Genomic DNA, 124,418 nt, shown 5'->3' with positions numbered 1-124,418 from the left:
CAGTTCCTTTGAGGATAAACTACAAACCCTTGGCACTCTTATAATCCTCATCTTGTGTGAAAATAAATTAGACACATTTAGACTGGATATCTTCTACCAAAAAAAAAAAAGATATGGAGGCTTGAGAGCAAGCTGCCACAAATATTAAACGAAGGCTTACCACAGGAGACAGTGACAAGGGTGAGGTGTCCCTTGGCACTTAAGAGGTTAGGACCAGTAAAATGAGTGTCTTGGTTAAGAACGCATACTAAAGCGCCAAGCAGCAGTTTAGTTTCTTGATTGCACCACATGTATTGTCTAGAGTTGGGCGAGCCCTTGAAGCCCTGAGCTTAGCTCATTTGCCTGTTTGCCTGGCTCTGGGTCAGCTTGGGGTCCTCTTCGGCCCTCAAGCACAAAACAAGCTGAAGTTAACGATCCTAGTAGTGGTAATGGAAGTCACACCCAGGTGATCGCAGGAAGGGAGAGATGTGGCCTTGCAGCTAGAGATGCCGACTATGGAACTGGTTTCAAATCATGATTTTGCTTAACTTCCTGGGATTACCCAACTATAATTCTATATATTTTTGCTAACTAGGACACAGTGTGTGGTCGCAGGCAGAGCAGACACCACTGGTGTAACGAAACTTGAGGGGGCCTCCCTGCAAGGCATGTGGAGGGGCCCCTCCCGGCTCAATCTGGAGCTCTGCAGCCACAGTGCTGCGCTGAGGGGGCCCCTTGGAACTTGTGGGCACCCCCGTACCACGGGGCTGTGGAGGCCTGCAGGCCCGGACTGGCCGTAGCTGGCACCGGGCAATCCCCCGGTGCTCCGGACGGGTGGGGGCTGGTTTTGGGCCCCTTCAAAATCAGCCATGTAACAGACAGGTGTTCAGAGGCCACGCCACTTTTTACACCTCTCTTCAACACAGCTCTGTGGCGCTTATTGGAGGTACCTAGTGGGCTAGTTTGACCCTAGGGACCCTCAGGATTCAAGAGGACTTAACCTCCCAACTTAGAACGGCCACAGGGCGCGTTTACACAGTGGTGAAGGGAGGGGACCGGGCCTGACTTGACACGTGCAAACAAGCCCTGTGGCGCGTTTTAAGTTGGGAAAATAATTCCCCTTCAATCCTGAGGGACCCTGGGGGCCAACTAGCCCACCAGGTACTTCCAGTAAGCGCCACTGTGCTGCGTTGCAGAGAGGTGGTCCAGGCCGTGCCACTTTTTACACCTTTCTGCAACGCAGCTTTGTGGCGCTTACTGGAGGTACCTAGTGGGCTAGTTGGACCCTAGGGACCCTCAGGATTCAAATGAACTTAATCTCCCAAATTAAAAACAGCCACACGGCGTGTTTATACAGTGGAGAAGGGAGGGGATGGGGCTGAGGTGACGCGTGCAAACACGCCTTGTTACGCATTTTAAGTTGGGGGGGGAAATTCCCCTTCATTCAGGAGGGCTCCGGTGGGCCAACTAGCCCACCAGGTTCTTCCAGTAAGCACCACTGCACTGCGTTGCAGAGAGGTGGTCTAGGCCATGCCCCTTTTTACATCTCTCTGCTACCCAGCTCTGTGGCGTTTACTGGATGTACCTAGTGGACTAGTTAGACCCTAGGGACCCTCAGGATTGAAGGGGATTATTTCCATACTTAAAATGCGACACAGGGCGTGTTTGCACAGTGGTGAAGGGAGGGGATGGTGTAGGAAAGTGGCTCTATATATACTGGACCGAAGTAAAATCAGCCGAACTACAAATTCCGATTTACTCAGACCTCAGTGCTGCATCTTTGAGCCCAGTACTGATATTGAAAAGTAATTCTAACCGTACTTACCAGTAACTTAAATTTCCTTCCATAGGATAACATTGCCTTCTTTTTGCTGAAAAAGTTTTTGTCGATTTATGAAACTTACAAATAGTCCTCTAAAATCAGGCATACTACGAATTCCGATTTACTTACCTGTTATCAGGAGAGATCTCAGTGCTGCATTTTTGAGCCCAGTACTGATCCTGAAAAGTAATTCTAACTGTACTTACCAGTAATTTGAATTTCCTTCCATAGGATATAATTGCCTGCTATATATAATATATATATAAATATATTTAAAAACATATAAAATAAAGAATATTAGAATTTCAATATTTTTAAAAACATTTTTCTTCAATTTATATTAAAAATATGTAATGATATTTAAAAATAAAATATATAAATAAAGTTTTAAAAAAATGTAATAAATCAGTATCAAAAAAATAAATATAACAATTAATACATTTAAAACTTGTCATTTACAAAACCTTTAAAATTCACTGAAAAAAACATAGGTTTCAGACATGTTATAGTTGGGAAATAGCATTTTAAAAAATCTTAGAAATTCACTGAAAAAAATATAGGCTTTAGGGACGTTCTAGTTAGCTGGACATTTCACTCATACAAAACCATTGAAATTCCTCTGTTATAGTTAGTTGTACTAACTATAACTCGCGTGCCCGCAATCCACTGCTGATGATGTCACATTACATCATTCATGACATGATTAGTGACATCACTGATGACCTCATCTAGTGAATGGTTTGGTTCGATATTTAAATAAGTATTATATATATATATATATATATATATATAGAAATCTGCATTGAAGACTGAGTGGATGTATAAGTGTCATTCACTGCAACTCATGGCCAAAAAAGGAGGCAGCACAAGAATCTAGCCTTCATCCACTGTGTGCCAAGAAGGAAGGCCACACCGCTCCCACATCTGCACTGCATGGATGAAGGTGAAGGCTGCCAGGTTTCTTCAGGTCTTTAAAAAGAAGCGTTTTTATTCAAACTCTTCAGCCAAAATCTTTGTTCAACTCATGCATGCAATATTGTGTAACAAGAACTATAGTTAGGAATTTTATCTCAGACAATCCTCATTGTTCATGGTCCTCATTCAAGACCTTTGTGGCAAGTCTTCTTCCAATAACTCTGTTAAAGGCCTTTTATTCCTGATACTTATTCAAGACCTTTCCCCGCGATCTCCATGCAAGACCAGTGTTGAATAACTTAGCTCAATGCCTCCATTTAAGACCTTAGTGAACATATTTGTCCAGGTTTGTTGTTTAAAATTCACAAACCGTATTCAATACCTTTGTTTAACCCCTCTATCCCAGACCTTTGTTCAATACTTTGTTTAACTCCTCTATACAAGACCTATGTTCCATACCTTTGTTTAACCCCTTTATCCCAGAACTTTGTTCAATACTTTGTTTAACTCCTCTATCCAAGGCCTTTGCTCAATACCTTTGTTGAACCCCTCCATCCAAGATCTTTGTCCAATACCTTTGTTCCACCCATCCATACAAGACCTTTGTACATAGCTTTGTTGATTCCCTCCATCCATGACCTTTGTTCAGTACCTTTGTTCAACTCATCCATCCAAGACCTTTGTTCAAAACCTTTGTTTAATCTCTCTGTCCAAGATCTTTGTTAAACCTCTCAATCCAAGACCTTTTTCAAATAACTTTGTTGAACATCCTCCAAGAACTTTGCCTAAGTTGTGCATTCAAGAGCTCTCCCAAGACCTCCATCTAAAACCTCTGTGAGAAGTTTTCTCCATGACCTTCTGTTATGATCTTCACAGTCCTGGTCACTCTTTCAATGAATCCTTTGGACTTCAGGACTTCGTCATTTCCTGGGTATCTGGTACGGTCACAGTTTAGGCCATGTGCTCCGAAACATCACCTAAATGAATGTCATGACATGGATAATATACAAAGATACCTACATTCATGATTAACTACTTTTTGTTTCCTGAAATATTCACTGACTTGCTTTTTAAGGGAGGTGAGCTCAAGTCAGACTTCTGGACTTCTTGGAAATCAGAGCTTCCTCTCTGTCCCCATTCCCTAACAGGCAAGAGCACATCACTCGGCACCAATAGAGGTTGTGCAAAGCTAAAAGAAAGGGTTTGTGCCCCATGTGTGGTATGGAGCAGCAATGAATTTGCAAATCACAAACACCCTATCTCTCCCCATCCGGTATGACCTAGGAACATAACACTGAAGTCAGATAGTGCACCAGTAATGCGAATAGCAATGAATAACCAGAGACACAAGTTCTTCTTAAAGAGTGCTTTATTCACTAGTGCAAAACATGATCGCGTATAAAATATTCACACTCTGTGGAAAGCAAGGACAAACAACACATATCGAAAGAGTACCCAGTGCGGAATCACTTTTTTGTGACTGGACGCAAGAGAGATTTCAAGGCAGACCTTGCACAAAGCTCACCCATGAATGGAAGTGTTTCGTGCAAACACCAGTGCACTACATTCTCCAAAGGACTTTGACACACACCCTGTAGTGCGCAGCTCCAACCAGGAGGACTTTATCTATACGGGGATATCAAGGGGTCTGCATGAAGGCTGGTGCTTCTAGAAGGAGAATAGGGGAGAAATAGGGTAAGTCGCACATGACAAACTGCCCCAGTCCGACGACCTACCGGGATGCCTCTTTACTTTCTCTTAAAAGCCTATTCACTTCTATGTGAATGCAAATGGCCATATAAGAGCATGCACTGGTTTATTAAAGCACACAGAAGGAATAGTGCAATAGCTGTGTTACATCACTCTCCTGACAAATGTGTTTCTTGAACTGAGCCTGTGTGCACGTGGACTGTGTAAAACTCTACCCATCCAAGAATACACTGTTCTGCTTTTGGAAGGTTCACAATTGTTGCTGACCTTTTTTTTTGCACTACCGCTCAGTTCACATGGGAGCACCACAGACACTGGCTACCTAAGAGGAAGTAAGGAAGTTAGAGCATGGGACAGCCCATGTTTAATATTGATTATTTGAATCAAGCGACAGATCTTATTATTACCAGAATTAGTTAACACTTGGCAGGTGGCACTGCGGGGGCATTTCCAGAGACCTTACTCACTGAACCGTGTGTGCCATTGTAGGATTCAAGTACAGGTCTCACAGCAGTGCTGGCTAAGACTTAGTTGCTTACCTGCAACATTGTTTTGCAGTTTGTAAGTGGTTGCAGATTCACATGTTGTACATGCTACTGCCACCTAGTGGTTGGATAAGGCATTGTCATCAATGTTTTCCAAGATAACAGATGGAATGTCTTTGCAGATCAATACACCAGTAAATGTCGACCCAGAATTGAACCCAATCCCACCCCTTAAAATTGCTTAACCAGTTCATTGCATCCTAATCAGCTAATTTCATAATATGCACCTGTGCTGACATGGAGGCTGTGAACCTATAGCCAATAAGTGTCAATCTAGTGTTGCAAGTAAATAACTGTATTGCAGCTTAGAGATTCGATTGGCTCACATGCGTTGCCCTGTGTAGTAACCAGTTGCAAAGGACAGGAAAACACCAGACACAGACCATTTATGAGAAAAGATTGCTTAATGCTGCCCTAGCCTACATTGGCAGCCAACGAGCAATGGAGCTGAAACAAGATTACTTGTAAATGGTTTAAGTGCAGTTTATCACGTCACGGCCCTGGATAATTCAGTAAATTTTTACTGCCCCATAGTGTAGCAATGGCTACCTTCCCTGTTGTGGAATGTGCTGTGCTTTCAGTTAGTATACAACTGCACAGCACACATCACCTTGACAGACTGGATTCTGACATGCTGCGAGGCGAACACGCTGTTTAATAATGCATCTAGGGCCTTTATTTGGTACCGAGCTGTTCTAGCATCCAGGGAGTGCTGAATTTGTTTAATTGCCAGAAGTGGCCACAAAAAGTTAAGAAGTTGAACAAATGGCGCATTGGTTAAAAGCTAAATACCTATTTGACAAGATAAAAGCATTGGCTTGGGAACGATCTTATTTCTGTGCAGTAGTTTAGAAAGTTCCCACACACCTGGTACCTGCGAGTCATTGACTTTTCTAGAGGGTGTGATGGCTACCAAGAATCTGAACCTCTAAATCCGTAGGAAACACTGCGGCTGCGCACAGTTGAAAAGACGGGCCCAGGAGTGCCTACTTCTGCGGATTGCTTGTGCTGGAGTAGTAAAACCCCTGCCTTCAGAATTCTAGCATGTCTCGCAATTGTTATGTTTTGGGCACAAGCCCCCTCCTGGGTGTCACGGTGGCGTGGAGGTGACCCCTCTGGGTGGTGTTACTCCGATCTCTGAGGTAAGTTGACAGGGGTTTGGTCTAGTAGCCTGGTTTGACTCCTATCAAGGTCACTGCAGTGATTCTGTGTAGGAAGAGCAGCGGTTGCGAGAGGTTGCCTGCACTCGGTAATGTGATGGCCTTCAAACGTGCGCGGCGTCATTTCAACGCATTGCCTGGTTATAGTCGCTCAGTGCCCGTCATTTGTTATTTACCCTCTGCCCGGTATCCTCGGGGAGGCATTCTGTAATCTGGGACAGCACGACCCCTGAGGGCAGTTCCACTGGCCGTGCAGGTGCCAGAGATGTGAAGGGGCTCACCTTGGTTCCCTCTGCATCCGCCCTCTCTCTGGAGAGCCTGTGGTCATACGAGTGTTACTGCCCACAGCAACGATGATGTAGGTGACCACACCCCCGGTCAGCACTCATGGGGAGCGAAAAGCAGAACAGTAGGTGGGACGTTTGGGTGGGTCCTTTATCATTTGTTCCCCTGGGAGAGCCTGGTCCTATGGCAGCTGAACTTTGCTGCCTGTGGTCAGATAGACCAGGTGGAACCAGAAGGGCTTCAATGGAGAAACACTTGCACAAGGTCCTCTACTCTGGATGACGTCACTTTCAGTTCTAGCCCTGTAAGGCCGGGCGTCATCTTGTGGCGGTGAGATGCTGTCACTAACCACCCACGCTGTAGCCCTCGAAGTACCACGCATGGGGTCAGCATCTTCGAAACAGTCTATAAGGAGCAGGCTTGCAGCCTCTTTTGTCGCCCCTCTCACCAGATTCCTCCCGTGAATAGATCCCCGAACATCCAAGGGCGCAGAAGGTTGTACTAACACTAAAGCCAAAGTACTCAGCCCCAACACCAGAGACATCAACGATGGGAACGCCCAGCACTCTCCACGTGCTTCCCAGGCCACAACCGCAATATGCGCGTGGCAGGTCCAGGAAGCAGGAGCACAGATCATACGTGGAATATTGGTGAATGAAAATTGCTTGACCGCACTTTCGACTGAGTGGGCGAAGCTGTCACGATTCAAGTTTGCTTAATAATGTAGTGAGGTGAAGGCATCCAGTCGAGGCACCAGCCACCGGTCAACGATGGAGATCGTATATGCAGACTTCATTAGCATATACTAAGGAAGCCACGCCCCCAGTGCTCGTGACATAGATTTGAGATACAGAAGGGAACAACGCAGGGATAGGCGAGAACTGACGCAAAAATTATCAAATCAGCACCCCCACGCGGGAAGTTCAAGTTACTAGGTAGGAGTAGGAGTAGGAGTACGAGGAGTAGTAGTAGGAGGAGTACGAGTAGGAGTACAAGGAGTATGAGTAGTACGAGTACGAGTACGAGTACGAGGAGGAGGAGGAGAACGAGTAGTATGAGTAGTACAAGTAGGAGTACGAGGAGGAAGAGTACGAGGAGGAAGAGTACGAGGAGGAAGAGTACGAGGAGGAAGAGTACGAGGAGGAAGAGTACGAGGAGGAAGAGTACGAGGAGGAAGAGTACGAGTAGGAAGAGTACGAGGAGGAAGAGTAGGAAGAGTACGAGGAGGAAGAGTATGAGGAGGAGTACGAGGAGGAGGAGCAGTACGACGAGGAGGAGTAGTACGAGTACGAGGAGGAGGAGGTTGAGGAGGAGGAGGAGGAGTACGAGGAGGAGGAGTTCGAGGAGGAGGAGTTCGAGGAGGAGGAGGAGTACGAGGAGGAGGAGGAGGAGGAGGTTGAGGAGGAGGAAGAGTACGAGTAGGAGGAGTATGAGAAGGAGGGGTACGAGGAGGAGGAGGAATACAAGGAGGAGGAGTACGAGGAGGAGGAGTATGAGTAGTACGAGTAGGAGTACGAGGAGGAGGAGGAGTACGAGTAGGAGTACGAGGAGGAGGAGGAGTATGAGGAGGAGAACGAGGAGTAGTACGAGTAGGAGTACGAGGAGGAGGAGTACGAGTAAGAGTACAAGGAGGAGGAGTACGAGAAGGAGTACGAGGAGGAGGAGGAGTATGAGGAGGAGGAGGAGTATGAGGAGGAGGAGTACGAGGAGGAGGAGTACGAGGAGGAGGAGTACGAGGAGGAAGAGTACAAGGAGGAGGAGGAGCAGTACGAGGAGGAGGAGTAGTACGAGTACGAGGAGGAGGAGTACGAGGAGGAGGAGTACGAGGAGGGGGAGTACGAGGAGGAGGAGGAGGAGCAGTATGAGTAGGAGGAGTACGAGGAGGAGGAGTACGAGGAGGAGGAGTACGAGGAGGAGGAGTACGAGGAGGAGGAGTACGAGGAGGAGGAGTACGAGGAGGAGGAGTACGAGGAGGAGGAGTACGAGGAGGAGGAGTACGAGGAGGAGGAGTACGAGGTGGAGGAGTGCGAGGAGGAGGAGTATGAGGAGGAGGAGTACGAGGAGGAGGAGTACGAGGAGGAGGAGGAGTACGAGGAGGAGGAGTAGTACGAGTAGGAGGAGTACGAGGAGGAGGAGTACAAGGAGGAGGAGTACGAGGAGGAGGAGGAGGAATACAAGGAGGAGGAGTACGAGGAGGAGGAGGAGGAGTACGAGGAGGAGGAGGAGGAGTACGAGGAGGAGGAGGAGGAGGAGGTGGAGGTGGAGGTGGAGGTGGTGGTGGAGGTGGTGGTGGAGGTGGTGGTGGTGTGTGTGACACATGAATGAAAACATGCCATGCATGCTGATGACTGCAGGAAAGTCTCCCGAATTTCTGTTCATGTTCTGATAAAGGCAAAAAAATTGTGTGCGGCTGATTCCCATAACCAATCACGATGATGACAAGAGAAATCTAAAAAAGGCTGGCTATCTGACAATAATCCTGGGTCCATATCGAGAGGTTTACTACAATCATGAGCCTTGTTCACAGGTTGGGTTTCTAAACATTTAAGATTCCACATAAAACCACTAGATGGCAGGAGAATGCAAGGATTATTAAAGACATTGGATGCCAATTAAGACTAAGGCTAGTGTAAAGCAAGTGATGGAGTTCAGCCCTGAGATTTAATTAACAGAGATACAAAATAATGAAACGGAGAAAGAACGCCACACCTTCTACAACCAATGTAAAGAAGAAAACTTTTGATGGAGTGTAAAATGCACATTACTTGAAAAGCTCGTGACAGGGCTCAACTGACCTAGTCTAGTAAGGGTGAATAAATTAAAAACAAAAAGATCCATTTTGTGCTGAATCTTATTTTGTCAATCTGTAGTTAAACAAAATGCATTGTACCAGAAGCAGACCAAGAATAGTATTAATCTAAAAAACATGATTCTATATCCTATATTTAAAAATATTTTTATTATAAAAATTGATGTCAATACATTCATAAAATGCTCATCTCTAATGTAGTACTTAATAGAAAAAGAAGTAGTATGTATCAGCATGAATTAAAAAATATATATTTTTTATCATATGTACATAATCCTACTCTGACAAACCATACACATACGCAAGTACAAATACAATGTAAATGCTAATTCATGTAAATAATTTTTATTTTTGCATAAGGATCTCTATCACATAAAAAAATCTAAAACCTTTATTTAAATTGAAATAAAAACAAGTGTCGATGCTGCGTTTCGGCAGCTTATCAAATCGGTCTCCGGAGACGAAACGCCATCGCCGAAACGCCGCGTCAACACTTGTTTTTTGATTAGTACATTAAATATTTGAATAAAGGTTGTAGATTGTATTTGTACTTGTGTATGCATATGGTTTATCAGAGTACAATTATGTACGTATGATACAAAAATAGAATTATGCCGATACATACTATTACTGTTTCTATTAAGTACTAAATTAGAGATGAGCATTTTATGGATGTATTGACAATTTTTTATTATACAAATATTGTTAAATATAGGATATAGAATCATGTTTGTTTTTTAGATTAATACTATTCTTGGTCTGCTTCTGGTACAGTGCACTTTGTTTGACTACAAGTTGATAAAATAAGATTCAGCACAAAAGGGATTTTTTTGCCTTTCATTTGTTCACCTACCCAGTCCCTTTTGGCTCAATTTGGGGGATTCTGTTTTTGGACTAGTAAGGGTGAAAGCAGCTGGTGAAAGAGAGCCTAAACATGGGAACTAAGGCAGCTGTGACCCATGACACAGGACACGCGGAGGGGGTCGGCCACAAGTGGGTAACGAGACCAGCAGGCAGACAGGGATAGGACAAGAGATGCCCGAGGGAGTATGAGTGGTCAACGCGTGGGCTCGGGGTGCCTGAGCAGCAAGTCAACGGGTGGGCCCATATCACGAGTAACCAGTAAACACTGGGTGCAGGTAGAACCAGGGAAAACCAGCAGCAGATAAACCAATTGGTTCAGGAAATCGAACAGCAAGTAAATCAGGGGTTCAAGACATAGTGGGTCAAGAACAGGTGAATGGGAAGTCCACGTGGAGCACATGCAGCGGGTTAAATTAGTCATTTTGACAACACCATCCACAGGTGAAACAAGGGGGCCTGAAACACCATGGAGCAGGTGCACGGACATGGAAACGTAGTGATGAAATGATGTATTATGGGGACGACCATAGATCTAGTAAACGAGGCCCATCCCCCTACCCACCAGGAAAATGACATGGCCAGTATGGAGCCGGGCTTATGCATATATGTGTAAAAGTGCACACTGCAGGTATGAGGAAGGCGACGAGTCAGGTGAGGTGCAGGGGTACAGGGTCGATAACATGCTTCTGTCAGGAGCACCATGTGACGTCATTATGTGGAGCTTCAAGTGAGGCACTTCTGTGAAGAACTCACAGTGAGGCTCTTATGGTCGGAGCTCAATAGGAGGCACTTGTGTGAGGAGCACAACTTGAGTCCATGGTGTGCAAAGCTCTAAATGAGGCACTTTTGTAAAGAACTCAAGATGAGGCTTTTCCATGAGGGGCTAAAGGTGAGGCACGTCTGAGGTGCATGTTAGCCCATTGTGGGCGCATCTCTAACGGAGTGAAGAACTCATGTTGAGTCGTGTTCTGTGAGGAGCTCAAAGTGGGGCACTTCAAGAGGCGTGTGAGGTGAGGCATGTTGGCGAGGCCCATCGGCGACGAGCTGTGGCGCCGCTCATCGATGAGGTATATCAGTGACGAGTGTAGGGTGAGACACATCAGGGAACGGAGAGAAGCATCCAGGGCGGTTCTCTGTGGCCAAAGAGTCCATCCAGCATGTTTCGTCTCATCTGTGGACACGCCCCTTTGGAGAAGAGGTCCGGCAAAGGCACGTAATCGCTGGCAAAAGAGTCCAGGGAGACACCAGTGGTTGCTGGTCAGTCAGGTACAAGCTGAAAATAGTCACTCAGTCAATTTCTTTCAAGAGATACAGAGGGCAGCTCGTTGTTGGAGTCTGGGCAGAGACAGGCAGCGGACCGTCACAACCTCCGAAGAAAGACCTGTCAAACAACAGAGAAGAGAGATTACTGCAGTGCCTGTGAGCATTTAGTCTCCTGCCTGCAACATGTTTATGTACCTGCAACCAACCTTGCTATGCATTCAACAAACCTGAGGCTACCTCCTGCAAGTCTGACCAGTGTACTAACTCAGTGTACTAATAACCAATAGCTAAGTCACCCTCAACCACATCTGCCCTATTGCAGAGACACACCCCGATGTACCTCATACCAGGTTTGGGAGCACATGAAACAGGTTTCCACAGAGACGGAGAAGTACGAGTGAAAATCGCTTCGACTCATCAAAAGCTTAAAACAATCGACAGTCTTTCTGGCAAACTGAAGCAAAACTCTGCAGTAATTGTATATATTGTCCTGTGCATTTTGGTTTCTTCACTGGGGGTGGTGGGGGTGCATGGGGACAGATCACTCAAGTATAAACTATAAATGGCGCGGAGATGTCTGCTTGGGGTGTGGCTCAAGAGTCCCCCGACAAAGGGAGGAAAAGTGCCCAGGTTACATGAGTCTGTGGCCACTCCCCAGAGTTAGAAGCTACCTCCATGCAGAGAAGTCTCCCTCCCGCCCTCTCTAGCCTTCACACATCACAAGTGAACAGTCAAGAACAAACAGGGCTTTGTGCTCAGAGTACAAAATAAGTTGAAGAAATGCTGTTGCAGCTTCGGCCCCATTTATCACAGTGGGTCTCCAGAGCCAGCTAACTAAAGGAACTCACCCAAGTATCCTCAAGGAATCCTCTGCTCCCTGAAAAAAATGGGGCTATCCGTACTTCCAAGAATACACCAATAATTTGAATGCCAGCTATAATTTTAACCAAGACACCATGAAGTTGACACCACATTTTTGCACCCTGGATAACTCTACTCTGGAACCCTTTGACTAACTTGAACTTCACTTGGGGAAAATTAGAATCACAATTCAACCTATCATTTTGTCAGATTTGGTGTGGATTGGTCAAAGGAGTCAAAAGTTATAACAGAAGTCCTAGATCTTGTTACTTTTTTCCAAATAAAATAGAGTCTCCATCGGCGAGTTTCTGAATGAGGAACACAAAAACCACTGAATGAAAGTCACCACATTTTGCAGGCTCGTATTGCTTGCTTCATTTGGGGCCTTTCTTTAGTTTGGTGAATTTTCATACAGCAGTATTTTTTCATTTAAGCACAAACCAAAAGTCCAGTACACAAGCACCAACGATGCACTAATATAATGTTTGTGATCACGGTGCATTAGTTCACAAATAATGGAAGCAAAGGCCACTGTGCCTGCACTGAGTAGGCAAATGAGCAGAGTTAGCATACACGTTTTCACAAGTATTCCAGATGTTTGCAAATGCAAATAAAAAAGAAAACAGTTCCCCTTGCCCAGTCTTATATCTAAAAAAAATGCAAGAATAGACATTCTAGAATGCTCTTTTGTTCGATGACTGCAAACACAACAATGATGGACAGAATGTGGATCAATGTCACACATTCACCCCAGTCCAAAGATCTGGGCCCAAATCCATCGTTTTTCCACTCCACACCACCCTGGGTTAGACAATGGCGATATGCAAATCAGCGCTGACCCTGTGCCCCCTGGGAACAGTCCAGTCCGAACTACAAAAGCCATGTCCTTCCCAGAACGGAAACAAGCATCCGAGGACCGGACCGGTTTCGAGGTAACACCTCTCATCAGCCCGGCTAGCTTGATTCCAGTGGTGTGGAGTGCCTGGGACTCACGTCTGAGCATCCCCAGTACACTTAGAGCGGTACCTGCAAACACAACAATGATGGACAGAATGTGGATCAATGTCACACATTCACCCCAGTCCAAAGATCTGGGCCCAAATCCATCGTTTTTCCACTCCACACCACCCTGGGTTAGACAATGGCGATATGCAAATCAGCGCTGACCCTGTGCCCCATGGGAACAGTCCAGTCCGAACTACAAAAGCCATGTCCTTCCCAGAACGGAAACAAGCATCCGAGGACCGGACCGGTTTCGAGGTAACACCTCTCATCAGCCCGGCTAGCTTGATTCCAGTGGTGTGGAGTGCCTGGGACTCACGTCTGAGCATCCCCAGTACACTTAGAGCGGTACCTGCAAACACAACAATGATGGACAGAATGTGGATCAATGTCACACATTCACCCCAGTCCAAAGATCTGGGCCCAAATCCATCGTTTTTCCACTCCACACCACCCTGGGTTAGACAATGGCGATATGCAAATCAGCGCTGACCCTGTGCCCCATGGGAACAGTCCAGTCCGAACTACAAAATCCATGTCCTTCCCAGAACGGAAACAAGCATCCGAGGACCGGACCGGTTTCGAGGTAACACCTCTCATCAGCCCGGCTAGCTTGATTCCAGTGGTGTGGAGTGCCTGGGACTCACGTCTGAGCATCCCCAGTACACTTAGAGCGGTACCTGCAAACACAACAATGATGGACAGAATGTGGATCAATGTCACACATTCACCCCAGTCCAAAGATCTGGGCCCAAATCCATCGTTTTTCCACTCCACACCACCCTGGGTTAGACAATGGCGATATGCAAATCAGCGCTGACCCTGTGCCCCATGGGAACAGTCCAGTCCGAACTACAAAAGCCATGTCCTTCCCAGAACGGAAACAAGCATCCGAGGACCGGACCGGTTTCGAGGTAACACCTCTCATCAGCCCGGCTAGCTTGATTCCAGTGGTGTGGAGTGCCTGGGACTCACGTCTGAGCATCCCCAGTACACTTAGAGCGGTACCTGCAAACACAACAATGATGGACAGAATGTGGATCAATGTCACACATTCACCCCAGTCCAAAGATCTGGGCCCAAATCCATCGTTTTTCCACTCCACACCACCCTGGGTTAGACAATGGCGATATGCAAATCAGCGCTGACCCTGTGCCCCATGGGAACAGTCCAGTCCGAACTACAAAAGCCATGTCCTTCCCAGAACGGAAACAAGCATCCGAGGACCGGACCGGTTTCGAGGTAACACCTCTCATCAGCCCGGCTAGCTTGATTCCAGTGGTGTGGAGTGCCTGGGACTCACGTCTGAGCATCCCCAGTACACTTAGAGCGGTACCTGCAAACACAACAATGATGGACAGAATGTGGATCAATGTCACACATTCACCCCAGTCCAAAGATCTGGGCCCAAATCCATCGTTTTTCCACTCCACACCACCCTGGGTTAGACAATGGCGATATGCAAATCAGCGCTGACCCTGTGCCCCATGGGAACAGTCCAGTCCGAACTACAAAAGCCATGTCCTTCCCAGAACGGAAACAAGCATCCGAGGACCGGACCGGTTTCGAGGTAACACCTCTCATCAGCCCGGCTAGCTTGATTCCAGTGGTGTGGAGTGCCTGGGACTCACGTCTGAGCATCCCCAGTACACTTAGAGCGGTACCTGCAAACACAACAATGATGGACAGAATGTGGATCAATGTCACACATTCACCCCAGTCCAAAGATCTGGGCCCAAATCCATCGTTTTTCCACTCCACACCACCCTGGGTTAGACAATGGCGATATGCAAATCAGCGCTGACCCTGTGCCCCATGGGAACAGTCCAGTCCGAACTACAAAAGCCATGTCCTTCCCAGAACGGAAACAAGCATCCGAGGACCGGACCGGTTTCGAGGTAACACCTCTCATCAGCCCGGCTAGCTTGATTCCAGTGGTGTGGAGTGCCTGGGACTCACGTCTGAGCATCCCCAGTACACTTAGAGCGGTACCTGCAAACACAACAATGATGGACAAAATGTGGATCAATGTCACACATTCACCCCAGTCCAAAGATCTGGGCCCAAATCCATCGTTTTTCCACTCCACACCACCCTGGGTTAGACAATGGCGATATGCAAATCAGCGCTGACCCTGTGCCCCATGGGAACAGTCCAGTCCGAACTACAAAAGCCATGTCCTTCCTAGAACGGAAACAAGCATCCGAGGACCGGACCGGTTTCGAGGTAACACCTCTCATCAGCCCGGCTAGCTTGATTCCAGTGGTGTGGAGTGCCTGGGACTCACGTCTGAGCATCCCCAGTACACTTAGAGCGGTACCTGCAAACACAACAATGATGGACAGAATGTGGATCAATGTCACACATTCACCCCAGTCCAAAGATCTGGGCCCAAATCCATCGTTTTTCCACTCCACACCACCCTGGGTTAGACAATGGCGATATGCAAATCAGCGCTGACCCTGTGCCCCATGGGAACAGTCCAGTCCGAACATCAGCAAGGTTTTGAGATCCACTGCGATACCATTCATCAATAGCCCCTCTAACATCAAATGATGCCCTGCGGAGCAGTTCAGGAGACAGATGGCCACAAATATGAGCCAAGGTTTGAAACCTATTTGGATGAGATTGAGCCGCCATTCACCGGATCTTTATACATACAATTCAGACTGCGTACTCTGCCACTCGCATCTTTCACCTGTAAATAGAGATCTCTCCCAGAGAGTAGTGCAGCTTGTCTGGCCTGCGGAGCAGTTCAGGAGACAGATGCACACCTGCTTTTCTGCTGTGTAGTCCAGACAACGGAGATGCTGGATAGTACCCCTGTGTAGACTTCTTGGAATACGGCTCCATAGACAAGCCCTGCACATCTGGAGGTCGGACACTGTCTTGTGTGCTCTTTTCTACAGCCACATTTTTAGAAGGAATCAGGCCTATTCGTGCCAGAATACTTATGCAGATGTCAGAAGCTAAAAACTGAGTACGGAATTGACTATAATTATAATAGCTGCTATTGTACATTTTGATCTAGCTGACTGACTCACAAACACTTTGTCAATAAATCTTGAATCTTATAACAAACCAATGTTTTTAGATAGCTTTGTTTTTAAATTGTTGACCTCGATCACAGCTTTTATCCAACCTACACAACATTGTGGCTCTTTTATCTGAAAATCTTAGTATGCATTTATTTGATTAATATCACAATCGGTTTTCTATTCTGGGTTGTTTTTATGGTTCTTGACCGAAATAAAGTATTTAAACCGAAACCGAATTAGGCAATAGATGGAGCACCCTTTAGACTTAAAGTTGACTTCTAGCTCTCAGGTCTATTATTTAGCTCAAAACCACTACCAGTCCAAAGATGTAAAGTTTATTAAATAAATGGCTATGGCTGAAGTTCACAAGGTAACCAGAGACGAGGCTCTGGCAAGAACAGCATAAACCTGAATTCCTTTTTACAGTCTTGCTGCAGGCAGCTCCAACTGATACAATACTCAGTTGTCTTGCTGGTAGTTGTGGCTTTCCTCACTTATGACCCAGCCACAGGAGCTTTTTGGTTTCACTGTCAGTAGATTTGTCATTTTGTCCTGCTACAAACGCAGCACTGTACCTAGGAGGATAAACTCATGTTGAAGCAACAGTTTGTTGCATTTCAGTGCTTCCTAGTGGCCATTAGAAAAACTGCAGTAGAAATGTGGAAGCTTCAACATCAACCTTGACAGACAATGAAGACTACTATAAACAAGTTCTGGCAAATCCAATCCGTGTCACTGGTATGTAAACGTGAATGAGACTGATTGGCATTGTCAATACTTGTTTTTATTTAGTATTCTATATCACCAACATGCCATCGCCTGTTAGGGAAAACGGTATTCAGTTCAAAAGAAAAGGCGCCCAAAGGCTCAAAGTAAATCAAACTGAATGAGTGATGTGGTGCCCAACACAGTATTCTTCTACTGCTGCCCATGCCAACTTAAGTGTTCAGTAGAAACCTGCCTAAAGAGTCCGGAGGCCGGGGTTCGAGGCAAGTCCTGGGGCCTGGATGCCCGACACGCTACCAGTTCTATAAGCAGAAGAAACCTACCATCGTCCAGTACCAACAGTTGAATTTTGCCAACAATTAAACCTGAAGCAAATTTCACTACTTTTCTGTACCTGCCGGATGACTATCACCAAACACTTCCACTTACAACATAGACATGCCAACTACCTCGGAAAGAGGGCAATTTAGACAGAACCAACACTAATATTCTCAAAATAGATTTTTTATTTCCATCTGGTGAAACTAAAGTATAGTTTGTGTCTACCTATCAATAAGCATACAATAGTTTGACCATACCCTGGCTGGTCAGGTGTCCACATGAATTTCATAATAAATTAAATGAAATACTAGCATTTGTTAAGCGCACAGCTACCTCCAGAGAGGTGTCCCGGGGCTGGGGGCCGTCGGGAAGATTAAGAGAGCTATTGCCCAGAGTCACATGGTGCTGGGCTAACCTGCCAGATGATCGAACCGTGAACCCCGTGGTCCAGAGTCAGGCACCCTGGCTGCTGCGCCACACCTCTTCCACACCATAGCACCTTGGCATGTCTAAAGGTTGGTAGAGTTGTCTTGCTTTGTTTTCAGCTAAGCATAAAGAAGCTAACCCTGCGATGTTGCCAATATAAGAGCAATTTCCTATTGGACGGTCAATGTTAGTTGTGCAGTGTTGTACATTTTGTAAAAAAGAGATCAATAAGAGTTCTTTCATGGTGCACACAAAGGTTTTATGGAGAGGAGCAAAACTAGATTTGGCGACCGCAAGCCAGGAGAGGAGGTGGCATCCAGGGCCGAAACCTGTAGCCAAGATGGAGCCAAGATGGAAAGCTGCAACTAAGATATTTGCAGGCTCCCGGCTGCCTGAGCTGAACTTTGCCGGGATGAGATTTTCACAGCCCTGTAGGTGTGACGTCCTCGCCTGGCAAAAGTGCCTCGAGGCCTCCCCCTCCCCCATGACAAGGGGGAGGGCAACCGATTGCCTCGGGCCTGGGCGCTTTAGTTCTAAGCTCTGAAGTGCCCAGGGTTGAGTGTCAATCAGTGACACCTCGTCACAGAGTGGAGTGGGTTCAGCAGTCTCACTGACCCCATTCCACTCGGTGATGAGTGGAGGCTGCTGCCTTCCCTCATTGGCTGACCTTAGGTGTGAGTGAGGTGTACGTCTACATGTGTACCCCCCACCCCATTCCCTGTAAAAACTTACCGACAGCCACTAGCACAGGGCATCCAATAGTGATTTGCTCAGCCTCATGCTCGCCACACACTATTAGCTTGAAATCACAAAAGTTGAGAAGGTGACAGGGTTAGTTCACCCCATATCTCTTTATAAGCTCTAATAACTCACATTTTAACAGGTACAGTCTTGCCTGGGCCAATACTAACCCTCCAGTGGCTGCACGCTCAAGCTCTGCCAGGCTGCTGGCCTTGCAACAAGTCCTCTGGTTCTGCGATGCATGCGGGCGCTGGGTCCGGCGTGGAAGGTGCAAACCACCGTTTGCAGGGGAGAAGGCGACAGCAGGCGCAGGAGAACAGCCGCCGGCGCACCACTGCCGTGCACAGCACGAACATGATGCAGTTAGCACCACCTTGGAAGGTGTTCCCAATGCCCTGCAAAAATAATGGATATGACATTTATTGACATAAAGCCATTATTATTGACTCATTTGATTGGAAAAGTAACTGCTACACATATTATGTTCCTCGGAGTAGATGAACAGATGCTGCAGAAGCTACAAAATACTTTTATTTTTAAATAAAAGTGCTAATACAGGGCATACATGCCTTCAAGCATTCCAAGGAATAAACCCAGAATCAGCCTTTCAACATGCAGTACATAAAGAAATGAATGAATTAATACATAGTTCATAAGGTCCTGCAAAATACATAAATCTGTAAGCAAGACTCCTGCAGGCCACAGACCCTCAGATCAAGTGACACTAAGGGTTCATATAAGCCCCTGAGCCTTTTAGTCTGCTTCCACCCCAAGACACACAATGCCACACTTTCCAAAAAGCCCTAGAGCACCATTGCATCTTTAGGCACTGGCAGGTATCACACATCTGCATGCCAGTGAGCCCTGTAGCTCCTGCTGCCAACATCAAGTGCAGCATGGCACACACACGGAGGCTCCAGAGCTTTACTTCAAGTGATACTGGCAGGCATTGCTGGCCTGACACTCCTGTGAGGCCTAGAACCATGGCTGCTGGTGTGCTCTCCTTTGGCCACTTCAACTCCAACCTGCTGGTATACACACGTGCGGTCCCTTGAGCCCTGGTCGCTGCTGAGGTCTGTAGACACTGCTTAGCCATGAACTCCTGCAAGCTCTAGAACTATATGCACCCGCGTCCTGCTCATCGGGCTCTTCACTGCACGCAGACCTGGCACCGTCACCTGAATAGGCACTTGCAGTAGCTGCACAACAGGATCTGCTTGTAGAGTCAGTGTTCTGTGAACAATGGGGCCTCCCATAATTTGCCACTTCAAGTGACTGAGACAGTACAGGGTCAAGGAGTATGGATGAGGGGGCTGCCTCTTTAGGAACTGTCTAGAGGCAACAGTGACTGGGCAACAGTGAGTCAAATCCTCAGTGCAGGAACTAAACCAAGGTAGCAACCCGTGTTAAGTGTTAGTGCGTACTGCCCTACACAGAGACCACACCGAAAGCAGGGTAGGGCATTGTGTGCAACTGTCCGTGATGGATGGGTCTGGTCCTTCCATATCCCTGTTCAATCTACAACATATTCTCTTTTCTTCTACTAAGGCACTGACTGGACAGCCTCACCATGAAATGTGCAAGATTGACAGCCCCAAAAGCTGCAAGAAGTTTTATGATGGCATGTCTTTCCGCAGACGGATAATATGAAACAGTTTTTTGTGGTACAAAGACAGCCCCCTATCACTGCTCCAAGTGAAGGAACAGCTGATCATCAGAAGCTGTATTACTAAAATGTCGTGAGGCACAATGGGTGTATGCATCGCTTTTTTTTGTGCTCCAGGGCAACGCGTTATATAACACTTATTGAACAGGTGCATATTTTGCACCCGTCTGATCTCAGTAACAAACGGCCCCATGAAAATGAGGGACCACCTGCCTCTGCTTCTGTGTTGTATCCCAAAAGTCAGTGCAGTGGCAAACAGTCTACGGGTAGCTGCACTGACTGCACACTACTTGCAATGCAAGACAATAGCTCTGCTTTGAGGTTATTTGTGGGTGAGCAGGTAATACCTTGTGGTCAGCTACAGAGCTCTTCATAACTGGGCGATTGGCTGAGGATCTCAGAGGGCCAGCCGAGGATCTACAGCGGCCAGCCGAGGATCTACAGCGGCCAGCCGAGGATCTACAGCGGCCAGCCGAGGATCTACAGCGGCCAGCCGAGGATCTACAGCGGCCAGCCGAGGATCTACAGCGGCCAGCCGAGGATCTACAGCGGCCAGCCGAGGATCTACGAGGGCCAGCAGAGGATCTACGAGGGCCAGGCGAGGATCTACAAGGGCCAGCCAAGGATCTACGAGGGCCAGCCAAGGATTTACAGCGGCCAGCCGAGGATCTACGAGGGCCAGCCGAGGATCTATGAGGGCCAGATGAGGATCTACGAGGGCCAGATGAGGATCTACGAGGGCCAGATGAGGATCTACGAGGGCCAGCCGAGGATCTAAGAGGGCCAGCCGAGGATCTAAGAGGGCCAGCCCAGGATCTAAGAGGGCCAGCCGAGGATCTAAGAGGGCCAGCCGAGGATCTAAGAGGGCCAGCCGAGGATCTAAGAGGGCCAAATTAGGATCTAAGAAGGCCAGATGAGGATCTAAGAGGGCCAGATGAGGATCTAAGAGGGCCAGATGAGGATCTAAGTAGGCCAGATGAGGATCTAAGAGGGCCAGATGAGGATCTAAGAGGGCCAGATGAGGATCTAAGAGGGCCAGATGAGGATCTAAGAGGGCCAGTGGTCTACCTTGGGTTTGCCTATAGTTGTCTGAGGGACTTTATGGATTGAATGGGGATTTAATAGGACCACATGGGCATCTGGGGGAGCTGAGACTTCCTGGTCCAGCAAAGTGCCCCAGAGAGTGAGCATATGATATCTGCAGGCAAGAAAAGGGAACTCTTAACTGGTGGTTGATGGTAAATCAGTTGAGGCTGAGAGACTCCCAGCAGCCAGCAGAAATAAACCTAATGGGACAGGTGACCTACAGAGTGGCTTTCGGGGATGGCAGAAGTCCCAGCAACCAACCGCTGCCCCACCATAGGAGTAGATTTGTGCCTCCACTCTCCCCCAGCATACAATGTTGGAGAACGAGGAACTGAAAGTAGACCCCTACCTCTACCTCATCTCCAACACAGACTGCAAGAGAGAGGAGAGATCGGCTCAGAGCAGAACCCAATCTACCTGCACCAGTCGCCATTTGGGCCAGATGGCCACATAAAGTATGCCATCCCTCCAGGGCCACATTTCTACTGTCCCTGCTAAACCTATTCTATCCCTCTACTTATTGCTGTCCAGGCAGTAGCTTTTTCTGTATAAAAGTATACACTCATGTGCCTGTTCTGCGTTAGAAAGTATGCACACCCATGCCTGTTCTGGGTTAGAGGGAAAGCAGGCACTTCTGTGCCTGTTCTGCATTAGAAGGAAAGCATGCAATCCTGTGTCTGTTCTGGGTTAGAGGGAAAGCCTGCACTACTGGGCCTGTTCTCTGTTGTTACATGGCTGGTTTAAGTCCGGGGGAGAAACACTGCCATTTTACATGCACATGTTTCTTAAGTTTCCTTCTTTTCTACACGTTGACTTTTGACACATATTTGCTTGCATGACTGTGCAGGATATGGGGCTCAGAAACCACTTTTGCTTACATTTTAACTTCATCAGCACATTATTACGACACCTTGAACATCTAGTACAAGGGATAAAGTTCACTGTGCCAATGTTGTTTGTTGAGCATCTGGTAGGCAACATAGCTATCATAAGAGGATACACAACACTAGGATTGGCATCACTAGGATTGGCATGGTAGCATGGATCTGTTTATTATTTATACATGAGTACATCCATATTCAGATCAGAGGAGCACTCTGCTGTCACTGCAAGGTCGCTGCTTGTCAGAATTCCAGCCCAGCTGTTCCTGTTTCCATCTTCGAGGAGGGATGTTCAACTTGTGACCAAGACGGGCCTCTGAAGACACTTACCCTCAAGTAATGGGAAGTCAGGTCATCCAGTAGGGGATTTTGGCAGATCACCCGCCCTAGCCAACTAAGTTAAGGAGCACATAGTAGGGGTACACTGTATACAGTACTTGTATGCCAGCATATGTACACACTGGTTTAGCACAATGGTGGAATTGTTAATCCTTTTCACTAAGGTCATGATGCCAATTACTCATTTGCTTCCGTCTATTAATCACTGCAGCGCATATATTTTATACAAAAACTGCAATAATCAATAAATATTGACACACCTTATATTGTACATCTTGTATATTTCTTTGGGTATGCATGAGTGACTGAGTGAAAGTGTTCTAGATCTGTTACCACGATTCCTTTGGGAGTCAGGATTGGCATGTTCTGAAGTTGCACAATCCATTGTTTCCTTCCTAGGTTCAGGTATACTTATGGTTGCATTGTGAGCTAGCAGGATAATAGGCCAACACTTTCTGAAGGGATGCATAGAATCAGTCTTGCACCTTCCCAACGTGTATGCCGTCCAACAAATGCACAACTCCTACTGAGAAAGTAGAAGCTATACAACGCTATTGAAGAGAAAGCATGCACTCCTGTACCTGTTCTGTGTTAGAGGGAAAGCATGCACTAGTGTGCCTGTTTTCTATTAGAGGGAAAGCACGCACACCTGTGCCTGTTCTGCATTAGAGGGAAAGCATGCACGCCTGTGCCTGTTCTCTATTGGAGGGAAAGCATGCCTTCCTGCACCTGTTCTCGATTGGAGGGAAAGCATGCACTGCCTCTACTAGACCTCTACCTCAGTGGCATAGCTAGCGGGGCAGTGCGCTCAGGGTGGCCCTGTTTTTGGGGACGGCGGAGGTGAGCAATTGGGGTCTGCCTACCACTATCCCTCTGCAAACAAGTCATCCGTCGGCTGCCAGCCACCATCCACCTCCCACCCCCCAACCGTGGAACAAGTCATCTATTGGCCACCCCTCCCTCTTGCTCTTACCTTCACTAGGCAGCAAACCTAGGGTCCGCCCAGGGTGGCAGAGGGTCTAGTTTTGTCACTGCTCTACCTGTACTTCGTGCGTTCGTGAACCCTGTGCCCCTCTTGCCTGTGTTGCTATAGTGTGTGATGGAAGCAGTTAGCGGCGCTGCTGGGTGTGCTGTAACATCTAATGACTAGGGCCCAGATGTAGGTAAAATAGATTTACCGATTTTTAATTACCGAATCCTACCGATTCGGTAATTAAAAATCGGTAAATCTAAGGGGTGGAGATGTAGGAACATCCAGATGTTCCTTTTACCGAATCGGTAAAAATCGGTATTTACCGATTCGGTAAATACCGACCGGTAATGCCCCATTCATTCCTATGGGCTTTGAAGCCCATAGGAATGAATGGGGCATTACCAGTCGGTATTTACCGAATCGGTAAATACCGATTTTGACAAGGGTGCAGGGGGTGTCACTTTGACACCCTCTAGCACCCCAAAAAAAGATTCGGGGGCCATGTGGCAGGCATACCTGCCCTAAGGGCAGGTCTGCCTGTCATATGGCACAGGTGTGCATGCACACATGTGCATGCACACCGGAATCGGTTTTTTACCATGAAGTTGGATTTCATGGTAAAATACCGATTCTGTAAGGCTTGTGGGACTCAGAAGAGTCCCACCTACATATCAAAAATACCGAATAGGTATAAATACCGATTCGGTATTTTACAGTTTCGGTAAATTTACCGATCGGTAAATTTACCGAATCTGTAAAATTCTGGGCCCTACATACCATTTACTAAATACCGGTCGGTAACGGCCGAAAATACCGATTTTCGGCCGTTACCGACCGACCTACATCGGGCCCTAGATGACAACATACCAGTCAATATCAGGATTATTCGGTTATCTTTAATCAATTTTGGCCAAGTTGGAAAGCTAAGATTCAAACCTAGTTATGTTCGCTCCCAAGTACGAATGAAACCTAGCTACAACACAATACCTTCCATTCAGGAACCACGAATGAGTATTCACGGCTTCGACGGACAATGAACTGGTTCAGAAATCTTTGGAAGTTTGCAGAACAGCTGTAAAGCCTGAATTAGCTTCTCGTCCTAGAAGTGGCCAGCGTTTTCTGGTGATTTTCAAGTTCTGCAAGATACACGGACTCCAGCACGGCAGACGTCTCTGCTGCTACAATAACTTGTTTTTAGGTCGAGCTGGAAAAAGCATACGAAGCATGCGTCCAAGCTCGACAACTAATGTTACTGACTTCTGGGAATGCGAGACTTGAGTCGGCCACACGCTTTTTCTGCCTCGGATTTGTCCTTGTGAGCGCGCTTTGGCTGCTGGCTGCTTGCTGTGTGGGCGCGCTTTCGCTTTCCGTTAGGCCACAATTCCCTTGCAATGCGCGCTTCATCGTGATCCTCCCGGGCCATGGTCGGCCAGGGCAACAGCACGTACGGAGCCCCCCCCCCCAGCCCCCTTTTAAACTTACCGGGCCAATCTCGGGGGACTCCGCTCTCAGCACGCGGCAGGGGCAGGCACCGGGCATGTGCCTCGTGCCCCCTCTGCAGAGTTCACGCTGCGGCTCTTGCCAGCTACTTTCCCGGGGTTCCCTCTTCATCAAGGGAGCCCCGCAACACTTGCGCAGACTCCTGCTGGCGGCCCCGGAGCTCTCCACCGCTCACAGGAGCCCCGGGCCGCGAGACGCATTCACTCGGCCTGCCTCCTTTTCCGGTCCGGACGCGGCCCCGCCCCCGTCACAGGCAACCTTGCCTGACTTCCGGGGCGGCCGCGGCAGGATTCCGGGGGCATTTTCTGCCACACAAACCTTGTTTCATGTGTGGCTGACTAGATACACTGAAGTGCCCTTGCAGGGGAACGCCAGGTAAAGCCTCTGCTCCTTTCATGCCTCAGACTTGGTTCCCAAGCAGGACACAAAGGAGCCGGGTACTCATATACACAGCTCAAGCACCGCTTCAAGGACCACTCACCGGCGTTACAACATGCTCACGGTCACACCTAGCGCTTGCTTCTTCGCGAGACTTCACTCGAAACTGCCCGGGGCTCTCAAAGCATAAGAGCCGCCTGCACCTCTCGCTTCACTTGTTTAGTGCTGATGAGCTTCAGGGGTGTGCGAATCTGAACACTTTTGTCCCTGTCCACTTTCTGACAGGCTCTCTCTGCCTGTTTCACAGGACTGTCCTACCGGGGACTTGTGTGCAAAGTTTCTGAGCTGCTGGGTTTACCTGTCAAACCGAGCTGTGCCGCTTAGTAGTGCTACAATCACGCAGCGCCTGACGGGGTACATCTTCCCCACCCATCGCGTCTTTCTTTAGGCACCAGACCCAGTGCTCTCAGACATGATTTGTATGCAGCTCTCGGATACATCTGAGATTCTTGTTTTTTCAAGCGCGGGGGTGCAAGTAAGCAGTGCGTGTCCTCAACGGCTCTGGTGAACAAAAAGCACTCTTCCATACATCAAACAGGGATCACCAACTACTCGAGGTCAGTTTTCTGATGACCTATGAAATCTCGCGAATGGCCTATGCACTTCTTTCGTTCGTCTTACTTCGGTGATGTTCCTTTCTTTCCTTTATCACCCGACCCCCTCTCCACGTCACCCCCATCCACTCGTTGCCCTGCACGTATTTTTTCTAACCACCAAATAGTGTGAAACAGTCACTAAAGATTATGTACAGAACTAGTATAACGTATAACAGCGCACTGCATAGATTAACAAGAAACCATTGGTGTTTTGTGTGGTTAGCTTTAAAAGTGGAGGCGAGCAGGGCAGTCCAATTATTATCACAAGCCTTATGGGACTCAGCACAAAAGGACCCTGCGTACCACCATAGATCCAGTTTCATTGAAAATTAACAACACTGAAAATGGAATGAAACGTGCTTCCGGGGTACAGTATGTCAAAGCGTAATTCAGCTGACTGGGTCCCGCTTGACAGTTTCACCCTTTTTCTGCAAGTTTTTTTTTTGTTCTTTAACAAAATTGCTTACCTGAGTGGGAGAAAATCATATGTGACTACTGTTTCAGGACTACCTGTGAGCTTGTTTCTTTATAGCACGCTTTTGCAATAAAATATGTCTGGCATTTGCGAGAGTTTAAGCTATTGGCAGCTTAAATAACAATGCCTTCTCTGTTTTAAAAACAACACATAAATAAAAGGCATTGTCATTTACAATGCCAATAGCTCAAACTGTCGTAAAGGCGAGACCTATTGCATTGCAAATGCTTGTTGTATTATTTGCCTACACAGTGTCGCTGCTTTGCAACATTGTAACATATTTCCATTCAGAGATCTTTGTTGTTGTTAGGCCACTACTTAACACAGTGGGCCTTGGGGTATTTCATATGCTAATAATCGTGCAAAATGTTTTTCTGGACAAGATAAAGTAATTCAGAAAATTGTTTCCGGACTTCTGAGCAGTTCATTCCTCCATAGGCAAAGTAACAGTCCTTATTCGAAGAAGTGGATTTCTGGGATGAAAATCAGACAAGTCATTGACTGTATGTTTGTGAGAATCATTCAGATAGAACGAGGAGTAAGATTTTTTTGTTGAGAGTAAAAAAAAATTTTTTTAAAAACGGTGCAGTCGTACTCTAAAGACACACCAGATAATCATGGCCGGCCAACTCCTGAGAAAAGCCATTTATCCAAGAATTACTAAAAAAAAGACATTGCCAAAGCCCTTTTTAAGTCTGGCTTGATGGCAATGCTCCATCACAAAATAAAACAATGGACAAAGTGTTGAAAATGTTCAAACACTCACCTCCAGTCACAGATCTGGGTTTAATCTAACCCTGGGCATAGTGGGCGTAGTGGAGCTACGCGAAAAACCACGAAGTGGGGGGAAATCTACGCCCACCCACACACTTCGCGTAGCCCCACTATGCGCCTCCTGCCTCCCTCCCGCACTTCTAAAATGCCCTTCAAATCATTTAAAGCATTGTAAAACTAATTAAAACGACTTACCTGAGATGGGGCGTCCCGGGGCTCCTTCTTCCTAGTTTCTCGCCGTCTTCTTCCTGACAAATGCGCCTGCGCATTTGTCAGGTAGAAGTCGGCGAGAAACCAGGAAGAGGGAGCCCCAGGATGCCGCATCTCAGTTAAGTCGTTTTTTAATTAGTTTTACAATGTTTTAAATGATTTTGGGCATTTAGAAGAGGGCGGGACGAGGCGGGTGGCAGGCAACTTCGCTCCGCCATGGCGTGTGCATAGTTTTGCCTACTACACCTACTTTACGAATCGTGAAGTAGGCAACACTACGCACACTCCGTGGAAGGAGCGGAGCGGAGTACTGGGCCCACCCTTAGTTTAATCCATCTTTATTTTGCTCGCCACATCACCCCAGTTTGGACCCAGCCATATGCAAATCAGTCCTGACCCTGCTCCCCATGGGAACAATCCAGCCCGAACTGCCACACCAAGACCTCCCTAGACCGAAAACAGGCATAATGATATCAAATCTGTCTGAAAAACCTATTGCTACCAATGCTTTAAAATATACATGAAGCGAGTATTGGATTCTCTCATAGGAATACTAGTCTTTCACTTCATGCTATTTGTTGTTTAGTGTACCCTTCCGCCTCCCATGGAGAGCTTGCATTACAGTGCATGCAGGACTATTTACAGTTCAAAGCAGACTGATGCACCACGCATCAAGTGGTTTATCTCATTGTGCATTCCATACCGATCTGTTTTCCACTGAAGCAGGCTTTTCTTTAATGTTTCGGTCAGGCTCAATTTGCAAGTTAGACGGGTAAGCTTTGCCAATGCTTGCTTTTTGATATTTCATGTTGGGTAGACCAGAGAATGGGAATGGTACTGCATTACTCATGTACCATGAGTGCTAAACACATCGTTCCTTGGACCAGGCCTACAAAGGCACTACAAAATGGCTCCAGTAAGATTCATAGAAACACTACAGTCAAGCACCACTCAAGTGAACTTCATAAATTCAGAAAGATGTTCTTCTCTGGCATACTAGAGGATTGTCATTATAAAGTCTCTAGCCAGCTGGCCAATACTAGAATGTACGGATACCAATGCAAGCAAGGAGACTACAGCACACCTCGCCGATTCTCTGAGTACTCCAAGCGAATCTGCCAGGAGGCGTCTTCGGTCCATGCATGAAGAGTCAGGGTTGTGCTTCCTAATCCTCCCATCAGGAGTCTCTACACAAGCATGTATAGAGAGGCTCAACCTGTGATATGGGACAAAAGACACCATACAGGCTTTCAGGCTCCAGTAGCAATTAAAATCAGGGCATTCGATCAAGTAGGGAAGGTTCCAGAGGGATAATGCAAATAAGAACCCCAGGCCATACCACCTGGGTAGAATTGTAATATAAAACCATAACTGGGGTTTATTAAGATCTAAGATTGGCGCACTTAGTTCAGTGGGCCCATCACACCCCTGGGCCCCCATACCTTGTGTACCAATGATACACGTCATACATACCCTGTGTTGGACCCGGTCCTTTGGGCAGGTTTACCCCGTGACTTTTTGCTTTTTCCTAGCCTGTTTTTGGAACCTGGATTGGTGATTGTAGGCCTCTGCGCACTTTTTCACTGTGGTACAGTATAAAGTGCGTGTGCTTTCTGTGTATGGATGGTGAGTGACCTGCCCTCCCATAGGAATGAATGGGGAATATGTATGCCCATGGTAGATTCCTGATGCATGGGGAGTGCAGGGTCGAGTTTGATATGTATGAACTCGTGAGAATGAATGCTGCAGAATGGTATATGCGGCATGGCTGTATCTAGTCCAGAAGCGCCACTTTTAGAAGTTGGCATAATTGTGTAGTGAGTCTGCTAGCACGTGATTGGCTGATGGGCCTGGCCCAGGCATGCCTGGGCCTGTTGGTAGATGGACTGTCTGGTTTGAGTAGAACAGGGTCTGCAGGGTCTGCAAGGCCCCGGAGGAGGGGGTAGATGAAAGGCCCCTCTGCTGTCAGGGATGGGAGGAAAGAGCATCTGGTGGTGCCGGGCTGTGCCTGTCGCCCACCCTGCTGGCTCTCCATCCTGGCGGCCTACTGTCACCTCTGGCCCTGAAGCTGTCAGGGAGACGTAAACCAGAAACATTCCAGTACTCAGGGCCCCTTGCACGAAAGCTTCAAAGTACTTCAAAGGCATTTCTGTGTATAAGAAGGGACGGTGTCTCCTTCCAAAATCTTCTTGTTCTAGCTCTTGTGGCTGACTTGGATCTACCAGGGGTGGGCGCTGCCCAGCCCCTGGGTGCCTGGATTCCTGGACTCCTGGGGGACCCTTCTGCCCTGCCTGGGCTGAAGGGGGGACTTGGCTTTGCCCCTGGGGAAGCTCTGGGACCCTGGCAGCATGGAGAAGCTGCCTTTTCCTGGGGAGAGCGCTGGAGTTGATTTCTAGCGCCTGGAGGCGCTGGGCTTCCCCCTGAGCGCCTGGGAGCGCTCTGCCTGCTGTCTAGAGCTCTGGGGCGCTTAATTTCCCCCACGCGCTTGAGAGCGCCTTTTCTGGACTTTCTAGCGCTTAGGAGTGCTTTTCCTGCTTGTTTATAGCGCTGGATGCGCTGAGGATTCCTGCCTGCAGGGATATAATTATCTACGAGTGCCCACCTCGATCTGTCGCGGAGGAAAACAAACCGCGAAGGGGCCGCGACCGGATTGGCCGAGACCCGAGGAGAGCCGTGCTCTGATTGGCCCGTGGATCGGCGAGGCCGCGCTGCCATTGGTTGGCGGCCTCGCGTCATGAGGGGCTCGGCGCAGGAGCCGCGACGTGATTGGCTGGGCCGCGCCGAGGAAGAAGGAAGATGGCGCTGCCTGCTGGCGGGTCGGCCGGGCTCCCGTGAGCTAAGGGAGCCCGGCGGCATCTGAGGAGACGAGGCGGCCGGTTGGCAGGGCTCCCGTGTACCGAGGGAGCCCTGCAGGAAGAGAGAGGTTCGACCGCCCCCGTCCTGCCGCGAGAGAAGAGACTGCCCGGGAGCCTGGCTGGCTCCACTCTGCGTCCCGGTCCCGAGACGGGGGACCGGGCCAAGCGAGGAGAGTCTGCGAGGAGCAGGAGCTCCTCCGTTGCCGCCGAGCCCCGCCCCCGCCGCGCAGGAGACCCGGTGAGTCTGGGCGGAGGGCTGGGCCGAGTGGGGCTGTGCCTGGGAGGTCCCCCTTCGTCAGAGCGGCCCCGTATGACAGCGGGCCGCTCCAACGGTGTGTAGAGCCTGGGAAGGCTCGAGGGGCCAGTCTTTGTGTTGAGCCCTGCAAGGCTCCAACGCGGGGGCAGAAGAGAGGAGGGGCGCCGGGACACGTTGTCGGTGTCCGCCCCCCCCGCAGTGGCGCGAGCTCGCGCCTAGTGCCAGTAGGAAGCCGTGAAGGCTTCCTGGGCGGCCCCAGTTGGCAGTGGGTCGCCCCAACGCGCATGAGCCTCGAGAGGCTCAGAGGGGCCGCATTATGTTTGCGAGCCCGTTTGGCTCCCGAGAGGGCCATATTCGAGAGGGGGGCTTCGGGGCATATTTTCGGTGCTCGTCCCCTCCTGCCCCTGAGTGTGAGGGCTAGAGTCCGGTGAGGCTCATGGGGGCATCTGTGTTTTAAGAGCCTGTGTGGCTCCAACGGTTGGCATCATTGCTTTAGAGCCTTTGAGAATCCAACGTCTGGGGCATGTGTGTTATGCCCAGAGCCTGTGTGGCTCCAGCAGTGGCGCAGTTGGCGCCGAGGGGCCAGTGAGGGCCCTGGCTCAGTTCTGTTGTTCTCCAGGTGCCCAGCACTTAGTGGGCACCTGCTACGTTTAGGCTTTTTGGTACTTTGAGACTGGCGCTGCATGGCAGCGCACCCTGACACTGAGACTCAGGGCGTCTGAGCCCCAACAAGGCCATTGGCCTAGGGACTGCCACAGGTGGTGGCTTATGTGAGTTTGTGCGCAATCATATGGTTATTGCACCTCTGAATGTGATTTCTTGCATCATGTGTTATTCCTGCACCTCTGAAGGTTTTTAGGCCTCATGTGATTTTTGCGCTATTGTATTACTTTGACACCTCTGAATGTTTCGTGCATTATGTGTCTTTCTCTTCTTGCGCTACACCTCTGAATGTTTAGTCATCATGTGTCTTCTTGCGCTGCACCCCTGACTGTATTTTAATTGCATCATGTGCTCTGTCCTGAACACCGCTGAATGTGTAGGTCTATACATCATGTGTTTTCTTTCTTTACTACTCCTCTGAATGTATATTCATGCATCATGGGTAGTGTGTTTTGAGCTATACCCCTAAGTGGATTTCATCCTTAGGTGGTTGTTCTTTCTAGTACAGGTGGTCCTAGTGAGGTCCTGGGTACCTGCGTGACATGCTCCTAAGGTGTTTAGGGTTGCGTAGTATGTACTTACCTGTTCCCAGTAGTTACTGGGTGTGATCTATAACTGTTACTTTGTGTTACAGTGAAGTTTATATACTTTTATTCTAACTTCTGACAAGTATTTCTATATCTGCAAAGTGTTGATTCAGACAGTGGCCCATGTGGCCCTGTCTTGTAAATAATCCCTTGTGAATATTACCGTGCCCGTTGGCACAATGTACATGTGTAATTTCTATCTGATATGTTTTGACAATACAAAAGTTATTTTAATATAACCTTGTGTGGAGTCTCTTTTGTGGTGTGCCTAGTATGTTGTTGCTGTTGTGCGCTGACGCAAATGCTTTACACATCGCCTCCGAGTTTAGCCTAGACTGCTCGCGCCATGCTACCTAGAGGGTGAGCAGGGGTTATCTTGGCGTGTGACTTCCTTGCCCTGACTGGAATGGTGGTTTCTGCCTGGCTTTGGCATAAGCCTTAGCCTACCAGAAATAGCCGGTTTCCAACATTGGTGGGTCAGCGGTGCGGATTTGGACTTGCGTTTGCCCAGTGCCATAGCAACAACTGGCTACATTACAAAAACTCTGCGTTTTTCAGATAGTCACATATTTGGGATTATTGTTTTTGATTTTGTTTTTCCTCAAGAGTGTCATTTTCAGATGGTGTTCCTGCGCTTTACGTTTAGTGGCAGATGAGAGAAAATGACAGGGCGGGACGTCAGTAGATAGGGGAGGTTCCCATAGGTTAGGAATCCCTTGCTGGGTCCAGTGTCCAATCCCTATTCCTGTCCCTGTGTGGGTAGATGGAAGAGAGGGAGGGTGGAGGAGAAATTGCTTGCTCAGGAGGGTGGTTATTCCCTGAGTGTAGTGTGTGTGTCTGGATTCCCCAGTATGGTAGGATCCAGTGGTGGCAGCTTAAATGTGTCCAGTGCGTGAATTCCCATTCCCAGTTCCCAGAGTATGGTGCCCGGTGCTCAGTAAGAGGGTGACGGGTTGAGAGTCAGAGGCAGTGAGGAACTGTCTCACCAGTCTGGAGGGGGAGTGTGTGGATGATTGCTGTGTTGAACTGGAGGAGTTGGTGTGAGTTTTTTTTAAGGAGCTTGCACGTGAGGTGTACCTCTGGTGGTGTGCAGGAGGTCCGGCAGAGGCATTGGACAAGAAGGTGGATGTCTGGCGGTGTGCTAGATGTCTTACAGACGCATTAGGGAGTGATTCTAAAAGTAGTGGCTTGTGTATCTGATGATCCTGTGTAGGTGAAGAGGTTCTTGTGTAGCCCAGCTGGGTCCCATTAGGATGGTAGGGGTGTAGGGGCTCACGTCCTGTCTCAGTGGAGGCGGAGTGAGTGTGGGACGGTGTGTCCCACGTGGGCCCGAAACCCTGTCTCAGGGCCTGGAGGGTTCCCTAAGGGAGCGCCAGGTCAGGGGCCTAGGCTGTACTTACAAGTCATTTGAGGAGGATCTTCCTGTGTCTAGAGGACGGGGAGTGTCTGTAATCAGAACTCCGGCGGTCCTAGTGTTGGGCAGTACCACTCCTAAGTGGAGGGTGCAGAAGTCCTGGCTCGCTGAGCATTTGACCGTCTAGAGTGGTGGACCATATTTTTTTGGGGGGCCTCTGGAGGTCGTTCCCCGAGGAGGGGGGAGGCCAGGTTCAGGTTCAGCCTGACCTGGGGGGAAGGGCATCTGTAGTCAGTGTCCTGAACGGTTGTTGGCTTCCAGCGGTACCGCTCCCAGGTGGGAGGGTGCAGAACTCTGGAGGGGGGTGCAGAGGGACGGTGTCCTTACTTCTGACCCCGGTGGGAGGAGAGTGTGTCGCTGATACGCCGCTGGCGTGTGCTCTGTCTAGCCTGAGACATACTGTGCCTGTAATAGTGGAACTGGAAGGGGGTGCAGAAGGACGGTGTACTTCTGACCCCGGTGCAACTTAAGGGTGTAAATCCTAGGTTGGGAGATTAGGAAACTTCTAGGTCAAGAGGAACTCTACCAAAGTGAATCAGCTGAAGAGACCGAGGGGGCTGCCCTTACTGTGTGTTCTGGGGCCCGCCTGCAGTTTGTTGTTTCCACTAAGGTAGAGGAAAGGGGACTTTGCTGTGTGCTGTGTCCCCCCCACCTGCTTGAAGAGGGACTGTGCTGTGTGCTTTGTACCTCAGAAGTGGAATCGTTTCCAGGTGGTAGACCAGTGACGGAGTGAGGTCCTGATCTGGTAGGAGAGTTGTGTTCTGGTGAGTGCTTCCCTGTGAGGGTTATTCCTTCACCCTGACTGGAAGCAAGGGTCCCTACTTGGTCTAAGGTACTTACCTCTGCCAACATGAGACCCCCAGTTCTAACATTGATGGAGTAGAGGTAGGGTGGGGCATGCTTGCCCGTGACCTCTAGTCAGCCGAGGGTGTGGTCCCTAGGTTGTAGGATCAGTGGTAGTGTAGCTGCCCTGAGAGAGAGAGTGGAGATTGGCTATTGTGTGCCAGGGGCTTCTGCCCCCACTCTGTGGATTGGTTAGGACCTGTGATGTTTGTATGGCCTCGGGCCTGGTCCTGGCTGTGGATGACTAGTGTGTACCAGTGGGGTATCCTAGTTGTGTCAGAGAGCTTTTGTTGAGGGAAATCCCTGTGGGTTCCGAGTGGCGAAAAACTGTAAGGTGGCCCTGCCCTGCAGGCCCGTCTCCGTGGTTTTGTCGCCCAAAGCATTGAAGACCATCAGTGTATTGATTGGTCTACCCTGCGTTTTGGCTGGAAGGGGGATGTGTTGGACCCGGTCCTTTGGGCAGGTTTACCCCGTGACTTTTTGCTTTTTCCTAGCCTGTTTTTGGAACCTGGATTGGTGATTGTAGGCCTCTGCGCACTTTTTCACTGTGGTACAGTATAAAGTGCGTGTGCTTTCTGTGTATGGATGGTGAGTGACCTGCCCTCCCATAGGAATGAATGGGGAATATGTATGCCCATGGTAGATTCCTGATGCATGGGGAGTGCAGGGTCGAGTTTGATATGTATGAACTCGTGAGAATGAATGCTGCAGAATGGTATATGCGGCATGGCTGTATCTAGTCCAGAAGCGCCACTTTTAGAAGTTGGCATAATTGTGTAGTGAGTCTGCTAGCACGTGATTGGCTGATGGGCCTGGCCCAGGCATGCCTGGGCCTGTTGGTAGATGGACTGTCTGGTTTGAGTAGAACAGGGTCTGCAGGGTCTGCAAGGCCCCGGAGGAGGGGGTAGATGAAAGGCCCCTCTGCTGTCAGGGATGGGAGGAAAGAGCATCTGGTGGTGCCGGGCTGTGCCTGTCGCCCACCCTGCTGGCTCTCCATCCTGGCGGCCTACTGTCACCTCTGGCCCTGAAGCTGTCAGGGAGACGTAAACCAGAAACATTCCAGTACTCAGGGCCCCTTGCACGAAAGCTTCAAAGTACTTCAAAGGCATTTCTGTGTATAAGAAGGGACGGTGTCTCCTTCCAAAATCTTCTTGTTCTAGCTCTTGTGGCTGACTTGGATCTACCAGGGGTGGGCGCTGCCCAGCCCCTGGGTGCCTGGATTCCTGGACTCCTGGGGGACCCTTCTGCCCTGCCTGGGCTGAAGGGGGGACTTGGCTTTGCCCCTGGGGAAGCTCTGGGACCCTGGCAGCATGGAGAAGCTGCCTTTTCCTGGGGAGAGCGCTGGAGTTGATTTCTAGCGCCTGGAGGCGCTGGGCTTCCCCCTGAGCGCCTGGGAGCGCTCTGCCTGCTGTCTAGAGCTCTGGGGCGCTTAATTTCCCCCACGCGCTTGAGAGCGCCTTTTCTGGACTTTCTAGCGCTTAGGAGTGCTTTTCCTGCTTGTTTATAGCGCTGGATGCGCTGAGGATTCCTGCCTGCAGGGATATAATTATCTACGAGTGCCCACCTCGATCTGTCGCGGAGGAAAACAAACCGCGAAGGGGCCGCGACCGGATTGGCCGAGACCCGAGGAGAGCCGTGCTCTGATTGGCCCGTGGATCGGCGAGGCCGCGCTGCCATTGGTTGGCGGCCTCGCGTCATGAGGGGCTCGGCGCAGGAGCCGCGACGTGATTGGCTGGGCCGCGCCGAGGAAGAAGGAAGATGGCGCTGCCTGCTGGCGGGTCGGCCGGGCTCCCGTGAGCTAAGGGAGCCCGGCGGCATCTGAGGAGACGAGGCGGCCGGTTGGCAGGGCTCCCGTGTACCGAGGGAGCCCTGCAGGAAGAGAGAGGTTCGACCGCCCCCGTCCTGCCGCGAGAGAAGAGACTGCCCGGGAGCCTGGCTGGCTCCACTCTGCGTCCCGGTCCCGAGACGGGGGACCGGGCCAAGCGAGGAGAGTCTGCGAGGAGCAGGAGCTCCTCCGTTGCCGCCGAGCCCCGCCCCCGCCGCGCAGGAGACCCGGTGAGTCTGGGCGGAGGGCTGGGCCGAGTGGGGCTGTGCCTGGGAGGTCCCCCTTCGTCAGAGCGGCCCCGTATGACAGCGGGCCGCTCCAACGGTGTGTAGAGCCTGGGAAGGCTCGAGGGGCCAGTCTTTGTGTTGAGCCCTGCAAGGCTCCAACGCGGGGGCAGAAGAGAGGAGGGGCGCCGGGACACGTTGTCGGTGTCCGCCCCCCCCGCAGTGGCGCGAGCTCGCGCCTAGTGCCAGTAGGAAGCCGTGAAGGCTTCCTGGGCGGCCCCAGTTGGCAGTGGGTCGCCCCAACGCGCATGAGCCTCGAGAGGCTCAGAGGGGCCGCATTATGTTTGCGAGCCCGTTTGGCTCCCGAGAGGGCCATATTCGAGAGGGGGGCTTCGGGGCATATTTTCGGTGCTCGTCCCCTCCTGCCCCTGAGTGTGAGGGCTAGAGTCCGGTGAGGCTCATGGGGGCATCTGTGTTTTAAGAGCCTGTGTGGCTCCAACGGTTGGCATCATTGCTTTAGAGCCTTTGAGAATCCAACGTCTGGGGCATGTGTGTTATGCCCAGAGCCTGTGTGGCTCCAGCAGTGGCGCAGTTGGCGCCGAGGGGCCAGTGAGGGCCCTGGCTCAGTTCTGTTGTTCTCCAGGTGCCCAGCACTTAGTGGGCACCTGCTACGTTTAGGCTTTTTGGTACTTTGAGACTGGCGCTGCATGGCAGCGCACCCTGACACTGAGACTCAGGGCGTCTGAGCCCCAACAAGGCCATTGGCCTAGGGACTGCCACAGGTGGTGGCTTATGTGAGTTTGTGCGCAATCATATGGTTATTGCACCTCTGAATGTGATTTCTTGCATCATGTGTTATTCCTGCACCTCTGAAGGTTTTTAGGCCTCATGTGATTTTTGCGCTATTGTATTACTTTGACACCTCTGAATGTTTCGTGCATTATGTGTCTTTCTCTTCTTGCGCTACATCTCTGAATGTTTAGTCATCATGTGTCTTCTTGCGCTGCACCCCTGACTGTATTTTAATTGCATCATGTGCTCTGTCCTGAACACCGCTGAATGTGTAGGTCTATACATCATGTGTTTTCTTTCTTTACTACTCCTCTGAATGTATATTCATGCATCATGGGTAGTGTGTTTTGAGCTATACCCCTAAGTGGATTTCATCCTTAGGTGGTTGTTCTTTCTAGTACAGGTGGTCCTAGTGAGGTCCTGGGTACCTGCGTGACATGCTCCTAAGGTGTTTAGGGTTGCGTAGTATGTACTTACCTGTTCCCAGTAGTTACTGGGTGTGATCTATAACTGTTACTTTGTGTTACAGTGAAGTTTATATACTTTTATTCTAACTTCTGACAAGTATTTCTATATCTGCAAAGTGTTGATTCAGACAGTGGCCCATGTGGCCCTGTCTTGTAAATAATCCCTTGTGAATATTACCGTGCCCGTTGGCACAATGTACATGTGTAATTTCTATCTGATATGTTTTGACAATACAAAAGTTATTTTAATATAACCTTGTGTGGAGTCTCTTTTGTGGTGTGCCTAGTATGTTGTTGCTGTTGTGCGCTGACGCAAATGCTTTACACATCGCCTCCGAGTTTAGCCTAGACTGCTCGCGCCATGCTACCTAGAGGGTGAGCAGGGGTTATCTTGGCGTGTGACTTCCTTGCCCTGACTGGAATGGTGGTTTCTGCCTGGCTTTGGCATAAGCCTTAGCCTACCAGAAATAGCCGGTTTCCAACACCCTGTATATTAGGGGAATGGTAGGGGGTATAAGAAATTGAAAAAATAGATCATGTCTTCTTAAGTGAAACGGAGGGTAGTGCAATGTACTGCACAACACAGCTCAGGCAGAAGACTGGCTATTCAGTTCTAACACACTGCACATGCGTTTAGCTTCTGGGCCTAGAGCAATTGCCAACAAAAGGTCTGCTAGCACAACCTTCTCCAAACTGCTCTGCCAGTTTGGAAAGGCAACTAGAGTGTGGCTGGTGGAATGGTGCAAGTCACTTGGAATTGCTCTCAACCTGAAACTACGAATTACACAGTAAAATGTGTTTTTCTGTTTAGCACCTGTGTTTGACGACCTGCATTCCATGGTCCACTGTCGCTAAGAAAGTCAATGTGGATTTTGAAAAGTTAAAGCAAGTTCACACAAAAAGTTAAAGGAGAAAACTTGACTTTATGACACATTGTTAGAGTACCGATATTGAATCCTAAATGAATTTATCATCTGTCCCTGGATCTTCTGCATGGGGTCTACCAGTACTTCTTTTTTTTTTTCTCCTCGGATGAGATTCAGAGTGCGCAGAGAAAGAGGGTTAAAATCAAGAGAGCCACTCATTATCAAGGCTCCCTCTTTCTTGAATGAAGGCAGAGCTTTTGATAGCAGTACAGGTACCGGTTTTAAACTGAAAATAATTTAAGGAAGTGTATTGAAAAGTCGCGCCCGCGAGTCATGATGCCGCCGCCCTGCCGCAACTGTACATGGGAGTCAATCAGAACGCTGTAAGGCGTAGCAGATAGCGCCCCAGCCGCGCCATTTTCTCTATGTAGGCTGCCTACATAGAGAAAAATGGAGAGTGGGCGGTCCTGCTCGAGAGCAGGGGGTAGTGGCTTACCCACTGTTGTGGGTCCTGACTGCTTGGTCGGCTCCAGGGCCGACCAAACAGTCAGTACCCACAACAGTGGGTAAGCCACTCCCCCCCTGCTCTCGAGCAGGACCGCCCACTCTCCCGCCCCCAACCAGGCACTTCTGCTTTCTCGCAGCGCGAGAAGCAGAAACATAAAATGGTCGTTTTTACCATTTTCTGTTTCTGCCTTCTCACACTGCAAGAAAGCAGTGGGGCAACACCCCTATGGGGGAACCGCCACTGACCCAGAGTCAGAAATACGTGGTCAGACAGATCCTGCAACCCAAATCCAAGCCTACCAATTTATAAGTCATAGGTGGGATTACACTTAGCCAGAAGACAAACACGCAAACAGGGAAAACCCTGATCAATCCTCCAGATAGGCAGTTACACCACAGACAGGCCTGAGGAGAATTTTCTCAATAAAACACGTTTGGCCAAAGGCGCTCATTCCCAAAATACCACAAAGTCAGATGCCACATGTAGGTAGGAACACTCAGCCAATCAGAACACAGTATGCACACCACGCGCTGTGATCACCCACTCCTCATTCCGGACATCTGGACACATACACACTGGCCCCCACTAGCTCTCCACGTGGTTGAGAGCCACCTCTGTGTCTTATCAGATGGTTATATTTATGGTTTGTGGCTAGGCCTGGATCTACATGCTTTATAAGAATGTGAAATCGTTTTATTGTACCCCAAGAACTGTATATATTAAAAGCCAAAACCTCTGTACATTGAGACGGTCTTCAGACACGACTCTGATGATGCTCTCCTGGCTGCTGCGTTTAATTAAATCAACTCGTTCCTGTTTTGCCAAACACCTCTTGTCTTTTAATTTTTTCAGGGTAAATTCCTATCCAATCAACATTTACACATGCAATGTAGAGCAGATGGAAATTAGGATACGATTTCAAAGCCGGACTCCACTATGCAGGTTACTAAAATAAACATTATTATTAATAATAAAATAATAATAACCTCTCAAGGAGGCTGCCTACCATCACCTCCTACATAATTCTTCAAGGCTAAGACTCAAGTAGGAACCTACGTGCAAGACGACCAACAATGAGAAGTTCACCGCAGGGGAGTTGCAGAGAGTCAGGATGAAACGCACGGTGCTCCAGATGCGCAGGACGATGAAGATGAGTGGGATGAAGATTAACTTCTTGTCTGCAATGGAAGTTCTAGGAGGGCAGGCAGGTGCTGAGGCCAGAAGAGGGCGGTATTCTGAAAGAGCATCATGCTGAAAGAGAAGAAGGTATGGATTAAAAAGGAGTGAGGGGCAATTAACAGTTGCCAACCTACCAGGGAGGCACAAGAAGAGCCCAGCAACCAAGCAGGGAGACGCTATGAACTTTCAATAAAGGGGGTGGGGTGTATATAAACTACCCACCTAACAACCAGTAGGGTGCATCGAGCAGCCACCAAATATGAAGGCCCATAGATTATCTTCTAACCAAACAAACAGGAACACAGATTACTCACTATCAAACAGTAAGGACCCCACATCACCTATCAACCCACCATTGAAGAACTTCGGAGATCTCAAACAAACCAACAGCGAGTGCAGATTGCCCCTGCTCGAATAATCGAAAAGCAAGGAGCGTTAACTTACTAACTAATGGACGAGAAGCATAAACCACCAACAAACCAACAAGCAAGGAGTATATTACAACATCAACAAACCGAAAATGGGAAGCAGTATGCCTACAAACACAAAGAGCAAGGAGAGTCAAGAAACTACCCAATGAATAGCATCAAGTACCTATCTATGAATTAGTGAAGGAACATGGATAACCCATAAAACATATGAAACACAAAAAAGTGCCCAAAAAAAAAGCAATGTGTATGGAACACCAATAAATTAAGATACAAGGAACAGTGAATAGCCACCAAAGAACAAAGACAAAGCATAACTTGCCAGCCAACAAAGTGAACATTTTCTTGCACACCCACCATATCCAGAAACGTGTTTTAAGAATATCACTGCTGTCCAGAAATATTAGGACACACCCTGAACATGCAGCATCTTATTTAAGCTCTTGGTTACTAAACTTCTTAATGAAGAGTAAGTAGACAGAAAGGAAGAGGAAGACTCAAACCACAACCAGGGTCTTCCACCCCCAACACTTGAAACCATATTTTTAGTCTAAAAATGCAGTATTACATTGAGGTATACAGCACTGATTTGCAGCAATGCCTTTTAGCCCACCACCCTTAGTGTCACCTACCGCTCGGTTGATGTGCTTCTTAATGAGTATGTAGAGGATGGGAAGGATGATGTAGGCCAAGATCTCCCACACCTTCCCAGCCAGGAGCATCCACAGGATGCGGTCGTGTGCCTCTATGCTGATCCAGCACCAGCCCACTGACACAAATGAGGCATCATAGCCAATCTTGTTGAGGGACACCGCAACCACAGTAATAATAAACGGGAGGCCCCAGCTGTGGAAGAGAGAGCACAAAAAGTCAGGGACAAAACACCTTCCTATCATCAGAAGATAATCTTGTTTAAAGAGTCCTATAAACATCAAAGTTCACTGTTCACTAACAGCTTGAAAATGTAAACATAGGCCGTTTTTATAGAGGGCGAAGGGGACAATCTCAATATAAAGTCACTTTAATACTTCTAGGGAAAACGTCAATACCAATAAGAAGGTTGAACATGCATGGGTCAATCCAACCCACATTGAACAGAATTTCCCCTCTGAGACAATGGGTGGTCAAAAGGTTTGCTCTTTTTAGGTCTTGTCTATTCCATCCCGTAGGGAAGGTGGGCGAGGTTTATAGTAAGGCTTCCGAAAAGTCTACCCAACTGCGGATCGCGTACAGTTCATGTGAGCCAGGCGCGTGCACAGGAATTCGCTCCCCCCTACCCCAAGACAAGACAAGAACTTCAAAGCGAACGCAGCCGCTATGATTCCATTTACCACCAGCCACTCCACGCACTCCGCAGGTCATAAACAGGACCATCTGCTCGTGAATCGGAATGCTGGCATGGTTGCCCAGCCCCCCTCCCAGCACTGTCTTTCCTCTGCCATTCTATGGTTTCCAATACGTCTTACTAAAACCTAGTTATCTATGCTGAATGTTGTGTTTTTTTAGGGGACTTGTTTGCATGTTTTGACGTGGCTGAGTGGGAAACAAATCATTTCTCTTTTATTGCAGAAGCAGCCTTTCAAATATGTGTTCCTGCTATCCACGTGAGTTGGAAATTACGTAAAACATGCTATTTCTGTGAGAAGGGCGGTGGTTAGGCTTCGACTTTAGATTTCTTCTCTATGGTTTCTTACAATTTTTAACAGTTTAACAGTACCACTCTACCACCCTCACTCTACTACGCTCACTCTACCTCCCTACCGCCTTCACTCTACCGCCCTCACTCTACCGCCCTCACTCTACCGCCCTCACTCTACCGCCCTCACTCTACCGCCCTCACTCTACCGCCCTCACTCTACCGCCCTCACTCTACCACTCTACCGCCCTCACTCTACCACTCTACCGCCCTCACTCACTATCGCCCTCACTCACTATCGCCCTCACACTCTATCGCCCTCACTCACTCTATCTATTGCCATCCCTATCGCCCTCACTCTCTATCGACCTCCCTCAATCGCCCTCCCTCACTCCCTCTATCGCCCTCCCTACCTCTATCTCTCGCCCTCCCTCTATCTCTTGCCCTCCCTCTATCTCTCGCCCTCCCTCTATCTCTCGCCCTCCCTCTATCTCTCGCCCTCCCTCTATCGCCCTCCCTCTATCGCCCTCCCTCTATTGCCCTCCCTACCTCTATCTCTCGCCCTCCCTCTCTCGCCCTCCCTCTATCTATCGCCCTCCCTCTATCGCCCTCCCTCACTCTATCTATCGCCCTCCCTCACTCTATCTATCGCCCTCCCTCACTATCTATCGCCCTCCCTCACTCTATCTATCGCCCTCCCTCACTCTATCTATCGCCCTCCCTCACTCTATCTATCGCCCTCCCTCACTCTATCGCCCTCCCTCCCTCTATCGCCCTCCCTCCCTCTATCTATCGCCCTCCCTCCATCTATCGCCCTCCCTCCATCTATCGCCCTCCCTCTATCTCTCGCCCTCCCTCTATCTCTCGCCCTCCCTCTATTTCTCGCCCTCCCTCTATCGCCCTTCCTCTATCGCCCTTCCTCTATCGCCCTCCCTCTATCGCCTCCCTCTATCGCCCTCCCTCGATCGCCCTCCCTCACTCCCTCTATCGCCCTCCCTCTATTGCCCTCCCTACCTCTATCTCTCGCCCTCCCTCTCTCGCCCTCCCTCTCTCTATCTATCGCCCTCCCTCACTCTATCTATCGCCCTCCCTCACTCTATCTATCGCCCTCCCTCACTCTATCTATCGCCCTCCCTCACTCTATCTATCGCCCTCCCTCACTCTATCTATCGCCCTCCCTCACTCTATCTATCGCCCTCCCTCACTCTATCTATCGCCCTCCCTCACTCTATCTATCGCCCTCCCTCACTCTATCTATCGCCCTCCCTCACTCTATCGCCCTCCCTCCCTCTATCGCCCTCCCTCCCTCTATCGCCCGCCCTCCCTCTATCGCCCACCCTCCCTCTATCGCCCTCCCTCCCTCTCTCGCCCTCCCTCTATCTCTCGCCCTCCCTCTATCTCTCGCCCTCCCTCTATCTCTCGCCCTCCCTCAATCGCCCTCCCTCAATCGCCCTCCCTCAATCGCCCTCCCTCAATCGCCCTCCCTCAATCGCCCTCCCTCAATCGCCCTCCCTCAATCGCCCTCCCTCAATCGCCCTCTCTCAATCGCCCTCTCTCAATCACCCTCCCTCTATCTATCGTCCTCCCTCTATCTATCGGAGGTAAGAAACTGGGTTGGCGGGGGAGGGAAGGTGACAGGCAGGGGAAGAAACAGTGAAAGGCGAGGGAAAGAACGGTGGCGGGCAGAAGAAACGGTGGCGGGCAGGGGGAAGAAACGGTGACGGGCAGGGGGAAGAAACGGTGACGGGCGGGGGAAAGAAACGGTGACGGGCGGGGGAAAGAAACGGTGACGGGCGGGGGAAAGAAACGGTGACGGGCGGGGGAAAGAAACGGTGACGGGCGGGGGAAAAACGGAAAACGGAAAAACGGTGAGGGGCGGGGGAAATATACAGTGAGGGGCGGGGGGAAGAAACGGTGGCGAGGCTGGGGAAGAAACGGTGGCGAGGCTGGGGAAGAAACGGTGGCGAGGCTGGGGAAGAAACGGTGACCGGGTGGGGGAGAAGAAACCGTGACGGGGTAGGTGGGGCGGAAACTGAGATGGGGCAGGAGGGCGGAGACGGGTGTGTGGGCAGAAATGGAGATGGGCGGGTAAGAAACGGAGACAGGGAAGAAATGGAGACAGGGCAGGTGGAAGAAATGGAGACAGGGCAGGCGGGGGAAGAAACGGTGATGGGGCGGGCAAAGAAACGGGGCGGACAAAGAAACGGTGACGGGGCCGGCAAAGAAACGGTGACGGGGCCGGCAAAGAAACGGTGACGGGGCCGGCAAAGAAACGGTGACGGGGCCGGCAAAGAAACGGTGACGGGGCCGGCAAAGAAACGGTGACGGGGCCGGCAAAGAAACGGTGACGGGGCGGGCAAAGAAACGGTGACGGGGCGGGCAAAGAAACGGTGACGGGGCGGGCAAAGAAACGGTGACGGGGCGGGCAAAGAAACAGTGACGGGGCGGGCAAAGAAACAGTGACGGGGCGGGCAAAGAAACAGTGACGGGGCGGGCAAAGAAACAGTGACGGGGCGGGCAAAGAAACAGTGACGGGGCGGGCAAAGAAACAGTGACGGGGCAGGCAAAGAAACAGTGACGGGGCAGGCAAAGAAACAGTGACGGGGCAGGCAAAGAAACAGTGACAGGGCAGGCAAAGAAACAGTGACGGGGCGGGCAAAGAAACAGTAACAGGGCGGGTGAAGAAACAGTGACAGGGCGGGTGAAGAAACAGTGACAGGGCAGGCAAAGAAATGGTTACGGGCAGGCAAAGAAATGGTGACAGGCGTGCGGGGGGGCTAAGAAACAGTGACGATGAAGAAACAGTGATGGGCGGGTGGAGGGGGAACAAACCGTGATGATGAAGAAACAGTGACAGGGTGGGTGGAGGGAGAACATACAGTGACAATGAAAAAACAGTGACAGGGCGGGTGGGGGACAAAAAACAGGGAGGGGGCAGGTGTGGGGAAGGAGAAACAATGACGGGCGGGAGTGGGGAGAGAAACAGTGATGGGGCAGGTGGGGGGAGAAGAAACAGTGATGGGGCAGGTCGGGGAAGAAAGAACAGTGATGGGCGGTGGGGAGAAGAAACAGTGACGGGGCGGTGGGGAGAAGAAACAGTGACGGGGAGGTGGGGGAGAAGAAACAGTGCCGCGGAGGTGGGGAGAAGAAACAGTGATAGGGCAGGTGGGGGAGAAGAAACAGTGACGGGCCGGTTGAAGAAACAGTGATGAAAAAGCAGGGACAGGGGCATGTGGGTGGGATAAGAAGCAACATGGATGGGAAGGAAAAAAAGCAACAGGAAGAAAGGAACAAAACAAGTAGAAATACATAGGAGGGAGATCAAAGAACAGTCTGAAAAAATGTAATGACAAATCATGTATGCTTAATCATTAGCGAAACCAAGAACAAATATGGAAACTGAAAGCGTAAATGGGCAATAACAAAAAAAATAACATTTAGTACGCGAGCAAGACATGCACTTGCAAAGACAGTACAAAGATAAAGAAAAAAAAGTAGCCCCCAGAAGAAAAGCAGTGGAATGAGACAAGTACGTGTGCCATGCTCCATGGGAGAGTTAAACAGACCAAAAAAAGTGAGACCAGGAAGCGCTGACCATAATGAGATTGACAAAGAAGCCAACCAAAGGTAAGCTATGGGCTTACTGTGAAGCCCATGGAATCTAAACAGACTGTCTCACAGAAACAGGGGATGCACTAGCTAGGAGAGACCTAAAAAGGCTATCTTTAGTTTAAACTCCTTTTATAGTACGTGCACAAGTACTAAAGCTTAGCACTATTTTTCGGAAAAGAAAAGAAAAGCATAAAAGAAAACAAGAGTTGTGTTTAGGAACCATAAAAGGCTCTCCTTACAATGAGGTGTTTTTTAACCATTTCAATGTGTCTGCCTCTTTCATGAATGAGAACAAAAAAATAAAAATAAACGAGAGGCTGGGGGTGTACAGCAGGCAAGAAAAAGTGCGGTCCGGCAGCACTGTGCAGCTGTGGATTGGGGTAGATTGTAGTGGGGTACAGTGCAGTAGGGTAGTCTGGGTGGATTATAGTAGGGTGCAACAGAGTGGGGTGAAGGCGGGTGGGTTGGTGTGGAGTGGTGGGGTGGATTGGAGTAGAGTGGGGTAGAGTGGAGTCGGGTAGATAGGGGTAGAAGTAATGGGATATTTGTGGGTAGATTGTAGTGGAGCGAAGTAGAAGGAGTGGAGAGGATTGGAGTGAGGTAAATGAGGGCAAAGTAGAGTAGATTGCAATGGGATAGATTGGGTGGATATGGCAGGGTAGACTGGAGTGGAGTGGGATAGACTGGAGTGGGATAGATAGGAGTGGGGTAGCGTGGTGAGAGGTAGATTGGAGTAGAGCTGGATAGAAGGGTGTGGGGTAGAATGGGATGGGCTGGGGTAGATTGGAAATGGTTAGTTTGTGGGTGGTGTGAGGTAAGGTAGATTGAAGAGGGATGGAGAGAGGAGGAGTGGGTTAGATTGAAGTGGAGTGGGATAGATCCGGTAGAGTGGAAATAAGTGAGGCAGATTGTGTTAGATTGGAGTACACTGGGTGGGTTAGAGTGGAAGATTGGAGTGGGGTGGAGTTGGGTATACTGGACAGCAGTGGAGTATAGTGGAGTCTAGACAGGAGTGGAGTGTAGAATTGTGGGGTATATTGGGTGGACTGGTGTAGGGTAGATTGTAATGGAGTGGGTTAGATTGGAGTGGAGGACACTGAAGAGGGGTGAATTGAATGGGATAATTCGGAGTGGTGTAGAGTGGAGGGTTTTGGATTGCAGCATGTAGACTGGGGTGGGGTAGATTGCAGTGGAGTGGGGTAGATTAGAGTAGATTAGAGTGGAGTAGTTTGGATTAAGTGGGGTAGATTGGAGTGGGGTTGGTAGATTGGGGTATATTGAAGTGGAGTGAGGTCGATTTGAGTGTGGTAGATTGGGATGGTGTAGATTGGAGTAGGGGGGAGTGGGTTAGATTGGAGTGGGGTACATTTGAGTGGATTGGAGTGAGTAGATTAGAGTGGAGTGGATAGGGGAAGACTGTGTGGATTAGACTGTGGTAGAGTGGTGTGGAGTGGGTAGACTGTGGTAAATTGGAGTGGGGTGGATGGGAGTGTTGTGTGGTAGAGTGGGGTGGGATGGGGTAGATCGGAGTGGGGGGGTGGGGTTGATTGGGTTAGATTGAGTGGAGTGGGGTACATTTGAGTGGATATGGAGTGTGGTAAAGTGACAGATTAGAGTGGGGTAAATTTGAGTACAGTGTGATAGACTGCGGGGGAGTGGGGTAGATCAGTGGGGTTGACTGGGTTGGACTGGAGTGAAGTGCAGTAAATTGGAGTGAAGGTTGGTAGACTGGAGTGGAGTAGATTGAAGTAGAGTGGGGTAGATTGGATTGCAGTGGAAACGGTAGAATTAAGTGAGGTAGATTGGAGTAGATTGGAGTGAAGCAGTGGGGTAGACTGGGCTACATTGGAGTGGGATAGACTAGCGCGGGGTAGATTGGAGTGGGGTACGTGGTGTGGAGTTAGGGGGCATAGAGTGGAGTAGCATGTTATGTCATGGAGTGTGTAGAGTAGATTGGAATGGCATGGAGTCACATGGCATGTTATAAAGTGTCTTAGAGTAGGGGGGTGTAGAGTGGAGTGTTGTAGAATGGAGTGGCCTGGCATTCAGTGGGGCGGCGGAGTGTGGAGCATGCATGGTGTGGTAGCGCACTGCCATTACAGACAACACATTTTCAATTGAAATTACCATTACATTTGCATGAAAAACGGTTTTACTGCACACAAATGATAATGTGTGAAAGGTTCATTACCTAGTATATAGATGTGTTTTGATCATATTCAAATATTTGCTTACCCCACACTTCAGAATTACAAAAAGTGCTTCATTTGTATATATTCTGAAACATCAGCACACATCCTATGCTCATTACTCTCACATTGAAACTCAGCAACATTGTCACATACATTCCCTCACTTTGAAGTCTGTGGAAGCACATGAAAGAAAAGTAAACACCAAGCTCCCTGTGAGACAGAGCTTGACATTTGACCTCGGTCTTTGAATGCACAGCAAATATGACAAGATAAGAAAAAGATTTAAAGGCCTGTTTACAGAAAGTGAGTTAGTGGAAGAATACAATAAACAAGGTTTTGGAAACGGGAGGTACGAACTGGACAGCCTAAAGCAAATAAAGCCAGCAAATAGAAAGCCAGAAAATGTAAGTTACAATCCACAAAGCCAATGGTAAGCAATGGGCGGAATGCTTTCCTGGGTCAGCTTTCTGAATGTTCCCAAGATGTCTTTAGCAAGCTTCGACCTAAAAAGAAAGTGTGACATAGGTAGTAGGAGAGGGAAGGGACAGGGTGTTAGAGCAACAGATGGGAAAGCAATCACTCCGGCAGAAGTATGCAGCTGCCGGCCCAAACAAATAGAATTAGGAGTAATAAGTAATAAAACAATGATGCCGGGAAAAGAGTGGTGGGAGAAAATGGCAAAGAGATTGAATAGCAACATGCCATCTGCAGAAAACAAAAGAAAAAAACATTTGCAATGCCAACAAGTGAGCAACCACTAGCAAAGGTGAGACCAACCTGCTTTGTTAATGCTTGTTTAATTTAAAAAATTGGTGTCAACCATATTGGAAAACTACATTAATGCATCATAATGTAGGTGCGTGCATGGAGGAGTCCTATTGGAATGGTGAAAATATTATTTTTTTCAACCATTCCAAGACTGCTTTCACACGTATATCATGATGCACGGGTAGCCATTTTTAATTTACCATTCCAACATGTCAGCAAACCGGAAAAAACATTGCTGGGGTGGTAGAAGCACACAAGGGCATCATTTTAAGCACAAAGGCAGTGAAATCACAACACAGATGAACGTGGCAGGGGGAGATGTAGACAACTGAGACAGCTGTAGAGTGCGTAAATCAAAAAAAAAAAAAAAAGATACCAGCTGAAAATGGAACAGTGGAAAAACATAAGTAATAGGTCTATGCTGCAGGGGATGGAGAAACCAAAGAAGAGGAGGCGTGGTCCATACATGTCAACAAGTTAGATGCAAGCAAATGAGAGTAACATTGGTAATTATTGGGTACGCCTTAAGCCCACTGTAAGCTAACAATAAGTCCCACATCAGACAGCACATGCGCTGTTTCTACTCAAACGGATGGTAAAGAAGCTATGCTTCAGAGAAGAAGCAAACAGAAGATGAAGGAAAGCAAGCAAAAGAGACTGGCTGATAAGACTACCTAAAATAGGCAACTGTCAAGCCCAAAGCTATTAGAATTGGTTTTGTACACAACAACTCAGACAACAGACAGCTCATGCGAGACCTAAAAATAAGGCACGCAGCAGCTGACTTGGCGCACACAGCAGCAAGCCGCTGTTTAGGGAGCCTGTGAGTGGACGGAGAGTCAGACGCTGTGTGGGAGACTTTATTTATAGTTTATGAAACAGATCTCAATGGCACATGCCCGGAGGGATGGCCAGCAGACGGTTATTTTGATACATTGGCGCAGAAGACAGAGAGGATCCATTGGCTGTGTAGTGGAGCCATTTTTCCAAGTTTTTGCAACTTTGTAGTTTCTTCTCTAGTGTTCTCCGGCTCTGTCTTTGCGCTTCCACTGTATTGTAACGTCCACCCCTTGGACACCGAGATTTGATGCCTTTGTAGTTGGTATTGCTTAGTAGCTCAGGTTGGGTCCCTCTGAGAACCATCATCATCATCAGAACTAAAACTCTTTAAAAATAAATAAATACATAAATAAATATGCACACACACATCATGCAAAATCTTAATAGTACACAAAAGAAAACATGCTGATGTTTGCAACAAAGCTTGCCACTGTAACACAAAGCCGAGGGCATCAGCATTGTCAGCACTAGGTTATTTTCTGGAGGAAGAAACCGAAATCCACAACGTTTTGGAAGGAAAACAAAGAAAATAAGAATGCAGTGGGTTAGTAACACAGGGACCAGTCATTGCTATGAGGCTGCCCGAGGCCACCCTGTGGCCATCAGGAGGGCGGGCCCGTAGTCCCAGAGGGCCTCCCCCGCCCCCCCTACTCTGGTCATCCACTCCTCCCCGGGCAGGTGGTGCCCGGCTGGAGGGTGGGCGGGCCTGTGACGCGCATCCGGGGCGGCAGGCAAGGCAAGGGGTATATAACCCCTCTCGCCATTTTAGCAGTCTCTTTGCCGCTCCGGACATCGCGCGTCGGGCCGAGACACTCTTTTTTAACGTTATACTAGGACACAGACCCATGTACATTGCGCCTACCCTAATGGCCCATTGGGGCTGGGCCAATTATTCATCGGTGGCCCGCAGTATTTCAATGCTTTTACACCTGCTTCCGGCTGGAACTTCATGTCAGGAGGAGTTAAAAGATGTGTCTTAGACAAAGGGTGTCCCAACGATGATGGGTTTAGGTGCCTATGCCAGATGGTATCCCAAACTGTTTTCACTTTGGACTTCGGAGACCAGATGAGCTGAAGTGGCTGAGCGTGAGGATAACCAAATTTTGAAGTATATGCTCGAGCAAGTTTGTTATTCTCAAGCCTGATAAGTTTTATTTGGAATAAACACGTAGGCCAGCAGGGGCTGAGTTCTCTACCACTTGCATTGAGCGGCGCAAACCCAAGCTCTAACAGTCTTGGTTAGTCAAGAATGTATTAAGATTATTTGGTGTTGTAGCCAGCGTTTTCGTGCGCATGTTTTGGATCACTAACTGCTGTCTAGCGCGGGGCAGTCTGTTTACGCCGCAGTAGGCTCAAGCCGTTACATGGTATTATGTCGAGGTCTAGTAGGTGCTTGTTTTTAATCCTTCCTTCTGCTTCTTAAGAGGGCAGGTCAGGTTGGGTATCTTCCTTTCATCTGGAAGTGTAGGTGCGAGGCGGTTTGATTTGAAACTGCGTACTTGGGGTACGGAAGCTCCAGTTTTGTCTGCACTATCCTGGGTCAAGAGGTGCTTTTAGCCCTGGTACTTTGGGTCGTCACTCAGGACATGGGCATCAAGGACCCGGTGATGCGCCAGCCTTCCACAGCATAACAGCGCAAACAGTTTCAGCGAGTCGCTTCTGTGGTTTTTCAGTCACTTTTACATAGCTTGCCCCGGTAGTGAGAATTCCACGCACACCCCACTCACAGCATTAGCGCACCCCCCCCCACTCCAGGCATAGCGCTCGTCCTGAGGGCCCCTCCTTGGTGTTGGGCAGTTCAGTGTATCCTGGGTGTCCTGTTTTGGCGACGGGGTGGCGCGCACTGTGAGAAGCCTGTTTCGTGGTGCCTTTCCTTTGGCGGTTGGTTTTTCGGTGAACTATGGGTCTGGTTTTGGCACCGGGTGGCGTGCACTGTGAGAAGTTGGTTTCGGATTTTGGCTTGAGCGAAGTCTCGCTGCTTGACTAACATGGTCCTTTGGCCACCAGGTGTTATGCATGTGGCTCTTCTGTATGTCCGATTGATGCAGGCGCCATTGATGGCAATTAGAATTGTTGGTCGGTCCTGGCCAGGACTCTGCAGTATTGTTTCTACTTCCTCACCGCTCTGGTGCATCAGCGGCCTCAAAGCAGAGTAAACGTCTCGGGGCGCTGCTCATACTATGGTGGCCATGTTCACACAAGGCACAGAATGGAGTGCGGTGTCAGTCATATGGGGTAACCCGAGGTAGCGATTTGACAATTTATATCTGGTCGCTTCAGTTAAGACATCTCCACCCGCGCTTTAGCCAGGGCAGCAGGCGGGGGGAGGTAGTTTCTTCTATCATGTGTTGTGGCACAGAAAGTGGGGTACACAGTGGTAGCGCCAATGGCGACAGGGTCCGTTGACCTTGGCTTTCCCTCTTTCTTACCCTGGAACAGGGCACACAGTTGCAGTATGCTCCATTGCTCTGGGCCTGAGGTACCAGGGAGCCGCTCAGCAGTGGCAGGAAGTAGAGCTGATCGCACTACAGCATTTTGGGGCATCCGCCTTCTGACATACACTATGGGTAGTGATGTATACATGCAACTAATTACCACAGGCACATGGTCCAGCAGGCGACGCTTGACATCCTGTGGTTCCGTGAATTATGATCTCATTTTATAAATGGCATGGTTTCGTTACGAATTTGATAGTAGCAAACCGTAACCTGTGAGTTCGGCAAGTACGAGTGATCTTGTCATGCTAGACCTATAGAATCATCCTGTATGTAGAGATTTCGTTCTGAACCGTGGGTTCCATTTTGTGTATGGCAGCCATTTTGTGGTTGCCCTCACATAGGCCGATGACTGTGGCTGAACTAGTCTTTTAAGGACATGTACACCTTAGCTCGAGTTCGTGCTGACTCCTGTTTGACCTGAGTGATCAGACCCTGTCGCCTGAAGCTGACCTTGTTAAACCAGTTCCTGCCCTTTAGCTGATCAAGATTAAGGATCAGAGCACAGGACATCATAAAGTTTTACTGCACACAAACATGCCTTATCCTACTTCTATCTGTTCCTGTTTCTTCTTTTATGGTCTATTTACGATATGGGTTGTGGTCCTTTTTATTATGGGTTTGTCCGGCTTGTCTAAAGAAGAATGTTGGGTTTGTTCAATGATTGAGTATGGGCCGGACAACTGTAAAATGGGTTTGTCGTCATGCAATACTTTTGTTGTGGAAACATGTGATTGGTTAAACTGTGAACAAGGAATGTTTGCCTGAAGCATAATGTTTGCCATAAGAAGGGATGACTTGCTTTGTAAAGTTGAGCAGTCTCCTGAGAACTCATACCGTGATGATTTCTAGGACTTCTGTTACTGGCTGCAGCCAATAAATTTGATCTCTGACGCCACCTAGAAGTATTCTGTGTCTCTGTAGTCTAAGACAGGTGGAACCCGAAGACATCGGGTGTGTCCCTGGTACCGCCGGTTCTGAAAAAGACCCGGTTCTTCAATCCTCCTGTTAGGGCTGGTAGGAGGCAGTACAACATCACGTGCAGCGAGTAGTTTGTGTATTTAAGACATTGGAATTGCCTTCTCAGCTATTGTGAAACTCTTAAATTGCTGTGCAAAAATTCACCTGGGCACCTTAAATTATACAATTTACAGATTTGCTGTCAGGGCTTACTCCTGTGGCGCTCAATGGGGAGGGGCCCTCGCAATTCCCCCCGCTTAGTTTGCCGGGGTGCACACTGATCAATCTGGTAACCTAACACCCCTGCTTGCTCGTTTTCACCCAGATGGGTGGTAGCTTGGCACGGTGGGCTCCTAGCAGGAATTGGGCACACAGCTTCACGAACACGATCACGTGTGGTTGGGCTCTCCTGGCTTGCGCCGGAACAGCCTCGTGAACAAACTTGAGTAACCTATAGATTCTCTTGGAGCCCCTCCCAATGTGAGAAGTTGGCCTGGCGTATGATGTCTCCAATTCTGGGGGCACCTTGTATCTGCCAAAGCAATCCCTTATAGTGGTGGTTGTACGTCAACCGTATAGACAAGCTATCCTAGAGGTAGCATGGACTAAGCAGCCTCCAGGCTAAACTCAGGAGGCATGCGAAGCCAGCTGTTTTAAATCCTGTAAAATCTTTTGAAAGGACACCACACAAGTTATATATTATAAATATATGTATTTATTTCTAGAATAATCCCCTGTACTCGTTCGAGTATAGGAGCATAAGCGTTTAACTAAAGCACAGTTTACTTATGATTATTCGGAGGACGGCGTGCGTCACGGCAGATGTTGAAACTTAACCTGGGGGTAGTCTGCTGACGCTGTGTGTGAAGGTGTGTGGTTGGGTCTCGGTGAAAACCAGGGCACCTTGTATTTGTCAAAGCAATCCCTTATGGTGGTGGCTGTAAGTCAACCTTATAGACAAGCTATCCTGTGGTAGCATGGACTAAGCAACCTCCGGGCTAAACTCAAGAGGGCATGCGAAGCCAGCTGTTTTACCATTGAAATCCTGTTATCCTTTGGATGGACACCACACAAGTTTTTATTATAAATTTGTTTTATCACTGAAGAATACCCTGTACTCTTGGGTATAGAAGCATAAGCGCTTAAACAAAAGCACAGTTTAACATAGGATTATTCGGAGGACTGCGTTACGGCAGAAGTTGTAACTTGACCTGGGTGTAGTCTGCTGACGCTTTGTGTGAAGGTGTGTGGTTGGGTCTCAGTGGCTTGCGCTGGAACTCCTATTGTATAGATTATGGGAAGCGCTATCAGCAGTAGGGGCCCCTCCTCATCACTTGGTCATCCACCTGGGGGTATGACCTCACAAACCTGGGATGGTCTACACTAATGTTGTAGAGGAATATGGACCCGGGGGTAATCTGCAGATTAGTGACAGAGGGGCCTTGGTTTCTTCAGTCATGTATGATTCAGGACAGGATCAAAGGTCTCTTTGGGGTGGAAGGGGTCCACCTCTCACCGGTCGGTTTGGACTTGTTCCTCTTGGACTAACGACGAGAAGCTCTGGAGAGCAAAGGTTGCAGGTTCCCTAAGAAGCGAAGTGGTGGGGGGCCCGGACGGCGACGGTGGCCGCCGGCCGGGCTGTGGCGGAATTACAGGGCAATCCGGAAGCAGAGAGGTGCAGCATTGTACTTCAGCGGGCACATAGGGGTGCCAGAGCCTAACCTGGAATCTCATGGGAGGTCCGGGAACCCGTGTCGGCGCCCCAGTAGTCCTTCGGGTGGTTGTGTGCCTGTGCAACCGGGGGTTTGCCTAGTTACGCCCCACAAGGGGCGGTGTTGGACCCGGCCTCGTGGCGTGGTCCTACCCCTCCCGCATGGCGGGCCCCGGACGACATCGGCCCTCCATCCAGCCCGGGTCGGCCTCGGGCACACCTCTGCACGCCCTCCAAACCACCAGATCCGCCACCCGGCGGCCCACAACCACTGACACGGCACACTCGGGCCGCCCCAGCATTACCGGTCCGGTGCCCACCCCGGACCCTCATTCCAGGCCCGACGCCATCTTGGGCCCATCACGTCACAGACACGTGGTCCCGGACCAGCCGCGGCCACGGCCCCAGCGAGCCCGCCATCGAGGCACCAAGAACCCTCCGGGTGGTAGAGTGGCCACTCCACCAGAGACAAGGAGAGGGGAGTTTCGATGGCTCTCCAACCATCCCCGGATGCCTGGTTTCGATCACCCTCCGGCCTCCCTGGGCTCCGGCTCCACCCCCCTGCTGGGTGTCTGGACACCATCATCCCGGCCCCTCTGACCCCCAGGCGAGAGGGTCCGGACATCAAAGGACTCCAGACCTATATCTGGGCCAGCCCCGGAGTAGGACGGCAGTTGTATCCCGGAGTCGAGAAGCCCTGCTGACGCTGTCGCGGCTGACCCTGAGACGAACTCACCTTGCTGTTCTACCTGGAGCCTGCTGGCGCTGCCGCGGTCCATCTTTGCCGTAACCATCTTGGAACCTGCTGGCGCTGCCGCGGTCCATCTGTGCTGTAACCATCTTGGAGCCTGCTGGCGCTGCCGCGGCCCACCCTCGCTGAACCATCTTGGAACCTGCTGGCGCTGCCGCGGTCCACACTCGCTGAACCATCTTGGAACCTGCTGGCGCTGCCGCGGTCCACACTCGCTGAACCATCTGGGAACCTGCTGGCGCTGGCGCGGTCCACACTCGCTGAATCATCTTGGAGCCTGCTGGCGCTGCCGCGGTCCACACTCGCTGAATCATCTTGGAGCCTGCTGGCGCTGCCGCGGTCCACGCCCGCTGAACCATCCTGGAGCCTGCTGGCGCTGCCGCGGCCCAACCTTCCGGAACCCCCCAGCTCGAGGATTGAGAGCTGTGCGTAGGGTCCCATTGCAACCGACCATCAATAAGACTGTCCCGCTACCTTGCCCCTTGCCACGAGACTTTCCAGATCTCTGGATCTGCTGTATATATTGAAACGATACTTATTGCCCGATAAAGATTGAAAACTCGATCTACGTGTGTTGTATATTTGGAGTGGTGTGGTTACTCTGCTGTACGATTCTAGGAGAGGGCCCTCCCGTCGGAGGCCTCTCGACATCGCTCGGTCCCTTCTCTGAAGGAGGGGTAGACCTAGGGGTGGACAGTCAGACACCTTCTGCCTCCCCCGGGTTCGCCTTTCTAACATTGGTGGCAGGCGCTGCGATCCGAGCCAACGCAAAATCGTACAGAGAGTGATCGACCCGCTACGACGGAAAAACACACAGAGACCATGACGACCCAAGGAACCAACCTACCTTCCGAATTCCAGAAAGAGAAGATAGAAGAATACAGCCACAAAGAACTAAAACAATTTTGTAAAGACATGGGTATCGCTACCACTGGCCTGAGCACAAAAGAGGACTTCAAATCGGCCCTACAAGCCTGGGTGGAAACCCGAGACAGACCACCCCAAGAGGAGAATGGCCCGAACGGGCAACAGGAAACCAGCGCACCCCCGACGGGGGAAAGAACCGCAACACTAAACGCGGACCTCATCTATGAAGACGCTCGAGAACGAGAGCGCACCCGGCTACACGAAGTGGAACTTGCACGACTCCGGCTAGACGGAGAACTCCAGCTAGCGGAGAAAAAGATAGCCCTCGAGCAACTACGGCTGGAGGGGGATCTAGAAGAGAAACGGAGACAACGTGACCTCGAAGAAAAACGACTAGCCTATGAACACGAACGAGGCCTGAGACAACTAGAAATCAAAGCCGAGATCAACGAAGATAGCGCGGCCGGGGCCAAGACCGCGGCCCCTCCCGTGGACACCAAGGTTCACCTACCGAAAGATGTAGTCAAAGAATACTACAAGAACGATGATATCCAACAATGGTTCAAAGCCTACGAGGTGGCCATGACCGCCCATCGGGTGCCCCTGTAGGATTGGGGCGCCGGCCTGTGGGGAAAGTTCGTCAACGAAGGGAGAGACGCCCTGCTGGAACTCCCTGACACCGAAATGACCTCCTATGAACACATGAAAACGGCCCTACTCACGCGCTACGGACTCACCCCCGAAATGTACCGGCAAAGGTTCCGAGACTGTAAAAAAATCCCCGGTACCACGTGGGTAGAATATGTGAACTTTTTTTGCAGAGCCTTCGAGGGGTGGGTCAAAGGCAGTCAGGTCACTACCTACCAGCAGTTGGTCGACCTGATGTTATGGGAGCACCTCTCCAACAACTGCTTCATTGAACTACGACAGCACCTCCTCGACAGCAAGTTGACCGAGCTGCGGAAGCTAGCGGTCGAAGCAGATCGGTGGGCGAGCAACCGCGTCCACCGGAACACCACAGGAGAATACGGACGAGGGTCCCCGAGGAACCACCGGCCGCGAGGCGGCGGGTCTGGCATCAGCCGAGGTCGAGACGTTCCGCCGGGGTCTTCGGCCGCCTCCTCTACACCAGCCGCCAGCCCGAGGGGGGCCCATCCAGCCCGACCGGGGCCACGCCCCAACGTTACGTGCCACAGATGCCAACGGCTGGGTCACTATGCCAATGATCCTCTCTGCCCCATGAACCAGCGGCCCGGCACCACCGGGCCCCCCGGTCGACAAATCACTGCAGCTGCCCTGAGCGCAGAAAAGGATGAAGAAGAAGAGGTCCCTATGGAACCAGAAGAATGGGAGTCCGCGGCCATGTGCCTCGCCTCCCTGGGCGACAAAGACATGATCCCCCGAGACCAGATTCCGGTCAACACCCAGAAGTACAGCCAGTGGGTCACCATCAACGGACGCCGGGCCGAGGCTCTCCGTGACACGGGGGCCAGCATAACCGCCGTCCGCTGCCATCTGGTGACCCCAGAACAAATCTTGCCCCACGTTCTGAGCCCTGTCCGGTCAGCGGACAATTCAGAGAGCCTGTGCCAGATGGCCCGCATCCCCTTCGAGTGGGGAGGAGTGTCCGGCCTGCTGAAAGTCACCGTCCGAGACGATGCCCCGGTGGACTGCCTCCTCGGGAACGACCTGGAAAGTTCCCCCTGGGCACAGATCGAGCGAAGAGAGCATCTGGGGATGCTAGGCCTTCCTGAATGGGTTTGCATAACGACCCGAGCCATGTCCACCCGGGACGCAGTCCCAACCGAAGACAATCTGCCCGAAGAACCTGAATGGCCGGCACCTCCGCCACCCGCCACTGCCACGGCCGAACCCGACCTGGGGCCGCAGGGCCCCAGCCATGAAGAACTTCCCGAGCTCGGGTCCCTTCCCGAACTAGCCCAGTGGCGCCAAGAAGGGGGCCCCACCCGCGAGCAGTTCCGTCGAGAACAAAAGACATGTCCTTCCCTTGAGGGACTCCGACAACAAGCCGCCACGCAAGCCACAGGAGACTCCTTGGGGTCCCACTGGATCTATTGGGACCAGGACCTCCTGTACAGCGAACAAAAGATTGCCGAGCTGGGGGCCGGCCGAGTGCTAGTCGTCCCCCTCCACTTCAGAGACTTTCTCTTAAACCTGGCACATGATGTGCCCCTCGCCGGACACCTGGGGCAGGACAAAACCTACAGCCGCCTGGTGACCCACTTTTATTGGCCGAAGATGCACCGCGATGTGTACAACCACTGCCGAACCTGTCCGACCTGCCAAGCCAGCGGAAAGAGTGGGGGGAAAATCAAGGCCCCACTCCAACCGTTTCCCGTGGTGACCACTCCCTTCGAGCGAGTAGGGATCGACATCGTGGGGCCCCTGGATCCTCCAACCTCCCAGGGGCACCGCTTCATCCTCGTCCTGGTGGACCATGCTACCCGCTACCCAGAAGCTATCCCCCTCCGGACTATCACAGCCCCCGTAGTGGGTCAGGCGCTAATGGGGATCTTCTCCCGAGTCGGCTTCCCCCGAGAGGTCGTCAGTGATCGGGGCACAAACTTTATATCGAAATATATGCGGTCCCTGTGGCAACAGTGCGGGGTCGCGTATAAGTTCACCACCCCGTATCACCCTCAAGGGAATGGACTAGTGGAGCGATTTAATAGGACCCTGAAAGGAATGATCAAGGGCCTAGAAGAGCCCCTCCGGCGGAAATGGGACGTTCTGCTGCCATGCCTCCTGTTTGCCTACCGGGAGGTACCCCAGAAGTCCCTGGGGTTCAGCCCCTTTGAACTATTATATGGACACCCGGTGCGAGGCCCCCTTAGCCTGGTCAAGGAAGGCTGGGAGCTGGCCGCCTCCGATACTCCGCCCGATGTTTTCCGATACCTCTTGACTCTCCGCAACCAGACTCGGAAGTTCCGGGAACTGGCCGAAACCAACCTGAAGGCCAGTCAAGAGGAGATGAAGCGCTGGTATGAGGAAAATGCCTCGTCCATTGAATTCGAGCCGGGCCAGCAGGTCTGGGTCATGTCCCCGGTCGACCCCGGCGCCCTCCAGGACAGATGGACGGGGGCCTTCAAAGTGGTGGAGCGCAAGAGCCCCGTCACCTACCTAGTGGACATGGAGTCCCCCCGGAACCCCCTCCGGGTCCTACACGCCAACCGGCTCAAGCCCCACTTTGTCCGCACCGAACTGAGCCGGTTGTTGGCTACCGATGACGGAGCAGAGGACGACTCCGAGCCTCTACCAGACCTCCTGAGCACCTCCGAGAAAGATGGCTCCGTCGAGGGAGTCTCCCTCTCTCCCGCGCTGACACCCAAACAGCGCCAGGACTGCCAGGAACTGCTGGGTCAATTTGCGAACTTATTTTCCCTCACCCCCGGAGTCACCCAGTGGTGTGTCCACAACATCGACACCAGGGACAGTCCGCCCGTGCGGCACCGAGCCTACCGAGTCCCCGACCGAGTCCGGGCCTGCATCCAAGCCGAAGTTTCCAAGATGCTAGCCCTAGGGGTAGTCGAACCTTCAGACAGTCCATGGGCCAGTCCCGTCGTCCTGGTCCCTAAGGCCGCCGCCCCCGGGGTACCCCCGGAGCTGCGGTTCTGTGTCGACTACCGGGGACTGAATGCCGTCACCAGGACCGATGCCCATCCCACTCCCCGAGCGGATGAACTGATCGATCGCCTGGGAGCCGCCAGGTACCTCAGCACCTTCGACCTCACGGCCGGATACTGGCAAATCGGCCTCACGCCAGGGGCACAAGAACGATCAGCTTTCTCGACCCCCGATGGCCACTTCCACTTCAACGTGATGCCCTTCGGCATGAAGAATGCTCCGGCCACCTTCCAGAGACTAGTGAATCGGGTGCTGGCAGGGCTGGAAGAGTTCAGTGCCGCCTATCTGGACGATATTGCGGTGTACAGCCTCTGTTGGGACGAGCACCTGACCCACCTCTGGAAGGTCCTGACGGCCCTCCAACGGGCCGGACTAACAATAAAAGCCAGCAAGTGCCAGATCGGTCAAGGGTCCGTGACCTATCTGGGACACCAAGTGGGGAGCGGCCAAGTGGCTCCCCTTCAACCCAAGATCAACGCCATCCAGGCCTGGGAGCCCCCCGTCACCCAGACCGCCGTCCGAGCCTTCCTGGGGCTCACTGGATATTATCGCCGGTTCATAAAGGACTATGGGAGCATTGTGGGGCCCCTCACAGAACTAACCTCCAAGAGACTACCCCCAAAGGTGCACTGGACCCCCGAGTGCCAAGTAGCCTTTGAGACACTAAAGACTGCCATGTGCTCCGCCCCGGTGCTCCAGGCCCCCAACTACAGCTGAGAGTTCATTGTCCAGACTGACGCCTCGGAACACGGCATTGGGGCCGTACTGTCCCAAATGAACTCTGACGGAGTTGACCTTCCTGTGGCCTTCATCAGCCGGCGCCTGCTGGCCCGAGAACAACGATGGAGCACCATCGAGAGGGAAGCATTCGCCGTCGTATGGGCCCTAAAGAAGCTCCGGCCCTACCTCTTCGGCACCCACTTCCGAGTACAGACCGACCACCGGCCCCCGCGGTGGTTGATGCAGATGCGGGGCGAGAACTCGAAGTTGCTACGTTGGTCCATCTCCCTCCAAGGGATGAACTTCACCGTGGAACATCGCCCTGGCAACGACCACGCCAACGGCCTCTCCAGATTCTTCCGCCTTGGCGAGGAGAATCCCCAAGAAGATGGGCGACTCTCCCCTGCCTTCAGCTGGGGGGGACGCGTGTTGGACCCGGCCTCGTGGCGTGGTCCTACCCCTCCCGCATGGCGGGCCCCAGATGACATCGGCCCTCCATCCAGCCCGGGTCGGCCTCGGGCACACCTCTGCACGCCCTCCAAACCACCAGATCCGCCACCCGGTGGCCCACAACCACTGACACGGCACACTCGGGCCGCCCCAGCATTACCGGTCCGGTGCCCACCCCGGACCCTCATTCCAGGCCCGACGCCATCTTGGGCCCATCACGTCACAGACACGTGGTCCCGGACCAGCCGCGGCCACGGCCCCAGCGAGCCCGCCATCGAGGCACCAAGAACCCTCCGGGTGGTAGAGTGGCCACTCCACCAGAGACAAGGAGAGGGGAGTTTCGATGGCTCTCCAACCATCCCCGGATGCCTGGTTTCGATCACCCTCCGGCATCCCTGGGCTCCGGCTCCACCCCCCTGCTGGGTGTCTGGACACCATCATCCCGGCCCCTCTGACCCCCAGGCGAGAGGGTCCGGACATCAAAGGACTCCAGACCTATATCTGGGCCAGCCCCGGAGTAGGACGGCAATTGTATCCCGGAGTCGAGAAGCCCTGCTGACGCTGTCGCGGCTGACCCTGAGACGAACTCACCTTGCTGTTCTACCTGGAGCCTGCTGGCGCTGCCGCGGTCCATCTTTGCCGTAACCATCTTGGAACCTGCTGGCGCTGCCGCGGTCCATCTGTGCTGTAACCATCTTGGAGCCTGCTGGCGCTGCCGCGGCCCACCCTCGCTGAACCATCTTGGAACCTGCTGCCGCGGTCCACACTCGCTGAACCATCTTGGAACCTGCTGGCGCTGCCGCGGTCCACACTCGCTGAACCATCTGGGAACCTGCTGGCGCTGCCGCGGTCCACACTCGCTGAATCATCTTGGAGCCTGCTGGCGCTGCCGCGGTCCACACTCGCTGAATCATCTTGGAGCCTGCTGGCGCTGCCGCTGTCCACGCCCGCTGAACCATCCTGGAGCCTGCTGGCGCTGCCGCGGCCCAACCTTCCGGAAACCCCCAGCTCGAGGATTGAGAGCTGTGCGTAGGGTCCCATTGCAACCGACCATCTATAAGAAAGACTGTCCCGCTACCTTGCCCCTTGCCACGAGACTTTCCAGATCTCTGGATCTGCTGTATATATTGAAACGATACTTATTGCCCGATAAAGATTGAAAACTCTATCTACGTGTGTTGTATATTTGGAGTGGTGTGGTTACTCTGCTGTACGATTCTAGGAGAGGGCCCTCCCGTCGGAGGCCTCTCGACATCGCTCGGTCCCTTCTCTGAAGGAGGGGTAGACCTAGGGGTGGACAGTCAGACACCTTCTGCCTCCCCCGGGTTCGCGTTTCTAACAGGCGCGAGTATGTTTACCATAATGGCGCAGCAGAGGGGTGGTTCGCCACCGTGCTGATTGGCTCATCAGGCGGGTAGGTGGCGAGAATGCGGCCTGCCCTTGGATCGCCCGTAAGATAACCCACAGTGATTACATAACGTTGTATGTAATAAACCTGCAGCAACTTTTCCCAATCTAACACTTATGTCTGTGTGTTATTTGCGGGATGTTGGGTATGTTACGGGGCTGGGGGTGCTGTTGACCTGATGTGACTATGAGGCTGCCCGAGTCCACCCTGTGGCCATCAGGAGGGCGGGCCCATAGTCCCATGGGGCCTCCCCCACCCCCCTACTCTGGTCATCCACTCCTCACCGGGCAGGTGGTACCCGGCTGGAGGGTGGGCGGGCCTGTGACGCGCATCCGGGGCGGCAGGCCAGGCAAGGGGTATATAACCCCCCCCCTCGCCATTTTAGCAGCCTCTTTGCTGCTCCGGACGTCGCGCGTCTGGCCGGGACACTTTTTTCCCTCCCTACCTCTTACCCTGAGTGTCAGCTAAAGGGGGAGCACCTGGGGGAACTTTAATGTGTTCTTTTCGTTGCAGGCGGAGTTACAGGGCGATCCGGAAGCAGCGAGGTGCAGCACTGTACATCAGCGGGCACATAGGGGTGCCAGAGCCTAACCTGGAATCTCATGGGAGGTCCGAGAGCCCGTGTCGGCGCTCCAGTAGTCCTCGGGCGGTTGTGTGCCTGTGCAACCGGGGGTTTACCTAGTTACGTCCCGCAAGGGGCGTGAGTATGTTATTACCATAATGGTGCAGCAGAGGGGTGGTTCGCCACCGTGCTGATTGGCTCATCAGGCGGGCAGGTGGCGAGAATGCGGCCTGCCCTTGGATCGCCCGTAAGATAACCCACAGTGATTACATAACGTTGTATGTAATAAACCTGCAGCAACTTTTCCCAATCTAACACTTGTATCTGTGTGTTATTTGCGGGATGTTGGGTATGTTATGGGGCGGGGGGTGCTGTTGACCTGATGTGACTATGGTCAGTGACACCCATCAATGAAAATGTTAGAATGGCGGAAGTGACATCAGTGGTCTTTTGACGGACTCCTACAATGTCACAGGAAGAGACGCCGCAGGACGAGAACAAGAACAAGCTGTATTTTAGAGGGCCGGGAAGCCATTGTCTCGGTCAGTAAATGTTTGAAATGAATAACATTTGAAATTGACTGCAGAGGGACAGATGATGCGTACTAAGAACTGTATAGATCAACCTCAAGCCCCACACAATAACCCTCTGAGTACCTAACTCCAAAATTACTTATTCCGGGTAACGATCGAAAGTTAAGGAACAAACTCTTACAGGTCTGCACCAAGAACCTGACATCACGGCTGGACTTAGGGAAGTTAAACTGGTGCGGCCGCACCGGGCGCTGACCTCTGTGGAGGGCGGGCGCCGTGTTCAGCAATAACTTACGATTTAAAAACACCTGCATCAGAGTTCCTTGTGCATCCAATTTTCAGGAAGCATTAAAAATGTCAAGATTACTCTTGTGATATATGTGAGTGAGAGTGAGAGAGAGAGTGAGAGAGTGAGAGAGAGTGAGAGAGTGAGAGAGAGTGAGAGAGTGAGAGAGAGTGAGAGAGTGAGAGAGAGTGAGAGAGTGAGAGAGAGTGAGAGAGTGAGAGAGTGAGAGAGTGAGAGAGTGAGAGAGTGAGAGAGTGAGAGAGTGAGAGAGTGAGAGAGTGAGAGAGTGAGAGAGTGAGAGAGTGAGAGAGTGAGAGAGTGAGAGAGTGAGAGAGTGAGAGAGTGAGAGAGTGAGAGAGTGAGAGAGTGTGAGAGTGTGAGAGTGTGAGAGTGTGAGAGTGTGAGAGTGTGAGAGAGTGAGAGAGTGAGAGAGTGAGAGAGTGAGAGAGTGAGAGAGTGAGAGAGTGAGAGAGTGAGAGAGTGAGAGAGTGAGAGAGAGAGAGAGAGAGAGAGAGAGAGAGAGAGAGAGAGAGTGAGAGAGTGAGAGAGTGAGAGAGTGAGAGAGTGAGAGAGTGAGAGAGTGAGAGTGAGAGAGTGAGAGAGTGAGAGTGAGAGAGTGAGAGAGTGAGAGTGTGAGAGTGTGAGAGTGTGAGAGTGTGAGAGTGTGAGAGTGTGAGAGTGTGAGAGTGTGAGAGTGTGAGAGAGTGAGAGTGTGAGAGAGTGAGAGAGTGAGAGAGTGAGAGAGTGAGAGAGTGTGAGAGAGTGAGAGTGTGAGAGTGTGAGAGTGTGAGAGTGAGAGAGTGTGAGAGTGAGAGAGTGAGAGAGTGAGAGAGTGAGAGAGTGAGAGAGTGAGAGAGTGTGAGAGTGTGAGTGTGAGAGTGTGAGAGTGTGAGAGTGTGAGAGTGTGAGAGTGTGAGAGTGAGAGTGAGAGTGAGAGTGAGAGAGAGTGAGAGAGAGAGAGAGAGTGAGAGAGAGAGATGAGAGAGAGTGAGAGAGAGAGAGAGAGAGAGAGAGAGAGAGCGAGAGAGAGAAGATATTTGCACAAACCCTACAAATCACAGATCTGTCTTTTATGTTCCCCCAGTCTTTCAATAGCTAATTTAGCTGAAAAGCGTTTGTTTGGGTTGGTGGTCGTGAGAGAATCAGAGGAGATGGTCATGGCTGGGGTTCCAAAAATTGATTGTGGCACCGGGCGCCACCAGCTCTAAAGCCGGCCCTGCCTGAAATAACAATTACCCAGCACTCAGTCCAACAACAACAAACACTGCCTACACAAAACGGGTGAAAGAATTACTGTTGAACAGTTGGCTTGGAGCCTCGCTCTGTCCACTTTATCAAATGCTGTTGTAAAATCAATTGATGCTACGTACAGTGGCATGGCATGGCATCTTTGATACTGGCAGCATGGATTAGAGCGTGACGAATAATCAGGCTGTCCTCTGTTCATGCCCATGCCTGAAACCTGACTAGGTAATTGGGATTAAGGCCTATCGATTTGACCATTCTTCTAGCTCGTTGCTGAGAGATTTTGCTAAATATTTGCCCTCAATGTCGAAGAGGGCAATTAACCTAAAACTGGCTCGCAGATCGATTGCACACTTTTTTTTTTATAAATCTGAGTTAATATAGCGCCTCTCCAGCTGTCAGGCAGTTCATTTGCTGCAATGCAATTTTTAACCCCTTCACTGCGGCAGCTATTCCGCCGCAGTGCTAAGGGGGTAGGGCGGCCGCGCGGCGGCCGCATGCTGGTGACGGAACCGCTCCGTCACCAGCCGCGGTTGACCTGTGCTCATGACGGAGCGGTTCCGTCACGGCCCCGCCCGCTCAATGGAACGTCCAGCGCAGGCGCGGAATTCGCACCGCGCAGGCGCGCCGAGCGGGCCGTGACGGAACCGCTTCGTTATCAGCACAGCGCCACCGCAGCTGATGACGGAGCGGGTACGTCATCAGCAGGGGAGGGGTTAAAAAGACTTAACAGAGAGGCTCATTCCTCTGGCGCGGATTTATATCATCTGGTTGGTAGAGCATTTGGACCTGGTGCCCCTGCAGATCGGAATGAGGCCAACATTTGTGCGATCAAATGTTTTTTGCACTCATTTCCCTCCATTTTTCTTGATTTTCATTCAAGGGATCCGGTTTATCATCCGCTGTATAGACTGTATTGGACCCATCTTCCACAGCATGGTTTAGCCACCCGACTGCTGCCCCACATGCTCACCCTCATCCATGCTGACCAGTCCGGTTTCATTCCTCGTAGGAACACAGCCCTCAATGTTCGGAGACTTTTGCACATTTTGGAGGCGGACTCCTAGAACTGACACTACTGCGATATTTGCAGTAGACATGGAAAAAGCCTTTGACAGTTTGGAATGGGCGTTTCTGTTCCATGTAATGAGCATAATGGGACTTGGTCCCGAGTTTGTGAAGTGGACAGTTCTTTTGTACACTGATTCCACCGCTAGAGTTAGGACGGGAGGAGTGATCTCAGAGGCATGCCAGATGGGACGGGGCACAAGTCAGGGGTGTCCTCTCTCCCTTCGGTTGTTCGCACTGGTGGTGGAACCCCTGGCGGCGCGTGCTAGACTGGGGCAAGCATACCAGGGACTTGATGCTCAAGGACAGATGCATTATATAGCACTTTATGCAGATCTCCTCCTCTTCCTTGCTGACTCAGGGGCAGCCTTACTGTGGGCCAAGAAGATGCTTCACGATCTCAGCAGAGTGCCAGGGTTAAAAGTGAATTAGTCAAAATCATACCTCTTCCAGGAGCGAGGAAATAGGCTAGGCCCAAGGCGCACGGAGGGAGTGAATTGGGAAGACAGATGCTTGCCCTACCCGGGAACCCTTATTTATGACGACCCAGTGGATATTCTGGAATACAACTTTGGGAAGGCCATCAGAGGGACTAGGACCAACTTCGAATTTTGGGGCTCCCTCCCCCTATCTCTTGCCAGACACGTGTGGCAATCCTTAAAATGGTGACCCTTCCGATTGGTCCTCAGCGCCTTACCCTAGAATTTGCCACAGTGCAGAAATGCTGGAACAGGTACCTGTGGAGGGCCTCAACAAAAACGGCCCTATGCCCCAGAAATACCATTGCAGATGTGTAAGGCTTTGCCACATGGGGGAACCAGACAGAAATCTGAGGATTGGGCACAGCAAGGGCTAACCACTATGGGGAACCTTTACGAGGGGAAAGCTCTTCTCCCGTTTGCTGAGCTGCGGGCCCGTTATGACTTGCCTGGAGGAGACTTCTTACAGTACACTGCCCTCATGTCAGCCATCAGGAAACATTGGGAAACGGGTTTGATGGAACCGCCCACTTTTATGGGATGCCTATACGTGGTAGTGGCAGCAGGCACAATAAAAGCAGTGGCATGCCTCAGCAGACGCAGGACACTGGAATCCTTACCCCCCCCCCCCCCATCTGCTCTAAACCTTAAATGGGAAGCGGACATAGGGACTGCCATCCCCAACAAGGCATGGGATGAGCTGGTGGAGAGAGCCTGGAAGAGCACAATGTGAGGTTCCAGTTAATACACGTCTATATACTACATAAAGCATACCTTACCCCGGGGAAGCTACATGCATATTTTCCGACCCACCCTGTGACTTGCCGGAGATGCGCGGCAGAAAACGCCGATTTTAAACATATGCTGTGGGAATGCCCGATCCTAGATAATTATTGGGAGGAAGTGACAGCTGTACTGTCAGCAGGCCTGGACTGGCCGTTGTGTGCACCGGGCAATCCCCCGGTCGGCCGCAAGGGTGGGGGCCGGTTTTGGGCCCTGGGGGCCGTTTTTGTTACAGAACCGTTTTTGCAGCATAGCTGCAAAATCGGCCCTGTAACAAAATCGGCCGAAAAGCGGCCCTGGCAAAGCGCTCGGCCCCCCGGGGGGGGGGGGGGGGGGCCGGCCGAGCACTTTGCCAGGGCCGGTTTTGGTTCCCAGCCCGGCCCTGACTGTCAGACATAACAGACAGAGATTTGGACCCATCTATGGCTCACTGCATCCTACACTGGTTCTCATACCTCAAAAAATAAAATCACCAGTAAATTTATAGACCTGGGCTTCCTACTAGCCAGGAGAATCATCACCACACATTGGAAAGAACAGCAGGGCTCCTAGTGCCGTTAAGTGGAAAGCAGACCTGCTGAAACGGGCTGAGTGTGAGGGGGTGATTAGATTACAGGTTGCAAACTGCACAGGGAGCGAAAAGGCCATGGAAAGGGCGAGAGCTTGGGAACTGCTTGTAATGGCACTCAAAACCTCTGACAGCTCTGAGAATGAAGCGCTTGCGAACGACCTGATGGCAGCGGTAGATTAGTGCAGGGTATGCTGGGCACCCTCCCTGTCTTAGCTCCTCGGGATGGGTGTTGGCGCCTGTCCTATGTCTATCTGTTGCCTCTTGAATTTCCTCTCATTCCAACGAGTTGCCCCTTTTGCGCCCATCGCTCCCTAGATCCTGTGAAGCCAGTACTTAAGTGACACGCCTGGGAGGGTGGGGAGGGGGAGGAGTTGGGGTTTACATTTTTACGACGGGTCCAAGACTTTTGTATTAGGACTCTGCCCGGACTGTAGGGTTGAGTGGCACATGGGGTGGGCATTGTTGCTCCGATTAAATATAAATGCCCAGGATTATTTTGGATTGCTAATAAGTCTGTTCAAAAATTGGTATATGAACCATCTTCTGATGCTGTAACTGTGCCTTAACTAATCTGCTTGAAACTGGGCAACTGACGATTATATGGGGCATGCAACAAACTCCTTGTTTCTCTTCATGTTTCATGACCTCTCTGGATGTACGGAAAACCAATAAAAATGTGTTTAAAAGAAAGAAGCATGGTTTAACTTTAGAATTTATTCTGTCCACTTACAGACTGAGGAGGGGGACCTCCAGATTATTTCTGCTCATTTTTTCCTGTAACATTGTCCAAAATTCTGAAGAGTTTTTTGTTTTTTGGGTCTTCATGTAGTGCCACACTTGGTTCTTACTCCTCTTGCCTGGCTAATTCCCGTACTTTGGCTCGAAAGGCCTTCCTCATGCTCCGAATCTCATTGATTCTAGTGGAGATGTTTCTACTCTTTCATGCTGTTCTCAAGAGTGTGTTTAACTTACGTTTGAGTTCCCTCAGTACCGGGTGGCATCAGCATGGTTGTCTCTTTCCTGCTGTACTCTCCTTATTGGCAAATGGTTTTTGGAGCTTTTCCAGGAACTCAGCCCAATGCTCTGGTTGGAGCAACTGCTTCCTTGCTCTTTTTGTTAGCAATTCTATCAGTGCCTCCTTTTTTCCGCCCAACGGCATTGTTGACCATTTTACTCCTTGAAGCCCACAGGTGCCATCTCCGTTGCCTATAGTTTGCATTTGAGGGAATCTGTTAATCTCCCTGGAGAGAAAGCACACTAGCCTTGCAAGAACACTGGCCAAACTATGCTGGATTTAAAACGTGCCTATCTGTGGAAAATTTTGGATAGATCCCGTATGTCGTTGATTAATGATGTACTGGAGGTCGTTATTTGTGTACAGACTGCTGGTGGATCTAAAGGTGCTTCTTCCATTAAGACTTCGGAGGCCTAGTGACCATCCGGTGTATTTGATGTTTTCTGCATTTAGTCAACCAGTGACCCTTCAGAATGTGAGTCTTTAATTGTGTGTGTGGTAGATCTAATTACAATCTGCTTCGCCTCCTTGCTTGTGCCTGCTGGCGCTCCGATTTCGAGGTACTCTGCCCCAGTGTCTACGACAGGTAACAGCTCGTGCCTTATCCTAGAGTTGTATTTGATTGCTTTCCACTCAGTCACTAGGTTGGCCATTAGACCAGGCAGAACCATGATCTTTCTCCTTTATGCGGACGACGTAATTCTGCTCAGTCATACAGTAGTTGGCTTGCACATCTCAACGGAATGCAGGTTTACGCAGAACAAAACAACCTGACAATTAACCTAAAGAAAACTAGGACAATGTCAATTAACAGCAAGAAGAAAGGAGCGTGGTCGTGGCATCTGGGAGGCACTCAAATAGAACCAGCAGGGGCCTACAAGTATTTAGGTGTCTACATAGACAAAGAAGGAACATTTGCTCGACATCAAGAAGAGACAAAAAGGAAAGGGCTGAGGCTAGCACTAACTATGACAAGTTTAACAACTAAACTAACAGGTCCAACACTGGCTCCCCTACTGAACATTGCACAAGCAAAAATACTACCTACAACCACCTATGGGAGTGAGGCTTTAAGAGGTAAAGATGTAAAATTGCTGGACAAAACACTAGTAAAAGCATACAAAACTATGTTCAGCCTCCCAAACTATACTTCCCCGGCGCAACTCAGGCTGGAGTTTGTCCTTTTAAAGCAATCGTGGGCCAGGTATGGAGAATACATCCTCTGCCTGAACAAATTCAGAACATCGGCACCTAAAACGCTTAACCGGCTCTTATGGCTAAATCTCCAACAGAGGGAGAATTCTCCTGCAAGAAGCTATCTTCAGCAGGCACTGGCTAACACTGGACTCCTGGCCCTCTGAAATATACAGGCCAACCATTTAGCTATTAAGAAATTAGCATGGAAATCGCTGAAAAAAATGTCGCTGGCAGATCCCATGCTTGGATGACTTTGAACAACTACAATATCTTAGCCCCCAAAAAATATTTTAATCTGGGCTACCCAAAGGCTCAAAAACTAAAATTCTTAAAGCTCCGCCTTGGCTTGATCCCATGCCCCCAGAACCTGCCCCACGGAAGTGGGATCCAACTTCAACATCTTGCAGCCTGTGCAAAAACGGCCAGGGCAACGTTATCCATTTATTATGCTCTTGCAAGGAGATGCTACAGGAAAGGAGACAACTGCTAAAAATCCCCTTTAATCAAAGGGGAATCCGTTTAAGGAGGCAAGCAGTCTTGACATGCTTCGATCCAGCAATACCACAACTTAACGGCAGTTTAGTAAGATTTCTCGATGCAGCCGCGAAAAAAATCCATCATAAACTATAGTTCCGCCGGAGTTCAGGGGCAAGCCGACAGGACAGCATCCTAGGCTGGTGGCCCGGTTGCTCAAACACCAGTGATTATACTGTTCCTTAGCAAAATATATGGTTGCTATAATCAAGGCTGCTCAGGGAAGCCACCATAGAGTGATTTGCCGGATTCCTTACCAATGCACCCTTTTGGCAATAGCTTCCTTAGACTGAGCTATGAACTCCGCATTGCCTGCATTACGTATACTGACTGCTATTTGCACAAGCAACAAAGCACGTTTATTCTATTATAGTGTAACTGTTTCAAACCTTTTTAATGTTTTATGGAATTTTACAAAATTTGCAATTAATGTCTGTTTTCTATTATCTTAATGTTTTAACTGGAACTTGTACTGCAATGGTTTTTGGTAACTATGCAAACGTAATTAAAAAAAAATTCTAAATGATCTTTTCTAGTAAAAGTTGGTAGTAACACATATCAGGACACTTTTCCGCTGTTTGCTGCGCTTTTATAACGAGAGCGTTTAAGTTGTCTAGCCGGGTTCCAATTGTTTTAACGTAATTTGCCAGTGTTTGAAGGACTAATATGTGCGTGTCAAGTTTATCAGCATGCATTATTGCAGCCCGACTCATCGTGGTCATGATGTTGTCCAAGGTAGACCACCAGCACCAATTGTTTCCTTCAGAAATGTCTTCTGCCTGTGCTGAATTTTGATGGGTTGTTAGCTTTTGCTCTGGAGTAACATTGGATTTAACTGGGTGAAGATTCATGATGGATGAGCCTTGCTCACTTGCCTTTATGCTTTTTTGAGAGGAGGAGCTGATTACTTGGAGCCCACTTAAGGCTGGTGAGTGTCGAGGAGAGTTTTGCAAAAATGCATTATTAAAATACAGAGCCAAACGGGTCTGCCACATTGAGGTTTGGAGAGCTAATGATGTCAGAGTCCCACGTCCAGATGGCTTGATACACAGATGGAGCTGCAATGAGTCCTTTGCTCCGAAGTCTCCAGGAAAGTCACTTCCTTGTCTTCTGCCATTCTCTGCACAGTCTTTGACTTTAACCCCTTCCCTGCTGGCTCCATTCCCCTGCTGTGCTGGGGGGGAGGGGGGCGCGCACAGCGCCCGCATGCTCATGGCGAGCTCAGCTCGTCAAGGCATACACCTCCCGCATGCTCATGACGAGCTCAGCTCGTCACAGGTGCATTGGCTCCCGTTGAACGTTCAGCACAGCAGGGGAATTCTCCCAGCACCTGAGCGTTCCACGAGCCATGACGAGCTCAGCTCGTCATGAGCATATAACGGGTTAAAGCAGGTTCTATTATGATTTCTGGGGAGAGGGGTCAACTCGTATTCAAGGGCAACTTTCCCACCTCCACTTTTGTGGCTTGATTGTTTACTGTGGCTCCTAGGCTTGTGTGCATTTCAGTTGTGCGAGAGGCTAGAAGGATGCACGTTTTCCAGTGACTGTTTGAAGATGCAGCTGTGCAGTTGTTTAGTAGCCCTTCCAGGGGCTCTGGCGAGCTGGGCGAGATCTTCCACGACGGGCTGAGAATTTCACCATCTGCAGCTTTCTGTGATGAGGCGCCCTAATTCCAGGGTGCCCTACCTACCACCAAGGCTTGAAATTGGGGTTCATAGGGGTATTGCTGGTTGTCTTCCGTCCTCAAGGTGCTTTCGGATGGCATCAGCTCGAGCGGCTCAGTATTTTAAGGTTTGTGATATTTTCTTATTCCTTTGCGGCTTGTGTCTCCACTATTTCGGCTCTATCTATTGGAGTTTTTTAAAACATATCTCTCTAATTATAATGATTTTAATACAGAGCGAGTGAGCGATAGTTGCACTCTCACTATACACAATAAAATAGGAGCTAAAGGGGTATGTTCTACCCTCCACCCCCAAACTACGTCTGTTTGGTGAATGTGGACACCTATGATAATAGTACAGGGCACCGTAGAGTGGAACCTCTGCTGTCCTAACCCGTTGCTCTCCTCCTTATTTCTATTTTTACACATTGACCTACTAAATACCCCTTTCAGTAGGGATAATTGCTGGGTTGCTTGCTTGTACCTGCACTTAACTGAGTATGTACATAAAACTGAGCTGTCCCTACGATGTAGTAGTGAACCGGTTTCTAAATGTGGTGAGATGCACACCATAATATTTGTTGTAGGTGCCTCCAGCGGACCGTTTGATTTGAGTTGCTGGTGTAACCTGTCAATTCAGTGCCTGATGCTAGTCATGTGCAGAGCGAAGGGTTGGCAGCCTGGTGGTAGAGGGGTGGGCCCCTGGATATGACGGACAAGGATCGAGGGCTGGGGGCTCACCGCTGAAGGACGCAGGTGGGTTGCGGCTTGCGTGGTTCTCAGATAGGAGACGCGAGCCAGAGGGCCCCTTGGTACTGGAGTAAGTAGTTATTGCATAACCGGTGGTTATGAGCAGTTATAATACTTGTACATATTAAAAGTGTGAATATTTGATGTTTAAATGTGAATTTTTATACAATTATCTTGTCATGTTTATGAATGTTTTCAAGGTTATTAAACATGGCAGCTTTACCCACACTCTTAGACTGGTTGGGGCTGTAAGCACTGCAAGCTCCTTTAGACTCTACTTGTATTGGACCTGAAAATCTACATTTCGTGAGCAAGTACATTGGTTAGATGTCTTACTCTTAAAGAGAGGAGTGCCAAATTCACAAACTTTAAGACTGGTCTAGGAATCCTTGGTCTCAAGGCCTGATCCAGAAATGTGGCTGGAATCTACATCCGCTTTCACTTGTTTCCATATCAAGGAATGACCCTGCCAGGTGTTTTTCCTTCTATGTAAGAAGTTAGCCAACTTGGTCGAGATGTTATCAGGTGAGGACTCCTGTACCTCGAGAGATCGCTTGTACGAGACTGAAAGGTGTTTGCATAGTCAAGTCACAGAGAAAAGCATCCATGGTCACCTTCAGTAGGTGGATTGGATCCACCATTTTCATGGCTTATCTGTTCATTCTGGGTTTCCCTCTCTACAGGAGTTCGTGGGAATTCAAGAAGAGGGCTGGGGGAACATGAGTGGAGGCGAATTACATTAATTTCATCTCTCCAGCATTTGCTGAATTCCCATAGGGGCACTTCCCCATGTCTTTGCTCATTTGTATTGTAAGTGGAATTGACAGATTCAAGACTGGTGGGAGAGCGTTATATGCTGCTGTACAATGGTTTGGCCATTTTTGTGTTGAGTTAACCCCAAAAGGTCAACCCAAGCTGCACCTCACCCATTTTGGGTCCAAAAAGGCCAGAGCTGATCTGCGGTTGCTCGTGTTCCTGATCAGGTGGGATACAGCATAGCAGTTCAGGCAGGACTTTTTCCTATTGGAGCCGGGTGAAGGCTAATTTGGACATGGTTTCTTCTGGTTTGTGGTGGTACAGTGATCAAACAAAATAAACAAGCAATGGATTGGATGGTGCACCAGAGTATTTACCAGTGGTGGAGATTAATTCAAGCATTCAACCCACCACTTTGTGACTTGTTTTTCAGGATATGTTGACTCCATGTGATCTTGTTTTTCCGTTGAGGTAGGGCCAAAGCCTTGCTTCCGTTGGGTTTCCTCAGTAGTAGAGGCATTGGACACGATTCCTTAGAACTGTTTTACAATCCACCCTCCCTTCAGATTTGGAGGAATTCCTCCCAGGTAAAAAAAAAAAAAAAATCCCAAATTAGATTGGTTTTTTCTGACTGGAAGCTAGGAGGCAGCACCTGTGAATGGGGCAGAGAAGCATTCAAGCAGCACATCATCAAGCGTCCTGCCAGGCCAGAGATACTCCACGTACGGCACGGGCCGCGTGCAGCCCTTCTGACCTTCAAAGGCGGCCCCCTGGTAAACAGTAGCACTGGGCTGCTGTACACTTGACAAAGCATAATATTCAGAAAGTTGTTAAATGGGCAAGCATTTTTTACACACTAACTTAAAGCAAGGGTAGCAAAGGTGTCCTATACCACTTTTCTTTAAGAATACGTTAATTTGTTAAGACATTGTGCAACAAACATGTAAAATAGGATAGATTATTCACAATTTTTTTAATATTTCAGTAACTTACAGAAGTGTTTCAGCTTAGTACATATTATATCACTGTACCATAAGTATGTATTAGCAGTGATAGTTTTCAAACATGAACTTAGAAACATTCATGCCTCCTCTGTTCCCCGTCAACAAGACCTTTAGAGAAGCAAGCAGCAAATCATTTCTTAAGTGTGCCCTGTGGATGGCTTAGTTTGTTATACTTGGAACAACATTGCAGTTTAGTAACTCAAACCCAAAGAAGGTTTTGTACAGCACACATCTTGAACTCATGCATTTCAAGGTGTTCTTGTATGTGATAAAGAAAGCAAGTTGAAATTAAAAATTGCCTAGGATCACAGATTTTTGTCCAGTGTGGAAGCTAGGGTTGATTCCAGGTTTTCTGGTTTCAATTCAGCCACTAGATCAATATCTCTTTCTCTCGCACTTTTTACGTCGAGCCTAGAATAGCGCATGCGTTGTTGCTCGACTTTTAGTAAGGGGCTTTTCAAAGTGCTGCCAGCCGCTGGCCTCAAGCTTGCGTGCATGTGCGCGTGAACGTGCGCAGCTGCCATCTGTCTTTTCTCTTCGCTCTCTCATTGAGGGTACACATTTGCTGTAGAAAAAGAAACGGATTCCTGGTTATAGTGCATGCACGCAACTCCTCTCTACCAATGTCCTCAGCTCAGCATTCGAGCTTTCCTGACGCGGGTTGCTCGAGATGGTTTGTCACGACAAGACGCGTGCACCATCAAACGCCAGGCTAACAGCCAAAAGTATGCACCAGCGGCACGAGCCCATAACTTTCCTTTCTTTCCTTCTTCCACACAATGTCCAGTAGCAGTTCGCCGCACCTCACAACACACGGACTGAATACTTTTTCATTTTAAAAAATGCAGCAGCTTACGTGTCAGCACAACACACGCAACTCACGATAGGCCCAATGTTGAGATGCCTTTAGTTAAAAAAAAAAAAACAGAACCGCTCTTTCCCGAACTCTTCTATTATTGGGGAAGTACGGCTCTTAATCCCTTGTTTTTGACGCGGAAGGCACAAGCAACGACCCGGAAGTGAAGCCACACTCAACTTCTGAGGCCCGCCCCTTTCCTAGCTTTTTATTTTTGTTGAGTACCAAGCGTCTGCAGACGCCCCTTCGGTTTCGGGGACGGTTGTTGGGGGCGCAGGAACTTGCAGAGAGAAGCAGCAAGGGGAGAGAGGACTGCTTCTCTGGCTCCCCCCTGCTCATTCCCTTCGATATTTATCTGCGTGTAAGCATATGCTGTGTATATGCGGCTGTGGAGTGCAAGGATTGAAATATCCGGTGCTGCTCGGCATGAGTCAGTAGAGGTAGGGAAGGTGCTAAATTAACAGGGAAGCTGAGCCAATGGTCTGGGTGGACAGTAAGTACAATAACACGAGTTGATGGAGCATTTAAATCATGCAACATAACTCCTCGTTACCTTCAGATCCCATATTTTTCGTTGCGTCAAAACCATCTAAAGACATCTTGGGGAGTTTCAGAAAGTTGATCTAGGTATACATTCCCCTTGTTGATTGCCACTAGCATTGTGGTTGGTAACTCACAATTTCTATTTGCTGTCACGGTCTTATCCTTCAGAGTGCTCACTGTAAACCTGCCTATAAATTTTGTTCTTAAATGTCACTTTGCTGTATATTCAAAGACAAAGGTCAAATGTCAGACACTGACTTCTCAGGGGCTTTTTAGGTTGAGCCTAGAACAGCCCAAACACTGTTGCTCGACTTTTAGTAAGGGGATTTTCAAAGTGCTGCCAGCTGATGGCCTCAAGCTTGCGTGCATGTGCGCGTGAACATGCGCAGCTGCCATCTGTCTTTTCTCCGTCACGGGTAATGCTTTTCACGCGTACTTGTTATCTCTATATCAAGCTATTTTTTCTTAACTTGCATGTTGGTGTTCCAGTGTTTATGCTTGTTCATGGTTGCCACTTGCTTCGTATTATATATAACCTGAGCCCTGTCTCGCGTTTTTTTATCTCGGTCTGCCCTCTGGCTCACTACCACGAGGACATTGGCCCTCTTTCGACTTGAGGTAACAACACCAGTCTCTCTGTCACCAAGGGTGAGCCCCTGTCCCCTCTGGCACCTTGGGCTGAAAACACTTGCCCCACTTCTCTTTGAATTTACACTGACGTGCTCCACTGGCATCCAGTGAGCACAACAGCTGCACTACTGCTATCCTGAGGTGGCGACCCGCTGTCGGTGACCTCTGCTATCCGTAGGGAGATCTCATCCCCTTTTCACTGTGATGAGAAGCTCAACCTCCCCATCTCTGCCACCACGAAATGGAGGCCTCTGCGGTGCTACAGCCACATCACCCGGCCCTCCGCTCTTTGAGCTGAGGAGTTTTGCTTTTTGCTACCCTGAGTTCAAACCGTATGACCCTCTGCCACTCTGTAGTGTTTGCACCTGTCCTTTGGCAAAGCTGATGTAATAACAGACACATTTCTGAGAAATAGGCACCTGCTCCCCTCCCTTCCTCAGTGGGTGGGCTGACTCTCTGGCATCTTAAGATAGTGACATTTGCCCCTTGGTACTCTGGAATTGGTGGCACTCGCCCCCTGCTTTGGTGACACTTGCCCCACTGGAATCGGGAGCGGGCCTTCTTCCATTCCAGTCCAGCAAAGTGCAGTTTACCCGAATTCCATGCGAAGGTATATATTGTTTTAAAGTCAAGTTATTATCCAGAACCCGCTAAAAAGTTGAGAGACTTATCTACACGCGACCCATTGTTCACAATGCAAATTTTGTTACTTGTTCTTGGTAAAATGATAAATAAAGGTTAAAAGAAGAAGTCGAGAGACAAAGATAGTTTTCTTAAATGACAGCTTTTTTATGGAGATTAACGTTCATGTAGTAAACGAGAAAACATGCCCAATGGTGTCAATGTGGGTGTTTCCCTGAGAAACATGTACATGATGCTTGTGAGATGGAAGGCTGTACCGCATTGAAACAGTTGCCTGTAGTATCTGCCCTCGTGTCCTTGTAGGGAGCAAAACTACTTTAGACACACCTGGGTTGGAAAACGCATAAAGCCTCATGTGTGAAGGTGCCTTTAGTCCAGGCTTGGCAGCAGTTTTTGTGGGGCTTGAGTGAAAAAAAAACAAATGTTAAAAGTGCAAGTTTTTCAGTTTATGGCAGGTGCCAAGATCACCTAAAAAAAAGCATTGGCATAGCCAATAGGTCTCGCTTTTGGGACCTTATAAGAATTTAGTTATGCAGCACAATATCCTTGGTGCACCAACATTAACTGTTGCATTGTTAAACACTGATAGGGTCACAAAGGTGAGACCTATTGGCTATGCCAATGCTTGTTACATCAAACTGTAATGCTTAGCCTTTAATTCTTGGAAGATGAGGTTACAGCGTGGGCAGAGGCGCAACTAGAGCCAAATTTCGGGGGGGGGAGGGCCAAGAAAAAATGTCGGGGGGCTGAACCTTTAATCAGTAGGCAGAGTGGAGCTGCAGGGCCTCCAACAAGGGGTGAAACAACAGCAAGGCCTTATTAACCTTCAAATGGTCTTTTAAAGACCTTTGAAAGGTTCGGGTGTGGCTGTGTGTGTGCCCGGGATCTGTCTCATCCCGGGCTGACACACACGACGGGGGGGGGGGGCTGAAGTCCGGTGAGTCCAATGGGTGTTGCGCGCCTGAGCGTGGGTGACACACAAAAGCTAAATGAAGGGCTAGTGTGTTTTGGGTTTGAGTATCCACAACAACCTCAAGCTGAGCAAGTACCAGGCACCTGGCTCAAGCCGCCCACCTCTATCACCTAATGGCAATTAAGGAGACAAAGCCATAGGAAGGATTTGATTTGCCCCTCAAAATAACTCCACAACTCACTGCCCACTTTATGTACATGCTTTGCTTCCTCTATGCCCACCTTACCCCTACCCCGCAACCCCCCTCCACCCACCAGACCCCCCGCTCGTATGAATGCGGCCCTCGGTCATGCCACAGAGAATACATTTCGGGCCATGGGAAAAAATGTGTGAGTACCCCTGTACCCCTGTGCCAGGCAGTAGCAAACCGCGTCAGATTGGTAACGCGGGCACTCGGGCAATGCCCGAGGGGCCGGTGTCAGAGTTCCAGCAGGGCTGATTTTTGGAATAGTCTGGAGGGCCGATTTGGGTGGTTTCGTAACGGCATGACGAGGACACCAGGACTCTTGCTGGCTCTGAATATCCTTACGTGTTGTACACTTGTCACGTGCAGGCACGTTCGACATGTACATCACGTCAGGTGAAAGGACTCTTGGCTTCACTCCGAGGGCAGGGCGAGGCCCGGGAGGGGCCTCCGGGAGCCTCACGCAGACCTCGCTGCTCCCAGACCAGAGTCCACGGCAGGAGCGGCACTAGAAACCGCCCTGGCCTGGAAAATATTATAGCACAATGCACAAGGAAGACAGAGATACACACGTGAGTTCAGTTGTTTTGAACTAAGCCATATTCATTTTACAGAATGCTATCCAAATATATTGGCTTAAAGGCATATGGCTTGCAAAGAAATATGATGAGAAACCAGACCTGTGACTGTCTATAGTGCACCAGGACTGCATTTCGGTACCCAAACAGGAAATGGGAGGGGGCATTTTGCTTGCCTACATTGGGGGACGGGGACATTTGGCTTGCCTGCATAGGGGCCCCAGACAGTGGTGTAGCAAGGGTGCCATGGCCACAAAGTTGTTAAAAGGAAATCGCCCCCCAGACACATTTCACCAATAAAATACAACTATAATGTAGCTCCTGAAGGCCAGTCACACCCATGGGCCCCGGTGCCATTGCACCGGCTTCACTATTGACAGCTACACCCCTGGCATAATTTCTTCACCACTGAGAGAAACGTGTGAAGTACTCAAATATATCAGATTCTGGCATAGCGCCCAAAAGCATCCTTTCTCTACAGCAGCAAATCATGAATGTGCCTACAAGAAATAAAAATTCAGGACAGTGAGCCTCCTAGAAACTCGTGGGGACCCTACCCGAGTACCTGCCTGCCCGAACTTGAATTACTAGAGGTATGGAACAAAGAAACAGACCAAGTATACTTTAGTAAAGCAGCTAACTGCGCAGCAAAAAGAAAATCTCTATTAGAGGACCAAAAAACACTGATTAATCGACGCCATGCCTGGACAGTAATTTCCTCCTATAATCAACAAAAACCACAGGTCTACTTAGCCACCCATTTCAGTCAACACTTAAAAAAGATTTACATAGACTACCGAATGGGTCAGCACTATTCCAAGGACCTAAGACCATCTTGGAAATATCAAAAAGAAAGTCCCCAATGCAGACTGTGTGGATACCACAACGAAACTCTAACACACTTGTTTTGTGCGTGCCCGGCACTTATGGCCCTAAGAAGACAGTACTTAGGAGACATCTTCATTACACTGAACATAAACACATGCCAGCAAGCGGTAATAAGCTGGCTGGGAGGTACTTCTTCAATTCTGGCCTGTAGGGGTCTTAAATTTATGAATGAGGTAAAAAAAACAGCTCCAGGAAAACCATCGAAAAAAAATTGTAGTTAACGTTGAATACAAGAGTCCGACTGCGGCCCGAAGATCATTAAGGCGCATTCAACCCCCACAAAAACTTGTCCAAGAACCAGAACCAAAAGTACTGCCCATGGGGGAAACAAAGAAATGGTTTTAAAAAATCTATATAGGGAAGTTTAACAACGAAAGAATGTATTTATAGTATGTAATCTTATCCTTGTTATTCCAAATGAAGATTGTAACGATTTTTATTAATCATGCAATAAAATTGAACTTGAATGTGCCTACAAAGCAATGGATGCTGCTCCCTCAGGGATGTCCATGGAGCTTTGTGGACAGAGAACCTCTCAGCCCACCCGGTCCTGAAAGCACCCCTACCCCCGCCCACTGGGGCCATTCTGTTTCCCATATGGCTGGTCCTGCCCGTCGGCTTCTGGGCTGAATATGGAGCCTGGGATTGACGTGAATGCGGAGCCCATTAGCTGCAGATAAAGAAGGGAGCAGATGATGTGTGTGATATTGGGGGGTTCGAGGGGAACTCCCCACCCTGGGTCACCTTTTGATTTAGAATGGTTGGATTCTGAGGTGTGTTCTAAAAATGTTCTATCCCCATCTCCGAGCACGGACTATTCTCTCAAGATTGGTCAAACTTCTTCTAAAAGAGGGCGCTGCAAAGGATCAACAAGCCAGTTTGTTTGCACCGAATCACTCATCCCACTGAAACGTACAATCCACCACAACCCACGTGGGTTGCCTAGTGCATCTCACCCAGTTATGGGTTCCTGGGGTCACCCCCCCCCCCGGACTGGTCTCAGCTCATTGTGCTCCCCAAAAGAGAACTGGACACCTCAAAAACCCCGCAGAGTGCCCCGGAGCCATCTGGGCGAGGTCCAGATAACAAGGGGCCAGCCCCTAGGTACCACCAAGAGAAGAGTAAAGGTGCAATGAACCCAACAGGGCACCTGGAAGCCCAAAGCCAGCAAGTGTGGCACCAAACGAGGCACCATAACTGAAACCTCCTACGCCGACGACACCCAGCTGATCCTCTCCCTGACCAACGACCCCGCCACCGCCAGAGCCAGCCTACACGAGGGGATGAGAGAGGTAGCCGAGTGGATGACGACCAGCCGCCTGAAACTGAACTCGGACAAGACGGAGGTCCTCATCCTGGGCTCCTCACCCTCCGCCTGGGACGACTCCTGGTGGCCTCCCGCCCTGGGCACCGCACCCAAACCGACAGACCATGCACGCAACCTGGGCTTCATCCTGGACTCCTCCCTCTCCATGACCAGGCAAGTCAACAACGTCTCCTCGGCGTGCTTCAACATCCTACGCATGCTACGGAAGATCTTCTGGTGGATCCCCACCGAGACCAGGAAGACCGTCACCCAGGCCCTCGTCACTAGCCGACTGGACTACGGCAACGCCCTCTACGCCGGTACCACCGCCAAGCTCCAGAAGAGACTCCAGCGGATCCAGAACGCCTCAGCCAGACTCGTCCTCGACATCCCACGACACAGCCACATCTCCGGACATCTGAGAGACCTCCACTGGCTCCCCGTCAACAAAAGAATCACCTTCCGCCTCCTCACCCACGCACACAAAGCCCTACACGACCAAGGCCCGAGCTACCTCAACAGCCGGATCAACTTCTACGCTCCCAAACGCCACCTCCGGTCAGCCAACCACGCCCTCGCCGCCGTCCCCCGCATCCGAAGAGCAACTACAGGAGGAAGGTCCTTCTCCTACCTGGCCGCCAAAACCTGGAACTCCCTCCCGACCGACCTGCGCCTGACCCAAGACCACCTCTCCTTCAGGAAGAAGCTGAAGACCTGGCTGTTCGAGCAGTAGCGGCACCCCCCCTCCCCCAAGCGCCTTGAGACCCTACGGGTATGTAGCGCGCTCTATAAGTGTCATTGATTGATTGATTGAACCCAACACAGGGGTGCGGGGTCCCTCATACCACAGAAATGGCGCCCAGTGCCCACATGGCACGATGGTGGGGGGGGGGGGGTCTGGTGCCTCATACCTCATGAGGAGGCGTTGGCTAGAGTTTTATATCACACAAGCGGAAATCCAGCATCTCTGATCCCACAAGGTGAAGGGGAGTGGGGGTCAAGCCCACCGATCCCAAAGAAGCACCACTAAGGGTACTGGGATCTCAAGGCAATAAGGAACCAGGGACATAACAAACCAAGAGAGGGGTGCTGCAGCACCGGAGACCTCAGAACTGGGGAATCCTAGTGCATCAGACCCCACAATGGGAGTTGAGAGTCCTCACATCCTACAAGGGAACAGTGTCTTATGTCATTCTTATGGAGTCCAGGTGCTACTAACCAAACAAGCAGGGGTTCTGCCATTGTGCGGAGCATTTTTCTCTTTTGTTTAGTAACTTTTGATCCGTTCAAGCTAAAAACAAACATTATGTTGGTGAAACTTTAAAAGTATGCAGCAGGTGGTGAATTATGTGGCAACTAGGTAATTCTGTGTAAAACACATCAGCCTCAAAATCCACACAATTAAGGTGGCCCTGGTTTATAAGGCGCAAATACCGGTTTTTGTCTGCAGGCTTTGATCGGGCGCCTGCACGATCATTCTGGCACAGGAAGTGTGTAATCCCCCTGGCGACCCTGCGACACCGAAACCAGAGTTTTAAAATCTGGTTTCGGACACTTGGGAACAATCAGAGCACTTCCCCTTGTGGGGCCGGGAGGGGATATATCTGCAGAGCTGCGGTTTCCGAGGACAGGCTGATTGCGACAGCACGAGCCAACTTCAGCTTTACAATTAAGATTGCGACCAGTCTGCAGTTTCCTTCAAATGGATCGCTCTGTGCATGTTTTATAGGGTCACAGTAGGAAACAGCCCACTTTCTGGTCAGATACTAAAAGATAAAATAGGTCAGGGCCCTTTAATTACAACAAAACATCAAACTACTAACAACCAATATGTCGGACACCAAAAACGAATCTGCACTGCCTCTTGAGTGACAGGCGCGTGCCTCATCCTGTCGGCCCCGAAGGATGAATGCAGAGCGGGCGCCGTCGGATGTATACTCGTTTCCGGCAGCTTTCACACACATCTGTGTAGTCGGCTGTCAACCCACCGAGCTGTCTTGGTATGCGCCGGGACACAAGCAAGCTGAACATTACAACACGTGTCAACGCCTGGGAACCCCACTGAGGAGGACGGCCGTCTGATGACGCAGGCAACTTGAAGTATCCTCAGCTGCCCAGACCTCGGAGGAAGGTTACTTCCCGGGGAAGTGAAGATTGCTGCCGAGGTCTCTTGTCTCGTGAGCTTGGAAGGAGGAACACATGTGCAGCCGCTTAGTTTCTTGCCGATGAGAAAAGCATCTCTGTACCCGTTTGAGTAGTGTGCATGTCATTGACAGGGCCCCAGCCCTTTAAGAAACATTACCCTATCGAGGGTCTGTCAGTGGTAAAATAACTCATCGTCTTTAAGCATTGTTGTAAGGGAGCTGCGTGTGACCTAATGTTTCACCTGTATGTGGTCGATATAAAGGATTAAACTCCGACAGAACACTACCTTTCAAAGCGCCTCGAGGTTGCGCGAATGTGGACGCAAGTGTTGCATGAAAATCAAGTCATGTGTACCATAATCCCCCCGAGACGTACGCCAGCCACAGTACTAGACTGTGTGTGTGTGGTCATGTGGTGGTGGGGGGCAAGGGGAGGGGCCATGTTGTGTTCAGGCACGCCAGGGCATACAGGGGAACCGTCGCAAGAAGAACGACGCAAGCACTGCAGACAACACACACCCCTCCCACCCAGTCAATATCAGAGGCCAGGACACCTCACGCACAAACACACGTGGGACCCTCACTCCGGTCAGCGAGGACGCAGAGAACGTTGAGGACACGTTCTTTCGGCAGCCAGAGTGCTACGAGGCCACGAAAAAGGCAGATAGGTGCTACATTTGCCTCTTGACAAAACACAGGTCCTTTGGTCTCACCATCAAATAGCCCCATCAGTGGACAAAGTCCAGGGACGGACCACTGACGCACAATCTGCCCTTGAGTGACCACAAGGCTGGTTAAGCCACACCAGCCAGCATCCTCTCAAGGCTGACCACTAGCAAGGAAGGTGGACCTCGTGACCGACTGTATCCAGACAGGACAGATGGCCATAAATACGTAGATTGCAAAATAAATCAACACTGGCAGCTAAGAGCCCAGCTGTATTCAGTAAAGGCTACAGAAAGAACACTTGCACAATGTGGCGGCCCAGTTAAAACATTCATATCTAACCTAGGACTGCTTCAGGACACGGCAGCCAGCCAATGGCTGAAGAGATCTGCTGTGTGCATATGGTTCTCTGGAGGAACTGTAATCCCTCCCTGCAGGTCCCATCCACCCTACTGCCCAACCAATCTTAGCCACCTCAGTGACATTAAGGACAACGGTTGCACAGACCATCTAGTTACCGCTCTGCCTCTTCTACCAATAGAGTGAATAATCAGCATGGAAATTAATTAAAAACTAGAAGGAAAACCACAAGCATTACATGAAACCTCCCGAGTAAATTTTTCTGCCAGCTAATTACAATTCCCATCTGCATGCCTCTCTCTCACCCTTCGTGCTCCATCGGATGTATGACGGTACAACGCGTGCTTTTACAACGCGTACCGTTACCACGCAGGTTTTGGGGGGCGCTGGATAGTGAATAGTTTAATTTACTATTCCAACTCCAGTCCCCGTGGATAGTAGGGAAGGTGTTGGATAGTAAATTAAACTATTCCCTATCCTACAGCGCCCTCCAGCGCAAGTCGTTGTAACGACTTGCGTTGTAAAACCTGCGTGGTAATGGTACCGCGTTGTAAAAGTTTCGTCGTAAAGCATGTTTCCCGCTCCATCACACTGTTAGGCGCTAGGTCTCAAGACAAGAAAGCACCTCTTTGAACTCGCAACACCAAACACTTTCTGCACAACCATACAACAAACAACACTCTTTGAGCTGCACAGTCCCCAACAGGGAAATGTGCTGCGAGTCCAATGATGTGCTTCATGCCCGCAATGTGGTACGAAGCGCTATATAAATGCTACAATAAAATAGCATAGGGCCTTTGCAATTATTACCCTGTCACCACAGACTTCACCTTTCCCTCCCTGAAAGCGAGACAGCCTTCTGTGGGTTCCACATCTCTACTCCCAGGCTATGTCGATCTGCCCGTTATGGTGGGAAACAGTATGCCTGAAACTAAAGGTATCTGGGGTGCTCAGTTCACCCTCGGCGAGCCCACAGAGGGGAAGCTTTAACAGTTGTATGCAGCTTTAAGTGACTTGGAGTTCGGCAACATAGTGTGCCACCCACAGTTCCCCAACGCAACCTTCGCGTGCCCCCTCTGCTGCAAAAACCACACACTTCAGAGCAAGTTAACGCCTCTCCGTTACTTTTTGCCCGATTCCCACCAAAGCTTTATTTGGGCAGGTGTTGTCCGGTACGGAGTACCTGCGCTTCTTCAGTGTGAAAGGGAGAGTCACAGCACTTTTCAGCAGGAGAAAAATACATTTTATGGGAGAGTACCAGCAGCTCTCATTAGCAAACCGGTATGGTAAGTGGCTCCATGCACTTGTATATTTCATTTTAAAGCACCAGACTCCATTTCCAACTCAACTCTGCGCTGTTTTACAAAGGTGGTGGTTAGCCCTGAAAGAGCCCAGAAAGTAAATCGTGAAGGACTAGAATTCCATGCAGAATGTGGTTCATGGAGCTGCTAGTGAAGTAAATCAAATGCATTGCCCCCCATGCAAAATGGGCTCAATTAGAGCCCCTTGAACGCCCCCCCCATACAATGCAGGGGGCTGCTCGGTAAATCAGATTGGCTTTTCCGAGTGTTTAACACATTTTTTTCCATTCCATTACACTTCAATTATAAAAAATCTTTATTCGGTTATTCATACAAACAACCATAAAAGCACAATTCAATAAAAACACAGTTAAAAATTAGATCAAACTAAAAACCACATCCAGAATTGTCAGTCACAGTTGATCATGTACAGTGCAATATTTAAAACAGCCATTCTAAACAATTAACCCTCCATGCTATTTCTGAATCTTAAGGCTAGTTTTAAAAAGCCGGTTACAAATAAAGTGCAATCGTGAGTTAGCAGCTGTAAATAACAAAGTTCAGGTCTGACCTGGGTACAGTTCAATTTTTTAAGGAGAGGCTTTAGATAAAACCTCCGAGGTATATCATAAAAAGGACAAACAAATAAAAAGTGCACCATGTCCTGCGGAGACACATTGTCGCAGCCGCAGGGCGGTAGCACTTGACCTCGGTGGTTACCCTTTGGAACAGCAAGCAATAGGTGGAAGAGGTCCAGACGGAACCTGGTTAACAGGAAACGATCAAAGCCGGACATCGGCCAAGACAAATAAGGTTCCATATTTGGGGTAGATTTCAAAACAACATATTTACGGACACTACTTTTATTCAGTTCCACCTCCTCAAGATGCAAATACCGTGAGAGAGAAAAGGTTTTCCTCACATACTCAACATCAGCTCTGCTGATAGAGTCTGGGCTTTCAAAAAGCTCTGGGCGCCCCAGTTCTGAGAAGCAATCTTTCAGATATTTTAACCACGGGATTTTAAGCATATTATCCCAGGATAGTGCTTCTCTCAGAAGTTGCTGATTAAGTGGCAGATCTTTATTTAGCCAGCATTTTAACCAGCAAGTTAATGGCCGTAGTGCTATGGTATCACTTAAAAAGGGAATTCCTAGTTCTTCGTGCACTATAAAGCTGGCCATTCCCCTTGGCACCCCCAGCAGCTGTTTCAGAAAATTATTTTCTGCCACCACAAGATCGTTGACTCCCGTATGCCCCCATAACTCGCTTCCATAGCACCCTATCGCCACACTCTTAGCCTGATAAATTTTTAACAATGCAGCAATTGGGCGTTTGTCCATTTTCCTAGCAAAGTTAAAAATGGCAGCGTTTGCCCGGGTTATCTCCCCCATTTTCCTCTGGACTGTAGGGCCCCATTTCAACTGATTATCAAACAGGACACCCAGGTATGAAAAAGTTTTTGTGGTAGGTATCTTCTCCCCATTAACATGAAATAAGAACGTCTTCTTATAACCTTTCCCTACGTTCATTACAAAAGATTTTGTGTTGTTAATGGCGAGATCTCGGGATTTCATAAAACTATAAAAAGGTGTCAAGTAGCGATTAAAGCCCTTTTGCGGTCCTTGCCAACAAAACGGCGTCATCCGCATAAAGTAAAACAGGTAACCCTTTACGTCCAACATAGGGATAATCTGCTCCAGTGTTCCATTACACACATTCTGTAAGGCATGGAATGGCATTGCCTGGGAGAGCGGGCACCCTCCAAAACAAGAAGCTCTGGGGCCCCCGCACCGCCTGGGCCTATGTTACGCCCCTGGGAGCGGCTCAACCCTTCCTCATTGCTCTCACCAGTCTAACCCAGAACGCGTGGGCGTATTCTCAGGAGCAGACAGGGCACGAGTTAGGGGTACACGCAGGTGGACAGCGTCCACCCACTTTTTTCACAAGGTGGGCGCCGTCTACCCTACCAAGAAGTGGGGTCCCATTGAAAAAAGATGCTGAATTCGTCCCGGTGTAATTTCCAAACACCGGGACACTTTCAGCAGCGCCTGCACGTTGTTATGTGCTTTCGATCTACAACGGGCATGTGGGGACGGGATGGGGCTCTCTTATTTCTGACTCCTGCGGGGCCCATAACAAAGGCCGAATCTGAGGGTCATCAGGCCTCCTTTTGTTCGAGTCTCCTGGCTGGCAGCAGTCAGGAGCCTCACACCTAGAAGCAAATGCAACAGAGGGGAAACAAAGGCTCACATCGTGTTAGCACTTCACACATACTTTGTTCAGGTTCTGTTTAGGAGATATGCATGCACTGTAAGAATGTCAGAGGTGTTGATCTTTCCCGGTATTTGCACAAAATAAATAGCATTTATATAGCGCTTACTACCCCTGAGGAGGCATTGTAATGATTTAAATATCACTCTTTTTCTTTTAAAGCACTATGGCTAGAGTAAGTTTTACACTGACAAAAGGCAACATTGTTTTATGTGTAGCGTACAGAAGTGTTAATTGTCTGCCTAAATCAGGAGGGTTCGCAAGTATACTCGAAATGTGCTCAAATGTACTCATGATACACCTGCTAAACATATAGTGAGGGCTTAAGATCTGATGTCACTTCCTGTGATGCCACCTCCTGTGATGTCACGCGCCGCACTGTCACTTGCATTCTAATTAACTAGGTTAGTCCCCCCACTTCTTTTTAAGGTCTCGACTAGCGAACGCAGTGCATGCGCTGCTTCACCTTGGCGAGACTCTATTGTTGTCGACTTGGGTTCGGAAGGGAGACAAAACAGGTGCGCACCCGGACACCCGATGTGCACGCTCACGGCATCTGCATTAAATTGGGCCCGGACAGCACATGGGCACGCGCACGGCGTGTCTTTCAGCTTGTGTCTGGACAGCCAATGTGCACGCTCGCACGATCACGGCGTCTCTTTCAGCTGGTTTCATCTTATAACAAGCAAAGCTTTTTTGCTGGCATCTTGCTGATATCTTATGTTATTGTTCCTTCTGTGGCCTTCCTTGTGGTTGTTTGTGTCCGATTGCATTTGAATGGCTCCGTTGTTCTTTCTCTTCAAGCTGTCCTTGTTTGGAGGCGAGAAACACGTTCTCAGTTGCGGGAGGTGCAGTGGTCGGGTTGTGAGTCCACGCGAGTTGCACTGCCCCCTCAGAGTGACGCAGGAGGTGTGCCCAAGATGGAGTGAAGAGGCAGCCAGCTGGCAGCATGCAAAAGATTCCATTGTGCGGCTGCAGTTTCATTACTGCAAGGTCACTGGGAAAAGCCAGGGAGGGAGAAGTGAAACACGGAGGCGGGGGCACTCAAGCCCCTTTGTTGGTGCCTAACGAGCATGACATGAGGGCAGCTGACAGCAGAAGCAGGTGGACAGAGCCTGCCAGTAATTACAGGAGGCAACAACTGCCACAAAACAAGCGCTATCAAACTGCGAACACGCTGCTGATTAGCATATTTCTGCTTTTAAAGCTCCTGTGATGTTGCCTCTGACGTGTGCTCGAATGCACATAAACGTGTGAACCCACACATCTGCTGTGAGTCTGTCAGAAACCAGAAGGCCTAATTATTGGCATCTCTGCACTAGTAACTTTAGTGGCACATAACAGGCGCAGTGCCGCTGTGTGCTCCTCGGAGGCTGTGTAGGCAACACAACTGAAAGAGTGACATTGTTCTCAAGCTATGGAGCTCGTGCAAGCCCTTGCAGGCTATAAATGTCATTGTCAGGGGACTGATACGTTCTTAAGGAAAGTGATGTTAGGGCTTACATAACGTACTTTAGCTCAATGTTAGTAAGCGCCTCGGCGAATGTTTTTGGTTGTCCTATTCGGCTCGATCGGCATCAACAATCACCTGCAACTTAAATCTTTTTGAAGGCTGTGTTTTAAAGCATATGTGCAGAAGCACTGAGTGTAATAATCTGTTTATTACCTCTGTTGAAAGTAGGAATGAAAATAGAACTACAAGTAGTAAGAGAAGCCTGAAGTGGTTCGCATTACCCGACTCCTCTCCTTCCTCCACAGGGATAATAAATGACATATTACTCTTTATGGACCTGCAACTGTGGCTTTTTCCGTGCCATTTCTCATGTTTCTTAGTAATAGAAAAGGCTGTTTTGGCTGAACTGATAAAGGGTTAAACACGTGTAGTGAGATACAGTTGCACTGAAACTGTACATTAGCAGGGTTGTTTACTCTGTAAAGTCATTGCAACATGCAATTTGCAGGCCAGTAATAACCTGGGGCCTTGTAATGAATGTACTCACTCCTGCGGGGCAGAGCACTGTCTAAAGTACATACATTAACTTGGAATTTCTAGCCAGTGCATGGGCTGCTCACAGCACAGCTTGGAAACACTTCCAGGTGACCACAGGTCACTGCTTCCGAGCTCTGCAAAGCTCACGCACTTACTTGGCGAAATCTAGACTGCGTAATCGCATAAGAGCAGGGACACAACTCAGTTGAGTAAAACTTGAGGGAGGGGAGGGAGGCTACATGGAGGGATCCCACCCTCCAGACCCAGTCAGGAGCTCCTGAGGCCAGGGCCAGAGGGGAGCCTGGAGCTCAGGGCCGCCCGCACCGCGTGGGCTATGTTACCCCACCGACACAACTGTTCGCTTCGAGGGGGCATTTGTTCATATTAACGGCCCCTGAAGTTTGATCTTTGCTCCATCGCAGTTTACCGCAATACTTGTTCCAAATAACATACTACAATGATGCCCCCCTCATTTCCACTGGCATGGTATTAACATGCTTATTTCTGCAATGAAACCAAAAGCAGCAGACCAGGTCAAGCACTACGGATCATTTGTTTCTTAAGTTAGAGTGGTGCAATCTCTTCCAACATCCGCTGCTGTGGGATGTGTAAATTATTGAAATACAAAGAACAAAATGGAAGGTGCACTCAAATGAAGTCAATAGAAATAGTAATTTTAAGTATCTTCTTCTTTATTCAACAAAGTGTTCATGAAGCATAGGCACAGCCAACACGTTTCGTTCCTCTTTTTTTGCCTTTTAGGAACTTCCTCGGGGCGAGTTCTTTATGCAAGAAGGGCTGGACCCAAAAGCCAAATGGGATTAAAACAGGAAATGGTGGTTAGTTCGGTGGGTCAGAGATAGTATCCTTAAATTGGAAGAAGTGCACCCCACTAAGGGCGGCCTCGAGTGGTTCCTGTCGATATTGTACAATCCGGTGTATTCCAGAAGCTAATGGCAGCCCCAAGGCAAAAGCAACATTCAGTTTATTAGGGTCGTGGCATCTTCAACAGAGATTCTAGATTAAGTCCGGCGGCGCATATAATTGATCCCACTTTATGGACCTCCGAGGTGTGGAAGTCGATCGCGTCACCCCATCGCCACCGGTCCAGTGATGACCCGAATTTAGAGCAAAAAGAGCGGAGCACCTGTGATAGGGTATCAGCTCCTAAGACCTCGGCATAAACGGCGTCTTGCCGGACTTAATCTAGAATCTCTGTTGAAGATGCCACGACCCTAATAAACTGAATGTTGCTTTTGCCTTGGGGCTGCCATTGGACCTTCCATTTTGTTCTATGCTTATTTCTGCTGTTTCCTTGCATTCACTAGAATCTCTCTGAGCGAGTTGTTCCCCTTTGTAGCTTCACATGTATTGACAGAGATTGGACATTATTTCCTCTGGTGTGGAGCAAGGTCTTTCCTCTTGCACCCCCCCTCTTCACAGATAGTGCCCGGTGTTGCAATAGGAGGCCTTCCTGCACAGAATGTAAACTAGCACTGTATGAGCCCTTTCCATTAGTTGCTGTCCTTCAACTGCACCTTAGTATTTTTTTTTTAAACTTGGCTTGATTACCTGTCATTGATTTTTCTTCGGAAATGATTGGCATCTGGCGCTGATCCAATTAATAAATGGATGCGCGTTCACGAGTCTAGCCCTCTGGAAAGGCTTCTCACCACGAAAAAAAGCTGCACGGAGCCCACCAGGGCACGGGGTTAGCATGCTGCGAGTGGCCCACTCAATCAGGCTGATCATTACCTCTTTCAAATGCTTAAAGACACTGAACTGACCTTAAACTTGCCGACACACAAGCGATATGGACCATAACCCCTTCTATTACAAATTAGTACTGTTAACTGTCCAATAAGTTGAAAAACACTATATTTGTTTTTTACGCATCGAGGTCCACAAAGACATTAATTTATTGCATGTTTAAAAGAGTTGTCGATCTTTGAACACTGGAGAAATGCTCCAAAAATGTGTGTTACTGTACATTTTTGCGAGGCTTATTGGCACAAAATGGCGTTTATGACCACCTAGATATGCGGCGGTGTCATTTCACCCGAATCAAAGGGGTGACCAGAGAAAGGACACGAAACTCTGTGAAGACCTTGTGTTTGAGCCTTTTAACATCCCAGTAAGCCGGGGGTCACAAAGTACTGGACAATTCTTTTGCTCCTTTGTGATACCATTATCATGACGGATGTTCAAAATATCAGTCCACCCCAATCTAGACACAAAATCAATCCATTAATCGTACCTCACCAGAGCCATCCTAGAGAAAGAATGTTTCTATGTGGCAAATGTAACAAGTATTTGCAATGCAATAGGTCTTGCATTTATGCGAGTTTAAGCTATTGGCATTGTAAATAACAATACGTTGTATTTATGTTTCAAAAACCAAAACATAAATAAAAAGGAATTGTCATGTATATAAAGCCAAAACCTCAAACTCGCGTAAATGTGAGACCTGTTGCATACCTAATGCTTGTTTAAAGACTTATGCCTTGGGAGCAGACCCTTGCTATTACAGATGTGCCCATCTGCAGGTGTCTTTCCTGCTTTATGCACATCTTCGACTGTGCAACTATACAGTTTGTGTTGTAAATGTGTCCCCCTTTTCCCATAATTTTACACATAATTACAGACGTAAAAGAACCCCTCCCAATAGTCAGAGGGCGTGACCTCAAAGTACTGGCTAATGGAATTCTTTTGTCATCGGCATTTAACAGAAAAATATGAACACTGCATCTTTTTAGAGTCTCTCCATGTGGCCAGTCTAATTACTGTGCGCATGGACAGATAAACGGAGTTAAAATATATGTGTATTTTCTTAATGAAGTTAAAGTAGTGGCAGATGGACACGTGGTGGGACTACAACGCTGGTCATCTCAGGCAAGAGTATATTTTTTTGTGCAAGGGTACTAAGTGCACTAAAACGTCGTAGACATCAAAGTGTGGCTGCACGTTCATCAGTTAAATAAATTGGAAGATAGACAATAAATATGCATACATACAGATGGAAATGTCAGAGAAAATAAAGCATAACTATGGTGCTCTAGTTGTAACAAGACAATACTGGGGTGACCTTCCCTACCTTGCTTTGAAGCACCATTCCTTACTGTGTGTTTATTACTGTGTGCCATAGTCTTGCTGTGCGCCTGAAATCGTACCTGGTCATCTCTTCCAAATTTGTAATACAGGGGTGTGGTTTGAACTGAAGTCAATGATCCACAGGGTTTTAAACAAGCACTGTAGCAATATGCAGCAAGCAGAGTCTTGCGTGAAGAGAGGGAAACCTCCTTTACAGTATCCAGGTGATAAGAACCCAAGAATTTGAGATTGGGAGGTGAGTAACTTTCCACACTAGCTCCCCTCCTCCACCACCCAAGCATCTGCTTCCATATAGCCCCTGCTCACCTGACTGTGTGGAAGGTGCAGAGCAGGCTATCTGCTAGGCTGGGCTTGGCTCGCACAATGGTGATGTACAGGTACACGGCCACGGCCACAGTCCAGAAGAAGGAGCTGGTGTTGGCGAAGGTGGACAGGGCGCCCTGCACCACACAGTCCCATGTGGTGGATTCAAAGTTTCGCAGCACGCCGTAGGCGTACGCAACGGCAGACAACAGGTCGGCTACAGAGAGGTAGAGGAGCAGCTCACGGGGCCGACTGCGCAGCTCAGGCCACAGGGCATGGGTGAAGATGATGAGAATGCAGCCAACCACGGACAAGGCGCAAGACAGCAGCACTGTCACCTGCTCCGACAGGTAGATCTCAGGGAGAGGGACTGCAGTGGTGCTAGGCAGCAGGACCATTGTGGAAGTCAAAGATAAGTCAGGATATGAGGGATCACTTCGGCAAAGTCATCAACAAACAGCTGGGGGATTCTCCATCTGGGTCATCAAAAAACTGGGAAATCCACATCTGGATCATCAACAAACAACCAGGAAGAAACCCTGTCCAGGGCATCAATCAAGCAGGAGACCTGCTCCCAGATCAACAAGCATCCAGAGGACCTCCATCTACATGGCACCAACGAGTAGCTGGGAGAGCCAATCAACGATGAGTCAGCATCCGGGTCATCATTAAAGATCTGTATCTAAAACATCAACGAACAGCTGGTGGACCATGCTGCAAAAGCTTCAAGGAGGACCCTGTAGAAGACAGAAAAATATCAGAAGCAGCAGCACAGGAAATCTAGAAAAATATATCAAGCACAGTGGCAGTGTCTAGACCTAGATCAGTCTTAGGGCTCTAGGCGGTGGGGTGACCGATTCTAGAGCTAGAGGCTACAGGGGCTTCATGGGTGTTTCTTCCTCTCAAAGATGACTGCTGCATCAGAGCAACTGAGGAGTCACTATCAAGCAGAGTGTGGGAGTCTAGGACTTTAGTGGGCGAGATGCCAGATGCAGACCACCAGAGGAACACTTAAGGAATGGAAATATGCTAAGTGTGGGGTAGGATGAGAGCTCCAGGGGGTGTAGGGAGGCAGAGATGACCCAGAGCTCCACAGACAGGAAGGGAAGAGATTCCAGATTCTGGGAGACATGATGGCGCAGACCAAATGAAGTGGGACTAAGAACTAAGGATTCAGGTGATTTTAGTGTCTCAGAAAAAAAAAGTGCCTAGAAGCAGGGAAGCTTCGAAGAAGTCATTGAGCCCCAGAGATTGCGAGAGCGGGGCTTATCAAAGAGGATGGTGTTCAGAACTCCAAGGTAGAGCATGGGGGGGGGGAAATCCTCTCAACTGGAGGGGGCAGGGATTTAAGTGGGACGGGTCTCAGACCCAGTAGTGATTTAAAATTAGCTTTGAACCGGGTCCTTATATTCATGTCCTTAACTTTACTGGTAAAAACACTGACAATTTCTTAACAGTTAATGTAAAAATGTTAAGGTAATAAATGTCAGTGATTAGGTTCCGGTGTGTATTTCACATATTTTACTTAATTTTGCACTGCATAAGAGTGCTGGCTATTCCCAGGAGGTTGTGTTTTTGTATTTTTCTCCGTGTAGCACGTTACTCTTGTATAATAAATACTTTGAACTGAGTTGCCTTGACTGAGAGCTCTGGAGCTGAGGCTGAAGGCAGTGTTAGTTTCTCACAGTGCGTCAAACCGGTGCTCAGAATACATGGTCATCCTATCCATGGCCTCTCTACACAGCACTCAGAGACAACATTTGACCAGTCAATAGTGCTGGCTGGTTTTAGGTGTTTGTCAGTAGGTGTGTTACATACCTGGATGCAAGAACTGAAAGCTCAGAGAGACACTGACATACGGGTCGGGTGTCACACTATGGAAATCACAGAAATGTAGTTTATTTATTAAGCCATGCCTTAAATTACATTGGCCATGCCCCATTTAAAGACCCCTCACTTTTTTTTCATCCCATTAAAGGCCTTGGAGGGGGATCTTAGAGCACCAGGGATAAGTGGAGGGGCACAGTATTCCAGAGAAATGGGGACAGAGGTCCACAGTCTTAAATGAAGGGAATGTTACATCCCCTGACATAAGGAGAGGGGTGTTTATAGCAGAGGATGGAGGTAAATTGGTCCTAAGTGCCTTCCTAGAAGTTCCATGCGCTATAGAAATGTAACTGCGGTTTGCGCATCAATGGCTACAGCGGTCAGCCCTGACTTCTTAGTTTAGTTATTAATTTTATATAGCGCAGACACTGCTCGAAGGCTTTAGGGTAACTGACTAAAGACATAATACAGCCACCAGCATGTTGAATTTTGGGACTCAAATTTGGGCCAGTCCTCGGTGTGACCTTAGGATAAAAACCCAGCATGAGTGAGGTCTTATCTAGACAGCAGGGCTATAGGGCATGGGGTGACGTGCCAGCTACCGGAGGTCTCCGGTTTCCCAGGTTCATTGGTGAGCAGCTCATTCATGCCACGGGTTTGGCTTCGCATCCTTGGACTTGGGAGCACCGATCCCAAAATAAGGTCAACTGTACTGCAAGTCCCAGCATGGAAAGCAAAACCTGGAATGGACGAGCTTCTCACTCGTGGACCTGGGACATGCGATAGGTGCAAGCTTTGTATGGGAATCTTGCAGTGCTACCGCCGGCGACCCGGGAGCTCCAGGGCGGGAGAGACAGGAATAAACAGTGATCACAACTGACCCAGCCAAAATCGGTCCAGAGCCCCTAAAATTTAACTGAGCTGTCAACATTGGGTGCCGCGGCCCCAAATGACGAGAGGGGGCAGAGGGCGGTGGTCTGCAACTCCGTGGAGAGTTCGGGGTTCGTCCCAGATACCCCCGGAGACCGAGGGCGGAGGTCGCTTAGTTTCAGGCACAAACAGTAAGTTTGGAGCAGGAAAGGGAGAGTCCCTGTGCCCGCGGGTTGCGTATCTGTTAGGAGGGGGGGAAGGAGAGGGGTTACTTACAGAGTCTGTAGCCGTGGCAATAATGTTTCGTTTCCTCAGTCCTTTCCTCTGTACGTGCCGCTCCGGTCTCGGCTTCGACTCGGGAGTCTGTCCTGGGGGCGGGACCGGAGCGAGGCCCTCCCCGAGTCATGTGAGAACTGGAGCAGCGCCTCCTCGTGCCCGCCCCGCCGGCCTCAGCGCTCCCGGTCTCTCCTCACGGCCTCGGTGCTCCAAACACCACTGGTGTATGTCTGTCCTCATTACCCCCTTTCACTCTCAGTGCGCGAGCCACGCCTCACAGGGCAGCGTCGCTTTACAGCCTCAGCCCCAAACACGGACAACGTGGAAGGAAGTCCAGAGATTTCTTTTTTTTATTTCAAAATATTTTTATTGAAAATAAATTTTACATATCCATAGAAAAAAAAAAAAAAACAAAAACATTCTTAATACTTGTACTGGTCTTGCAAGATTGCGGCCTGGCGGGGCCTGAGAGAGGAAAAGGAAGAGAGAAAGAAAAGAGAAGGGGGGGGGGGGGGGGGGGTTATCGTTCCAAGTATGCGTTGAGAGCTTCCCACATGTTCTCCTTGGCCGTATGATTTGCCGCCTTTTGCTTGGCGGTGATATTATCTGCCCCCCGGAGGAAGGTTACCCAGTTGAACCAGCGCTTGAAAGTGGCTTTGCTGGTGTCCTTCCAGTTACCCAAAATCGTTTTCACTGCAGCCGTTAGAAGTACATCGACCAGGTCTCGTACTTCTTTGGACTGGAGTTCTGTTGCTAGAAAGGCAGTGGCTATCCCCGCTAGTCCTCTTTGTATCTTGCTTCCCGTTATTGTGTCTATGACGTTATAGACCTTGCCCCAGAAAGCTTTGACTTTGGTGCACTCGTATAACATGTGAGATAGATCTCCCGTGGCCATCTGGCAGTTCCAACATGTGCTGCTCTCACTGGCTCCAACCCTCCCCAGTTTCGCTGGTGTCCAGTGCAACCTGTGGAGTAGCCAATTTTTGGTTTGTGCTAGCTGTGGTGTGATTTTGTTTTTGGACGCTGTCGTCCATAGTTTGGCTCTTTCTACTTCGCTCAGCTGTCTCTGTATGGTCTCCTCCCAGAATGCCAGCGTCTTGTTGTTTAGGGTTGTGGTGCGTGGTGTAATTAGCTTGTAGATTTGTGCTGTTTGGTGGCCCGTCTTGTTTAAGTTTTGCGCGTATTGTATGATGGTGGGTGTTTGTTTCGTTAGTCCTGCTTTGGTGACAGCTGCTTTTATTTTGAGGAATTCGTAGAACTCCTTGTTAGGTAGGGAGGTTGTCTGCTGTAGTGCCGTGTAGGCGAGTGGGTTGTATCCTGCCTCTAGTTGCGAAGGCGTAGTGATGCCTCTGCTTCGCCATACCTCGCTATCTAGTGTTTTCCCTTTGTAAGTGACTTTGGTGTTATGCCACAGAGATTCCCATTTGGTGCCTTTGATACTCACTGCCATTTCCCTGTCTACTCTTAGCAGCGCTATCTTTGTGTTGTGAATTATTGCGTTTTTGGCTTCTGGGTGCTTGTGGGCCGTGAGGGCCATAATTGGGTCTGCGCCACCCAGAATACGCCTTTCCAGGTCCAGCCATAAGGGCATATAGTCTGGCGTGGGGGCAATCCAGTGTAGTCCCTATTTGGCCAGGGACGCCTTCTGGAAGGCTTTGTAGTTTGTGAGGTTCAGTCCGCCTTGTTCTTTTCTGAGTCTGAGTTTCGCTAGGCTCATTCTTGGTTTTTTCCCTCCCCAGAGGAACATGTTGATGCTTTTGTCTAGGCGTTTGTGGAATTCGGATGTGAGTGTGAGAGGCAGCATGGAGAGCAGGTAGTTTAGCATGGGGGTGACCATCATCTTTATTGTTTCGATCCTTCCCCACCAGCTTATGAATTTGGGGCCCCATGTGTCTAGCTTGGACTTAATTTTTTTTAGCATCGCTTCCTCGTTATGGTCCAGTGTCGCTCTTAAGTCCCTACCAAAGAGGAGGCCTAGGTATTTTAGGGGTTTCGTTTGCCATGCTAGGCCGGATGTTCCCAGGACATCCTTGGTGGTGTGGCAGTTCATCGGTTTGCACTCGGATTTCTCCCTGTTAAGCTTGTAGCCTGAGACATGTGCATACTCCTCTATTGTTTGCACTAGTGCCTTAATTGACTCTTCTGGGTCGTTTGTGGTGATCAGGATATCGTCTGCGTATGCCGCTAGCTTGAAAGCTTGCCCCTCTATCTGCACCCCCGTGATCCGAGCATTTGACCTGATCATGTGGAGGAGTGGTTCCAGGGCAAGCAGGAATAGACCCGGTGAGAGGGGGCAGCCTTGCCTTGTCCCTCTCTCTAGCATGAGTGTGTCCGATGTGGCTGCGTTGACCACCACTCGCGCCCGGGGGTTTTTGTACAGGGACATGACCATACCCCTGTACTTCTCGCCTAGTCCAAACTTGAGCATGCATTGGTTGAGGAAGGGCCATGAGACTCTGTCGAAAGCCTTTTCCGCATCCAATGCGGTCATGACCGCCTTTTCCGCGCTATTGGCCGTGCGGTTGATTAGGTGGCATAGCAGTCTGGTGTTATCTTGCGAGAGTCTGTTTTCCAGGTAGCCCACCTGAGATTTGTGTATGAGAGAGGGGAGAAGTGCATTCAGTCTGGCTGCCATGACTTTTGCATAGATTTTGCAGTCCACGTTAATTAGAGAGATTGGCCTATAATTGTGAGGGAATTGGGGGTCTTTCCCTTCTTTGGGGATGACAATAATGTTTGCCTCAGCCATTGAGTCTGTCATATTGCCTTTTTCTGCACATGCTTTGAATACTCTGACAAGTGTGTCCTTAAGTAGCGGTTGGAATTGTTTATAGAAGGTGGCTGTGAAGCCATCCGGTCCTGGGGCCTTGTTAGGTTTTAGTGAGTCTATGGCCATCCCAACTTCCGCTTTAGTTATGTCTTGGTCTAGGGTCTCTCTTTGTTCGTCGCTTATACTGGGTAGGTCCAGGCTCTCCAGCAGGCCTGCCCCGCCGTCCGCATCTAGCGATGTGTCCGCGGTGTATAGTTCTTTGTAGAACTTCCTGAATGTTTCGAGGATATGTTTATTAGCTGTGTGTGTTTTGTTGTCTGCGTCTGTTATTGTGGCGATGCAGTGCTGCCTTTGCTTGGCTTTCATCAGCGCTCTCAAGTTCCCATATTTCATTAGTGAGTAGCTCTCTAGGTCCAGTTTTATTTTCCTTTGCACGGTGGGAACGTGCAGCTGTGTTCCGCTAATTATAAAATCAGGACTAAGCACCACAATTCAGTGAAAACCATCACGGCCTGGATTCAGGAGTGGGTGAGGTTTTTAACTACGCGCGTGTAGGGTGCCCGGCTTTCCATTATCACGTTATAGATCAGAAGCTGTTCACAGCAGAGGCACCAACTTTTTTTTTTTTTTTTGGGAAGCACAAGTATTTAGCCATACCATTGACATTTTTCACTTCTTATCTTTTTTTTTTTTTATTATTATTTATTTATTTTTTATTCAACCAAAACACCTTCCAACCAGCTCAGCTCCCTCCACCTGCCGTGTGCCCCCACTGTGCGTTTGCGTCGTAGTAGGTCCATACCTACACGTACCAATTATTCTCCTTTTCAAGAAATGTGTGCCTGCGAGCCACCAAATACTCACTCCAACTACCTAGATCCCATCCACTGTGGTGTGTCCTTACTGCCTATTTACATCTGTTATGGTGAATTGGCGCTAGCACGGCATCTGTGTCCCGGCAAGTGCTCCCCCCTGGTCTGGACAAAGGGGGCACTATCTTAGTAGCACCTCGCCGCAAACCATCCGACCCAATGACCAGCCAACTCTGACCTGGAAACCATGTTCCCCTGTTGCCAAAGTCGGCCAACCTGCAACATATGCATTACCCTGTCTGTTAACCTACCATCTCCCGCTCATGGTAGCTCTTAAAAACCCCCACTTATGGCAATGAGCCTGGCAGCAGTGGTGCATACCCTTGCTACTGTACCCCCCAGCGCTGTCTTGGCGGTCTTCCTTATACTTTCAAGCCAGCTGCCCATCCCGTTTTTATTTATTTATTTATTATATTATTATTTATTTATTTATATATATATATATATATATATATATACACACATTTTTTTTTTCCCCAGTCTGTGACCTCCACCACTACTGCCCCTTTCTCAGTCCGAATGCACTGCTCCTTACTTATACTCCAAATGAAAAGCAACATATTAGCCCTCTTACTCGCACCACCTGTGCCCAGACTTCGTCGCACACGCCCTTGTTAACCGCACTGGCACTTTTTTTTTTTGGTTTTTTTTTTGGGCGGTGTCCACCTACAGGCACCCCACTAGTGTTGAGCCCCAGGCGTGTCTATTGATTGCAGCATAACTCCCACTGTAATATACCACCAGTACCTAATTTCTTATTCCCCACCCTTGTGCGCCATACCTTCCCTATGTTGTTACCCCAAAAACATGTGGACTACTTCTCAGCGTGTGACCTACCAAAAACGCTCTATCCTCTTCACTAACCCTTTACCAAATTCATGCCACCCTTGTACCCCCCCCCCCCCCCCCATCGGGCATTGATGGAGGCGTGCTGGGGAAGGGGGCAGAGGGTGTTAGGAGCTCATCATTCTCCCAACACCCCCCACCCCAAACCCCCGGCATGAGCCTTGCCCCTCTCCCCAAGGCCGGTTGTGAATTTGCATCCCCATTTCGCCACAGCTAGTAATCCCGCACCACCACCTGTCATGCAACCCATGCACCCAAGCTTGAAAATAACTACCCTGAGGCTATGAAAACAAACCACAAAACATATTTTGTAAGGGATGGTAACCCTTAGCGAATTCCTAGTTCTTAAATCAAAGGCTCTTTTCGTATTATGTTATGTTTGAAAACTACCATTTCTATTACTACGTATACAAAGCGATCAATGGATAATTTTATTATAAGCAATTCGCATAATTTTTCAACCCTGCCACTTACTTTAGCTCGAGCCTTAGTTGCTGCTTATTTATCCTCTGCAACTAACCACCATTGACAAAGCCCATAGACCTGACTTCTTGTCAGTATGCTGCTAGTTCTTGTGACATACATATAGTGCTATGACAGACACAAAAATACAAGTCATGCACCACACAAAGCTACGCACCTTTTTAAAAAAAAAAATTTTTACGTAATTTCAGCCACGCCCTCTGTTATAATAACAATGCAGTTGGCGTTATTCTTTTAATCCACTTTTGCATGCTAAGCAATGTTATTTCTCCCCGACACAAAGCCCTTTATTGTTAATACCCATGTTGCGAGGGACCCGGTGTTACCCCTTTGACTTTAATGCTATCCCCCAAATGGCCTTCTATTTTTAATAATTATAACTGGCAATGTTCAACTCTGCAAATGAGTCTCGATAGAATATTGTTGGACAGGCTTTGTATATATCTACCAGGGGAGACGGGTGCCGGGTCATGCGTGGGTGGCGATCCCCTGGGAAAAGTAGGCCGCCGTTGGGTGGGAGAGAGTGGGACTCATAGGATGCTCTTTCTGTCACTTTTGGAAGCATGTGTCACTTTCTGTCCCTGCGACCCTTAGCAGGGGCTCGTGCTCACGGGTTGCCTTGCCCTCCTCCCCACTGAAATGGAAGTTGTACTACGAGTCTTTATTTATATAATGCCTCCTGCGGTCTACATGAGTACTCATGTAGGGAGCAAATACAAATGCGCCGCCACGACGGAGTAGAGCATATTTCACCCTCTTTGAGACCCTACAAGTTCTGGTGAAACCCGTTCTTTCTGAAGAGGACTCCCTCCTTTGCGTGTTTATGGGCCTAGGAGTAGAGATGTCACAAGTGCGTTCAGAACTGTCAGAGGGGGTGGACGTGCTGGTGAAGCGTTGAGACATGAGTAAAGAAGTTCAGTGACGAAACATACTTGACACTAACTACTATATCGTGAGGCAATGCATATTTTAGCTTGCCGGCGCAGTCACTGATCTAACCTGGACTAGCAGATCTCAGCCTTGGCAGGCAGCCATTACTTGAACTGTGTCCCCCCCCCTCCCCCTGGTGAGAGCAGCAGGGCTTACACCGCGTCAGTGCCAGACAGATAAGGCTACCCCTGAGGGCGATGTTTGAACACGGGTGTTAGGGGGGATAGGAGTTGGATACTCCGAGAAGAGAAGGAGAAAACATATACACAAAAGAAAGAAGAACAGGGGAAAGGACATTGCCTAACTGGTGTTGTATACCTTTCTTTACCCTCCAACACTCCGCACCACATCTCGGTGCACCCGTCAATCCTGACGGCCCAGTCGCAAGCCCCTGCAGGACCAGAATTATCCTTCTACCTGTCTTTTGTACTCTTTTGTAACATGCACACGTCTCTTTTCTCTTGTAACACCTGTTTGCTACGTCTCACATGTTATTTCCTTTCGATACTGTGGTTCTGAAATTCTGGACCCTACTGTTGTCCCGGTATCGAGGTCCGATACCCGTGTCCCGAAACATCAACGTACCATGACGAATTTGGTGTCGACGAAACGATAATGATTAGGGCATCATTCCTATGCATTTGCGTCATGATCGAGACATGCTAACACCCCTGAATCGTAGTTTCCGTCCCGACCCCTCAGACACCATTTTGTAAACGGTATCCATCTTGTGTCTTGCCCTCATGATAAGTCAATTAAAGGTCGAGCTTGATCTAAAAGGACACGTCCACCTTCCCTGACTTCCCCCTGACCTGTCCCAACTGACTCCCTTGCCTCCAGCCAAACCTGTTTGGGCAGCTCCTCGCCCAGTGGCCAAACACGATAGCATCAATGCACAACATACCACAAACCATTCACCGCGTACAGATCATGTTTTCTACACACATACACACCTGTCCACTCTCCCTGTTTATGGCCAGTTTTATGACTAGGAGGTGCCTTCTTTTATTGGGGCTTCACCGATATCTGATGGGAGTTCTGGGCCTGGCTAGGTAATCTATCACGAATTGGACATCTAAAATACGGGCTTGCCTACATGACTTCGCTCTTTTGTATTATTGTAGAAATATGTGTATAGCCATATCATAAACTCAAGAATTCTTGCTTGCAGCTATTATTTCTGTATATAAGGAGAAGGCTGGTTCTGTAAAAACGAACAGTCTCCTGAGAACACATGACCCGTGTTTGTCGTGCTTCTAGGACACCTGTTACTTGGTAGCTATCAATAAAACTTGATCTCTGACTGCGACTAGAAGACTCCGTGTTTCTGTGGTCCGGAACAGGGAGAACTCAGAGGTCTTCGGGTGTTATCCCCTGGCACCAAACGGGTTCCTAAAAACCCGTTACCTCAGTTGGCGCCCAACGTAGGGCGGTATCAAGCGGCGACGGTCCAAGCCAGATGTTCGTGAGGAGCTTCGTGTGAAAATTCCAGAGGACGGCCAGCCACTTCAGCGACCCCTGTATGTTGACGTGGTTCCGAAGGTCTTTGCTGCGAGGTTCCCCGCGTCCCGACGGTTAAGAAGGACTGCTGCCCTGACTATCGCCTTGTTTTGGACCCAGTGATCCTTGGTAGAGCGAAACGATAGACGAGTCTTCTAGCGACGTCACCGATCTTCAAATACTTCAGTTAAGTATAAGTGGAGTGTCTCCCAGTCCTTAGTTTGTCCTTAGTTTTTGGTATCCTTGAGATACGCTTTGATTTGGTACTTGCAAGCCCCAAAGCCGAAGGACTTGTGTATTCACGAGAAATATCGTAACAGATAATCCTTTGAAGTTTGAAGCTAGACTAGTGAGCAAAGATGCCTGGTTTTAGCAGACTTGGAAACTTGTTTTGTCTTGGTTATAGTAAGGACTCCCGATTAGAGGATTCCTGTCCGGTTCCTCCGATTGGAACTCCAACATATGAGCTCTATGTAAAGCACGGCGTAGGTCCTATCACATATAATGAAGTGTGGATAAAATACACCCGCAAGGATGGTGTTTTAAAATGGCCCCAATATGGTAGTTTCGACTCAGAAATATTAGATAACCTAGAGGTCAAATTATTTAAGAGAAAAGCCCGGCCGGCGATGTTTGACTCTTTCCGCTTATGGCGCAAAGAAGCCAAACAGAAAGAAATAAAATTAGCAAAAAAAAAGAATAAAAGAGGTATGTCAATGGTGCAAGCTGCCGTTGCATACAGGGATAACGAGGAAGAGCAAGAAAGCGAACAAATACTTAGGAGCAAGAAACTAGCAGTAGATAAATGCTACCCGATGTTACCAAATAAGGGACAAGGTCAAGAGGAGAGATCCGAGAAAGATCCATTAATGTCCCACTTATTAAGCTCACCTCCACCTTATGCGTTAGACGCTACTACAACACCAAAGCATTTTACTATACCGCGCCCCGGCGCACGTAACCCAGCTCTTGCACGAACGCCAGCTCCTCTTCAGCTGGTTTCTACTTCTCCGGCGCAGCCCTCTCAAGGGCCGCCATCTTTGCTACCTACTCCGTCTACTTCTACGACTTTGCCTACAGCTCCAGCTATTGTCTATGATACTACGTCTGCTCCTACTTCAACTTCCTCTGCTAATGCCTCTACTTCTTCTTTGCCTCAGCCTGTTTTTTCCGATGCACTTGCTCCTCCGCAAGGTTCTCCTTCTATTAGACAAAGAGTGACAGGTACCGTCACTGGTCTGCTTTCACCTTTCTTCGGGTCGCCTAAAACGACCCCTAAAACAGAAGATAGACAGTTACGTAGTCAACTGCCTGATTACGAGGAAAGAAAAGTGCTGAATGAACTAGCACGCTAATGGATTACGGATACTGTTAGATATGATGTTCAGTCTGTTATGGAAGTTTTCCGTCAATGGAATGCACCCACTCAGAGATACGTATTCGAAGAAATGTGTGTATATCTGGGCGAAGATGTGAAGACAAATGATCCCAAATACACAATGAACGAACTATGGCGTACACGCTTTAAGTTCTATGAAGGTATGATTATAGGTGCAGATGTTGAGAAAGCGATAGAGTTATTACTCTCTTATAGGAGTAAGGGAAACGTCTCTAGATCATGTCACGAAGACGATGCACCAGGCGGGAAAAGAGCGAGACAGTACCCCATGAGAGAGGTTCCTCCGGTTTGGAGGGAAGGTGATGCGAATGCGAATCCACCAATTCTGCCTCATTTCCAGCGTGTATGGGTACATGTCCCCTGGAAAAGATCCGATGTCTTAGCACTCAAGCAGACACTGCCTGATCCTCGTAAAAACCCGACTGGGTATTATAAGGAGTTATCACAAACTGCAAACTCATGTATAATGAATTTAGCGGATATAGACATGTTGTTTGGGAACGTTGTTCCACATCCTCTATGGAGCAAAATACGTCATACGAACCATGACCAAGAACTAGGTGACTCATGGGCGAACATTGCCGCTATAGATGCTAGACAAATAGGTGGTTCTAAACCTGAGCCGTTAATAGCTGAACTTCCCGGTAGAATTATCGCGTACATGAAAACGATAATGCCTGAAGTACGCGTAAACTGGGACAAGCTATCTGCGTGCAAGCAGAAGAAAGATGAGAATGTGTCTGACTTTTTCACAAGATTTGAGGAGACTTTCACCGATCATAGTGGTCAGGATATGGCTACCGAGGGTGGTCAAAGATTGTTTGTAGACAAATTTGTACATAATTTAATCCCTGAACTGTGTAATAAACTGAAAGATTCAGAGAGTGCTTGGGCTGTCTCTACGTCAGCGCAAATTTTAGCTACAGACCAATACTATGAAAATAGGCGCAAAGACGAGCTAGATAAAGTCGACAAAAAGACAAAAGATTTAAAAACTAAAGTTCTTCTCCAGCAAGCCTATCCGCCTCGTACGACTAGTCAGCCCAATTACCAACAACAACAGCAGTATTCGAGAAACGCGCAAGGAAACGAGTTTTTCCATCAGCGTATTGCTTATGGCCCGAATCAATGTGCGTATTGCAAGGAAGAGGGTCACTTTAAAGGTAATTGTCCGGCTCTTGCGCGACGTTTGAGCGGTGCTTCAGGTGTAAGGGGAAGAGGTGTTCAACATGCCCCTAGAGGTAGGGGCCGTGGAAATTTCACCCAGAATACAACTTCTTTTCCGCCTCAGAATTCGATGAACAGCTTTGACCAACAGAATAATGCGTCGTCCAGGTCAGCTCAGTACTATGCTGACGACTATTACACCGAACACGAAAATGAGGGTAACAATTGCTAGGACAGCCATGGACAAAGAGAGGGAGTTATTTCAGTTCCAGTAGATCAGAATGGACCTTATGTCAAGGTAATTACCTCAGGATTGTCAGAGCCATTTCTGCTGGATACTGGTGCTACAAAAAGTTCTATCATGCACTCGAAACTTCCTGGCGCACCTTTGTCTGGCGAAATGAATGTTTCAGTAGGTTTCTCTGGCGCCCCTGTTAGAAACCCGATCTCCAGTCCTATATCTCTTTCTATTGGCCCGTGCGAATTAGAAGCACCCCTCATTCTTACAACAGGTTGCGGTGAAAATTTGTTAGGTTTGGATTTGCTAAAAAGGTTATATGCGACTTTGTACTGTTCCCCCTTGGGAGTACAACTTACTTTAGGTAAGAAAGTCATTTCTCCAATGTATTTGTCAAAGGACAATATTCCGACTGAATTGTCATCACTTCCTGATATACTTTGGGCTAATGGCTCTAATGATGTAGGTCGTTTGGAGATAGCACCGTGTGTCATAACATTGAAAGCCAACGTTAGGTTGCCACGTATTCCCCAATACAAAATATCTAGCGAATGCGAAAATGCATTATTGACGATTGTTTATGACCTGATTGATAAAGACGTCATCGAAGAAACAACAGGAAATGTTTGTAACAGTCCAGTTCTGCCCGTCTTAAAGCGTACTGATCCTTTACAACCGCCTGTGTACAGGTTTGTGATCGACCTCAGAGAAGTGAACAAGATAGTTATCCCACAGTTTCCAGTTGTCCCCGACATTACTGCTTTATTGACGATGGTTCCAGCTTCAGCAAATTGGTTCTCGGTGATCGACCTGAAGAACGCTTTCTTCAGCATCCCGATTGCTGAGGAGAGTAGAGATATTTTTGGATTCAATTTAGGAGGACGAAGCTCCCGCTTCAAGTGCGCTCCTCAAGGCTACTGCGAAAGCCCATCAATATTCAGTCAGGCCCTGAAAACACAACTAGACACGATTATTCTACCGAATGGTTCAACTCTGATTCAGTACGTAGACGATCTGCTGATCACTGCAGACACTGAAGAGATCTGCAAGAACGCTATGTTATCATTATTACGTAACTTATGTGACATGAAGCACAAAGTCTCTCTTTCCAAACTACAATTTTGCCGACAAGAAGTAACCTACTTAGGTCACATCTTGTCGAAGGAGGGAAGGAGACTGACACCAGAAAGAATACAGGCAATTGCAGAACTGAGTGCCCCAAGGACACAGAGAGAGGTTCGAGCCTTCTTGGGCATTACATCGTACTGTAGACAATGGATACCGAATTTCTCACTACTAGCTAAACCCTTGCTGGCACTACTCTGCAAAGACACGCCAAATCCTATGCCTTGGTCTGAAGATTGTCAGACGAGTTTCCACGAGTTGCGTGATGCATTATGTTCGGCTCCTGTGTTGGGAAACCCCAACTACAGTAAGCCTTTTACATCATATGTCCATGAGAAGGAAGGTTGTGCATTATCAGTTTTAATACAACATTTTGGGGACAAACAGCGCCCATGCGCGTATTTTTCGGCAACTCTAGACCCTGTGGCTAAAGCCCTACCAAGTTGTCTGAGGGCTACCGCCGCAGCAGCTGTCTGCATCCGACAATCCGCTGGATTAGTCATGAACAATACTCTGATCGTTATGGTTCCGCATGCAGTAGACATTTTGCTAAACAGGACGAAGACACAACACCTTACTAGCGCTCGACTATCCAGTTACGAACTTACACTGCTAGCAAGTCACATCCACATAAAGAGGTGCGATGCACTGAATCCCGCAACGTTATTACCCATTCCGACAGAAACAGACAAGATTGATAACCATGACTGCTGTTTTAGGACAGAAGAAGAGACAAAAGGGAGAGTAGACTTACAGGACACTCCCCTTCCTGAATGCAACAATACTTTATGGGTTGATGGTTCATGTTTCAAGCTGCCGAATGGTGATACGACTGCAGCATATGCCGTAACGACATTATACACCATTATAGAGACCGCGCGCATTTCCCATAATTCTGCACAAGCTGCAGAGCTAATTGCGCTTACCAGAGCATGTGTGTTAGCGAAAGGAAAGCGAGTGAATGTGTACACTGACAGCCAATACGCCTTTGGTGTGGCTCACAGTTTTGGGAGATTGTGGCGTGAACGTGGGTTTCTTACGTCACATGGTGCAAAAATGCAACATGGTCAGTTAGTTAATGAACTCCTCGAGTCACTGACCTTGCCACTACAAGTTGCAATTGTAAAATGCAGTGCACACAAAAAGATTCAGGATGATGTTGGCCGCGGGAATGCATTTGCAGACGAGGTTGCGAAAGAGACTGCAAGGAGCACAATGAGTCGGATGTATGTTGTAGGTCCCGCTAGATGGATTACTGATGTGGGAATGTGTGAGGACACCATCGAAAGCGTGAAATCTATACAAGCCGAGGCAACTGAGAAAGAGGTGAATGAATGGAGAGAAAGTAAGGGTAGGTTAGATGCGAATGGTTGTTGGGTCGAATTGTCAGAACACCAGCGATGGCTATTACCTAACGCCTATGTACTTGCAGTAGTAACAATGGCTCATGGATTTGCGCACATCAGTTCGAAAGGAATCTGTAAAGTATTGGCCCCAGTATGGCAAAATAGCAATATCCCGAAATATGCAGAGAATGTGGTCAGAAACTGTATGGTGTGTTTGAAGTACAATCCCGGTAGGGGAACCCCAACTCCAGCTGGTCATTTTGCGCCTCCAACGTATCCGTTCGAGGTTTTGCAGCTCGATTTCATTCACATGGAGAGATGCAACAATCTGAAGTATGTGCTCGTTGTTGTTTGCGCTTTCTCCAGGTGGGTGGAAGCATACCCCCTTAAGGACAATACTGCCTTGTCAACTGCCAAAGCCCTTGTCAAAGAGTTCTTCCCGAGATTCGGCATGCCTAGAATCGTCTGGAGTGATAATGGAAGTGAATTCGTAGGACGCGTGATGAAGAGAGTGTGTGAGTGTTTAGGCATACAACAAAAGTTTCACTCTGCAAATCACCCCCAATCAGCTGGATTAGTAGAATGCTACAATGGCACTTTAAAGCACAAATTAGCCAAGATCCAAGCCTGTACAGGTCTTAAATGGCCTGACGCCTTGCCCCTAGCACTTTTGTCAACCAGAATGACCATCCATTCCAGGTTAGGACTTAGCCCCCATGAGATAGTGTTTGGCCGCCCAGCCAACGTCTGGGGCGTGCCAAGGCCAAAGAAACTCAGCGAAATAGAGCACCCGTACTGCTTGACTATTTGTGCGAATTAACAACTAAATTGCGTGTTTTACACCAACAGGTTCACAGTTCCTCTCCGCCAGCCTCTGACGATCCAGGTCACTCCATCGAACCCGGCACGTGGGTCTTGGTGCGGAATTTCCAGCGCACAAACAACGGACAGCCGAGGTGGACCGGACCGTACCTGGTACTTCTTTCCACGAGATCAGCTCTTCGGGTCGAAGGCAAAAAGAACTGGGTGCACGGGACCCATTGTAAACGGGTCCCTCTGCCCCTTCCATACGACCTGTGGGTCAACGAAGGAATTGCCGACTCCGAGACAGAATCCATACCTCGCTTCATCCCTTTCAGCGATGCACGTTTAAAAGAAACTGGTACCGAAAAGGAGAGTGATCATATTTTACAAGGACTTGTGCCACCGTCAATGCAGTTGGACACTACCGAACCTGAGACATTGTTTGAAGACCACACCGTACCTGGGAAACAACAATATAATCTAAGGTCAAGACAAAGAGACAAATAAAAAGCAAACTAATGTGATTTCCCTTCCCCCAAGAACTATTTTTTTTGATTTTTTTCAGCTCTCTCACTCTCAGGAAACTTGCTCATTTTTGATTTTCGAACCGCCATCCGGTTCTGCTGCTAGGGTCGCGGTTGAAGTCTGGGGAGTGCAACTGGGGACGTTTAGGTCAACGGTTCTGGTTGGTCCAAGGGAGTTACCCCGGACTGAACAGAGCGCACTCCCTGGCAGAACCAACCTACCACCGCGGGCAGCAACTAGAGGATGGAGTTTCCTAGGGTAAAGAGACCTACCAGACTCACGAACTTTGAAAGACAATTATGCACTGTACTGGCCAAAAGAAGGTTTTGGATAACGTGTATTTTAATGTTGTGTAGTATAACGATGTTTTTGACTGGTTATACTCTATTCGTATTCCAAGTTACTTTTTCAAATGACACCCGGCCACCGCCTCCTCCTACTATCTCTCCACACTACTTTCACCCTCTACCTGAACACGAGTCTGCCAGAAGACTCGAATTTGTAAATAACTCATTCATTCAACTTCTACACCAACACCAGTCCTTAATGAGCACATTGAAATGTTGGGTATGTGGACTCATGCCGCACACGACTGATAAGGTTATCCCATACTTCATCCTGCCATTCAGTTATTATGGTTCTCTGTGGGCTTTCCAGACCATGTTCCTATTCGCCCTAGAACCATACCCGACCCGTTCTACTGTGGAAAAGTAAATTTTGCCATGTTCTGTGTCCCTACGTGTTCCCCATCTTATGTTATGTGTGTATGATTAATATGCATATGTATTCCCCATGTTCGATTAAAGACGCAATTACAGTTGTGTCCATCCCTAGTATGCTAGTTCCCAGTTCTCGTGAAAGCTACGAGTATTAGGCCTATGTAAAGTTACGTTGCCACGTCTCTCAGTGTGCACGTTATTTCATTGTAAAGTCCCCGTTTCTAGGCCTCAAAAGGGCCCGGACACCAGATTCAGCTCCTGTCTCCTGAGCCCTCGCTGAGGAGCGATACAGCCCCCACCTGTATTCCTGACCCTTCACTTACTTTCTGCCTCACAGTGCCCGGCTCAGCCTGGCTCTGCCTGCTAGTCTGCCAAAAGTATGTTATGATTCTAGTTATCAGTCCAGCCCTCCTTCTCTGCATTCCTAAGCTACTGAATCGCATCAATAGTTTCAGTCATCGTCTAGCCTTTACGTTTCCATGTAAGAGAAATACTGTATTAATGGTCATTTAATATTCTTCAACACACACTACATGTAGAATAATGCATGCACCAGTCTTAGAGTCTGTTAGCCTTTACCCCGATACCTTTTAGTTTATATCAACATGTTCTCTAAACATCAGATACTAGATATTGTTTAGGTACATGTCGCCCTGACTCTCCAGACTTCAGTCTCTGCTCCTAGCGCAGAAGTCATAGCCCCCAGCTTCTCCTAGTAACACGTCATTGTCAGTTTACGCGCACCATTAGGTTAGAGGTCCCGGCTCCTCAGGTAGCCCCCTCCATGTTTCCGCCCCATTTATGACATATTCTGTTACGTTTACATCACATGTCTATGTAAACGCCTCCTGTTACACCCACTTTCACCCTTATCTTTCGCGACTGCTATTGACCACACCCACTGCTCCGCCTACTGTATTCACTGTAATGCAATTGTTTTAGTATATATATGTTGTATTTTGTTATTAAAGTTAGCGCGCTCATCCCAGATCCAGCCCCGGCAGCTGCCGGGCTCTGCCATCCTATTCCTGTGCAGGTTGTCCTGTTCCTGTCCTTATGCTGTATTAAACCTGCAAACTCCTACTACCTCGAATCTTGACTCTTATTTATTGAGCTATCTGTTATTGCTATGTCCAGTCAAACCTAGATCCGGTATTATTTATTTATATACCACATAATGGCGCCCGAATAGGGACTTGCCCTTTCCCCACGCGCCGGCGAAGCCACGTATGCCCCCTGACCCTCTGCAGCCGTGACGGAACCATACCGTGCACGTGCAGATATTTCTGCTTCAAGTATCCCTCAGGCCTACGGAGGAGACGGAGGTTGCGGTCCAGCATCCAGACGAGGCGGTGGAGGAACGCGGCGAGTCCCGACCAGAGCCCAAGCCGAGAGTCCAAGGTCCGAGGTATCCGGAGGCCCACCCGTAACAGAAGTCCGAAGTTCATCCGTCCGGCGTCGAAGCAGTCCAGTCCAGTCCGAGGCCTTCCGTTCTTGCTGCCCGGTGAGTACCGTTGCTGGGGTAGTATCTAGACAGGGTCAATCTAATTGTCTCTGGTCCGTGGGGTTTGGTGGTACACAGATCCCAAGACGAAGTGTCCACTTCGGTGGATGCGGGTCCTGACGTGTCTCTTTATGAGACCGGTAAGTTTCGTACTGTTTCAGCAGTGCATCTAGTCTCTGTTCTAGTCAGTTCTGTTCTCGAGAAATTCATGTATTCTGTTTTCAGTATTCCAGGTAGTATTCTGTCCGAACTGTTATTTTAAATGTTCTTCATGTATTTTAATGTCGTGGTATGAAAGTGGTGTAATTATCGTGTTCATTGTGTATTGTATTGTGTCCAGATTACAGTTCAGTCATGCCGTTATTTTCCAGACTACGTCAGTTAAGAACTAGAAAAGGTCTGTTAGAAGAAGCAGTTCCTGTCCCGCCTAGGGACAGTCCAGGTCATTTTATGTATCAGAAGCATGGCATAAGTGCCATATTGTATCTAGATTTATGGGTAGAGTATACCAAACAGTTAGAAGAAAAGTATAGATGGCCCGTATCGGGTACATGGGATGCCGAGTGCATCATGCGAGTAGAAGAAGTATTATGGAAAAAGAAAGCCAGACAGTCACAGAAAGATGCCATCGAGTTATGGCGCAAAGAATCTCATAAAAGAACCGAAAAAGAAATCAGAAAGTCAGAATTAAGTAGAGAATCCTTAGAACGAGCCCAAGAAAGGGAATTAATCGAGATAGGTGAACGAGTTAAAACCGAACAGTCAGACAGACAGAGAAATGCCCTCATTAAGGGTATGTATCCTCTTCTTGCCGAGGGCTTGCCAAAAGCGACCCCGGAGGCATCCAGTAATTTTCCGCCACCATTAGTTCCGACCAAGCTTGACAACGCGCTACTCCTGAGGCGGAAAGCCGGGAGAGTGACCCTTTTAAAATTGTAAATTGTGTGTGCATTTTTATCCTCACTCACCCCCCAGTCACTTGGCTACGTTCACGGGCCATTCACACTCGATAATTACAAGCGCTGGACGCTGTTCCTGCGCCACGAGCGAGATCGAGGCCACGCCCCCTTTGGAGGCCACGCCCACCACCCTGACTATAAGTGCGACGCTGAATACAAGCGCCTGCACTTGACAACGCGCTACTCCTGAGGCGGAAAGCCGGGAGAGTGACCCTTTTAAAATTGTAAATTGTGTGTGCATTTTTATCCTCACTCACCCCCCAGTCACTTGGCTACGTTCACGGGCCATTCACACTCGATAATTACAAGCGCTGGACGCTGTTCCTGCGCCACGAGCGAGATCGAGGCCATGCCCCCTTTGGAGGCCACGCCCACCGCCCTGACTATAAGTGCGACGCTGAATACAAGCGCCTGCACTTGACAACGCGCTACTCCTGAGGCGGACAGCCGGGAGAGTGACCCTTTTAAAATTGTAAATTGTGTGTGCATTTTTATCCTCACTCACCCCCCAGTCACTTGGCTACGTTCACGGGCCATTCACACTCGATAATTACAAGCGCTGGACGCTGTTCCTGCGCCACGAGCGAGATCGAGGCCACGCCCCCTTTGGAGGCCACGCCCACCGCCCTGACTATAAGTGCGACGCTGAATACAAGCGCCTGCACTTGACAACGCGCTACTCCTGAGGCGGAAAGCCGGGAGAGTGACCCTTTTAAAATTGTAAATTGTGTGTGCATTTTTATCCTCACTCACCCCCCAGTCACTTGGCTACGTTCACGGGCCATTCACACTCGATAATTACAAGCGCTGGACGCTGTTCCTGCGCCACGAGCGAGATTGAGGCCACGCCCCCTTTGGAGGCCACGCCCACCGCCCTGACTATAAGTGCGACGCTGAATACAAGCGCCTGCACTTGACAACGCGCTACTCCTGAGGCGGAAAGCCGGGAGAGTGACCCTTTTAAAATTGTAAATTGTGTGTGCATTTTTATCCTCACTCACCCCCCAGTCACTTGGCTACGTTCACGGGCCATTCACACTCGATAATTACAAGCGCTGGACGCTGTTCCTGCGCCACGAGCGAGATCGAGGCCACGCCCCCTTTGGAGGCCACGCCCACCGCCCTGACTATAAGTGCGACGCTGAATACAAGCGCCTGCACTTGACAACGCGCTACTCCTGAGGCGGAAAGCCGGGAGAGTGACCCTTTTAAAATTGTAAATTGTGTGTGCATTTTTATCCTCACTCACCCCCCAGTCACTTGGCTACGTTCACGGGCCATTCACACTCGATAATTACAAGCGCTGGACGCTGTTCCTGCGCCACGAGCGAGATCGAGGCCACGCCCCCTTTGGAGGCCACGCCCACCGCCCTGACTATAAGTGCGACGCTGAATACAAGCGCCTGCACTTGACAACGCGCTACTCCTGAGGCGGAAAGCCGGGAGAGTGACCCTTTTAAAATTGTAAATTGTGTGTGCATTTTTATCCTCACTCACCCCCCAGTCACTTGGCTACGTTCACGGGCCATTCACACTCGATAATTACAAGCGCTGGACGCTGTTCCTGCGCCACGAGCGAGATCGAGGCCACGCCCCCTTTGGAGGCCACGCCCACCGATTTATCCCCTGTAAAATGTGCTTCCCCCGGAAGCGCAGCGGACGAGCGCAGCGGGCGCGCCGTTTGCGCGCCGAAGGCGCGCCTAAGGAAAGCCCGTCTGCGCCCGTCCGCGACCGACCGAGGCCAGAGGCCACCCATTCTGCCTCTCTTAAACAATACTCCCATTCGCAGCTCACCAATCTCCAAGCTAAGTGGCCACTACCTGCTGCCACTAAAGCTCGAATTTCCAACCTTGGACTACTAACTTCACATAATCAAGTCCACACCAATACCGTGCCCACGCCCCCAACTAACTGCTCTTTAAACCCGCCTCCAACTGGTCTCCCTCCCACAGCTATAACTGCCATGTACCTTAATACTAGATCAGCAGTCAAACATCAGCTGGATCTCTTCACTTTACTCGACTCTCACAAACCCGACCTGTTATTTCTCACCGAGACTTGGTTCTCGGACAGCTCTCTCCCTTCCTTGTTGGCAATACTCCCCCCAGCCTACTATGCCATTCGAGCCGACCGCTCCTCCGGCAGGCCTGGCGGAGGGGTTGCCCTGATTGCCCGTAAAGAACTCACATTCCACCCAATAGTCTCCCCTTCCATGGGAACTTCAGATTGTCTAGTGGTTCGCTCACCCTCCCTTACTCCCCCACTTACCTGCGTTCTTGTTTATCGACCCCCGTCCTCCCCTCAAACGTTCCTTCCCAGCTTCCAAGACCTAATGGCAACGCTGGTTGTGAACCATTCTTCCATCATAGTTCTGGGAGACTTTAACTTTTGGCCCTCTGACCCCGCGGAATGTGCAACATCCAAAGAGTTCTCAGGCTCCCTTCAGTCGCTCAACTTCACATCAGTTGTCAACGCTCCCACGCATAGGCTGGGACACACCCTCGATCAAATCTGGCACCGTGACTGCCCGGTCACCTCTCTCTTCATTTCCCCTTGTCTATGGTCAGATCACTCTCTGATCACCTTCTCCCTATCTCCCTTCCCACCACCTAAGTCCACTCTTGCAAGAAATGTCTGGGCACGATCATGGAACCGCGTGGATGTTGTAGCCCTATCTACCTCTCTCTCCTCTTCCAGCCCCGATCTTACCGGGCTGCCCTCTTCTGGTCAAGTAGAGGCTATCAACAACTGGCTGCGGGCTGGCTGCGATACCATCGCTCCTCTGAAACGTATCTCTGCCAAACGCCCCAAGGATGCTAACCGCTGGTTCTCGGACGATTTAAAGACCCAAAAACTCACTCTCCGCCAAGCGGAACGACAGTGGAGACGGAATTATTGCCCTGTTGCCAAAATCCGATATACTGATCTTCTTGCACAATATAAGAAATCCATACTGGATGCCAAGAAAATTTACTTTTCATCCAAAATCCAGTTCGCGGAGAATCGACCAAGAGAAATTTTCTCCATCGTCCAAGACCTTGCTTACTCCGACAGAGCCTCACTCAAACCTTCCCCCTCACAACCGCTATGCGACTCCCTCAACCACTTTTTCCTAGACAAAATCAGCAAAATTAAAATTAAAATCCCCCTCCCTTCGCCGACCTTTACGGACCCCTGCGGCCCACCGGCTATAGCGCATCTGAATTCAATCCCTCCCCTCTCGACCGATTCATTCTCCTCCATTCTCCCGCTGATTAAATCTGGTTCCCCGCTAGACCCCTGTCCTGCTTACATTTTGAAGCAGATTTACACCCACTGCCCCTCACCTCCCTTAGCGCTTCTTAACACATCGCTGGCCCAGGGTATTGTTACCCCAGCACTCAAATCGGCAGTGATCGTTCCGATCTTAAAAAAACCTGGGGCGGATCCTACGGATCCAGCCAACTACCGCCCTATCTCCCTCTTGCCTTTTTTGGCAAAGGTATTGGAACGACACGCAGTAAAAACCTTGAGTGACTTTGTGGAAAGACATGGTGTTCTGGCCCCGAGACAGGCCGGCTTCCGCCCGGCCCACTCAACTGAGTCCGTAATAATATCTGTACTGGACAACCTACGACAAGGAATGGATACTAATCAACCTCAGGCTCTGATCCTCCTGGATCTTTCCGCCGCATTCGACACGGTGGACCATACCATCCTACTTTCACGTGTCGAGGCGGCAGGAATCGGAGGGACAGCCTTGTTATGGCTATCCTCTTTCTTGAGCGGTCGGACTCAGGCGGTTCGCTTGGGAGAGTTCTCAGCTGAATCTCTACCCATCCAGTGCGGGATCCCCCAAGGTTCCTCTTTGTCCCCCCTTTTATTCAACCTCTACATCGCCCCCCTCATTTTTGCTTTACAGCAACTGGAGGTCTCTGTGTACAACTACGCAGACGATCTCCAGCTCATTTTTTCCCTCTCGCCTTCCCTCGATTCAATGTCCAATGTTCAGTCCATCATGACTTTCATCCAGGACTGGATGAACTTCAACCACCTGAAACTCAATCCCGATAAAACGGAGTTGGTGTTAACAGGTGGTTGCTCCAGTCCCTGGTCCCCTTCTTTTTGGCCCCCTTCTTTAGGCTCCCCACCCATCCCTGTATCCTCCGTCAAAACTCTTGGGTTCAAGATTAACAATCAACTCTCCCTACACTCTCAAGTCTCCGCCGTGGTATCCTCAGCCTTCCTTTCCCTCAGGACAATACGTAGAGTCTCACGATTCTTTTCCCCCGACGCGCTCAAGCTAATACTTCTGGCCATGGTAACATCTCGCCTAGATTATGGCAATGCCATCTATCATGGCATGCCCGACTATCTCATGAGGCGTCTTCAACTGGTTCAAAACCAAGCCGCACGGCTGGTTTTTAACCTATCAAAACCTCACCATGTAACCCCCCTCCTTCTTTCCCTGCATTGGCTCCCTGTCCGGCAGCGTGCCTTATTCAAGCTCGGCTGCACCATCTTTAAAGCCCGGACAGGCTCTGCCCCTTCCTTCATTAATTCAGCCATTCAAAACTACATCCCATCAAGAGATCTTCGATCTTCCTCCCACCATCTCCTCGTGGTCCCCCGCTTCAAACGGAAGAAGTGGGGGGGTTCCAAGTTTGCGAACGCGGGCCCAGCTTTTTGGAATTCCCTTCCATCCTCTCTAAGAACCTGCACCCAGTACTCTATGTTCCGCAGAGACCTCAAGACCTTCCTCTTCACCCAAGCCTTTCCATCTTGATCGGTTACATTCCTGCACATTCCTGCTTTCCGAGTAGCAGTTGCCAGTCAGCGCCAAGAAACCGCCAGGTGTACGAGCGCTATACAAAACCCTTCAAACTCAAACTCAAACTCAAGCTACGTCACAAACCGACCGCAGCTGATATTTTCATCTCGTCCTACTTAGACGACACGGTTCCAGAATATGCAAATCCTGTTCCGCCAGCTCCTGTAAATAATGCCATTCCTGCTCCTCCAGACACCGGAGTACCTGCTACGGTACCCCCGGTCCAGCCTACATTACAATTTCCCACTCTGCCAGCACGAAGAGTATCAGTCGACGATTCCAGTTTAGGGGCCGCAGGAGGAGGTCCTCCTGGTACCCCGCCACCACACCAACGAGTAACGTTAGTCGAGTTACATGAATGTGCGTTACAGCGTACGCCCAAATATAAGTCCGTTGCAGATATCCGACGAGCTCTTACTGAATGCCGCTATGATCCAGTTGCAGGTGATGATAGTACAGTTATATATTCCATCCGTGTAAGACGGGTGACCGGGTATTTGGACACCCTACCAGATATGAAAGAAGATCTAGACAGAATATATCGTTTCATCCGTACAGGGGATGATCCAGAAAGTATTGGCGAAGCCATGTCCCAAAGGAAAGCTGAGATCCAGCTCATGCTATTAAAGTTTCTGATTAATTGTTTAATAAGGGAACAAGATTATCCGACCAAAGATCCGGCCGAAATGAGAATCCTGACAAGGTGGAGTGATAATATAGCCGAGGGTAAACACAGAACTATCAGTAGTATAGAGAGTATGTACAAGAGAATTCGTAAGGAAATAATAAAGTTACACGAACAACGTAAAGCAGCACAAGTAAGCGAGAAAGAGAATGACTCTTCTACTGAAGAGGTAGACGACGAGAATCCCGCCAGAATAGCGTATGTAGGAAAATCTAGATTTCCAGACCGCCATTTACGCCTAGAACACAAGTCAGTTTTTCATCACCCAGCACCAGAACAAGGTTCTCTAGAACAAGTATTTCAAGCTACCGATCATATTCTGAAATCACGAATCGGTTATAGTAAGTTAAGTACTATGCATGAACAAGAACTAGCCCGATCAGCAGTCCGATGGATTACTGATTCTACCACTTTTCCAGACGAAATAGTGGCACAAATGTTTCTGAAACTGCCCCCAGCCGAGCAACGACTGGTGGGTATGTATATGATCCAACACCTCATTACTCTGTATGAGGGTCAACATTCTGATCCAGGTCCGTTACATGATGTCCTGAACGAGTTACTCCAGTATAGATGGAAAGGTTTAGGTACCGATTTAATTAGTGTCATTCTAGAACAGCGCCACAAATATAGAACGTTCCTGAACCCGCATTTTGTTCATGTCTCACCTCCAGAAAGTAAACCGTTTTACATAGATAGACAGAACCCGCCACGAGAAGTACACCCAGTCAGGACAGCAGGTGGTGAAATGCAAAGAGTATTTGTTTACACCCCGATTACAAAGATGGAACTCTTAGAGATGAAGAAATTAATTCCCTGTCACGACAAAGATCCAGCAGGGTTCCACCGAGAATTAAAAGACATGCTCCGTATGGGAGAATACACTTATCCAGATATTATTAAAATGCTAAAAGTCCTATTGCCCGCAGGGGTATACGAGAAACTCAAGGAAAAAGAATGGGAGGTGGGAGAGAAAAAGATCGATTGGGCAGTTCTAGAAGCTGAAGATAAGATACGAGTACCAGGTACCGGTCTTGGAGAGAAATGTAAAGAATTACCAGAACTGTTAATACAAGTTTTGCCCAGATTATTAGCAACTAAAAAGGAAGACTGGGATGCAATCTCAGCCTGTAAACAGAAACAAGACGAAGACACTAGTGATTTTTATTCTAGATTTGAGAAATGCTTTATTATAAACAGTGGCTTGAAGACGAGTAGTGAGTCATACCCTCATCTTTTTGTTACTAAATTAGTCGAGAATTCAAGTCCACAAGTTAAGAATCGAGTTTTGAAAGTCGAAAGTACATGGCAAGCTAGTACCCCGTCCCAGATGTTACAGATGCTCCAGTATCATCAGAATAGAATCAGAGAAGAGCAAGAACACGAAAGGAAACGTATGAAAGACACGAAAATGAAAGTACTAGTTGCACAATCTATTCCTCAAGACAGTCAGAAGAGGGGTACGAATCAAGCCAGTCATCCTGCAGCTCCCGTTAAAGGGACATGCAATTATTGTAAACAGCCAGGTCATTTCATAAACGAGTGTGCAGTCCTGAAACACAATATAGCTACTGGTAAGACTAAAGAAAGACCACGTCCGCCTAGACAAGAACAAGTTTCACAGACTTCTCAGCCACAGAATGCACAACAGACAGTTCCAGCACCGCAGCCTATTGCTGCAACACAGCATGTTACACAGCAGATGTACCAGTATGCACAGTCTGAGTATCCAGAGTATCAGCCATATTCATGAAACAGCCTAGAGAGGGAGGTAGGCTTGCCTCTCATCGAGATTCCTGTAGATCAAGAAGGTCCCTATGTTCATAGTCAAGTACTAGGGAAAGACAGAAAGTTTTTGATTGATACAGGGGCAAGTAGGACCACCATTAGTCACGATGAAGTTCCAGGGGCTCCGCTCTCAGGCTCTAGAAATGTTTCCCTTGGATTTTCAGGAAAGCCTATTGTAAACGAGATATCTAAGCCAGTTACTCTAGAAGTAGGTCCATTGTCCCGCACTACTGATCTGTTACTTACGAAGTCATGTCCAGAAAATCTGTTAGGCATTAAGACACTGAAAGAATTAGGTGCAGTTATTTGCTGTTCCCCAGAGGGAATACGACTGTTTCTACGTGACTTCAAGGGTCACTATGTATTACGAGATTTTGATCCAAGATTGTCTAATGTTCCGCAGCATCTATGGGCGCAAGGTCCAACTGATGTAGGTCTTATGCAAATCACACCCCATCGTGTGACTCTCAAACCAGGTGTAGTGTTACCACGAATCAGACAGTACAGATTGCCACCTGAGGCTGTAACAGCCTTATCCAAAATTATTGACGAGCTCATGGCTCAAGGAGTAGTTGTAGAAACTGACTCCAATGTATGTAATTCTCCGATCATTCCAGTCATGAAACGTACTGATCCAAATGCACCCCCAGTATATCGATTAGTGATTGACCTTCGAGAACTCAATAAATGTATAATTCCCCAGTATCCGGTTGTTCCAGACATCTCTTCCCTATTGACAGCCATTGATTCCGAAGCAACATTTTTCACAGTCATAGACCTCAAGAATGCGTTTTTCAGTGTCCCCATTCATCCAGACAGCCAGTTTCTTTTCGGATTTTGTTTAAATGGAAGGAGCTATATGTTCACACGAGCTCCTCAAGGTTTCACGGAAAGTCCTAGCATTTACAGTCAAGCACTTAAGAGACAACTAGACAATATTCACATGCCAACTGACACTGCCCTGCTCCAGTATGTCGATGATCTACTGATCACAGCCCGTTCTGAACGTGCTTGCGAGCGAGCGTCACTTACAGTCTTGTATTTCCTTGCCGAGATGGGGCACAAGGTGTCCCCTTCAAAGCTTCAATTCTGTGTCCAGCAAGTGATCTACTTAGGCCACTTACTGTCCAAGTGGGGTAGGCAGTTGACACCAGACCGTATCCAGTTAATAGCGAGTCTTCCTCAACCCAAGACACAGAAGGAGGTACGTGCTTTTATCGGCCTTACTTCTTATTGCAGACAATGGATTCCTCAGTATGCATTTTTGGCCAAACCACTGATACAGTTAACGACACAGGAGACAGCCGTATCGACTGTCCTCCCTTGGACATCTGAACATACACTTAGTTTCAATGAGTTAAAGAAAGCTTTATGCCAAGCTCCTGTTCTAGCTACACCGAACTACAGTAAGCCTTTTACACTTTTCGTCACAGAACGCGAAGGTACAGCATTATCTGTTCTTACACAAGATCAAGCAGGACAATACAAGCCCTGTGCTTATTTTTCGAGCACATTAGATCCTGTAGCCCAGGCTCTGCCTGCGTGCCTCAAGTCAGTTGCAGCCACAGCACTAGCTATCAGACAAAGTGATTCCATAGTATTAGGACATTCCTTGACAGTACAAGTTCCACACTCCGTGGAAGTTCTTTTAAACCGAACCCAGACTCAGCACTTGACAATTGCACGTTTAACAGGTTATGAACGGACACTGTTCCAGCCACACATAGAAATCAGACGCTGCAACGTTCTAAATCCTGCTACACTGTTACCGTCAGTTATTTCAAATCCTGCCACACACGACTGTGTGGAAGTAGTTAACACTATGACAAAGCCAAGACAAGATCTGACAGATATTCCATTACCAGATCCCGACCTGACACTTTATGTGGATGGTTCATGTATGAGAACAAGTACAGGAGAACTAGTAGCCGCGTATGCAGTGACTACTGACACTGAAGTTATAGAAACACACCGTATTGACACCCTGTCTGCTCAAGCAGCAGAGCTAGTTGCTCTGACCCAAGCCTGCATACACGCCAAGAACCTGAAAGTTAATATTTACACAGATTCACGCTACGCATTCGGAGTTGTACACGACTTTGGAGTGCTCTGGCAGGAGAGAGGTTTCATGACTTCTCATGGAACCAAGATTCAGCATGGTCTCCTTATTCAAGCTCTGTTAGATGCCATACATTTACCGACATCTATTGCTATCATGAAATGCAAAGCACATACGAAAGTTACTGACATTATTTCTCAAGGTAATGATCTAGCAGATCGCACAGCCAAGCTTACAGCACAGACTCCAGACATTTCAGTTAATCCGACACAGACACATACTCCAGCTCCGACTACTTGTATGACAGTTAAGGACCCTACTCAAGATGTCATAGATATCCAGTTACATGCTACTCCCGATGAAATCAAGAAATGGTCCGAACAAGGAGGGGTCCAGACAGATCAGGGATGGGTAACGAAGGGTAGAGCCACATGGTTTCTCCCCGACTCTATGGTTCAAGTCATTATCAATACCGCACATAGTCCAGCACATTTAGGAGAAAAAGCCATGTTAGACAGTATCCAGAACATTTGGTTTAACAAGCATTTACGAGCTGCAGCCAAGCAGAAAGTCCGTACCTGTATGATATGTTGCCAGTTCAATCCAGGTAAAAGTGTCCCGGTGGAACAAGGTGGATTCCAGCCCTCTGATCACCCTTTTGAAGTCCTCCAGATGGATTATATTCAGATGGAGCGATGTCGAGGTTTCAAGTATGTCCTTGTAGTTGTATGCGCTTTGTCCAGGTGGACAGAAGCATATCCAGTCCCAGATTACACAGCCACGACCACTGCCAAGCAGTTGGTTCGTGAATTCTTCCCCCGCTACGGACTCCCTAGGGTCGTATATTCTGATAACGGCCAGCCATTCTCATCTGAGCTCATGAAACACATCTCCCTTTTGTTAGGGTACCAGTGGAAGTTCCATTGTGTACGCCATCCTGAAGCAGCCGGTCTAGTAGAGAGACATAACCAGACCCTGAAAATCCGCATTGCCAAAATATGTAAAGAGAAAGGTGTAGACTGGCTAGTAGCTCTGCCAGTCGCTTTGTTTTATATGCGCATGGTCGCACATTCCAGATCAGGTCTGTCCCCGTACGAGGTCGTATTCGGCCGCCCCCCTAACATGTGGGGTACAACTAGACCTCGAAGTATTACCGATGTTTCAAGTAATATGCTGACAGATTACCTAGCTTCCTTGATGTCTGCCCTACACTCTTGTCGTTCACAGGTTGCCGCCGCATTTCCAGACAATACCGAGGTGGCACCGCATGAGATCGTTCCCGGAAATCTGGTTCTTGTGAGGAACTTTGATCGTTCAAGTCCGCTGGAGCCTCGCTGGAAGGAGCCAAAACAGGT

At 49.2% G+C, this 124,418-nt stretch overlaps 1 protein-coding gene across 2 annotated transcripts; it reads right to left on the bottom strand.

Moving 5' to 3' along the window:
• Window positions 1-10,324: 10,324 nt before the first annotated feature.
• GPR157 (G protein-coupled receptor 157) lies at window positions 10,325-96,791 on the bottom strand. Of its 2 annotated transcripts, XM_078642304.1 has the most exons (6): window positions 96,535-96,791; window positions 93,565-94,298; window positions 40,945-41,158; window positions 39,762-39,956; window positions 18,638-18,862; window positions 10,325-11,470 (listed from the first exon to the last, which is right to left on the bottom strand). In XM_078642304.1, exons 2-5 carry the CDS (start codon window positions 93,957-93,959, stop codon window positions 18,656-18,658), a joined length of 1,011 nt encoding a protein of 336 aa, XP_078498430.1. In that variant the 5' UTR covers window positions 93,960-94,298; window positions 96,535-96,791; the 3' UTR covers window positions 10,325-11,470; window positions 18,638-18,655. The 2 variants fall into 2 exon arrangements, with proteins under 2 accessions (XP_078498430.1, XP_078498429.1); XM_078642303.1 differs by lacking the exon at window positions 10,325-11,470 and having other exon boundaries at window positions 17,468-18,862.
• Between the last annotated feature and the right edge of the window lie 27,627 nt (window positions 96,792-124,418).

Source organism: Lissotriton helveticus, chromosome 5_1 (assembly GCF_964261635.1).
Source record: "Lissotriton helveticus chromosome 5_1, aLisHel1.1, whole genome shotgun sequence".
In the NCBI taxonomy this organism is placed as follows: Eukaryota; Metazoa; Chordata; class Amphibia; order Caudata; family Salamandridae; genus Lissotriton; species Lissotriton helveticus.
The sequence above is the reverse complement of the archived record's forward strand: the minus strand, read 5'-3'. Positions and strand labels throughout refer to the sequence as shown.

Bases quoted from the DNA above. Each gene is read 5' to 3' on its own strand.
- GPR157 (XM_078642304.1), bottom strand. From the start codon at position 93,959: ATGGTCCTGCTGCCTAGCACCACTGCAGTCCCTCTCCCTGAGATCTAC. The intron at 39,957-40,944 runs GTAGGTGACACT...CTTCTCTTTCAG, and splicing joins AGAAGCACATCAACCGAGCG to CATGATGCTCTTTCAGAATA. The intron at 18,863-39,761 runs GTAGGTTCCTAC...TTATTTTTGCAG, and splicing joins CATTGTTGGTCGTCTTGCAC to GGCATTGGGAACACCTTCCA.